The 144,179-nt window shown below is 40.8% G+C and overlaps 1 long non-coding RNA gene across 1 annotated transcript; it reads right to left on the minus strand.

Moving 5' to 3' along the window:
• Positions 1-22,799: 22,799 nt before the first annotated feature.
• On the minus strand, positions 22,800-97,231 carry LOC122793756. Its single transcript, XR_006363527.1, has 3 exons — positions 97,195-97,231; positions 91,017-91,080; positions 22,800-22,868 (listed from the first exon to the last, which is right to left on the minus strand). It is a non-coding gene; the product is annotated as an uncharacterized LOC122793756 (long non-coding RNA).
• Between the last annotated feature and the right edge of the window lie 46,948 nt (positions 97,232-144,179).

Genomic DNA, 144,179 nt, shown 5'->3' on the forward strand with positions numbered 1-144,179 from the left:
CTGTATAGACACAGACACCTTCTTAACCAAATATACCATATAGAGCAACTACTTTACGCATTGTGTAGCATAGAGCAGTTAATTTACTTTTTGAGAAGCACTGCCCCTTGAATTTAGTATTATATGGCCTAGCCTAGTTTATAGCCCCCAAAACACCCTTAATCAGCCCAACGAGGGAAGGGTGGTACACACAGCCTACCTAGACCTCACTAAGGCCTTCTACACCATTCCCCATTCTGGTATTATAGACAAGCTCACCAGCCTGAACATAAACCCCTATGTCACAAGATGGGTTGCCAACTGGCTCATGGACAGAACCCACATGGTGACAGTTGCGGGAGCTAGGTCCGTCTCTAAACTGGTTACAAGTGGTGTTCCCCAGGGCTCAGTCCTGGGACCCCTCCTGTTTGGCATATACTTCTCAGACGTACAGGCAAGCACAGGAGGACTATGGCTGACCAAGTTCACAGACGACTGTAAACTAGGGGCTATAATTGACTCTCCGACTGACACAGACATCCTCCAAAAGGTTCTCACTGAGACAGATACCTGGTGTCAAAATCATGGCCTCAAGCAAAATGTCAAAAATTGCATAGTCATCCCCTTCGGACAAAACAAAGTACCTACAAACTACCACGTAGGTGGTAGTCCCCTAAATACAGAAGACGTAATAAGGGATCTGGGGACCCAAGTAGATAGTAATCTCACTTTTGATAATCACATTGCCAAAGTGGTTAGAAAATCCTTCTACGTGGCCCACCTAATTACAAAAGGGTTTGCATCCAGATCAAAAGAGGTCATTGTGCCCCTCTACTCATCACTCATCAGACCCATCTTAGAGTACAATGCCCCATTTCGGATGTACCTTACAAGACACCTGCAACAGCTGGAAAGACCACAGAAGTACCTCACCAAGAGGATCAATGGCCTCAAACAGATGCCCTATGCAGCTCGATTGAAGAAACTCCAGTTGTACTCAGTTGCATACCGCCTACTCAGAGGTTATCTCTGCCTGACATACAAGGCCATGTCCAACCCAGAATTGATGGACATGCTCCACCTAAAGAAAACCTTATCCCCTCGAGCCACATGCTCTAGGGATCTAAACCTTACCACAACAATAAATAGGACATGCTGGAGGGATAGATTCCTGTCCCAGAGACTTCCCATGCTTTGGAACAAGATCCCAATCTACATTAGGCAGAGCTCCTCACTAACACTCTTCAAAAGAAACCTTGATGAGTGGATGGGAAACAGAAAGTTTACCTCGGGGATCACTTCAGTGGCTCTGCTGGACAGAGTCACTGGGACCTAATCTAAGGGGACGGCGAAAGCCAACACATTCTGGTTAAGCTTATAAATGCCTTCGGGCAGATAACCTAGTACCCACCTATGAACCTATTATAAACCCCTCATACACTGTACCCTATAGCACAACCAATAAAGGACCTGACATCATGGATATGTACATTCCCAATTTCTCCTCAGGCAGTTTGGTGGATATGGGTACATTGAGAAAATGTAACAATTGTCAGCTGTTCACTAAGAACCATTTAATCCACAAAAAATGAATAAATAAATAAATAAATAAATAATGTGAGACATGTATATACACAATGTCTCAGGAGGAAAAACCCTCACAAACACTCACAATAATCTGGTCAGAAATACACACACTATACCTACCACACATAGTATACATACCACACTTGGACCTATTTATACTGAGTCATTTAATGCTATCTTCCCAAACCCCAAAGCCCTCCCAGACATTCCACCTGCAAAATTGTATTCAGCAAATCTGAAAGCACTCAACACTAACATTGGGGGAAGCAGGGGTACATACAGTCACACTCAGTGAAGTCTCGACTACCAACCCCATAAGACAAGCCAATGCAATTCCCAGGATTCTAGTTATAGAGGACTCCATTATATCCCCACTCACCAGGCTGAACAAGGAGAATATAATGTTCAGTTGCCTATCAGGGGCCAGGATCCACAAAGTTGTGCATGCACTCTAGTCATTGCATGACAGGTACCAGTATGATTCATTCATAGTCCATGTGGGTTTAAAAGACTTGAGATGCACCTCCCTAGTCTATCTGAAGAGAGGGATTATGAAGCTCTTGCAATATGTCTCACAGGCTTGTATGTGGCTTGCATTGAGCAGCATTCTACCTTCACCAGGGATGATGCCACAGTATGAACAAAAGATGATTGACTTTAATAATTGGCTTAATTATGGTGTCATTCTAAGGAGGATATACTATCTGTCAGTGTGGGATAACATTGTAACAACCCCCTTGCCAAGGATGGTCTGCACCTCTCCCCTCTAAGCTTTTGAATATTGACTCAAACATTGTCCTCCCCCATAGTGCCTTTTTTAGACAATGTTAAATTGGCAAACCTTCCAGCATAGCAAAATCTACCCAAGGACATCTAAAAGTATTATTGCTTAGTGCCAAGTGTCTAAACAAGAAACTCTACTCCCTCCAAGCTCTCCTCACCTTTCGAGAATGCAGATATCTCTGCAGTTACTGAGACATGGTTTAAAGCAGTGCAAGGTTTCAGTGCATTCCACACATTTAGACCAGCAAATGCAAAGACAAAGACTAAAGGTGGATGTTCCTTGATCTACATCAATAATAAACATACCTCTAGGTTGGTTAAACAGGATGATGCACTGGAGTTCCTCCACATCCAGATTACCATCTACAAAGTCCCATACTATATCCCAGCAAGCTATAGGTCACCCTCTATGTACAATGAAACCCATAGAACATACATAGACCTACTTGAGACACTCATGATTCAACCAAATACCATACTCCTGGGGACTTTAATTATCCTTCTTGTAACGACCCTCCACTGCCTCAGTAATTAAGGAGGCTCATTCCTCACCACTGACACCTGTGGGGGATGTTCAGTGGGAGGATAACAGGTACACACATAGTATTTCCAGATGCAGCTCTCTGCATCAAGTGAAATTTCCCTTATGCGCACGCAAAGACTACAGTCAGTCCAGGACAGGTTTCTCCCTGTTTCTCCAGATCTCCAGTAAGACTCCCCACTGGCACAGCTACAGAGCTGAGATCTCAGCTGAGTGAACAACCCAAGACCTCCAGCAACCTCTCTCTCTGTCCAACCAGTGCTTCATGTCCCTGTCCAAGTACCTGACACACACACTGTTCGTGGTTTGATTTACACACACACACACACACACACACACACACACACACACACACACACACACACACACACACACAAACACCTGGGAAAGGCTGGCACAGATTTAATAGCTATGCCCCCTTCTGCCCAGACTATTAGGTAGTTACCACTGCCATCATTCACTCCTTATCAGCTGCATTAGGGTCCTTAACAAAGGGTGTCCAGTTTTACTGTGTAATATTAATACTAATACAAATGGCAGTTTGACCAAAAGCAAGGCTATTAGGAATGGCCCACACAGTGTCACCAAATAAATATATAAGTACTCTCAAAACTTAAATGACTCTACACAGATCAGCCACAATGAAAGGTTTAAATATATCTAATAATAATAAAAGAACAGAACAATGCTAAATATATATTCACAGTGACATCAGAGTTCAAAACCACAGGAAATATTTAAAATAACATTGCAGCACAGGCTCGTAAAAATAAAGAAAAACAGAATGTAAACTGTGCTTCACTATATTCCTAACTGTATCTAAGAGAGTTATACTGTTCCCTAGAAACTTAATTCATTAGAGCAAGGCAGATGTGGTGAATGGTTCTTGTTGTCAGGTCCAAAACAGAATGCAGAACTCTCTGTCTCTCTGAGAGACTTCTCAAAATTATATCTAAAATATTACTGCTGGAATAGCAGAATGACATAATTTCTGGTCATCCGACTTCTAGTTCTCATGCAAACTGGCAATATTTAGCATCTACCTGTAAAAATACTCATACAAGGGTTTTTGCTCAGATTGCTGGCAATACCTCCTTTCATCATACCTGTATTAACTGGGAATCCTACATGACTCCAAATTTACAGGAGCAGAGATTCCTAGGGCAAAATTGAGCTGAAACGTGCTTAAACTTTATTAAGCATCTTTTTACATCAAAAAAGTGTGCAACAGGTTTGTCTTTTTTTCCCATTTCTTGTGTGTAATCGTGGCACTCCATTTACTACAGTAATAAAGTAAAAGTGAAACAGGTGAGGAGTAGCTTACCCTCCCCTTTGAGTATGGGAATTTGAAATGGGAATAGCAATTGGCTATATGCCTACCAGAGGTACAAACCTATTTTACCTGGTGCTTCAATATATGTGGGAATGCTGCACCCCCAAGTCTTGTGTCCTTTCTGATAAGGTAAGACCACAAAGCAATCTCCTTAAAAATAAGAATACATTTCTAACCCCAGCAAACCCTGTACCAGTTAGAAACCACTCCAAGACAAAATACCTTTTAGTAAATGATAACCTGTCAAATTTTAAGCCCCTCAAAACCCAGACAACACAGTCACCTATGTGGAATTATTCACAGATGCTCTTTACAGCCAAGTCAGGTTATGTATAGTCTGCTGTGCCTATAAGAAGTAAGTCCAAAACTAACTCAAAAAAACAAACCACCCTGATGAAATCCAAAATGAAACAGGGTGTACAACAAAAGAAAAAAGTCATAGCTGAAATTACAAAGTGTAACACCAAAAAAGATAAAAACTCTCTCTCACTAAATTGAATAGACAACTAAGAGGACTAAATATGCCCAACAAAACTAGCATCCCATAGACAACCATAAGGCCTTCTAGCTATGTCTGAAAACCTCAAAGGCAGCACACAACAATGTTCTGAACTGTTGGTAAATGGAATCATGTTCATGGAACCAGGAGATATAGCCAGTCTTCTGGCTGACAAATTCAGCTCTAACTGTATCTCTGCTTCTCACCCTCACAATCCCCCCCCCAGGGAAATGCTGATAATAACCTGAAATATGATTCATCAGGGCCACTGGTGTCACTATTTAACCATAGACTCTGCAAAGACTTTGTGCCGTGAGAATGGAAAAATGCAACAGTGAGCCCTCTGCACAAGGGCAAATCATTAAGATTCTGGGAACTACAGATCCATTAGTCTGACTAGTTTTATTTGCAAAGCCATGGAAATGATTAACAATGACATAAAAAACCTTCAGATACTGGACCCAACCTAGCTTGGATTTGTCAAAAGCATGCCTACTGAACCTGGTGGACTTCTGAGAAAGTCACTAAGATAATGAATGTGTATAAAATGGTTTATATTGCCTACCATCATGTAGTTAAGGCATTTAATACAATACCCCACTTAGTCATTGTACACAAACTCATGGAATTAGGCATAAATCCCTATGTAACTGGCTGGATGGCTATCTGGAAGTTAGGATTGGAGACAGAGCACCTCCAGAAAGAGGATGGTCACCAGTTCTGCCCTCCAGGACTCTGTGTTGGGTCTGCTCTTCTTTGGCATCCATTACTCAAAAGTCAAAGCTGATGTCAAGGGCCTCTGGCATAGCACATATGCAGATGATTGTAAGCTAGGAGCAATCACAGAAACATCCCAGAAGACTAACATCTCACAGCAAAGTCTATCACAGACAAATGACTGGTACCAAAACTATGGCTTACAATTCAATGCTAAGAAAAGCATAACAGTATCTTCCGGAAAGTTGGTCACCCAGAGATACTACATCACTGATAAAATCCTCATAATTATAGACAAGATATTCAGGGATTTGGTGACTCGTTAAATAACCAAGCTTTCGACCAACATATGTCTAAGAAAATCATTCTATATCAGTCAAGTTATAAGTACGGCATGACATCTAGGCCTAAAGAAGTCATTGTGCCACTGTATTTGGCTATCATCAGACCTATCACTGAGTATAATGCCCATTCAGTGTGTACCTTACCAGGCACATGCAACAACTGGAACATCCACAGAGTTTCTTCACAAAAAGAATACAGGGCATAAACACAATGTCCTATGCAGATCACCTCAAAGCCCTATCTCTATATTTTGTTTCCTACAGACTGCTGAGAGGCGATTTATGTGTGGCATACAAGGCATCCTTGGATCCCACTCTGATGGACCTTTTGCATACTTCCAAAATGAACAGCACCAGAACTACTAGATCTAAGGATTTAACATTGCTTGTGACTTAAAAAGGATATGTTGGAGAGACAGGTATGTATCTCACAGAATACCCATTTTCTGGAACAGGCTTCCCTTCCATGTGAAGCACAGCCCTTCCCTAATCCTATTCAACCTGAACAGGGGATATGAAATCAGAAATTCACCCCTTGTCTGACATCTATATCTGTGGTGTACAAAGGCAACCATGAAATCATGCCCTTACTAACATATATCCCTTAAATAACGTGTAAGTCACAATAACTAGAGGGATACATTTGGGTTCCATGGCTCGGCATATAAAAGCCCCAGTGGTCATTAGCCTAATTTACATCTATGAATCTCTGAATATGTAAACTGGATTACCCTCTATCCCTCTTTATGTGGGACAATCCTTATTTGTGTAGTAGTGCCCTACAAGAGGTGAAAATATACTAGACCTGATCATCACAAACATGGGGACAAAATGCTCCACACCGGAAGTATATCCCTCATTGGTGAGATCAGACCATAAACTAATCTCACTGGAGATCCACATCCCGCCCCCACCCCCAACAAAAAAGACCACAGTGAAGAACTTCTCAAAAACCAACTTCACACTTCTTAAGACTGGTGTGGTATCCTTCAAGGCCCCTGAGCCATTGGAAACCACAACCCACGCTGCTGACTCCCTTACAAATGCTTTCTACGAACACCTCCAGGATTGCATGGATCAAGCAATCCCAAATAAAATCAAGACCCTTTCCACCAAAGGCAAGCGCCTGATCTGGTGGACCCCAGCCATAAACAAACTTTACAACAAGAGGAGAAAGCTACTACAAGATAGAGCAAAATCCCTAAAAGGGAAGACATCTCTGATCAATACTAGTAAAAAACTACGATCACTCATAAAATCATCCAAGGCCAACTTTGAGAGAAAAATTGCCTAGGACTCAAAAGACAATCATAAGGCCTTCTTTAGCTATGTTAGAAATCTGGGTGGAAACTCCCAGATATGCTCAGAATTAGTCCAAAATGATACAAAAATCACTGAACCCACAGACATTGCAAACATACTGGCAGACAGGTTCAGTGAAAATTTCTCCCCAAAAGGAGAAATATCTATCCCAGCAGAGTGTAGCCTCCCAATCATCTCAAATGCCCAGGTGAGAGCTGCTCTCTCTAAACTAAAAACACAGCCGGCTGTGTGCTACACAAACTCAATGAGGAACTAAACCCACACATAAGGCTGCTGTTTAATCTTAGCCTTACCACAGGATACGTACCCAAAGAGTGGCGTACGGCAACTGTGGTCCCACTCCACAAAGGTGGTGCTTCTACGGACCCTGGTAATTACTGCCCCATAAGCTTAACAAGCCTGGTCTGCAAAGCTATGGAGAGGATCATAATGGAACTCATAAATAAAGACATAGGGGACCTACAGACATTGGATCCTACCCAATTCGGCTTTGTCAAGGGCAGATCATGCCTCTTGAACTTGGTCGACTTTTGAAACAGTCACCAAGGCCATTGATGAGGGTAAGGCAGTTCACACAGCCTACCTTGACCTTGCAAAAGCTTTCGACACAATACCCCACTCGGGTATCATAGAAAAGCTCACCAGCTTAAATGTAAACCCATATGTCACAAGATGGGTTGCAAACTGGCTCAAGGACAGAACCCACAGGGTTAGAGTTGCTGGTGCCATGTCAGACTCAAGCCGGTCACAAGCGGTGTCCCACAGGGCTCAGTCCTGGGCCCCTCTTGTTCGGCATCTACTTTTCAGAAGTGCAGGCAAACATAGGAGGATTGTGGCTGACAAAGTTTGCAGATGACTGCAAACTGGGCCATAGTTGAAAATCCATCAGACACAGATATCCTTCAGAGAGGTCTCATAGAAACGGATAACTGGTGCCAGAGCCGTGGCCTTAAGCTAAACGCCAAAATGTATAGTCATACCCTTTGGTAAAAACAAGGTAACCCCAAGTTACCACATAGGTGGCAATCCATTAAGCACAGAAGAGGTTATCAGGGACCTGGGGACCCAAGTTGACAGTAACCTTTCTTTTGACACTCACATTGCCAAAGTGGTTAGGAGGACCTTCTACATTGCCCACCTGATTATGAAGGGATTCACATCCAGATCAAGGGAGGTCATTGTTCCCCTGTACTCTTCACTTATCAGACCAATGATTGAGTACAATGCCCCATTCGGAATGTATCTTACCAGACACCTGCAGCAATTGGAAAGACCCCAAAAGTTCCTCACCAAAAGGATAAAGGGGCTCAAAAATATGCCATATGCTGCCCGACTGAAGAAACTCCAGCTCTATTCAGTCGCATACCATCTACTCAGAGGTGACCTGTGCCCGACATACAAGGCCATGTCCAACCCGGAATTAATGGACATGCTCCACCTCAAAAAATCCAAATCCACCAGAGCCACAAGAGCAACAGACTTAAACCTCAACACGGATATAAATAGGATGTGCTGGAGGGACAGATTCATCACCCAGAGACTCCCTATGCTGTGGAACAGAATCCCGGTCCATGTGAGACAGAGCACCTTGCTGGCTCTGTTCAAGAGGAATCTTGACCAGTGGATGGGAGATCGTAGGTTTACCCCGGGGATCATCTCTGTATCACTGCTGGACAGAGGCACGGCAAACTAATGGGTATAGTATTCTTCAACCTAAGGGGTGGTGAAAGCCACACAACTCTGGCTAGGCTTATTAATGCCCTAGGGCAGATAGCCTAGTATGAACCTATGAACCTATGAAAAAATATCAGTGGAAAATGTCCTGAGATTTTAAGACAAAAAAAATCCTAAGTTTCCTCTAATAGTTGCATAAAACAATTATTTCTTATGTGAAATACTTACATTTGATATGAAACAAATCAAAATCTACAAAAAGTTGATATAATTTTTCCAATACGGTGAAGTGCAGTCATTTGCACTGGTTGTGCTTAAGATTTTCTTGCAAAATCTCATGTTACCATAAAAATGTCCCACTCTGGCCATTTGAAAAGGTGACAACCCTATGTGTAAATGCATGTTGTATTAACAAATCTGGGTAATATGTTAGGATTTCCAGCTAAGTCAGCATTATGTGGCTACAGATCACCAACTGTATTAGTAAAGATGGCAGAGGAACTGTGGATGGAATTGGTAAAGGATACCATGAAAGTGGTAACTTTTTTATTTCAAAGACAGCTCTAATGTTGGACTTTAGGACAAAGTCATGCAGCACTGCATAGGGCTATCATCGCTGCTATGCTGTATGCTAATGAGGCAACTTGAGGGAGAGACATATGCTAATTAGCTATGTGCTGTCTCCCCTGGAGCTGACAGGTTCATGAAGTCACTCAGCTGTGTAGACTAACATGTCTGTTCCTACCTTGTTGTTGTACTGAAATTTAGTGTTCATTCATTGCAGTAGCATTAAGTGTGTTTAGTGTTAAGGTAGGGTTAGGAGCTGGTTGTGTAACTGTATGGGAGTATATGAGTGCGTGTCTTTATGGGGCATAGCAATAAGGAAGTTAGTTAGGGGGTCAGGTATGTGTGTGCATGTGTGTGAATGCATGACATTGTGATTGTGATCAGGTGGGCAGCAGGCTGTGTGTTTGTGTGTATTTGTGTGTGAGTGTGGTATGGAGTGGCTATCATACTGCCACACACTCCTAGACTGTAAGTATACAACATTGGGTGGGAGGACCACTAGCCACCAGGGATTACTATAATTTGAGTATGAAGGGAACACTAGCCAGCCGGGAGTACAAAAGGCTTGTATCGTAAAGACATTTAAGCAGTACATGGATTGAGGGGATGGGGGACAACTATCCATCAAGGATTACTCTAAAGTAATATGCCATAATGGCACTTAACCATATAGGGACCAGGTTGAAGGGTTGGGGTCACTAGCCACTAGGGATTACTCTAGACTCATGTGCCATAATGGCACTTGATCAGGGTGGGTAAACACTGGACAGCAGATGATGTCTCTAAACTCATGTGCAATAACAGCACTAAAACCAGTACAGGGACCGGGGTTGGTTAGAGGGAACACTAGACCTCAGGGAGGTCATTTTAGACTTGTTCGCCATAATGGCACTTAAACCAGTACAGGGATCAGTGGTGGGGAGAACACCTGACACTGGAGAGGCTACTCTAAACTTGTGTGCTATAATGGTACTTCCAGAACAGGGACTGTGAGCTGCTGGACATCATGTATTAAGGGATATGACCTCGGACTGTGACCTTCCCTTACACTGTAATACCAGAATAGGAGACATTGGGGACATTCATTCAATACAAGTACAGATAAGGAACTGTGTTGTTTGTGTTTGAATATGTACGTGTGTGTGTGTGTGTGTGTGTGTGTGTGTGTGTGTGTGTGTGTGTGTGTGTGTGTGTGTGTGTGTGTAGGAATGACTGAGGGGTGAGGGATGGCTGTGTTTACATGATGCAGCCGCTGCAGTTAACTACCTTGGAAGTGATGATATGTGTGATTGGTAGTTAACTGTGATTCTTTGACATGCAAATTAGCCAACTATGGGGTCTTTCCTCATTATGGCTTACATGTCAATGAATCTCAAACTACTGCATTGTATTAATAGAGAAATTTTACCTCACCCCCTTAATTCTATGTTGTAGGGCTTTCATGAATCCCTAGGTTATGACAAACCATTGCATAATACCTGAATTTCCTGCATACTCATTTGGCAGTTAATGTTGCTTCCTCAGAGAACTGGATTTTCAGGTCTGATTCCTAGATCAGATATGCCTTCTTTGCAGAATTAACATGTCCTACTTGTGTCTCCATGGGGTTTTGCTAGAGCAGTTTCCTCCCATGTACCAAAAAAATTGCCATTAGGTAAATTTAAAATCATACAAATTATGCACACATGTGTGTCTGTCTTTTACTAGATTGGCATCTTATACACGATTGATTCCAGGCATTACATTTGCCAGTTGTTAGTAAAGGCCCTAGCTTGTCCATGACTCTGAATAGTTTAAATCAGGTACTAAAATGAATGAATGAATGAATTCATGCACGCAGTAGCTGCCACTCACCCATGACAAACTTAGGTGGCTGGTAAGCTGTCATAGTGTTTCACTGCTTTTCATAAAACTAGAGACCTTCTAACTGGCCCTTAGTCTAGTAGTGTGTCTCCCCATTTCAGTAAATATACAGTCACAGTATGGCTTTCTAAAAAGCTGAATCAAATCAAGTACTGGCACTTGTACTGCATTATAACAGTTTCCTTGAAGTATTTTACAAATGCCTCAGTATTCCAGACACTCAAAAGCTGTAGTCATAGTAGTATCATTTACCTAGGAAAAAATGAAGAGGTCCGTTTGTAGCCTTTGAATTTTAGGAACTGTACCAAAACCTTTTAGGCTGAAATGGAAAATAATTAATTCACTTGAAGAGTTAAGAATGTATGTAACAGATGTTGAGAGACAGCTGTTTTGGAAAACCAAGCTTCATGCATTTATGCATGAGAGACATAAGGAATGCTGGTAAACTGATTAAAAGATTAAGGGAGAACCTTCATAGACTTTACTGAAACAGACTAAACAAAAACATCAGCAGAGTGAAAGATGAAGGGGAGAAAAATGACCCCTATGTTTTATATTTCTTGATTGAGTTCAGCTTAAAGTTTAACTTTAGCTCTTACTTGCACTGTAAATCTTTATACTATTTATGGTACAGAAGTATCCAGCTTACTAGCAGAAATAATAAACATTTAACTGAGCACGTCTTCCCATGATACCATATTAAAGCATGAGATAAGACATCTAAAAACTTAGAAAAGATGTAGTCCAGTAGCATGTAACAGTACATTGTAAAATGCACTCTGAAGTGAAAATATCTTGCTTAACTTGATATATGTATTATTTGCAATGAATTGATAAAAATCTGAACTGACTGTACAACAATGTATGAATTATGCCTGAAGAGGTATCATATATTTGTGATTTTAGACACAGATGTGTGGGAGTTCTGTACATTCCCTCATTGTTACTGTACATAGAAATGCAAGTGTGACCTCATGGAATTAGTCACATGGACAATGCTTATCACATCTGTGTTAAATAGGTTAGGGCAGTTTCAATTTTTTGCTGCTGTGGGGAGGAGCTCCAACCAGGACATGTTTATCCATCTATCTATGTATCTGCAACTAGATGGCTTGGTAGTAGAGTGATCCTCACAACAATTAGAACAAAGTGTTAATTAACAAGTAATTATCAAAGCAAGTAATTTGCGATAAAGCTTGTGAGATTAACATATGGGCCTGAAACCATTAATGTGGTATAGCATGCATGTGTTTAGAGCACTGTGTGAGTAATTTTGACATACTGCCAATGTCACAAAAACATGGTTGTCATCTCATCTGAATACCAAATCAGCGTCTGTATTTAATGATCTTACATGTTGTGGTGGTGGTAGGGCAGCTACACCCCCCCTCCCTTCTGCTGCTATAATCAAGTCTCTGGTCACTGCAACATGGTGATTAGTAGAAGTCCTCTTGCAGGGTCACATTTTGAGGAATTAGCATTTCTGGCAAACTGGGCAATGTATTGGTTTGTACAGATGGTTTGCAAAAAATATGTACCCACTTTTAGAGTAACATAAGTGGTAGAACAAATCTGGAACTTTTAAGGGGAGAAGACTAGGATATTATGTCATCAGTGATAGATTAACTCTAGCAGTCATACTTCTTATAGACAGTACAAAGAAAGCAAAACTCTTAAAATCATAAACAGGTTAACTCTTTCTAAAACCTCAGGGGTAATCAAATTAGTATGGCCCTCTATAGCTATATGAATGAAATACATAACAGGTTTCTAATCTTTTGGAAGAAACTACTTCAGTTTTGCAGTTTCATTTTGACTTCATATTATGCATCTTTTGCCATGAGTGAAATAACCAGTGGTCAAAGAGCAATGAGAACAATAGATACATGCATGCATGTGCACATACATACATATGTACTCACATATATGCATACATATATACGTACATACATATATAAGTACATGCACACACGTATGGTACATACATACATACGTACATGCACACACATACGTATACATACATACATACCTACATTCATGCATACATACGTACATTCATACATGCATAAGATTATTTTTCTAAGAAAGTCTTACTTCTGTACCTCCATCACCACATAGTCCAGACATAGAAATAAAACCATTCATTCATTCATTCATTCATTCATTCATTCATTCATTCATTCATTCATTCAGCTATACTTACTTTGCCCCTTTCAGGGTTGCAGACAAACCAGCAAGAGCAGTACTGGATGAGATGCTGTCCCAGAGTGAGGTGCATGCACAAACTGTGCACCTACATTTAGACAATTTAGAAGGATACCGATTTACTTAATAAGCCTGTAGAATGCAGCAGGGAAGTTGTTGCACATTAATAGTTGTCACCCTCATTTTATAGCAAATAACATTCTAAAATACCATTGGAGAACTATTTTATACAATAACTTGACCTGAACAGCTTGTATCCAGGGGAGTAATAAAAATTCTCTTGAGAAAGAAAAAAAAGCATGTTGTGTTTAAAAGGGTAACTAGTGCTGACCTGTATTTCTTTAATTTTCATTGACAAAGATAATAGTAATATGAAACATGTTGTTATATAACATTGAGTATAATTAAGGTAGTGGGTAACAAGGGTACATTTCATGTAATATATACTGTCACTAATACCATTAAATGTGCCACAAAAATGCTGTCTTCTGTTGAATGTTGCTGAAATTATGGGTGTTAGATTACTTATTTTTAATCTGCAGATGAACCTGAAAAAAAAGCTTTCTGCTTTTATGGTTGGGCCACCTAAACAGTTTGCTGTTAATATGATGGGCACCTTTGCAAATAGGACTCTAAATTAGTCAGATGTGCTTAATTACAGTGTTGTGTTCCCACGTATGGGATCTAAATATTTCAATATGCGTTTGAAGATTGTTACAGGCAGAAATGGGAAAAAAACATATTTTTATTTTGCTAAAAAGCATGACATAATTCAAACATGCTAGCAGCACAATAACTACTTATTACTATTTAAACTTTTTTTTTCTAACCAGGATACACTCATAGGCAGGCATCTTGATATAATCTTGTTTTCTTTAAGAATTACTTTTGCTCACATTATACCATGAGAGTACAGCTGATATTTTTCCTAGTCTCTCTTGTCAGATCACAATTCTATTCACTTGGAATAGAAGTAATGAGAAACACTCTGAAGGTTCAGAAGCCTCAATAAAAGTGTCATTGACCGGTTTGCTATGACGTGTTACAATTCTGCACCCTATGTGTCTGTTATACAATTAGTAGAAAGGACTTGCTGAAATATAAAGAAATAGTTGGGATAATCTAGTCTTTTTAAAAAAGTGGAATTGTGTGAGTTTCAGTTCCTGTTTCTCTCCCAGATTTCTTCGCTGAGTCAGCCAGTGTTTCATGTTTCTTAGCTTGCAGAGCTCAGCTAATTAGTGAAGTTGCCTCAATGGTTTTCAGCTTTTTCTTCTTTAGACTATGCACAAATTAACAGGTTTATGGACCAAGGAAGGAAAAGAATGCAACTGTAAAAGACAATGCACAAATACACAGTAAGAGAGATGTTAATTTTTGAGCCCGATGAGCTTTATGATCCCAGTGGGTATGAAATAATAAAATGAGTTACAAGTACTTTGAAATGAGGATTTTTCTTGAAAATAAATTTTCATATATTATAGTCAAAATGATGTAAGAGTAAGGGAGATAAATTCCTAAAGAAGATATATTTCATTCAGCTCCTACAAGGTATGCACTAAGGAAGCTGACTAGGATAGAAATGTCACAGGAGGGAAGACTTAAACGTTGTGTCATGTTTTTCAGTATTTGAAAGTATGTAGCTCATTCTGTAGAGAAGAAAACACACCGGTAATAAGAAAATTATATGTTTGGAGCATTATTCTTCTTCAATTAACTGCAAAACCTCTAAAGTATTATATTTAGTACAATGTGTGTAAGCCATTTTATGATTTCAAAACCAAAAGAAGTCACCCAGGCTCTGAGGCACAAAGGGGTTGAGCTTTATCGGCAACTCAAATAACTGAAGTTCAATTATCAGCTCGGCTGCTGGAGGTTCTAGGCAAGGATGGTGTAAATGAGTGTTTTTTTTTTTAGTTACAGTTTCCAAGCTGTGAAGCAGATTATTGTTTCATTTTATAATGGAGTGCGGGGTGGGGGGGCTTGGGTGGGTGTGTTTTGAAGCATGGTGCTGAGCTGATATATCACACACATTGCAATATATTAGATTTTCTTTTGGGGGGGGGGGAGCATTGAGGTCCCTCAAGTTAGTTTATGTGCTTAATGAGGTACATGCCAAAAAACGTTAATAATGAATAGAAACTTCACTGCCATATTCAACACTCTACTAAAACACAAAAATAAACACAGAAGGCTAATGTTCTGGAAGTCATAAAAGTTTATTTAAGTGCTTTCATCCTCTAAAAACAGCTAAGGCTTTTTGAGAAATGTATCAATTTCTGATACATTACTCTTCTGTGTTTATTACATACCAAAGAGGGTATTAAATTTAATGATTATGCTAATAAGGGAGAAGTACATTGGTACTAGAACTTCTTTTTTCCATAATAAGTGTTTAAAATGCAAACACATTCAGTGCACAAATCATTTACTAAAGCTTATGTAATGGGCTCCTGGAATAAAAATAAATGCGACGTGTTAAAATGGCTCCCAATTTAAATGTTTCCTGTAAAATGTTTGAAATGTTATGCTGGATCTGTAAGTATCATACACTGCACAGTCACTTTAAATAAATTATGTTGAAACCACCCAGTGAGTCCTCACACACACACACACACACACACACACACACACACACACACACACACACACACACACACACACACACTATATATAACCAGGTTAGTGGCACTAGGCCTGTGTTCTCTTTTTGGGGGAGACTCAAGTTGGTATTAATACTGACTAGGGGAAATTTGGCCAAGGCACCAATGAACACCCCCCCCCACTCTTTTTTCAACAAGTGTCACAGGATCTTTCTGTTTTACTTGAACTGCCACCAACTTACACAGCTGTGACCATGATTTAACATCTCATCTGAAGAATGGCACACTGAGGAGTTTAGCACCCCCACTTATAGTTCACTGCTTTGTCAGCACTGCAAATTAATCAAAATAACTGGTGTAGGAATAGAACCCAGAGCCTTCTATCTTCCATAGGTTCATAGGTTCATAGGTAGGTACTAGGCTATCAGCCCAAGGGCCTATGTAAGCCTAGCCAACAAGGTTCCCTGGCTTGCGCCACCCAAGGAAGTTATTTTCCTGTACCACTGTCGAGCAGAGACACAGAAGTGATCCTCAGGGTGTATTTCCTATTTCCCATTCACTCATTAAGATTTTTCTTAAAGAGTGCTAATGAAGAACTTTGCTTGACATAAATGGGTAGCCTGTTCCAGAGTGTGGGAAGTCTCTTGGACAGGAATCTATCCCTCCAGCATGTCCTGTTTATTGTGGCGACAAGGTTTAGGTCCCTAGAGCGTGTAGCTTGGAGGGATTGGGATTACATTAGTTGTAGCATGTCCAACAGCTCTGGGTTTGATATAGCTTTATATGTTAGGCAGAGATCACTTCGGAGTAGGCGATATGCTATGGAGTAAAGCTGGAGTTTTTTGTGGCGGTCAGTGTAGGGCATTTGTTTGAGGCCAGTAATCCTCTTTGTGAGGTACTTCTGTGGCTTTTCCAGCTGCTGCAAATGTCTTGCGAGGTACATTCCAAAAGGGCATTGTACTCTATAATGGGCCTAAGGAGTGTCGAGTAGAGGAGAACAATGACCTCCTTTTTCCTGGATGAGAACCCATTTATGATGAGGTGTGCCATGTAGAAGGACTTCCTGACTACTGTGGTGATGTGACTATCAAAGGAGAGACTACTGTCTACCTGGGTCCCAAGGTCTCTTATCACACATTCGGTGTTAAGTAGATTGCTGCCTATGTGGTAGTTCATGGGTACAGAGTTTTTACCAAAGGGGATGACACTGCACTTTTTGGCATTGAGCTTGAGGCCATGGCTCTGACACCAGGCATCTGTCTCAACGAGGCCCTTCTGTAGGATGCCCACATCATTTGGGGACTTGACTATGGCTCCTAGTTTGCAGTCATCTGCGAACTTCATTAGCCAGAGGCCTTCTGTGTTAGCCTGTACTTCAGAGAAGTAGATATCAAACAGGACAGAACCCTGTGGTACTCCACTTGTCACTGCTTTGAGGTCAGATTTGGAGTCTGCAATTTTTACAGTGTAGGTACTGTCAGTGAGCGAGTTGGCAACCCATCTTGTGACATAGGGATTTATACCTAGTTTGGTGAGTTTAGCTATAATTCCAGAATGGGGGATGGTGTCAAAAGCCTTGGCGAGGTCAATATAGGCTGTGTGAACCACCTTACCCTCATCTACGGCTTTGGTGACTGCCTCAAAGAAGTTGATCAGGTTCAGGAGGCATGATCTGCCTTTCACAAACCCGAACTGGGTGGGATCCAGAGTTTGGAGTTTACCAATGTCTTTGTTTATGAGTTCCATGATGATACATTCCATGGCCTTGCAGACCAGGCTCATCAGGCTAATAGGTCGATAGTTCCTGGGATCAGTGGTGGCTCCCCCCCTTTGTGGAGTGGGATAACTGTTGCTGTGCACCATTCAGTGGGCACAAAGCCTGATGCAAGGCTATTATTGAACATGGTGCTTAAATGGGGAGCCAGTTCATTCTGAAGTGCGTGTAAAACACAGCCTGGGATGCTGTCCGGTCCCATGGATGCTGTGTTTATGGCTTTAGAGAGTGCAGCTTTTACCTGTGTAGTTATGATTGCAGGGACTCTGCATTCTTCCTGTAGAGATATGGGCCCTTTAGGGGGTGGGGTGGGGGGTAAAGTTAGCACTGAACCTATCTGCCAGGATGTTGGCAATATCAGTTGGTTCTGTAATTTTCGTGCCGTTGTGCTGTAACTCAGAGCAGATCTGGGTGTTGCCATTGAGATTCTTGACATAGCTATAGAATGCTTTGTAGTTGTCCTTAGAATTAGTGGCGATTTTGTTTTCGTAGCTAGCTTTGGAGGATCTTATAAGGGATCTCAGCTTCTTACTGAGGCTAACCAGGGAGCTCCTCCACGCATGGGATTTTACTCTCTTTTGCAACAGTTTCTTCCTTCTGTTGTACAGTTTGTTTATGGCAGGGGACCACCAGATTGGCTTCCTTTTTTTGGAGGATAGCGTCTTGGTTCGGTTTGGGATAGCACTATCCATGCACTCGTGTAAGTGCTTATAGAGTGCATTTGTGTAGGATTCAGCAGTTGTAACTGTATTGTCCATCTGCATGGGTGTCATGAAGTTCACCACTTCTGTCTTAAGAAGCATGAAGTTGGCTTTGGAGAAATTTTTTATCGTGGTTTCCTTAATGGGGGGGGGGGTGGTATGTGGATATCAAGGCACTAAAGACAAGTGTACTATCTGTCGAACCACTGACACTATGTTTTATTTTGTTTTTTTCTTATAGTTACTTATTTCTTGTATCATTTATAGAGTAATTTCACTTTAATTTATTAATTTATTTGCTTGGATACCCAGTGTATTAAGTGAATAACCTACTGTAATGAGAGATAAGGGCACACTGAAGCTCAAGGAATGTATACATACATGACACATGTTTTATCACCCCTAGTTTTCAAAAAAGCTTAGTGCACTATAGAAGTCTTATCTATCAGGGGTCTCAGAGTGAAGATCAGTCTTGTGAGTGAAGCCCAGTGCTAATACAGCAGTCTAGGGGAGTGGCTAATGCTAATTAGCCATGTGCTCTGTCTGTCTGTCTCTGTCTTTCTCTCTCTCTCTTTCCCAGAAATGCATGCAGCTCCCAATTTGCTCAGCTAAACAATTTACTGATATGGGAGTACTTGTGATGCAAGTATGTTTAGATAAACCATTGGGGTGGGGGGTGTATTAGTGTGTGTTTGTGTGTGGACATGTGTCTGCATGTCTGTAGTTGCTTGAATGTTTATGTGTGTGTGTATGTGTGTGTGTGTGTGTGTGTGTGTGTGTGTGTGTGTGTGTGTGTGTGTGTGTGTGTGTGTGTGTGTGTTTGTGTGTGTGTGTGGCTGTCTGCTCAGTTACTCAGGTAATTGCAGATCTGAATGCGTGCATTTGTGTGTGTGAAGGTGTGGGTGTGAGTGTGTGTCTGCAGATGTGAGGGGGTTGGAGCAGTCACGCGGATGTATGAGTGGGGCTTATTTGTGGATGAGTGGATGTGGGCACATGTGTGCAAATGTCTGGGAGTGTTTATGTGTGCACCCATGGGTATCTAGATTTATGTGTGTTCATGGGCATCTGACTATGTGTGTGTGTGTGTCTGTGGGGGGGGGGGAGTGAGTGTGGGAGGTGCCTTTGTTAATACAATGTATGGGCTGATAAAGAGAGCATGATTGCTGTCAGGACTGAGAGTTCAGTGTTTGATTTAGGAACATGGTAATGAGTTATTAATGAGGCCTTTCTCATTGTGGCTATCCATGTCTCTGAATTGGAATTTCAGTTTCATGCTAATTCACCAACATGCTTTGGGCAATTAGTAAATACAGAGGGAAATTTACTGTATCTCAGGATGTGTTAATGCTTGCATACTTAGTCAAGTGGTCTTGCATATCCATTTAGATAAATAGTCTTTCTTTATAATTTGAATTATCACAGAGTAGGACTATTCTTTCTTTCTTTTGCAATTGGAAAATTTGCAAAAGGGCCTACGTAAGCCTAGCCAACAAGGTTCCCTGGCTACGCCATCCAAGAAAGTTATTTTCCTGTGCCAATGTCGAGCAGAGACACAGAAGTGATCCCCAGGGTATATTTCCTATTTCCCATCCACTCATCAAGATTTTTCTTGAAGAGTGCTAATGAAGAACATTGCTTGACATAGATGGGTAGCCTGTTCCAGAGTATGGGAAGTCTCTGGGACAGGAATCTATCCCTCCAGCATGTCCTGTTTATTGTGGTGACAAGGTTTAGGTCCCTAGAGCGTGTGGCTTGGAGGGATTGGGATTTCTTTAGGTGTGGCATGTCCAACAGCTCTGGGTTTGACATAGCTTTATATGTTAGGCAGAGATCACCTCGGAGTAGGCGATATGCTACGGAGTAAAGCTGGAGTTTTTTGAGGCGGTCAGTGTAGGGCATTTGTTTGAGGCCAGTAATCCTCTTTGTGAGGTACTTCTGCTGCCTTTCCATGAACAGAATGGAGGTGGGGTAGGAGCGAACATACGGCTCAACTTCTTAGCTGCAAAATTCTGCCAAAGTCGAACATAATAATGGGACAACGGTCCAAAATCATGGAAAGATTTATATATTACTCCTACAAATGTGGAAACTAACTAGACTAATAGGTTTTGCATTATAATGCATTCTCAGAAGGATGTGAGGTCTGAAAGCCAAACATGAGTGATTATTTGATGAAAGACACAAGTTACTCAAAACACCAAAAATCACGGATCCTTAATGCTCCACACTAGATATTAAACCAAGGCACTCGAAAAAACCATAACGTGCTTTTATTTTCCTTAATAAACGCACATTGTTTTTTTCGAGTGCCTTGGTTTAATATCCAGTGTGGAGCATTAAGGATCCGTGATTTTTGCTGTTTTGAGTAATGAGTGATTATTTACTAACTTCAATACTCAATGATTTAAGAGAAAATACAAATATTATGAGGAACACACCAAAAAATATAAGCCCATCAAGTTGACATTCATTAAATATCTTTAAAGTAGAGAGGTCTGACAGTATTCATATTCTTATTTGTTTATTGCATTTTGTTTACTGAATGAGTGAACTGGTCTATTGATCCTTTTCAGTCACATCAAAGGTACTTATGGCAGCACAGCACTATATACAGTATCAGTAGTTACAATGTAAGCTTAGTATATAACAACTACACTGAGTATGACAGGCAATCCAAGTCATGTATAATATGTATGTACAAGACAATAAAAATGTATAACATTTATAGCATATATAATATATACAATGTAGAGTTTATGGTATAAAATATATTATAGCATTCCTATTGTAGGATAGGAGCCCTTTTTTTTTTTGAAAAGCGAAAGATGATAGAGGAAGTCGGGCAAGTCATAGGTAGGTAATAGGAGTAGGTTAGATAGCAGCGAAAGACAGACATGACTGACAGGGTGTTGGGTAACACAATGGGAGAACACATTGGTGAAGCAGACATCAGGTAATTGTGAGGAGGGCATGGACACAAAGGGAGGGAAACACCAGGTTGGGGATAGGATTGGGTGATCCTAGATGCTGTCTCTGCCAGGATAGTCCCATTGGGAGTTTACTTATCCTTCTGGTACTGTCACCACTGGGTCCTGGCTCAGAAGGTGGAATGAGTATTGGGCAGGGAAGTGACTCAACAAGTCACTGGAGAATAGTCTCCATGTGGCTGATGCAGGCATCCAACCTCCTGTCTGTTATCTCCCCCACAAGCTCTGCCAGCTTCTGATGGGCAGCAGAGATGCAATCTCCACTTGCTATGCTACCAAAAGTACCATTGTACCAGCCTCTGTGCAGGGCTACCTGGTGCAGGTGATGCAGGTAGGGCAGGAGATGAGGAGGCAACTATGGCAGAGCTGGGACCCAGAGGTGCTGAGTGCTTCTGCTGGGGTGGTGGTGACCCTGCTGCTTCAACCTAACAAGGCTCAACAGGCCTTTCCAGTTGCTATGCGACTGCTTATAAAAGTAAAAGAAATGAAGGGAAACAAAAAAATAAATAATATAAATTGATGCAAGAGCAGCAAAGTGGGTGGAGAAGAGATGAAAATTGCATTATTAACTATGTTGATACTGATATGATTAATCAGAAGATGCTTTTAATAGCAGTAGTACTTAAAATAATATTATTAAGCTGTCTGTCTAAGATATGCAGGGGGCCCAAACCTAAAGCCATCCTCTCATGTAGTCAGCCAGACAGAATATTAATGTCTGGAACTATTTAGCAAAACCCAAATGTGTGCTTGTGGCAGAAATGCAGTTTGATTTTTGACAGTACTGTCCATATATAAAATAAACATGACAATCTCACAGCCATTTGTCAATCACAGATGCTAGACAAGGGACAGATATTTCAGTTGTATAGCTTTTCTCCCCAGGCCTCTGCTGAAAATAGTCTCAAGTGCCCAGTTGAGCCATCCTGATAAACAAAAGGCAATAAATAAATACATAAATATATTGTGAAATGTCCAGCAAACTACTACTTATGGATCTATATGAACCTTGAAGTGTTGCAATGATAGCTCTGGGATGAGAAATATATGTTTTTTATGACAACAGAACTTAGTGGGGGGGGGGGGGGTTGAACCCATAAGCATCCTTACTAAGTTAGAGCATAGTGTTAGCATGAGGATTCACATGTTCACCTACACAGGGGAATACATGCGGCGATGCACTATTATCATAGCACAGTCATCATACTATCTTTGAGCTACATCAATACTGACTGCTGTATAACAGTTATACATACAATATGTTGAATACCTACTACTGTTACTATAAAACAGAAACCTTTTTATGACTGCGTGTCTACTCACCTCAGCACTCTCTTATGCACTATAGTCTGCTTATGTCCATCTGCCTTTCCTTTTGATCTCTTCAAGTGCTGTATATATATATATAAATAAAACTTTAATGTAAAATATGATAATGACATGCAGAGGCATCTTATTTGTGTTTCTATAATACTTACTACTTACAGTACAGAGGTGGAGACTGTGCCTTAAATTCATCTTTTCATCAGTGAAGGAGGGTATGACTGTGACACCTCACGTGACTGTAATGGTGGCAATACTGTTCTTCCAATAGGTGGGATGCCAGTAGCACAGGTGACAGCCTTGCCCAAATTATTCCAGGCATCAGCCTTATAATGTGACCCAGTATAGTCCTCCTACAGGAGCCTGTTGCTGTACTGCTTATGGGGGATGTCAGCTAAAATCTTGGAGCACTCCTCCCACTACCTTTGCACTCAGAGAGGAGCACTACCTTGTTCTTCTCCAGCCATGATGTCTCACCTTGAAGAATATCGGGGAAAAATGGTGGAGTATTGGTGTCCATAACAGGTTTTGTGTTTTCCATCTTCAATACAGTGCAATGACTGGCCTTGATGGGCAGCTTCTTTGAGTGAAGGATGGCAGTATAGGTACTGTACTGTCATAAGAATGGCACCTTAAGGTGGCAGTCTTTCATCCCTCTGTATGCTGTTGACAGTATATGATCTACAGTGATTCTACCTGAAGATAGTTAAATAAGGGAAGACAATTCCCACATGCCTAAACTTACAGACTCATAGAGTCTTACTAGGTTAATGAGCCAGGTGGCCTTTCTAAGCCTAGCCAAGTTTTACCTTGCTTGTGAGGAGCTTATCGCAGGTGCTCAGGTCTGTACATGGCATCATGTATAAATCATCATGTTTATTAGGTTTGCACATCATGCAAATTTAGTGATTCAGAAACAATAAGAAATGAGCCCTCATTAGCATAATAATTGTACTCAGAGGAGTGAACCTAGCCGATATAAGCTCAATGAGAATCACAGATCCTCATCATCCTACAGAATAAAACAACAGTGAATATTGTTTAAATCCAGTGATCTGCCTTTGCTTAAAGCTTTCCTTCTGAGTAAGATCTGCTTATATAAGGTAAGTGAAAGATTTTACCCATTCATTCAGTTGTAAAATGTTAGCTTTGACTGCTCATATACCATAATGCCTGTGAGGGATGTTGATTTGTTAGAAATATTAAGATGTTTTAGGCCAAAATTGTCTTTAGAGGTACCTTGCAAGTAGTGGACTGCAAGATTTTTATAGCAGATGGGAAACACCCCCCTGAGCTAATTTTTCAAGTCATGTTCATTACTGTATTACTGTCTGATGCCTTGCACATGTGATATTAGCCATAAACTTAGTGACAGTGATACTGTCATGTGTTGTTATTGTTGTTCAGTTGAGCTTCTGTAATTGTATTATGCAGAATATGTTCTCAGTACACATAATATGCCTGGCATTTACTTAAAGATGTGGGTGCAGAAATCTTACTATTAGGCACAAACCGAGCATAATATATTGCCTAGAAGGATAGGAGGATTTTACAGGTTTGTTAGGGCCATGCAAAAACAAGGCTGCAAGTTTCCCTGTTTTCCATAAAATAGAGCAATACTTGAAAAATAAGTCCCTAAGAAAACTGCTGCAGCCGATGACATATCCACATCAATCTGCAAACTCGAATTTATAGATGCAAAGAATGAGGTGATAATAAAGGCCCTCATTCTTCATGGCCTACTGCTCTAAGCTGCCCATGCAACCTAACAACTCTTCCATGACCATGCCTGGGCTCAAGTTGTCAGCAATATGAATGCAGTGGGTGGTCAGGGCCAGAACTACAACATGGCCCATCACAGGGACATGGATATGATATGCACTGTCACTCACCAAGCAGAACCATGGCATAGGAAAGGATGGCAGCTGGTGTTAGCCATTGACTGAGCCACCTCTTATGGAGACAGAAGAATTCCTGGCCTGACTTAAAGGCAGTACCACCTCCACATAGTCCTACAGTGTGGTGCTTGGATGTTGGGTGAAAGATGGACAGGCCCCAAAGAGTTTCAACTGCACATGCCCCAGGTATGTATTCCTAATTCATAGTATCAATAGCTGCAGCATTAACATGTAGTCATCTAAAGTTCATTAAATCTGTCAGTCTTATGGCATACAGGTACATGGAGATCCGACAGCCATGACCTTTCTGCACAAGTTATGACCGGCAGTGTTAGTTTTTACCATGTTTATACTTGTAAAATATCAGTTGCATTTATACTTCTGCTGCTGGGCCATTCTTACACTGGATATATTTAGATTTGTTTTTTTCACAGGTGATTCTTTATCTAGCTCCAGCACTGTGGAATTGCCCCCATCTGATATTGGGGATCTGTAGCTCCTGATAATTATGGTGGGGATGAGCTGGCACAATCAGGGCCCACTGGGTATAGGTTCATAGGTTCATAGGTTCGTACTAGGCTATCTGCCCTAGGGCATTTATAAGCCTCGCCAGAGTGTGTGTGGCTTTCACCACCCCTTAGGATGAGAATACTACTCCCATTTAGGGTTTAGTTTGCTGTGCCTCTGTCTAGTAGTGACACAGAGATGACCCCCAGGGTAAACCTATGATCTCCCATCCACTCGTCAAGATTTCTCTTGAATAGAGTTAGTGAGGGGCTCTGCCTAACATGGATTGGGATTCTGTTCCAGAGTGTAGGGAGCCTCTGGGTTATGAATCTGTCCCTCCAGCATGTCCTATTTATTTCTGTGTTGAGGTTTAAGTCTCTTGCTCTCATGGCTCTGATGGATTTGGATTTTCTGAGATGGAGCATGTCCATTAATTCCGGATTGGACATGGCCTTGTACGTCAGGCACAGGTCACCTCTGAGTAGGCGGTATGCGACTGAATAGAGCTGGAGTTTTTTCAGTCGGGCAGCATATGACATATGTTTAAGACCCTTTATCCTCTTGGTGAGGAACTTTTGGGGTCTTTCCAACTGCTGCAGGTGTCGGTTAAGATACATCCCAAATGGGGCATTGTACTCAATCATTGGCCTGATAAGAGAAGAGTACAGGGGCACAATGACCTCTCTTGATCTAGATGTGAAACCCTTCATGATAAGGTGGGCAATATAGAAGGTCTTCCTAACCACTTTGGCAATGTGAGTGTCAAATGAGAGGTTACTGTCAACCTTGGTCCCTAGGTCCCTGATTACCTCTTCCGTACTTAATGGATTACCACCTATGTGGTAATTTGTGGGTACCTTGTTTCTCCCAAAGGGTATGACTATACATTTTTTGGCGTTCAGCTAAAGGCCATGGCTCTGGCACCAATTATCCGTTTCTATGAGGCCTCTCTGAAGGATGTTTGTGTCCACTGGAGTATCAATTATGGCGCCCAGTTTGCAGTCATCTGCGAACTTTGTCAGCCACAATCCTCCTATGTTTGCCTGTACCTCGGAAAAATGTTTTTGACATAAGCAGTGTGACCACAACATCTCATATATAAACTATAGACACAGCGTCCCTACCTGCAGATACCCAGGATAAACACACATCTGAGAAGACAGGTTGATGGGGACACAACTGATGCCTGTATCTAATTCTAGTATTCATGGGCAGGGAGGGTCATGCACATGTGGGGATTGGTAATGGTATTTGTCAAAGGCATGTTTACAGCTATTCCCTTGTTGTCAGTGTGTCAGTGGCTGAAACCCAGCATATGCGCTGGGTCATTATGGAGGTGCAGGTTAATTCCACCACAGCTGTAGCAGAGATAGTGAGGGTAATTTAGGCTGTGCATGCTGACCTGTGAGAGAGCATGACCCATATGTGTGAATCATGGGATAGACTGAATCACACATTGGACCATGCAGTGTCAGATTGAGGGGTTGTCCCTCTGGCTGATTATCTGCTACATCTACTGAATGTTAGGCAATTTGGCCATGAATGAGTGAGATCCCACTCCCACAGTGATAAGCACTTCCACAAAAGCATTGATTGGTGCTGTGTCTACATCCAGGAGATGGTATCCCTGAGATTGTGGCCATTATCATCATACTAGCACATCCTCCAGTAGACATTGGTCAAGGTCATGTAGCCCACCAGCATTTAGGCCAAGGCAGTGGTACTGGTACAGCCACTCTTGGCAGGGACAGCTCTCATGGGCAGAGTTGTGCACATGAAGCAGAACCCTATGTCATGCATGCCCTGGACATGTCTGGTAGGCTAAACCACACGGCTGCACCAAGTGTTGATGCTGTGTCCCTGTAGACACACACACACACACACACACACACACACACACACACACACACACACACACACACACACACACACACACACACACACACACACACGCCACCAAGGACCTCATTACATCCCACATATTCACAGATCTTGATTGTTCTCCACGTTAATTCCTCCAATCCAGTTCTGGTACTGCCAATAAAAACACTTTTTCTTTTGCAACAACACAGTACTCACACTCTGTCCTGTAAAAGACAGACACCCCTGTACTTCCTTGTCTACCTTGCAGCTGTTGATAACTGTGCCCTGCTCTCTGTATATTTTTATTTGGGTTTCCCATGTCTGATGCACTGTGTGGCCAACATATGCATGGGTAAGCACAGTCTGGTATTTTTCCATTCACCACTTTTAATATAATGTATCTGCTTAAGTTTTGCATAGTTATGTAATAAAAGTATGTGCATTCTGCTGTCTTGTTGCATGTGCCACAGCATTCTTTGCCCACTTCCATCTTGCAAGGTCATCCCTTGTTGCTGGCTCTTCATCTGACGCCTCATCTGTCTCAACTACCACTGTCTGTGGTGCTAGGAACTGCTGGCCCTGCAAGAAGCTACTCTGTTGTAACTGCTTCCTAACTATAATATAGTATAACATAGCATACACGGTCAGTATTTTGGCTTATGTGATGGGGGTCATACTGCAGGGCATTACAGGATGTATCCAGATAGTGAAAGTGTAACCTCAGCAGCCCAAAACAAATTCTGTAATGTTTCTGGTTTGAGATAGTGCCCAGTTGTACCCTTGGTCAGATTGATTGTGCGGATTTCTGATGGGTGTCATGAGCCACGTTTCTAGGGCATATCCAGCATCACCAGCAAGATGCCCCTATTGGAAGTCACCCTTCACAAACCATTGATACAGATCAAGTGTGCCATATGTGGGAGTCATGATATCTGCCCATGTGGCCTGCATGCACATTGTAGATAATTCCCTGAGTATTACAGACCACTGGGCAGTTGATGGAGTGATACTCTTTGCGGTTCACTTACCTTCTTCCTGCCTCATCAGGTGGGCCTTTGTTTCAGTGTGGGTACAATCTATGGCACCCAAAATCTCAGGGAAATATGCTATATTATAGAAATCCCACATAGTATTTGCTTTCTCCTCTGGAATACTTTGGAACTATATATGCTTCCCCACATTTTGAAGCATGGTATCGAGGATAGATATTCCAGAACTCCTGGCCCATGTCCAAAATTTGTTGCATGGTGTTCCTGTCAACAGAGTGATGGTCAATAATTTTAGTGTCTTGGAGAGCTGCAATAAGAGCCTCCTTCAGATATACACTTACAATGGCTGCGACTTCAAGCATATTTACATGATGCATTCTGTCTGTACCCTGGCAAATGGCAGAGTTCAAATCTAAAGTGAGTACAGTGTCACTATGTGACATTTACAGTTTTCTGAATCACTCTGCCATTTTGTTTTGCCTATTTTGCATATGCAACACTTTATTATACAGTTATTAGCATATAACATGGCCGATCATGTTATTTGGTCCAACCAAGTTGTGTACCTGGGTTTTCTGAATCTTACCCATGCTGAGTGTTGCTGCTCATCAGACAAATTCACCTAGCGTGATGCAGTACCTTTTCTAAATCTGGTGCTAGTTATTTACTGTGATGCATTAGCTAAGTATTTAGATAATGTTAGTCTTTTGCATGTTTCATTTGCAGTGCAAATGCAATACAAATGTTATATATGTTTGGAAGTTTAGCCTTGGAAATTAAGTTTACAAGATTTACTGATGGCAGTCAGTATTCAACATCTATGGCAAGACAATATTTTGTCTGAGGTCATGAGACCTTTCTGGTCTTCTTTTTTAGGCATCGCACTGTTGCAAAAATCATCTGTACTTGCTATGCAATGAACATAATAACATATGACTAGCCATTGCTCTATGACTCCATTACCTTTGTGAATTGATCCAGAGCCTCATTTGCACAGGTCAATGGCCTATTTGCTTTTGTCTTTCACTGAGAAGCTGAAAAACAATGAAAAGCATTAACAGACAAGAATGGTATTGCAGTCAACAGGGACAGTATCTGTTGATGTCATACCTGTAAGAGATTATGCTTCTCTCCCGCCACTATGTGCATATATGTCCATTGTAAATGTGTTGCTGTCATTTTTACTGCACTTCATCAAATCAGTCTTGTATGTTGGCATCATGGTTTCTCTGTGAGTTTTAACAACATGTCCTATCTTCATTCATCAACTTATATACTATAACACAATGTAAGTAATTAGTGATTGTCAAAATAGATTCAGCAACAGATGGGGTGCAAAAATGCTGGTAACAAATGAGGTATAATTGGGAACATTCATTCTCTGCATTCTTCTTGTCAGTCAACTCAGTATTTAGTTAATAAAGAAACTGTTTAATACTTAGTGATTCCAGTGGGTTCCTATTACATTATCGAATCACTAAATGCCGAACGGCCAAATACTCGAAACGGCCGATCATCGAAGTGTATTTTGTGGGGTCACGGTACAGTGGGGAACAGAATCTTTGCCCTTTCCCCACTGTAGTGCGACCTCGGAGTTGGTATATATAATTAGCGGGAGGTTTGGGGGGGCGCAGACCCCCACAACAAATGATTCGATGAACGTCCGTTTTGAGTATTTAGCCGTTTGGCATTTAGTGATTCGATAATGTAATAGAGACCCATTCCAGTATGGGTTTCAGAATTTAAGATCTTTTCCAGATGTAGTATAATCTATCAGTGAAAAGTTCTGAGTTCACAGCCAAATTGCATATTTGTCAAATCCATCCAGGTTGATCAGTAAATTATGATCTTTTTGTATACTGGTCTTGTCTTTCAGAATATTTCCCCAGAATTCAAAGTAGGCTTCTAGCTAGACAATAAGGAAGTTGCTTCTAAGGCCGTAAGTATGAATTGCAGTTGCTTCAGTCCTTAGGTATACTTAAGTCATAAGTCCAGTTATAAAGTGATTTTAAAGGAAGTTAAAGAGACCAGTTAGAAATAAACTAATTTTATTTAGAAATAGTCTGGGAACGTGATCTGTATGCATGATGATAATATTATCATTGGTTAAAAGCTTCTAAACATTTTCTTCTTCTTCTGGCTTTTTCCTGGTTAGGGGTTACCACACCAGATCACCTGTCCACTCATGATTGGCAGTAGAGTTTTACGGTGTTGAGTTGCCAGCCCGGTGCCCAACTTTCCATGGAAGGCACACACAGTCATGCCTAGGGCCAATTTAGAGTGTCCAATCCAACTACAGCATGTCTTTGGGATGTGGAAGGAAACTGGAGCACCCAGAGGAAACCCACACGACCATAGGGAGGACATGCAGACTCCACACAGAGGGCACCCTAGCTGAGGATTGACCCGGAGAACCTCTTTCTGTGAGGTGACAATGCTAACCACTGCACCACCATGGCCACCCGTTCTAAACATTTTCTTAATATGCTGTAATTATTTTTATTTTTTTTCTGGAATTAACTGAAACTAATATATGAGGTGACCACAAAAATATTCAGCTGTTTTACAGTGATTTGAAATAGTAATATACATGATTCCTCTTGCAATTTGGGCTAGATGAAATTTTTCATTTAGACACAGATTAAAGTAATGGTGCCTCAGAATTGTTTAAATGTTTATTTTTTCAGTCTGTGAAGAGTTTTTGATGATCTGCTACATGCAGTTCTCTTTTGTTATTTAAAGGTCTTGGTCTAGTTACTTTGTTTGCCTTTTTTTGTTCTCTGTTTCTCTGCTATTGGCTCTTCCTCTTAGCCACTGTATTTGACCCATATGTTCTTTTTTGGAAGGAGCCCTATACCTCATTTGTTCCTTGAGGGTGAGGGCCAAGCAAGCTGGAAAGGGTACCATCATCCAAGGAAAGAAGCAATGCTTTCTACTTGAGCCTCTATCCTCCCCAATTGATGGGATGCAATGCAATTGATGTGAGTGCTGGGCTGTCCTTCACTTTCATAATGGTTGTAAGAAGGCAAGACAGCCCCACCCACACCCACATATATGAGAAGCACCAATGACTATCTCTGGGCTCTGTCACAAAAAGCATGCCATGCATATACTCCTATAAGCTTACACATTCCCATGCCCCACCTGAGAGGAGAGCTAGCCCCTCCCCTTTATTCCTTGCTGTCACTCTCTCTCTGTCCTCAACCAGGTCTTCCAGTGTTGAGGCCACTCTTTGAACCCCATTCACCTGAGGTGGATTTAGATCTCCATTCCACTGTGCCATGGAAACAGACTACTTTTTTTTAATCTTAGGAAGACTTCAAGCATCAGGCAAATGCTTGATAGTTTATTTCTTTAAGTAAACATTTAATCCTAGATTTTAATGATTATGGATTGTTTTTATTTGTTTATGTGTTTGATTATTCATTTATTTAATTTGAACAGATAGGTGGACAGAACCACAAGGCTTCTTTTTGGTCACGAATGAGTTAACAATAACACTGCCAACACTAATAATGATGGAACACAGCAAACTAGTGAAATAGTACAAATAAAGCACTAGCAAAGCATTGTGAAATTAGTGAGTGTAAAACAGGGATTGCAGTAATTTGTGGCGTGTAACACATAATCGACATAATAATATTTCTCCCAATGGAAAGAACAAAAGTTTTATAGTTTCAGAGAAAGGCAGCCCTCCCAACACTTTCTAGAAGTATATGTTATGTGATCCTTAGCCACCAAGTCTGTGAAAGGCTTTCAGCTAAGGGAAATTTTGTCAGCAGAGGGAAAATACAATACATAATTCCAGTGCTGGGAAGAACAATAATGTATTTGTTTTCCAGAGTCAGAGATGTCCATTAATCTCTGGTATGCCCTATAAAAATCACCAAACCTGCAAGCACAGCAAATGAAAAAAATATATATATTCCCCACTGCAAAGAATAGCAGCTTTGTGCTTTTGTAAAGTGATTACTGTCAGAGGAGTTAAACACTGCCTAATTTTACAAACATAAATTGTTACTTCTTATACCAATACACTGCGGATATACATCCTCTGACCTTGGGAATGGCGTCATTATCTCCCCTCAAAAATACCACAGAATAGAACAGACTCAAGTTCTGACATTCCTAAAATACATGTTGGTGGACTAAACATCAGCACAGGCATAAAACCACAAAGACTGCTGCACTGGGGATTATGCAATACAATACAATACAGAAGTAGCTTAGAAGCATTGGCCACATGAGCCACAAAGCATTATAGAGAATGATAAAGTGTACATCACATGGGAACACCCGTTACCACCAGTTCAACAAGTAAATGTGAGAAAACCAGATATAGTGGTCCATGAAATAAGTAACACTGAGAACTGAGAATTAAACCTGCTACACCCAGTGATTACAGTGTACTATGTACAGAGACATGCAGTGTCTAAAAATACCAGGATTTGCAAGAAGAAATCAGAACAATGTGGAAGAAAAATATCAAGACAGCTACAATAATAGTCGGAGCAATGGGATCTAATAAAAACAAATCTACAGTCATACTTAGATATGATACCAGTACATGCCATTGTGCATGGATGGCAGCAGAAGTCAGATTTTGGCACATTGCAGGTGCTGTAATGAGCACTTTCGGCCAACATCAAACAGCGAAAGAATGATAATTTCATGAACTTTAATTATACCCTAACTTAAGAATGGGGTCCATTCCTGTCGTGGTATGAGAAACCCAAAAGATCTGGAGAAATTAAAGAGAGAAACCATAAATACATAAGACAAGAGGCAGGTGTGCTGCCTCTTCATATGTCAGTCAGAAGTTTTAAGACCCACTCAGTCACATGACTCAAGTGCCCATTACTTATCTTTATTAAAGAGGCTATATGTTGTACTTGGAATATATGATACACTATATACAGCAGGGTCTAGAAATCACTCTCTATAAGTGAATCATGGGGCAATACATAGTAATAATAATTCCATAGAAATTAAAGTTCAGTTATAACTATAAACACTATCTACAGTCATTAATTCTAAGTGACATTTTGTCAAGAATCCTAAGAGGAAAGGAATGTTTCTACATAATGACAGTCTCCAGGACAATAGCCAATGGTCAGAAGGAGCCAAACCTAATCCACTTTTATGCCTGGGTTATAGGTGAAATTTGAGAGAAGAGTAACCCTATATGCAATGTACAGAATCTTCAGCAAGCTCTTTATCTCAGCCCCACAGAAAGGAGACTTATGAAAATTGAAAGGGTGGCAGGTAGGACTAGGTCTGAATAAAGTTAATAGATCTGTGGTTGAATGTTTGACACAGAAGGCTGTGATGGGCACAACATTGCTAGGAATTAGGAAATTGATTAGTGGAGTATCACATGGGTCTGTCAGTCCAGTACTGTTCATTGTGTTTGTCTTAGGCACATCTAAAGGAACAGAGAACAGGATCAAACTCTTTGCTTATAAGATAAAGATAAGTGCTACAGTGGAGGATGTGAGGAAGAATCTAGAGAAGTATTAAGAAAGGCTGAACAAATGGACAGGACTATCACAGTTCAGGTTCAGTGGAAACCCCTGGTATGATGTTTCAGTTTGGGGTGTGGAGCTGTCAGCAGCAGAGCAGGAGCAGGATGTGAGGATACTGGTCATACTTGGACTGGACCACTGGGAGCACAGTCAGAGGAAAGTGGCAATATCAAACAGAATTCTTGAGTATATCCTCAGAAGGATAGATTTCAGAAGCAAAGCAGTAACACTTCTACTCCCCTCTTTACTGACATGTGGCACAGAACCTCGCCTAAATACCATTTGATGCAATATCTTCTTAAAAAGGAGTGCGCATGACAGAAACATTTATGTACTTCTCAGAACTCTGCAGTATCCAAATAGGAATTGCTCCTCACAAAAAAGAGGTAAGAGAAGAAGAAGAAGAAGATGAAGAAGACGAAGAAGAAGAAGAAGAGGAAGACAAAGAAGAAGAAGAAGAAGACATAGTCCGATATGCAGTGCACATTCCTCAAGAGAAATACAGGCACCAATTTTATTAAAAAAGGTGCTAAATGAGTGTAATCATATTACAGTTTTCTGTTTTTCAGTGAAATGACTTTCTAATATCATAAATCATTGAATTAGAAATTATGTGGGACATAGTTAGTTGACAGTAACATAAACTCTTTCACCATTTAAAAATACAGTTATTAATTGGATGACCTTTTGGTGTACGATTTTTCCTCTGACTTTGTTAACACCAGCCTCAGCTCACAGAGGAGTCTTAGTAATGGAAGATGGGGTGGGGGGGCTTTATATTCATTAGCCTGCACTTTTGGAAGAAGACAATGAGCTTTCTCTTAATGATATTGCTACCTGGCAAACACCTGAAGGCACTTCTACTGTGCTTCCTTACTTACACATGGTATTGTAGTTGAATTCTGGCTATGCCTTAAAAAGGAAATCTGATATCATGCATATATAAGCCTGCTAAATAGTACTTCATGCAAAGGAAGACCATGGTGTTACATTCAAAAAGGATATCTCCCTGCTGCCACTGGCCAGAAGTTGCGTTCTTGCTTTATATTATAGGTTCATAAGTTCATAGACTCATAGGTTTGTACTAGGCTATTGGCCACCAGAGTCTTTAAAAGCCTAGCTGCACACTCCAACCCATTTTTGTCCCTGAGAACATTAGATGCCTATACAGTCGTGTATGTTAGTAAGGCGGTAGTAAGGATTACGTGAGGGGTATGTTAATTTGGGATTACTTAACTTACTATTAGCTTCTGTCCATCAGAAACATGGCTGTCAGACTAGGGATTTAGTTGATTCTTCCAGGATGATTTTTATTTTGAGGGAGACAGCTTTATGATCCAACCTCACCAATGAGGAATGATATGGGAAGAGGGAGTACAATGAAATGCTCTCTCATGTTGGTGAGTACAGGTCTAATGCATTTGTGCCCCTGGTTGGAGTGCCCACTATCTGGCAGTATCATAGCTAGGGTGGGGCAAGAGGGGAAACTGCCCCAGGTGCAAAGTGTTGGCAGTGCAGTTAAGCAATTCTGATCTTTTGTTAATGCAATATCATCTTTTAAAAGCTGGTATTGCATTTGCGGTCAAGCCTGAGCACTGTAGCACTCTGTGTGCAGTCTAAACTGTATCAACTGCTTGCTACATTGTAGCAAGCAGTTTACTGCAGTTTAAAAGTAATAAATAAATACATACATACATACATACATACATACATACATACATACATACATACACACATACATACGTGTTTTTTGTTTTAATGAAACATGAGTGCTGTAGCGCTCCATGCAGGCAGGGTATAAACTGTAGCAACTGTTTGCTACATTTGTACCAAGCACTTTGCTGCACTTTAAAAAGCAGAATTTTTTTTTAACTAAAGCATAAGCACTGTAGAGCTCCATGCAGACAGCAGCAATGTATAAACTGTGGCAATTGTGCCATATTAAGAGTGCCTTAGCCGTCTGTACAGGCAGGGTATAAACTGTAGCAACTGTTTATTAGATTTGTAACAAGCACTTTTTTACAGTTTAAAAAAAGCGACTTTTTTAACTAAAGCAGGTGCTGTAGTGCTCCATGCAGACAGGGTATGAGCTGTAGCAACTGTTTACTACATTTGTAGCAAACAGTTTGATATAGTTTAAAAGAAATTATGTTGAGGGAGGATTGGAAGCAGTGCACAGAAATGGGACTTGATTAACTGGGCAGGAGGGTGTGTGTGTGTGTTGTGCATCTGACCACCTGGTTATTGTGCCAGTAAAAGGAAAGTCTGTTTTTTCTCCTCAGAGGAATGGCTTGGGGGGATGCAGATCTAACTGTAATAAGCTGATTACTTACAATGTATTGACTGGCTTATTACAGTCAAGTGCTTCCATGTGGATATACATAACCTGCCTCCTTTTCAAGTACAAGTGTGCACTGTTTCCAACCCTCTCTCAAAATATTTTTTAAACTATAGCAAACTGTTTGCTACCTTCATACCCTGTCAGCATGGAGCACTACAGCACTTATGCTTTAGTTAAAAAAAAAAATCTCTTTTTTAAACTGTAACAAAGTGTAAAGATACAAATGTAACAAACAGATGCTACAGTTTATACCCTGTCTGTTTGGAGCGCTAAGGCACTTGTTTTAATTTAAAAAGACATTATTTTTTTAATGTAGCACAGTTGCCACAGTTTATATCCTGCCCGAGTACGTGTGAGTATGTGTGTATGTTTCTGTGGCTGTCTGTGTGTTAGTGTTTTGCTTTTCATATTTTCCGTAGTACATTCTTAATGCAACCATTGCCTTACATTGGACATGAAGCTCAAATATCAGGACCAGCTAGACATAGCTATAGTTTTGCCTGGACATGCTTAACAGAAAGATGGGGTCAGATATTATGATTTTACATATATGACCACAAAATCTGAACTTTGTGTTCTTTAATGATTATTGAAAATCCATCTGCTATTTTCATTTAGCCATTTCGTAATCCCACAGACATACGGCTAGTAACTTTGGCTTTTAATTAAGAAAAGCAAAGGACATTATTTCTGACATAAACATTTAGAGAACAGTGTACTAGCATAAACAGATGAGGTAGGCAGACCAAAAAAACTCCAAGGCAAGTAAAGGTTAACGTATATTTAATAAAAACGTTTTCGCTCCTAGCCAAACCCAAGAGCTTCTTCAGACAATACAAAAAAGCGCCAAATGACTTTTATATAACAAATACATGATGTCATTTCCTGTACAATTCCAAGTTAAACATGTTTCCTTAAAAAAACAGTTTTTTTAAAAGTTATGTGTAATAAAAAAATATATATGTATATATATTTGTATTAAAAAGAGGTGTTTTATTACCATGTTGATTAAAACATATGGTGGTACCCTTAATGGAAACCATAATTTTTATATTTTGATGTTACCTCCACATGGTACCTCAATTAAATTTTAAGACAGGACAGTACCAAATACTCAATTGCTTAAAAAATAGAATAAGGTGGTTCCTTTGTAACCTATTTAATTGTATCTTTGTAGGTAGACCAATACACGTCCAATCAACTAGACTGAGCTTGCACACAAGACACTTAAAAAGGAGATACCACTTAAACAAAGTATCCTATAAAGGGTTGTCACAGAATTATTTTACATACATACGAAATTTCCTATAATTCCAGGAATAAATCAACAGATAGTATCAATTCCTAAGGTAACTTTTATATTTTAAAATGATGGATATATTACACAGGTCGTTTAGACCAGGTGGAGGAAAGGCATTCAGTAACAACTGCCATTCTAATTCTTTTAATTCAAGGAGTAGTGGTTGAGGACCCCCCCTAACCCCCACTTTCACACCATCAATCCCCATAAAGGAAAAACTATGTCCTATATTATCTAGAACATGTTTAGAAAGGGCGTTGTCCGTTTTTTTATTTTTTATTGCATAATTATGTTGGTAAACACGGTCCCGCAATCTGCGGTCCGTTTTTCCAACATAAAATGCCGGACAACAGTTACAAAACGCAATGTAAATAATGGACTTAGACTCACAATGGAACTTCTGTCTAATGTAGAATTTTTCACCCCTAATCATGAATGAATTTCCTGTTCTTAAGAGCCTGCACCAGTTGCAGAAACCACACTGGAATGTGCCAATCTGTCTGGACACTTCACAGGGTGTATTTTCATTTTGTAAAAGTTCCTTCAGGTTCTTACCTCTTTTAAATGTGAACCCAGGGAAATCACCTAAAATATCAAAAAGGTGACTGTTATTTGCAATAAACTCCCAGTTTTTCTTAACTATACTGCACATATTGTGAATGTGTTTATTATAGGTTAAAATGAACCTATTTTTGAAATCCACCTCTGGGGGACTAGAACCATGATCTACATTAGACTGTTCAATCAAGGAGGGATTTTCTGCATCTTCACCTAAGTCCACCGCAAGCTCCATAGAGTTTTGATGATTTCTCTGTATAGTACCCTGTAGGAGTGGTTGGTAAAACCCTGTGTTTCTTTTGAAAGAAACCTCGTCAATAAGGTTATCCAAAAAGTCAGTGGGGTAACCCCGATTTAGAAACATATTCCTAAGGGTGCTACACTCCTCTTCAAAGTCAATGAGAGTGCTACACATACGTGTCGCTCTCACTAATTGACCTTTGAAGATGGACTTCTTCTGGTTCAAAGGGTGGTTACTAGAGAAGTGAAGGAAGGCGTTGCAATAGGTATTTTTCCTAAAGATCTTAGAACAAAAGCAGTTGTTATAAATATCTTTAACAAGTTTCACATCCAAATATTCAACTTCACTCGTTGAAAAATTATGGGTGAATGTTAAAAAAGGACATGATTCATTCATGTAATTCACCAATTTGGTTGCCATATCAGAGTTCCCATCAAGAAGGACAAATGCATCATCTAAAAACCTAGTGTAAAATATTGAGGCCTCTTTAAAGGGAGGATATTCAAAGAGGAATTTCTTTTCCCAATAGGCCACCACTAGGTTCGCCACACTGCCACCACATGGTGATCCCATAGCTATACCCCTTTTCTGAATGTAATACTCATTGTTAAAAATGAAGAAATTTGATGACAAAATGATATCAAGTAAGGTAGTGACCACATATATCTCGTCCTTTGGGGCTTTCATATCAATAAGCATTAGTTCCACCCATTCTACAGCTTCAAGATGTGGAATAGAGGTGTACAAATCAACCACATCGATGGTCAAGAAGCTGTAGGAAGGACTAAACGGAATGGTGTTGATAGCATTTAAGAAGGACCACGAGTCTTTACAGATTTGAGGGATGGTTTTAAGATATTTGCATAAGATGTGGTCAACTACCTTGGCACTGGGATGGGTGATACAACATCTCCCATCTACTAGTGCACGCATAGGGGGATCCTCTAAGTTTTTATGTATCTTAGGGATACCAAACATGATGGGAACTCTGGGGAAGGATATATTGATGTAATCAAACATATCAATATCTATCTTCCCTTCAATGAATAAATCTCTCAGGTAACCTTTTATTCTATTATATTGACCTGTAGTCTCATTTACAGAAGACTTCTCATAAGCTGGGGAATCCAAAATTTTTTGCATTTTTGATACATAGTCGGCCTTTTCTAGGATAACCAAACCACCACCCTTGTCTGGCTTAATAACTCTAATTGGTGAATTACACAAATTTTTCAAGCAACTTCTTTGTTCAGGAGTAATATTGCTATTAGCATCAAACCATCCTATTTTTTTAAATAAGTGTCTAAGAACCAATTCACAAGCATACTCAAATGACTGCAAAGTAGGGTGGAGGGGGGGGTTAAACACACTTAACAGCTTGAAGGGTGGTTTTTCTTTGCATGTTCCACCATTAAACAGTACCTTAAGGTTCATACCTCGTACAAAGCATTTGAGGTCAATCAATAATTTAGGCAAGCTAATTTTTTGGTCAGGAACAAAGGTTAACCCAAGGGCCAAAAGTTCAATCAGGTCTTGTTCTATTTTAATGTCAGAGAAATTATAAACAAAAAAGTCTCCTTTTATGTTTGACAAAATAATAGGCTTTTGCATTTCATGTGGGATTTCAGGGGTAGGAAAAGCCACGTTTAAACTTTCTTCAAGTTCTTCTGCTGATGAAAGTTCTTCCGCCCTAAAAAAGGTTTTTGATTCCCTTTGTAGTTGGGCCGGAAGCCTTGGTTAGTGTAGGAAGCTTTTAACCTATTACTTCTTCTCGGTTGTTGTGAAGAAGGCCCTTCATCCCCATCATCAAATTCCTGATGAGATTCATCGATAGTATTCAAAGGAAAATCAGCATTTCTATCCCGGATGTCATCATTTTTGTTTTCATTTTCCTTTTGATTTTTAGGCCCCTTAAGGTATTTGATCAAATTAGGATAGGCTAGATCATTAGAGTAAGCTAGCCGATCTCTTACTAATTTTTTGCCCTTGTTAGTTTTTAGTTTCATTAAAAGGCCATCAATACTTTCAAAAATGCGGGAATAATCGTATTTGTACCGCAAAAAGTTTATATCTGCTTTGATCAATTCATTCAAATTATTAGTTTCACTTAGTAGTGACTCAATATGTTTCTCATAATGGTTTGCCATCAGTTCAAGTAGTTCCAACCCTTGTTTGTTAAAAAGGTTGGATAATTCAACAACAAACCCAGAATCAACAAATAAGTTAGTAGGGGTAAAGGAATTCCTTAATCCCTTTGGTACCAGCTTTTCCTTTAAGCACTGTCTAAAATAAGAAACTTCCAACTGAAGTTTCTTGATCTTGAGCATTTTAGTATCAAGAAGTTTTAAGTTAATGGCAATACAGCTTTCAGAGTTACCTGCAATGTCCGAACCGGTAGTCGACGAAATGGTAGTGGTTGGTGAGCCGAACAAAAAACTTTCAGTGTCCCTCACCCATTGCCCAAAAATGGGTTCGCCAATAAACTCCGGACGGTTATTCAGAACTAGAGAATTGTTGTTCCCATTTTCCAATATATGATTGCCAGGGTCAGCGGCATCAGAACGGCTGTTACCCTGTTCTTGCCTCTGTAGATTAGATGCCCTTAGTTCCACAGGTGCACCATCGATATTGAGGTCCTGGGAGCCGGTAAATGGACGTGGAACCTGTCCCGGTGGAATGGAGGAAGTAGAGCGATCTTCCGGTCTCACATAGTTCCTACTCGCATGTTCCTGTCTTTGTAAAGAAGAGAGCCTCTGTTCGGTAAACGAACCAGCACCGTTAGCACCCTCCATGGTGTTGAATAAACAGGGAATTTGTCCAGGTTGAATTGAAGAGACCGGAAGACTTTCCGGTCTCGCATCGTTACCATTCATCTGAGCAGCATTGATACTCGATAACATAGGCGCCCGGCTGGTTTCCAAACAATCCAGCCGTGAGTTTAACGAATCCAAACGCTGAGTTAAATTAGACAGCAAAGTTGCCAAGTTGTTAGAGTCACAGAGCAAAGGAACGCCAGTTTGCGGGCTGTTCCTAGACTCAAACAGCACAGGAGTTTTAGGGCTGGCCATACTCCGACAAAACAAACTAGTGTAACCGACAAAGAAAACCAACCAGCATAAACAGATGAGGTAGGCAGACCAAAAAAACTCCAAGGCAAGTAAAGGTTAACGTATATTTAATAAAAGGAAACATGTTTAACTTGGAATTGTACAGGAAATGACATCATGTATTTGTTATATAAAAGTCATTTGGCGCTTTTTTGTATTGTCTGAAGAAGCTCTTGGGTTTGGCTAGGAGCGAAAACGTTTTTATTAAATATACGTTAACCTTTACTTGCCTTGGAGTTTTTTTGGTCTGCCTACCTCATCTGTTTATGCTGGTTGGTTTTCTTTGTCGGTTACACTAGAACAGTGTACTAGCTGCAAACTTGCTGATTGGGTGACAAAGAAATTCTGTGATAAATTCACCAGTAGTAGTTCCATAATGATAGCTAGTGTGTTAAAGGACATGACTTTAAAAGTGGATTTAAAATGTGCACCTAACATAGGCAGTTTTTTTCAATCTGCTCTGCATTACTTTGTATTCCTTCTTGGAAAACATTCACAGTGCCTCAATATGTTAAGTGACAACCATCATGTGCCACTGTACTACCTTTCTCGGATAAATTGAAACCAAGCCAAAAGTTTATTATCTTCCCAAATACAAAATAGTGAAACAGTGCTCAAAATAATCTTCCAGAATTTTGGAAGATAGGGCAGTGCTTGCTTAGTTTCAAAGGATCGAAGCATTGTGTGCTAATTCAGAATAATGTTATACAAATATCATTCAGGGCATTCTCTTAGCCCCATTTCTACATTGGCAAGTTTCCACCTTGTGTCCAGCAGGAGTAACATGAAGACAATATAACTTGTTACTTGTGTGGGGGGAAAATTTACCTGGCAGACTTACTACTGTCTCATCTTCTCTCATACACTCATACAGGACACCTTCATTTATCTGACTGTAATGCAGCATTGTAAAGAGGCTAACTAACTGAATATTGCCTATGATTATTGGTACCTTCTTAAATCAGTTACAATTTGGCATTGTTTCTAAAATACCAAGCTGTTTGAGATCAATGGAAACTAAACCTCTTAGCCTATCTTAGTGTCCTTTTTTTTCTCCCATGGGTATTTGCTAGCAGTTATCATACACTCTGACAAAAAAACTTGGTATCCTACCAGAATTAAATGAATCAATGCTGGCAACTGAGGATGGCTTTTGTGAACATGTTTTGCTGACTATGCAAAACCAATCGTTATTCAAGGGTGGGTTGTGGCCAATAGAGTTCGGATTTTTCTTTCTTAAAGTTACTTAATAACGTTTCTTTGGCAGATTAGAATTTATTAAAAAACATAACTCAGCAGAGCTCTTTAACAATGTATAGCTGTCAGGCAACACTGTCGCACATATTAATTATATGTAAATTATGGTACAAGTCACATAGGTATAGTAAACCTGTATGGACTATGTCATAATATAGCCTTTACTAATCACAGATTTCTGAAAAATCCCGACTTAGTGCAAAACCATAAAGAATGAATGATTGAAGAAATAACTGAATGATGAATAAATGAATGAATGGATAACAATCGAAAAGGAACCCCTCCACCTGCCAACGAAACTGTGGCCTAGACAATTACCCAGTTTTTATATCACAAAAGCCACCACTGGACTGCAGAGTCAAGTATTGAAACTTACAAGGTCTTGAAAGGTTTCTGCTCTCTTGTCAGTTAAAATGTGAACATTCATTATATCACTCCTTCAGGTATTGTTATCTGAACATTTACTTAACCACAATTATTACTGTTGTGGCTATGATATCTTTCAGCTGACCAAACTTCTAAGTATTTTGAATAATAATCAATACATGAAAATATCAGATTATAATGCTGAAATAAGTCAACTCTAGCACTTAGCAAGGGTACTGTTGAAATTTCATGAGGCAATGGTTCCTATTTTTATTGGTTCTGTTTTTTATGTATGTAATAAAATTAACACATTTAAACATTTTTTCTGTCTATGTTGTAAAACCAAAGAACATCCATGCAGCAGGCAGGGAAAGTGAATTATATAGTTTGTGTCTCAGTAAGCAAAACCAAAATGAGTCAGTAATTCTACCATCTTGAGTATCACTTTGACACTGTGTTTGTCTACTAAGCTTCTTCTGAAGCCATGCTCAGTCTTTGATATTCGAATTCTGACACTCTTAAGACACATTAATTTGTAAACCGCAAGCACCAGCACAATGTCTTAGAATCCATGAGACAAGAGACACACACGTTACTTCTTCATATAGTTATTCATAAATACCTGGAACTTCTCAGTCACATGTTTCATGTACCCAAGTCACCTTGCTTTCTTAAAGGTATGTTACAGGGCCTTCAGCAGTTCCCAACATATAAGTAAGCACCTACTGGGTCATCATAATAAAATGGAAACAGTGATATCTTTTTGATTTAAAAAATATTTTTGTATACAACTAAAAGTAATTTCCAGGGGTGAGCAGTGTTAATATACATGAAGTGTCATTGGAATGAATCTCCAATATGAAATGAGAACAGGCAATAAGATAGTCTGCTTCAGTGTTGCAAGTGAAAGTGAGGGAAACCTTCAAAGCCACTGACATAATTTGTTTTCTAAACAGCTTGTATCGGCATGTAGGTGACATAGTGACATTCTAGGGCTTTAAAAGCCATGGCATATTTCTTTCTGTCAGGTTATGCTGGCTAGCACCATGATAGCTTTCCCTTCATGGTCTAAGTGCAGACCAATGTATGTTAACTGGTTTTGGGAAATTATTTAACTATTAGATTAACTAAACTAAAATATATTGTCTGGATCTACTCTGAAAATGCAAAATAATTTTAGTTTAAAAAATTCTCTAAAAGTGAGTTCTGCTACCAACCTAAACAGTGCAATGCTATCAGATGTCAAAATAATCCCAGATGCAGCTCAAACGGATAAATTAGTATCATCAGTATTTATATACTACTTAATTGCTGCATTTCCATGTTACTATCCATTGTGACTTAATTTATTTATTTTATTATATTAATATGATTCATTGTGGCTACATCTTATCCAAAAAGTTCTGCTAAGCTTAATTACAATTTTCCATCCATGTTTTGACATTGTAAACTGCTTCTTGACTTAAATGTTGTAGCATACTATTATATCTGTAAATATGCATATGGTTTAACATATCCTTGTGTCAGTAAGTATGTTTTGTTCATTTCTTATGTGATCCTTTTCACCTAGGCTGTGCATGTGAATGGTCCATTAAAATCAGTGCACTACCCCGGTAAACAAAACTAAATAAATAAATGATTGCAATAGTTCTACTGGGTTGGTCCAAAAGATAAAGGATTACTGTGAAATGAGAGCTTACTGGAATAAATATAAAATTGCTTGATCAGAAATCAGAAAAATGCTATCATATTTACGCATGACATAAAATGAAAAACATCCTGGGTAGGCAAGGCAACAGTTAAAACTCAAAGGCTAAATTCCAAAAGAGTTGCTCTCAGTTTAAGTTTGCCCTGATTCCAAAATATTTGCTCTCAGTGAAAATGACTTACTTCACTGTAAGGCCTATCTATAAACAGTCTTACACTGGGGGCCAGATTTCAAAAGACCCACTCTCAAGGTGTTCCCAGTGTAAGTGGTCTCTTATACTGAAATTAAGTTTTCTGGAATCACGCCCCAGTTTTATTTTTATTTATTTATTATTTTTTTGCTTAACTCCTTCTTGTTTGGTACCCGACTTAAGATATCATGTTACTTGCCTTCGGTTTGTTTTCATTACCAGCATCACCAAAAAACAGTGCGTCTATTCCAGTAGTAGTAAAGGCTCTCCTCCGTATACAAAGACCAATTGTAAACCCAATGTATTCTCCAAAGTCTCGGACTAGTCCGAGACTTTGGAAAATACATTGTGTTTACTATTGGTCTTTGTATATGGAGGAGAGCCTTTATTGCTACTGGAATAGACGCACTGTTTTTTGGTGTGTGTTGTGACTTTCCTTTGGGTTACCAGTTTCATTACCAGCATCATCGTTTGACTGAAAGCTTCTGAGAATCAGGTACTTAACTATCATTGAAATGAGACAAGACAAAATTCTGTTCTGGGTATATGAGTGACTGGGTTTGACAGACCTCTGATTAATGTCATATGGCCATTATGACATCCTTTATACCACTTGTTCTCCTAGGTAAACTATTTTCTGGTTTCGGGTATGGTACTTGAAGTGCACAGAAAATTTTTACGTATGGAATCAAAAGGTAATTGTGATAGAGAAACATTAAGAAGTGCTGTGCTTGCTAGTCCACTAAAAAAACAGACAGTGGAACTCATAGGTGATGTAATATGTTTTATTGTACCCACATGTGTTTTGCAGGTACTTAATGTACCAACTGTACATTAAACCCTGACTGGAGAACAAAAGTTCTCCAGCAGGGTATAAATGAACAGTTAATGCCCAGTGAAAAACATGTCACCCACTTCATGGCAGCATATTAAGTTGCCGTGGAGCTCAGGTGGTAAAGAAGGTAATGGCTGGAATTGTTTTGCGCATGCTAAGCAGCACTTTTGCTGTTTAGCATGTGTAAAATTAAAACAGACAGAAAATGAAAAAAAATGAATAGTGTGTGTATGTATGTTTATATCTGTGTGTATGAGTGCACGTGCATTAAAGTGAGAGTGAGATCGACTGAGCCAATATTTTACGCTCATAAAGCAACACTTTTGCTGTTAACAAGTGTAAAATTAAAAGAAATATTAAAAAATAAAGAGTACCTGTGTGTGTGTGTGTGTGTGTGTGTGTGTGTGTTGTGTTTGTTATGTGTGTGTGTGTTTATGTTTCTGTCTGCGTGTGTAAGTGTATGCGTGCTTGTGTGCATGAAAGCGGAAGTGTATGAGTGTGTGAGAGAGAGAGGGGGAGATCGAGCAGTGGGAGCAGAAAAAGCAGCAGCACTTAAAATTAAGGGGTATGCATATCTCTTAACCTCTTAGCTCAACAAATCTGGATAAAGCCCAAAATAAATGGGGGACAAAAGCTCAAAAATAGGAACAGATTTTAAACAGTGCCGTAATAAAATTAGAAAGTTTCTAGAATAAAAGGGATTGTTTTATAATGCATATTCTGAAGGAAGTAAAGTCTGAAATTCAAATGAATGTCATTATTTAGTGACTCCAATCCCCAATGATTTGCCAGCAAACCACAAACTTTATGAGTAACAGACTAAAAAAACAAGGTAAAAATCAACTTTCTCCAACACCATTTACATATACTTCAGCAAGATTTAAACATTAGGCACTATTTGACATCAAAAGTATATAGCAACAATAATAATAATAATAATAATAATAATAAATACACCTGTAGCATCGGGCCTCAGAATACCCCTGAGCATGTGTTATTTACACAGTTGAGTATTATTGCCATCTTGAACCTGTTGGTCTAAAAGATTGTATAATTGCAAAACCTATGCTGATCCAGTAAAGGTATTACATTACCTCAGTGTTCCAAGTAATTATGAAAATGTATCATAAGCCTATGAGTCTGGCAGCATGTTACCAGTTTATCTAAACAAAATCTGAAATTAGACACTTTCTAGTATAGGGTAACAGCTAGTATTGGAAAAGGATACTACAGCCAGTACTACAGTAGTACAGTGTAACAGCTAGTATTGGATAAGGATACTAGAGCCAGTACTACAGTAGTACAGGGTAGCAGCTAGTACTGGATAAGGAGTACTCCAGTAGTACAGGGTAACAGCTAGTATTGGAAAAGGATACTAGAGCCAGTACTACAGTAGTACAGATTAACACCAATATTGTATTAGGATATTAGAGCCAGTACTACAGTAGTACAGGGTAACAGCTGGTATTATATTAGGATACTAGAGCCAGTACTACAGTAGTACAGTGTAACAGCTAGTATTGGATAAGGATACTAGAGCCAGTACTACAGTAGTACAGGGTAGCAGCTAGTACTGGATAAGGATACAAGAGCCAGTACTCCAGTAGTACAGGGTAACAGCTAGTATTGGAAAAGGATACTAGAGCCAGTACTACAGTAGTACAGATTAACACCAATATTGTATTAGGATATTAGAGCCAGTACTACAGTAGTACAGGGTAACAGCTGGTATTATATTAGGATATTAGAGCCAGTACTACAGTAGTACAGGGTAACAGTTACTACTGGATTGGGATACTAGATCCAGTACTACAGTAGCACAGGGTAACAGCTAGTATTGTTTAAGGATACTAGAGCTAGTACTACAGTAATACAGGGTAACAGCTAGTATTGGATAAGGATATTAGAGACAGTACTACAGATTAATACCAGCGCCCATCCCCATGGGCTTGTTACTGCTGTGCATTGTATCTCGTATAGAAATTATACTTCTTTATTTTATTTATTGCAGTTGTTTTCTGGGAAAGTCCAACTGGTTAGAAGTATCCCCCTTTTTCAGCACAGGCCCATGGGGGAAAGCTCCACATAAAGCGACAGATAATCATTACATTTACATTTCATTAGTAGATATCAAGACAGTTACATACAGTGGAGAGAGTTTTGCCCAATATTATACATACAGGTAAAACTGAATCAGTTTTACGGTATGTCTGTTACATTGACTTATCACTTTAGCATTTAACATTTTCAGTCAAGACAGTGTCATATCTAGTATTGCAGCAAAACCAGAAGATGCAGCTATGTAAAGAAGTCAGCAATAGTTGTTGAAGGACAGACAGGATGTGAGAGGAAAGATAAACAACTGCAGTAATAATAAAAATAATAATGATGTGTTAGAAGTTCAGAAAAAGAGGAGGAGAACAGTTTGGGAAAGGACGGTACAGTCAGATTATAAAAAGGAAGAGAGTGTGGGGAAGGAAGATAGAGACAGAGAAGGGGGAAACAGTTATACATGGTTTTACTCAGTTTATATACATTATCCTGGGGGGAGGGGGCAGGAGTAGTGACACAGACAGTTGTCAATTAAGTAAGATTTTAGCTGTATTTTGAATGAGGCTAACATATGTTCCCGGTGGAGGGGGTTATGGCATGGAGTTCCAGAGTTTGGAGATAATGGTAGACAAAAGAGAATCCCCCGATGAATTATTGGGTTTGGTGATTTGAAGAAGGAGTTTATCAGCAGAGCACAGTCACTTAGAAGGAGTGTGTGGTTGGACTAGATTGAGAAAGGAGAAGGATTTGTCTGGTTTATGTAGGATGTTATGAATTATGATGAGTCGGGAGAATGTGAGATGGCAAGGGAGTACCACCCAGTGAATTTCCTTTAGAGTTATGCAGTGGCGGGTCCTATAGGGAAGGTTGGCAGTGAATTTAGCAATATTGCTGTATCATTGGACCATCTTGTTAAGCAGGGGCATTTATATCACATTATCGAAAGATGAAAATAGCGAATGCTATTTAATCGGCCCCAAAACATCTAAACATGAAAATATTGAACAGTCAGAACAGCAAATTTTTTCCCATGGAAAAAATTTGCTGCTCTGAAACACATAAACACAACACAAGCACATCAAACAAACAGCAACCACACACATGCACTTAAATTCCTACATCTAACTCTACACTAAACTAAACATACACTACTAACCACTTACCTTAACCCAAACCCTAACCCTAAGGTCCGTCACTATCGCACACTCACCTAACCCGCACCCTATCCCTAACTCACTTAAACCACCCCTACCCTAAAGTCTGTCACTATCGCACACACGCCTAACCCGCACCCTAATCCTAACTCACTTAACCTGCCCCTAACCCTAATGTACAAACAATCGCACACTTACCTGAACCCAACCCGTAACTTTCCACCACAGTGCTAAGAATAGTGAAGCCACAGAAACGGCCAAGCAAATTCTTTCCCAAGGAAAGAATTCGCTGTTCTGCAGCTTCACTATTCTTAGCTTTCACTGAATACTGTTCAATATCAGAACATTTGAAGTTTTAATACTTCAATGTTCTTATATAGACCCAAGCAGGGATGCCTGAAGATTGGTAAAAATATGGGTGGAGTAGAAGAATGTGGGCAGCAGGAAGGAGGAGGCAATATTTTTTCTTGGAGAATTTGTTAGGAAAGGTTTAGCCCTGTAGAGAGTACATAGCTTTTGGTGTATTTTTTTAATTGTGTGCCAAATGTGGTTGCCAAATCTTAGATTTTTGTCAATGCTTATGCCTAGGAATTTGATGTAGGGGACATGCTCAATTTTTGTATTGTTAGTAGAAGAAATGTAGAAGGAGTTTTTGAAGAGTTTGTACTTTTTGAAGAGAATAATTTTTTTGGGGGGGTGGGTCATGAAACAATTGTGAATTAGTTATCACATCTGTACTGCAGTGAGGGAATCTTTCTTTTACAGATTTTCTAGGCTTTTGGCTGAACAGACCAGAGCTGAATCATCAATATATTGAATTAGGGAGGCATTTTTGGTTATTGTGTGGAGGTCCTTGATGAAGATATTAAAGAGAAAGGTCCCAAGTATGGAACCCTGGGAGACACCAGATTTTATGGGGAGGTAAGAGGACAGGTTGTTTTCCCATCTAACAGCTTGAAATCTGTTAGATGGGTAACTATGAAAGCATAACAGACCATGATCATTTATTCCTAGGTAAGAGAGTTTATGTAAGGGAATGTGATGTGGAACAGTGTCAAAAGCTTTGGTCAAGTTGAGAAAGAGGACTGCTATACAGTTACTGGCATTTCTGCTTAAATTGAAACAGCTGATAAAGTTTAGCACAGCTGTGATGGTACAATGGCAGAGGCGGAAAGCATGTAGGGATGGGGATAGAAGAGTGGATTTTGTGATAGAATATTATAGCCGAGTTTGTATGTGCTTTCCTGATATTTTGGATAGTAGGGGGTAATATTGCTATTGGTCTTTAGTTAGTGATGTTGGTGGAGCTTCCCCCTTTGTGAAGGAGTAGGATGTATCATTTTTTCCAGAATAAAGGCATGCAGGTTTCTTTGATAGAGCAGTTTATTGAAATGGATACTGAGTAAGCTATTGGAGCAGCAGCTTGTTTAATATATTCAGATGGGGCATTGTCTGGTGCTAGGGAAGTAGTTTTTACCTTTGGGAGTAGTCCTTTACTGGTTGTTGTGGAGACTGGTCTGAAAGAGAAGGTAGAAGGGAGTTTAACTGGCTGAGATTGAGAATCTGTGGTAGGGGGTGCCTATGTTGGTAAATAAAGTGGAGACTGAATTAATAAAGTGGGAACTGAATAGACTTTGATTAGTCTTTGAAGCCTCCCACACCCCCTGCTAATTATATATACTAACTGCAAGATTGTACAATCCCTGGGAGAGTGAATATTTCCCTACTTAGGGATTGTCAGTTTTGCACAGATAAATACCATCTGTTTCAGTCAACCAAATGGTGACAACCTCAATGATGTCACTATTGCAGTCATTCAAATAACTGCCCTAAACCTATATATATATATATATATATATATATATATATATATATGTGTGTGTGTGTGTGTGTGCGTATATTTTTATGTACCAACAGTTATAAAAGAGAAGACATGAAAGAAAAGACAGAAAAAAAAGAATGAGACGTGGAAGACCACTGAAGAGTTTTGTTCTTAGCAATATTGGGGTCTTCTGTGTTACAGGCCCAGTGATATGGAATTCCTTAAGTAAAGCATGTCATACCCTGTATTCATAGATATAGTCAGCAAAGTTGTACATTCCCTCTACTCACTATATCTAGTACACATCTATAATTTTTAGACATGGATCTTGATCACTAACTGTGCTGTACACAGATTGACTTGTGCCCCTGAATTGTACATGGAGCATCTTTTTTCACAATGGTGTACAATGCCCTTGAGCCACATTCAGCGACGTCCACTCCCACAGCCTACCAGATGCTGTACTGCATTATGGTGCATATTCTGTAAATAAATATTATGTGCTACACTGTGCTTTGCCATAATGCATGACTGTGATTTATAAAGACATTACAGTAATTAATCATAATGGAGGAATCAGGGTGATTAGTGTAATGTGATAGTGAGGGAATCTGGTGCTATGCACACTTTCATTGGCAACAGCTTGCCAAGCTAACTGTGTGGGGATGGGACAAGTTTGTAGGTGGTAGCAGTTTGATCTTCCTGCAGGGAACTGTTGCTGGTAGGGATTTTACTGCCATGCTAAAATGCTATTGGAGTTTTAAATTATTTATTTTTGCTTTGACAGTGCTAGTATGCTAATCAGCACTGCATACTAAATAATGTACTATCAAGGAAGGGGGACTGCTGTTCTGACAAGTACTATTGTATATTATGCGCTTGTTCTCCCATAGATGACACCATTGGTACCAGTTAGTACTGTGATGGTACATTGTTCATGAATCACTTTTGATTTACAGGGTGGTGGTTTACATGTGTACAGCATCCATAGGGCACAGTGCCTACACAGTGGGACAGGACTGTGTACATGATCTTGCCACATTCTGTAAATCTCTTTATGAATCACTAAGGGCTTTGTTATACAGGTATACTGTGTACCAGCTCTGCTCATCTGTGCACCAACTTTTATGAATATGGCCTATTATCACCTACCCACTCCACCTACCTGCCTTCTGAGGTTATTCCTTGAAAAAAGAAGTAAACATAGCTGCACACATATGCTATGGCATATGCCACATGTCATTCCACTATTAATACATTCCTACAGGTTCTCACTTGGCAGAGATCATAGTAGGTGTCTGCAAATATCCTTCATATAGAACCATATTAATTACCTTCAGTTAATTCAGACTTTAAGTTAGCCTAATACTTTTTGTTTCATACAGCTTGTAATTTTCTTATTTCTGTATTTAATGTTTTTAATTTTATGACATCTAGGATGTGACCTCACGGTCCAGTTAATTTCCATGTGCAAGTAATAAAGAAATGAAAATAAAAACACAAGAAAATGCACTTATAGTGGTATTGAAGGGAGATGGTCAATAAAAAGTGAACAGGTCTTTAATTTAGCTTTATCCTTGTTGGAACAAGTATATATCAATGTCATAGTGGGCACTTGTGTTCCTAACAATTAGGCAAATCTAATCATATACAACTACGCCTATGTAGCCTGCTGATACAGAAAAACGGCATCCATTTCTAGTGCCAGTGACCCAAGGGTGAGTGGCATTCTAATTTTATAAGGACAGTCATTCGGTTCCTGGATTAAAAAAGTTGACATTTACAGTCTGCTGTCTTCTCCCATGAGGTAGACATGGCTGTAGTCAGCATATAACCAGCACAGCATATCAGCCCTCTAAATCTCCATGGCAGCATATGCAGATTTATTTGTGGTGATGGCACTCAAAAATGTGCATACTTTTTCTCCTGATATAAAAGTATGACTTTTTTCTTTTGGGCATTTTTACTTTTTCCTAACCAAGGTGCAGAAAATTATCATTATGTAGAGAATGGGCCACAGCCACATTTTCTGCTCATCAGTTGCCTGACAACCAGCTAAATTTGTATGCCTAGGGTATTGCTTGACTTGTTCATTATCTGAGGAAAAGAATAGGAAACATGACAGAGTGCAATGGATTGTGGGTGGATGATGCTGGCTGTCTCTGGGTTCTGCAATGCCGTAAGGGAAGTAAAAAGAATATCTTCAAGCTAGTCGATAGTCATAAAATATGTCACACTTAATGACCCCCCCATTCCATTGAAGATTAGTAGTAAACTGTCAGCAAAAGCTTGACTAAAAGATGGCTAAAAGTAAAGTATCTATTATTTAAACACAGAATCTTCAACAAGCCAAATGTTATATTATTTGCTAGTGCCTCTGACTAGGAATGGAATGTATTTTATCTGGACTACTTTTAGTAATGCATTATTGTGACATGCAGATTATTTGTATTCTCCTGTCTTTCTACAGCTGCATCAATCCATGGCACAGTTTTATCTTCACCTAATTAGTAATGTGATGTGACACTATTTTTGTACCTTAGTTCCAGCACTTAGTTGCTTGTTTGGAAAACTGGAGGTACATAATGTTCTGTCCCTTTCCCATGCAACCTAATATCATGTTGCCGGAAATTGTGGATCACTGAGTTTCACCTCACCCCTGACATTCTTTTGTTCAAATATTTTCAAATGTTCTAATTTATCAGCCTTAGGAGTAAAGATTCTTTCCTGCTACTGCCTCCCTAGTCTCCACCATCAGTCAAATGCGTATTACAAAGCCAAGGATACATACTGCTATTCCTGTCTCATTTTCCACAGTAATTCAATTTCAGTTTGTTGCTAGTTGCTTATTACCTCATTTACTTGTCTCAAATTATTCATTTTCTTATGTGTCTATATGTTCAGTAACCTGCCAGCCACAACAGTTTTGTGTTACTGCTGTTGCCACAGTTGCATCGTGACAGTCATAATGACACATAAACTACAGAGTACCCTCATCACATATCATTTTCATCCTAAGTGTTACCACCCCTTTTAGTGAGTTGCTGCCCTCTTAATACACAAAGATTTGCTAGCGATCCCCATGAAATAATGTAGTTGACTCACTTCACTGAAGGCTCTCAATCCTTGCTATATAGATATTCAGAGCTGTTGCATTATTGTGATTGTGTGGATGGCAGGATTACACAATGCCTAATATTCCAGGAAGTGCACAATCATAGGTTCATAGGTTCATAGGTTGGTACTAGGCTATCGGCCCTAAGGCCTATGCAAGCCTAGCCATAACAATTCCCTGGAAATTTTTTCCCACAATATTTACTTCTCTGGGCTCCTGTCTAGCAGGGCAACTGACATGATCCCTGGGGTGAATTTCCTGTCTCCCATCCAATCATCAAGGTTCCTTTTGAAGAGAGCCAATGAGGTGCTCTGCTTGACATGTATGGGCAGTCTATTCCAGAGTATGGGGAATCTCTGGGTCAGGAACCTACCCTCCAGCATGTTTTGTTCATTGTGATGATAAGGTTTAGATCCCTGGAGCGTGTGGCTCTGAGGGATTGGGATTTCTTTAAGTGGAGCATGTCCAACAGCTCAGGGTTTGACGTGGCCTTGTATGTTAAGCAGAGATCGCCTCTGAGTAGACGATATGCCACAGAGTATAGCTGGAGTTTTTTTAGACGGTCAGCATATGGCATCTGCTTTAGGCCTATGATTCTTTTAGTGAGGTATTTCTGTGGCCTTTCCAGCTGTTGCAGATGTCTTGTGAGGTACATACCAAATGGGGCATTATACTCTATAATGGGTCTAATGAGGGATGAGTACAGTGGGACAATGACCTCCTTTTTTCTGGATGAAAAGCCCTTAGTGATGAGGTGTGCCACGTAGAAGGATTTCCTGACTGTTGTGGCAATGTGGTTATCGAAAATGAGACCACTGTCCACTTGTGTCCCTAAGTCTCTCGTCACACTTTCGATGTTTAGTGTCCTGCCACCAATGTGGTAGTTTATGGGTACATGTTTTTTCCAAAGGGAATGACTATACATTTCTTGGCATTAAGCTTGAGCCCATGGCTCTGGCACCAGGCATCTGTTTCTGTAAGGCCCTTTTGTAGAATATCCACATCATTTGGGGATTCAATAATGGCTCCCAGTTTGCAGTCATCTGCAAACTTTGTTAGCCAGAGTCCCTTAGTGTTGGCCTATACTTCAGAGAAGTAGATGCCAAACAAGAGTGGTCCCAGGACTGAACCCTGAGGTACTCCACTTGTCACTTGTCTGGAGCTGGATTTGGAGTCGGCTACTTTTACAATCTGGGTTCTGTCAGTAAGCCAGTTAGCAACCTATCGAGTGACGTAGGGATTTGTGCCCAGCTTAGTAAGTTTATCTATGATTCCAGAGTGGGGGATGGTGTCGAAGGCCTTGGTGAGGTCCAGATAGGCTGTGTGGGCCTCCTTACCCTCGTCCACCACTCTGGAGACCGATTTAAAGAAATCTATCAGATTCAGGAGACAAGATCGGCCCTTCACAAACCCAAACTGGGTGGGGTCCAGTGTCTGGAGGTTGCCAATGTCTTTGTTTATAAGTTCCATGATAATACATTCCATGCCCTTGCAGATCAGGCTTGTCAGACTGATGGTACGGTAGTTCCCGGGATCCAAGGTGGATCCTCCCTTGTGGATCGGGATAACTGTAGCTGTGCGTCACTCAGTGGGCACGAAGCCTGAGGTGAGGCTATGATTAAACATGACACTTAGGTGGGGTGCCAGTTCATTTTGTAGTTCATGTAGTACACAGCCTAGGATGTCATCTGGTCCCATGGATGCTGTATTCTTAGCTTTGGAGAGTGCTGTTTCTACCTGTGTGGCTATGATTATCAGAATTTGGCAATCTTTTGGTATTGAGATGGGCCCTTTAGGGGGTGAGAGGGGAATGAAGTTGGCACTAAATCGATCTGCCAGGATATTGGCAATATCCTTGGGATCAGTATATTTAATACCATTCTGTTGTAGCTCAGAGCAGATCTGAGCATTGCCATTTAGATTCTTGACATAACTATAGAATGCCTTGTGGTTGTCTTTGGAATCTTTGGCAATTTTATTTTCGTAACTAGCTTTTGAGGATTTTATGAGGGATCTCAGCTTCTTACTGAGACTGGTGAGGGAGTTTTTTGCATCCTGGAATTTTCCTCTTTTCTGCAACAGTTTCTTCCTTCTGCTGTATATTTTGTTTATAGCAGGGGACCATCAGATTGGCTTCCTTTTTTTGGAGAAGAGCATCTTGGTTCTATTTGGGATGGCACGATTCATGCATGAGTGGATGTGCTCGTACAGTGCCTTAGTGTAGGATTCTGCAGTCAAACTTCCAGATCCCATCTGCGTGGGTGTTGTGAAGTTTGTCACTTCTGACTTCAGTAGCATGAAGTTGGCTTTGGAGAAGTTTTTTAAGGAGGTTTCCTTACTGGGGGGGTGGGGGTGGGATGTGGATGTCAAGGGTGATTTGCTTGTGGTCAGACCTGACTAATGAGGGGGTGACCACTGGTGTGAAGCATCTATCTCCCATGTTGTTAATGACCAGGTCTAGGATATTGGAGCCCCTGGTTGGTCAATGGATTAGTTGATCCAGGGCGTTGGAATTTATGAATTCCAAGAACCGTTGGGAAAAGGAGTTGGTACCCGAGTAGTTTTCCCAATTAATGGCAGTGAGAATCTTGGGGTATGGTGGGGGATCTGTAGCAAGCTACAATTTGGATTGCAGTCTTACCTAGTGTTAGTTGCACCTGGAGAATTTCAGATGCATTGTGTTGGGCAACTAGCTTGGAGGTGTGAATATCCTTGGTGAATATGGACACTCCTCCACCTTTAGTGTTTCGGTCTTGGTTTTGTGGCCGAAAAGTGTGGTAAGAATTGTAGTCTGGTATTGCAGGGGTGTTCTCTGGAGCCTTGAACCAGGTCTCAGTCACTGCACAGATATCGATGTTCTCCATTTTTAGGAGTGCCTCGAGAGAGTGCATTTTGAGGTTTAGACTTCTAGCATTGAGTAGCATTACCTTCAGATTTTGCATGCTTGTATCTGTCACGGTGGTGGTTTTATCCTTTGAACCTTGCCTAAAAAAGGCACTATAGGGGTGGCAAGAGCTTTAGCCAGTAACCTGAATCCCAGGGGTGACAGGTGCAGACCATCTCTGGCAAAGCATCATGGTTTGTCGATCATGTCTTCCCAGGCAGACAAATACTGGATCCCCTTTGAATGACACCAGAAGCTTAGCCAATTGTTGAAGTCAGTCATTTTGTCCTTATACTGTGGTATCATTCTGGGCAAAGGCAGGATGCTACTCAGGGCTAGGGTCATACCTGCCTGGGTCACATGATCCAAGAGCTCTTCCATGTCTCTTTTCATGTAGTCCAGGGAGGTACGTCTCAAGTCATTTACTCCAGCATGGACAATGACAGAGTCATATTTGTACTTGTTGTGGAGTGACTTGAGTGCATGCATTATGTGGCGGATCCTGGCACCCGACAGGCAGTTGACTGACTGTAATTTTCTCCTTGTTCAGCCTGGTGAGCATCAGTGTGCCTGACTATAGAGTCACCTATGTCTAAAGTGTTGGGTACATTGTCTTGCCTTAGGGGCTGTTGTTGGGTGGCACACTGGTGTTGTGAGCTATGTGTCACTTTGGTTGTGAATGGTGTTTGTTTGCGTTTCGTCTTCGGAGGTCCTTGTTGCTTGGGCAGGTTAATGTTAAGGGCCTCCGCATATGTGGGTTTAGTATTGCTATGTGTGGGAGTTGATGGTGTGGGTTTTGAAGGGCTATGAGTTGCTAGAGGTGTAATGCAGGTGTTAGCCTTCTCCTCTTGACTGTCTAGCACAGTCTTGACTGGAGAGAGCTTTGCAGACTCTGTTTTTGCCAAATAACTGTCCATTGGCCCGATATGTGTCTGCTAGATTAAACATTCTATTTAATTAGAGTAAAAAGGACAACAACTTTTCATTTTTAAGTAGTGCAGCAATACTCGTTTTGTAATCAGAACTGCACTTGAATTTTGCAATCTGCTCACTCTTCACTTGAAGAAATAATCAAATTAACAAAGTTCCATTAGCTTGAATTTGTCTGCTGCGTAACTGAATGGTTTATGCAAAATTATTTCCACTTCTACAAAACAACTTCAACAACCTCCTACCTAATATCATTGGATCCACAATGATTCCTTAACTAACAAGACACAGAGGGCCACATCACTGAGGGGTCCCATTTAAATTGTTGAAGGGTCTGTTAAGCGAATGCTCTTTGATCGACATGTAAATGTCAAACTTCAAAATGTTCGAATGATCAAGTAAACAATTTTTTTCCCAGGGGAAAAAAATTGCTTGGCTGTTATCGGGAATTTGCCCTTTCCTCCACTGTAGTGCAATCTTGGAGTTGGCACATTTAGTTAGGGGGGGGTGTGGGGGCACAGCTTCCCAGATCAGGGAGTGTGGTGGGCAAAGCCACCAACTTCTTAGGGTTTTATGTTTTTTTTTTATTGGCCAAGCGATTTTTTTTTTTTCCAAGGAACAAAATTGCTTACTTGGCCATTCAAAGTTTTCGTAGTTTGACATTTACGTGTTGATCAAAGGTTGTTCACTTAACAGACCCTCTGATGATGTAATATAGACCCATCACTGAGCACATATGCTTGAAATACCAAAAGGTTGAAAACTGAAACTGTCAGCGTTTTTTGTAGGGGTAAGCCCCTTCATCATCTATATGGGAAGCAAGTCCCTTATAACTCCTGAATTTATATATACCAATTCCACAGGTAGACAAACATGAAGAAGGGAAAAAATCTTCTGAAACAAAGAAATCACTGCCAATGCACAATTCAAAACAGTCATAAGTGTTTTGTTCCTTCATGTCTAATGATTCGAGCACTTGATGCTTAGTTAATATAATCTCACCCACCTGAAAGTATACCAGTATATACCCTTATAGTGCATACCTCAGAAAAAAGGGAATTTTCCAAGAAATGGTGATTTGAGACTTAATATGTGTAAGTGTAGATTTTCAGTCATTCTGTCTCCATGTCTTGGGATTCGGCAAAGAGTGGCCCAAGATTTCAAATAGCTACCAAGCTTATCTCATAGTTTTACTCTGTCCCTCAAAAATGTTTTGATTTTCTGGTAAATCAGTGAAGATTAGTCAGAAATGCCAGATAGTAGAGTTTCATACCTCTTATTGTTCAGAAAATGCATATTAATGCAAAACCTGTTGTTATCTTAACTTCTGAGTAAGAACAAAACTTAAAAATTGCCCCTAGTTTTTGATCCTTTGCCCCCCCCCCCCCTTATTTTTGGATTTGTCCAGAGGAATTCTTAAGAAAAAAAGCTGACAGGTGTGTTGCTGTCTTTTTGACAGCAATAAGTAACATGATGGCTTTCAAAGCCAGTAACAGCCAGTAAAATCCAGTAAAACACTTTATGCGCCTAGGCTTTTTATTCTGTAATTGGTAGAACATGGGGCAGATAAAGATCCATGCACTACAAAGAATTATGATTGAGTAACAGATTATAACTTTTTATTATGTGCTCTTTACAAGGATGCCTAGATTCACCACTCAAGCTTCGCTCCCAAGGTAAATATCTTGTCATTCATGTCTCAAACACATAAACAGCTGGTGTCCAAACACATAAATAGCTGGTAATGATCTGAAGCCTGATCATAATCCTCTATATTAAGTGTGCCTTGTCTGGGAAAGTAGTTCCTAAATGGTCTGAGATTATACTTGTGGTGTAAATAGGCTATTGCCAGAGATGAGACCAATTTGAAAAACCCTCCTGCTACAACCAGACTCGTACTTCATAATGTAAAGGAGATGCCTATTTTCTAAGACATTTCTTATTGAATAGCAACCTTGTAAATTATATAGTGTTAGCTACTGAATTTTCATTAAACAATAGCTATTCTTCTTCATAATTCTCTCTATGACTAAATTTGCAAAATTCAGGTATAGACCACCATCAGCAAGTCTTCTACATCCAGCATCATAAAACCTGTTTGGAGCAATGACAAAAGGGTGAAATAAGGAAGCCATTTTGCTGTGTACAAACATGCTTCTTGTTACAAACCACTGGCTACTGAAACTATGAACTACTGGGAACCATTATGAATGCAGGCTTCTGTCCAGCGGTCAACCTGTTACTGAGGAATTACAGAGTGTACCCATTACAAGCCACAAATAGTCAGGTGGTCCTGTAAAGTAGTAAGTATTGACCTCATAGATATCCGCATTTTGATCATTTGGGACAAAGAAATGAGGTACAGAAATGCATGTGGCATAATAAATGCATCACATATTAGATATGTCATTACTTCTATCTTAGTGAAAGTTCTGTTTTCCTCCCAAGTGTGCTAGCATTTCATTGAGCTAATAAAAACTTCCTGTCATATCACTTTTTTTAATTATTTACTTTTTATTTTAAGGATCAAAAACTGACTATATGTATTTTTCTGTCTATGGTTCTTTTTTCTTCCTTCTATCCTGTACTGTTGCATTTGTTTCCTCCTATTAAAAGCATTTAAGGACACCAAGACAGTGAGAAAAGAGGAGGGAATTTGGTGTTGCATCCATCATTTGATAGGGATCAGGAGTTTTTATGTATACTCCCTAACCCTCCCTATGGTGCCTGATTATTCCAGTCCCAACGAAGGGCTTGCAATATTGTCCACAATGTTGTGTGAGTGTGAGTGTGTCTATGTATCCACATGGCTTACATAGCAACTTGCTGAGTTCCAGGTCACTGAGTCATTGATGACAGAGACCCATATGCAACTGCTGACAAGAAGATAAATAACAAACAACAATTCAAGCAGCTGTTGTTGGGTATAAAAACTGAGCAGGGACTGCCAGGCTGACCCCTGGACATAGAATGCAACAAGTATACATATATGACTTACAGCAGTGTTTTGAAAACTTTTACATATATGAGTTATAGCAGCATTTCATGTTATCAATGCAGAAAGCATGCCCTGTGAACTGAGGTTTGAGGGCAGAAGTAATGCATTACTTCTGAATACAAATGTCTTTTCCATGCATTTCTTACATTTAAGAATTGCTCCTGTTGCATTTGGGTCTCAGTCATCACTCAGAATACAGCAAGTTGATATGTTAACTCTCCTACAATCCCTTCCACAAATACAAATATCTACTTACATAGTTATTTGCTGTCTCATGAGCCAGATTATTAACCATGGCCTTTACCCAGCCTCCACCAGGTGTTATTCATAGCAGGTCACAATGCCTCCACCCTTTAGAATGGTTAAGCCAACCTTTGTTCACTCAGTTCTAAATCCCTGCCAGTTCTACCTAGCATCTAGGCTTATTAATCTAGTTTACCCCTCAGTACTATGGAGCTAGGTTATCTTTTTCTCTATGCCCTCTACTCAGTGCCTTCAATCTGCTTCCAATTCCTTTGTCTCCAACCAGCAGCTTAAGTACCTAAGCTGATTAGTCAAATTTGGATCATTGGTGTGTCGGTCAGGTCTAAAACCTACGTTCCAACAAAGTGTCTGCCTTTTTAATCTTTTATAAAAGCTACAAAATGCATTATTGTATCCTTTGGGAAGTCATCTACCCCAGGGATCTACCACATTGATAATATGCCTTTAAGAGTTACCCAGTTGTTCACGATTTGGGAACTTGTGTGGACAGTAAAAGTCCTCCTATATTGCACAACTTATAAACAAAGGGATTGTGTCTGGATCTAGGAATGTCATTGTCCCTGTCTACTCAGCTCTCATTGGGCAAGTCATTGAATATAATGCCCCCTTTGGCATGTATCTGTCCAGACACATGCAACAACTGGCTTAGATTTGTGCTTATACCTTTGAGTATTTTATAAACTACTCGCGTTCATAAGGAACATGTGCACCTCCCTGGAGTGAATTTATGATTCCCCATCCATTGTTCCAAACTGTATTTGAAAAGGGTCAGGGAAGGCCTTTGCTTTATGTAAATAGAAAGCCTGTTCCAGAGAATGGATTATCTCTGAGAGACATATCTGTCTCTCCGGCATGTTTTGTTCATGTTACATACCACGTTTAGATCCCTAAATTGGGTGACCCTCATTTAGTTTGTTTTGTGGATATGTAACTCTTCCATCAGGCTGGATTTGTGAGTGCCTTGTAGATTAGGCATAGATCACACCTTAATAGTCGGTAGGAGACAGAGTAAAGCTTCATAGGTTCATAGGTGTTTACTAGGCTAACAACCGCAAGGGCCTTTTTAAGCTTACCATGCATCCTGAATCTCTGACAAGTTCTGATACCCTTGATAAGTGTAAGCATGGGCCTGGGTGATGAAACATTTATAGGTTACCTGTGTCCATTAGAGACATAGGTGCCAAACCAGGGATGAATTTCTGGTTTCCCATCCAGTTCTCCAAGTTGCATTTGAATTGGTTTAGGGAGGAACTCTGCTTCACATGGATGGGGAGCTTGTTCCATAGATGGGGTAGTCTCTGGGATACATACCTATCTCTCCAGCAAGTCCTATTTATATTACAGACAAGGTTTAAGTCTTTAGAACAGGTAATTCTGGTGCTGTTTTTTTTTTGTGGATATGCAGGAGGTCTGTCAGAGTGGGGTCTGACAATGCCCTGTATGCCAGGCATAGATCTCCCCTCAAAAGCCTGTAGGAGACAGAATACAGGGATAGGGTCTTGAGGCAGTCTGCATAGGACATATTACTTACACCCTGTATTCTTTTAGTGAGGAACCTCTGTGGACGTTCCAGTTGTCGGATATGCCTGGTTAGGTACATACCAAAGGGGGCATTATACTCAATGATAGGTCTGATGAATGATGAATATAGTGGAACAATGACTTCCTTGGAGTTAGATGCCATACATTTGTTTAGTTGCGCAACATAGAATGATTTCCTCATAACTGTAGACACATGATGATCAAAGGCTAGATTATTATCTATGTGTGTCCCTAAGTCCCTGACTACTGGGTTAACTCTAAGGGATTTGTTGTCAATATGATAGTTACCAGGGATGGATGATTTCCCAAAGGATACTATTATGCATTTCTTGACATTTAGTTTTAGTCCATGGTTCTGACACCAGTTGTTTGTCTGTGTCAGTCCCTCCTGGAGAACATTTGTGTAACTGTCAGATTAAATGACAGCTCCTAATTTGTAATCGTCTGCAAATTTAGTCAGCCAGAGACCACTGACATTGGCCTTGACGTCTGAGAAGTAAATGCCAAAAAGGAGCAGTCCAAGGACTGATCCCTGATGGACTCCACTTGTGACTGGCCTCTTTGTAGAGGTGGACTTCCCAATTCTAACTTCCTGGGTCAAGTACATGAGCCAGATAGCTATCCACCGGGTGACATATGGGTTTGTACCTAACCTCTTGAGTTTGTCAACAATGCCCAAGTTAGGTATTGTTTCAAATGCCTTGGCCAGGTCAAGGTAGGCAGTGTGAACAATTGTTTTGGTGACCTTCTCAAAGAAGTCCACCAGGTTGAGTAGGCATGATCTGCCTTGACAAAAAAAAAACTGGATTGGGTCCAGTGTCTGGAGGTTTACTATATCTCTTTGATCATCTCCATGATAATTCTTTCCATGGTTTTACATATAAGACTAGTGAGACTTATGGGTCTGTAGTTTTCAGGGTCCGTAAATGTCCGACCTTTGTGCAGAGGGATGACTGTTGCCATTCTCCATTCATGAGGCACAAAGCCTGTTTGAAGGCTACAGTTAAATAGTAATTCCAGAGGTCCTGATAGGTCATGTTTCACGTTATTTAGAAGGCATCCCAAGATATTGTCTGGGCTCACTGATGCAGTGTTCTTGGTCTTAGAGAGAGCATTAAGGACCTGTTCCTTAATGATAGTAGAGGGAGTTATATTTGATGATATTTGATGATATTTCCTGAGGGAAGGTTGAAGGTGAGAGAGGAGTAAAGCTGAATTTATTGGCCAGGAGGTTTGGTACATCTTCTGGCTCAGTATAGGTGGCTCCATTTACAATGATCTCTGCACAGAATTGTGTATTGCCTTTAAGGTTGCGGACATAGCTAAAGAATGCTTTGTGGCTGTCCTTGATCTAGGAAGCCAAACATACCTCAAATTTGGCTTTGGTAGACTTTATTTATCCACTGAGTTGTTTGTTTAGTTTTATGAGAGTGCTTTTATCCTGCTGGTGCTGCACCTCCTAATTTTTGCCATGATTTTCTTCTTCCTGTTATACAGCTGATTGATTTTGTGATTCCACCAGTGTGGCTTGTTTTTTGAGTTAATTCTGTACTTCTTCCTGGTGGATACAGCTGCCTCTATGCAGCTATTAACATCCTTCTACAGGGTTTCTTTGAACAGTTCTGCATAGGCAGAAGTGTTCTCAGGATTTGTGGGGGCTTGAAATTTTTCCAGGTTCTCACTCAGTAGCAGGAGGTTAGCCTTAGAATAGTTCCTGAATATCCCAGGTTTAGCTGGGGGTCCAGGTTTTATTTTTACTTCAAAGGAGACCATTCTGTAGTCTGACCTTACCAGGGAAGGCATTACACTAGGGGGTGTGCAGCAGTCTCTCATATTAGTGAAGAACAGATCCAGTATGGTTGCACCCCTGATTGGTGTATTTACTATCTGGTTCAGGGAGTTTGTGTTTACAAAATCCAGGAATATCTATGCATGCACGTTTGGTGTCATATAGGATTCCGGGTTAATAGTGGGGTAATTAAAGTCACCCATGAATATGGTATTGGGTTGGATGGTTAGTGTTTCAAATAAGTTTAAATACATGGTATGGGTTTCCTGGGTCATAGAGGGGGACCTATAGCTTGCAAGGAAGGGGTATAGGATTTTGCCTATGGTAATTTAAACATGGAGCAGCTCAAGTACATTGTCCTGTTTGACCAGCCTTGAAGTTTATTTATTTTTGATGTAGAGAGACTTCCAACTTTAGTCCCTGCCTGTGAAGTAGCTGGCCTAAATGTGTGGAAGTCATTATAACCTTGCACTGTTTGTGTGCTCTCCATGGCTTTAAACCATGTCTCAGTGACCACACAGATGTCAGCATTCTCTAGAGTAAAGAGAGATTCTGGGGAGTGGAGTTTTTTGTTTATACTCCTAGCATTGAGCAATAATACCTTTAGATTTTCTTGGTTCTGATTTGCTATGTTAGAAGTACTTTCAGTTTAGCATTGCCTAAAAAAGGCACTTTTGGGGAAGACAATATTTTAGCTAATATTCAAAAGCCTATAGGGGAGAGATGCAAACCATCCCTGGCAAAGCAGTGTGATCTGTTGACCATCTCCTTCCATGCTGACAAATATTGCACCCCTTAGAATGACACCAGAAACTAAGCCAATTATTAAAGTCAATCATCTTTTGCTCGTATTGTGGCATCATCTTTGGAGAAGGTAAAATGCTACTCAGTGCTAGGCTCATACCAGCCTGAGACACATATTCTGAGAAATCCATGATGTCTCTCTTCATATAGTCTACGGTGGTATGTCTCAGGTCATTTACTCCCACACAGACTGTGACTAAGTCATATTGGTAATTGTAGTCCAGTGACCTGAGTGCATGTGTAATGTGGTGGATCCTAGCTCCTGATAAGCAACTGACCATAACTTTCTCCTTAATCAGCCTGGTGAGGGGGACATCAGTGGGATAGGGTTTTTAGTCTATCCGCATAGGATATGCTGTTTACACCCTGTATTTTTTTTTTTTTTGTAATGAACCTCTGAGGCTGCTCCAACCGTTGCAAGTGCCTGGCCAAGTATGTGCCAAAAGGTGGATTGTACTCAGTTATTGGTCTGATGAAGGCTGAGTACAATGGGACAATAACTTCCTTGGATCTGGATGCCATGCCTTTACTTATAAGCTGTGCCACATAGAAGGACTTCCTCACCACTGATGGACACATGGTGGTCAAAGTTCAGGCTACTATCTATCTGTGGATCTAGATCTCTCACCGTTGAGTCCACACTTAGGGGTAAGCTATTCATTTTATAATTTGAAGGGGTATTTGACTTCCCAAAGGGTAGATTATGTATTTTTTGCATTATGTTTTAGGCCATGGCTCTGGCACCAATCACTTGTATGAGCCAGACCCTTCAGAAAGATAGATACATTGCTGAGAGATTCAATGGTTGTCCCCCAACTTGCAATTGTCAGCAAAATTAGTCAGCCAAAGCCTTCTATATTAACCTTGAATTCAAAGAAGTATATTCTGAACCAGAGAGGTCCCAGCACTGAGCCCTGTGGCACACAACTAGTAACTGTCCTCCTGTTGGATCTGGATTCACCCATTCTAACAACATGTGTCCTGTCCTTGAGCCATTTGGCTAACCATCTGGTGATGTAGGAATTTATACCCAGTTTTGTGATTTTATCTATAATACCCAAGAGGGGTATTGTGCCAAATGCCTTAGCCAGGTCAAGGTAGGTAGCATGTACTGTTTTACCCTCATCCATGGCCCTAGTGACTTTCTCAAAGAAGTCCACCAGATTGAGCAGGCATGACCTGCCCTTGACAAAGGTGAACTGGGCTGGTTCCAGTGTTTGGAGGTTCCCTATGTTATTATTTATTTGATATATGATTATTCTTTCCATGGCCTTGCATACAAGACTAGTCAAACTTATAGATCTGCAACTTCCCAGGTCTATTGATGGTCCACCTTTTTGCAGGTGGATGACTGTTGCTGTCCTCCACTCCACAAGGACAAAGCCTGTATGGAAGTTGTGGTTAAATAGAGATCCTAGTGGTCCTGATAGATCCTGTTTCAAGCTTTTTTAGGAGGCATCCTGGTCTTATTATCAGGGCCCATCTAAGCATTGTTTTTAGCTTTGCAGAGTGCAGTGGTGACTTGCTCTTTGATGATAACTGGTAGAGGTTGGTGGAGGGTATATCTTGCGGGGGGGGTAACCAGAGGTGATGGGAGGTGAAACTTGAGCTGAATTTATTGGCCAGCAGATTTCCTATATCTAGTGGCTGAGTATAGGTGATGCTGTCTCCTACTAAATTTGCACATTGTTGGGCATTGCCATTAAGATTACAGACATAACTGAAAATGCTGTGTATTATCCTTGGCTTGGGAGGCTATTTTTGTCTTAATCTTAAATAATGCCTCCATCACTTAAAGAATTTAAAAAGACAGTACAATATTTCCACAAGATGACCCATAAAAACAAACTTTACCTATCCAGATAGAACAAAGTATAAATGAACGAAGTACTGGAGAATCAGAAGCATGGGTTTAAAACCTTGTTTTGAAATCAAATGTTATAAAACACATTACTCAAAACATGAGTATGAAAGTTTTCAAAAACATACAATAACATTTTTACTGAATATTTAAACATAAAAGTGTGCTGTAAGCCCCAAGAATTGATGTAATGGTCTCTTCCTGGTTGTGGTTATATATATATATATGTATTAAATAAGAGTCATTCATTCTAATTAATTTTTTTCAAAAGATGAAAGCAATAAACAGTGGATATTTTAAAATTTCTTTTTGGAGGAGTTATTTATTTCTAATAATAAATAGTGGATAGTTTACAACTTCCGTTTGGAGGAGGGGCATTTTTTCAGTCTGCCATTGGTGGAGGCAATATTTGTATATTTGCGCCTCTAGTTACCAATTTGTTTTGTGTTTTTGAGGCTATTTTTGCATCAAAAATTTATTTTGAAGACTTGACTAATCCTCTGGTTTGCTTGTTTAGACTAATAAATGAGTTTTTGAAGACTTGACTAGTCCTCTGGTTTGCTTGTTTAGACTAATGAATGAGTTTTTGAAGACTTGACTAGTCCTCTGATTTGCTTGTTTAGACTAATGAAGGAGTATTTGAAGACTTGCCTAGTCGTCTGGTTTGCTTGTTTAGAATAATGAAGGAGTTTTTGAAGACTTGACTAGTCCTCTGGTTTGCTTGTTTAGACTAATGAAGGAGTTTTTGAAGACTTGACTAGTCCTCTGGTTTGCTTGTTTAGACTAAAGAAGGAGTTTTTGCTCTGTTGTGCACATTCTTTCTCTCTTACTCCTAGGTAGGATTTTCTTTCTTTTGTTGTACAACCTATTTATAACAGAGGTCCACCAGGGTGTCTTGTTTTTGCAGTTTGTCCTAGGCTTATTTCAGTTTGGTAATGCCATTTCTATGCAGTTGTTTATATGGTTGTATAGGTTTTTTTTGTATATCACTGTGTAGGCTTCTGTGTTTTCTGGGTTTGGGGGAGCTTGGAAACCAGCTATGCCATCACTTAATAAGAAGTAGTTTACGTTAGAAAATTTTTCAAAGGTTTTGAGGTTAGGTGGGGGTTCTTGTTTTATATTTATTTCAAGGGCGACCCCTTTGTGATTTGATCTAACCAGTGAGACTATCAGTCTCGGGGGGGGGGGGGGTGTTCCAAGCTCTCCCATACTACCAGGTCTAGGATATTTGTGCCCCTAGTGGGAGTGCATACCAGCTGCTCCAGGGGATTTGCATTAAGAAAGTCTAGAAATATTTGCACCTGCTTGCTACTGGTCATGTATGCTTCCAAGTTAATAGAGGGGTAATTGAAATCACCCATGAGTGTGGCATTGGGCTGAATGGTAAGTGATTCTAGTAACTTCAGGTATGATGGATGGGTTTCCTGGTTCATGGTGGGGGACCTGTGGCTAGCAAGGATATGGTAATGGATTTTTCCTATGGTTAGTTGGACATGGAGTAGCTCTAATATGTCATACTGTTTGATCATCTTGAGGTGTGCTTATCCTTTATGTAGATGGATTCACCTCCGCCTTTTGTCCTTTCAAGTGCAGTGGGTGTTTGGAACATGTAAAGCATTATAGCCATGCTGTGCTTTGAATCATGTTTCTATAGCTGCACAGATGTCAACATTCTCCAAGGTGAGCAGAACTTCCAGTGAGTGTGGTTTCTTGTTGAGACTCCTACCATTGAGCAGTAATACCTTTAGCTTATCCTAGGTAGATTTTGCAATGTTGGAAGGTTTGTCTGTTGGCAATGCTTAAAAAAGGCACCATATGGGTGGATAATGCTTTGGCCAGTATCTGAAAGCCTAGAGGTGATAGGTGAAGACCACTCATGGCAAAGCAGCAGGGTCTGTCAACCATGTCCTCCCAGGCTGACAAATATTGGACCCCTTTGGAATGACACCAGCAGCTAAGTCAATTATTGATGTCAATTATTTTCTGATGGTATTGTGGCATCATCCATGGAGATGGTAGAATGCTGCTCAGTGCTAGGCTCATATCCGCCTGTGACACATATGCTAAGAGCTGAATCATGTCTCTCTTCATGTAGCCCAGAGAGGTACATCTCAGGTCATTTATGTCCACGTGGAGTCATACTGGTATTTGGCGTTTAGTGACCTGAGTGCTTGCAGGAGCTGTGAATCCTGGCCCCTGACAGACAGCTAACTAAAACCTTCTCCTTATCCAGCCTGAATAGAGGGACATCAGTGTGTCTCACAGTGGAGTCTCCTATGACCAAAATATTGGGTTGTGTGGTGTTATGCCTTATGGACTTTGTAGTTGAAACACAATCAGATGGGGTTTTATGTACGGTGGTGGGAGTTACTTTGTTTGTGTACATGCAGGGTTTCTGAGGACTGCTTCTGAGAGGCCTTTGAGGTTCAGATAAGTTACATGTGAGCATCTTTGCATATGTGAGACTATGTGTCCTGTCCTTTGTAACTGCTGTGAATGTCATTTATGTATAGCTGGCAACCTATTTGGCATTTTTTTGTGCTTGTATGTGAGTTTGTTGCTTCCAGTGACATTGTGTAACCACATCTCTCACATACTGTATTCTTCTGTTTCAGAATTAGGTTGTTGTCAGTGTACATAAGGCAATTGCTACATTGCCTCAGGACGACCCTGTCCACCAAGCTAGGTGCAATGATATTAATAAAGTGTCTACCCATGATTGTAGGTCCTTAGTATGTGCTTTACAAGGGAAAGGAATGGGGGGGGGGGGTGTTTGCAAGAATTTCTATTATATAATCGAAGACGCAATCCTTTGAATGCATCTTGATTGAACTTGAAAGCATGAAACAGCAAAATAGTGAAATGGCATATAAGTGATTTCTTTCCCTGGGAAAGAAATTGCTTGACCGCCTTTGTTACTTTGCCATTTTCCTCACTGTAGTGTGATCTTGGAGTTGGTATATTTAAGTAGGGGGGTGTGAGGGGCACAGCCCCCCACTTTATGTAATGTTTGAAGTTTTTATTTATTTATTTATTTTTTTTGTGTAACAGCAATTTTTTTTCCCTGGGGAAAAAAATTGCTGTTCCAAGTGTTCGGGATTGTAAGCTTTCACTTACATAGGTTTGATAAATCAGTGTTCACTTTTTTAAGAATTCGCTGATTTAATATAGACCTGTTTGCAACTGGAAGAGGGATGGGTGCTTACGTAGTGTAATCTACAGCTAACCTATCCGTCAATGCTACCCAGAGCACAAACCAGTTACAACTGTGAAGTAAACTACAATACTAAGGGTGATAGCTCTGAGTGCTGTAATAATGTAGTCTAGAGCTAACTAAATGCAACAATTCTGCTGAATGCACAAACTAGTTGCTTCTTGAGTAACCCGGGACTGTGGAAAATTTCAGAGGAAGGGTAAGTAAAACTTTTATTGATTGCATATATTCAGGTCACCACTAACCACTGCTGCATACAGCAAACACAAACCTTATATAGAAGCAGAAAAAAACAAGTTTAAACAAGGTATGTCCACAGGCTAAAACAAGTAAGCACATAGTAAGTTTTTCACCAGCACTTCCCAGGTCAGATACAGCCCTCTCCTGCCACAAAAGTGTAGACTTTAAACCTTTCAATGTAAAATGATTGTTTTGGAGCCCAACTGTTAGAGGACTATAAAAATAGATGCAAAAAAAAACCCCAGCAAATACAATGTATTTAGAGTACTAGTTGCAGAACAGCAGCCCTCACACTAGAGGAAAAATGCAGAGGAAAAATGCAACTTAAAACTCTAAAGAAGTGCAAGAAAAACAATAAATAGTGCAGAGATCTTTGAGAATGTAATGAAAACAAGCAGTACAAGTGCAAAATAATATTAGAGTTTAAGGTACCAGACTATGCAGAATTTTACCAGTAACACTGTTTATGGAAAAAATCCAATAGTAAATGACTTAGGCTCAAAATCTCACAGGAGCAGACAGTTCTGCCACGACTATGAATTAATCTACAAGACTAAGGGCTCGTTGTTGTTGTTTGTCTTTCGGCTTTTCCCAGTTACAGGTCGCCACAGCGGAACTCCAGTCCACTGATGATTGGCAGTTGTTTTTTATGGTGTCGAGTTGCCAGCCTGACGCCCAACCTTCAACGAAGGCACGCCCATTCAATGCATGTCTTTCGAACACCCACTCGACCGCGGGGAGGACATGCAAACTAAGGGCTAGCAAGGTTTAAAATTCAAATAGATAGCTTTTAAAAAGAGCCAGTAGGGTATAAAATTCAAATGGATAGCTTTTACAAGCAATTCTACTTGTGGAAATAGAAGTGCAGAATAACGCAGAAAAATAATCTTCCCATAACTGCTAACATCCCAGAACAAACTTAGAAATGCAAACAGGTAGAAGAGAGTAGAAAAGATCAAAGTATTATTTTCACATATCACTAAATGCAACTCAAATATTTAAGGAAAATTGAAATAATTAAAATAATTTCATTTTCTTTCCTTTTTTTGTTTTGAAAAGCCAGTTACCGAGTTCCACACCTCTCCATGTCTTGGATAATAGAATAGTTTGGAGGGACAGGTGTATTTCACAGAGGATACCACTGCTCTGAAATGACTTCCCATCCGCATAAAACACAGTTCATACCTGTCCATATTCAAGCTTATGAGTCTGTAGTTACCTGGGTCAGTTGATGGGTCCCACCTGTGCAGAGGGATGACTATTGCAGTCTTCCATTCCTCTGGGACAAAGCCCATTCAGAGGCTGTGGTTAAAGAGGGATTCTAGTGGCCCTGATATATTCTGTTTTAAGCTATTTAAGAAGCATCATAAAATGTTGTCAGGAACCATGGATGCTGTGTTTTCAGCTTTAGCAAGTGCAGTAAGGACCTGTTGCCTTGTAATGACTGGTAGGGGGGTGGTTGTAGGTATTTCTTTGGGTGTGGTACAAGGTGAAGAGGAAGAGAAGTTTGAACTGAACTTGTTGGCCAGCAGGTTTGTTATAGTTTCAGGCTGGGTATTTTTGATTAACATGGCACATTGCTGAGCATTTACTCTGAGGTTAAGAACATAATTAAAAATGCCTTATGGTTATCTTTCACCTTGCCTCACAATTTGCTTTGGCAGATTTGACCAGCTCTCTAATTTGTTTAGACTGGTGAGTACCTTTTGCACTGATTTGTCTGTTCCTTCTTGGCTTTGGACAGGATTTTTTTCCTTTTGTTGAATAGCCTATTTATACTAGGAGTTCACCAGGGTGGTTTATTTTTGCCAGTAATCCTACGTTTAACTCGGAAAGGTACTGTCTCCTCTATGCAGTTATGAATGTGGTTGTTCAGTGCTTTTGTGTACAGCTCAGGGTAGGCCTCAGTGTCATCCAGGGTTGGAGGGGCTTGGAAGTTTAATAAGCTGTCACTTAGTTTGGAGGTAATTGACCTCAGCAAAGTACTTAATAGGTTTGGAGTTTGATGGGGCTTCTAGGTTAGTTTTAATACTAAAAGAGATCCTTTTGTGGTCAGATCTTACCAAGGAGGAGTTAATGCATGGGAGGGAGCAGAATCCACTCATGTTTGTGAGTACTAGGTCTAAGATATTTTTACCTCTAGTTGGGGAGCAAACTAGTTTCTCCAGTGCGTTTGCATTGACGAACTCCAAAAACCTTTGAGCAAGTGAATTATGGGTCATATAAGTCTCCCAGTTTATGGAGGGGTAGTTGAAGTCACCCATAAATACGGTCTTAGGCTGAATGGTAAGATATTCCAGTAGGTTTAGGTAGGAGATGTGGTTTTCCAGACCCTCGTTAGGGGATCTGTTGCAAGCAAGGATATGATAGCGGGTTGCACCTATTGTTATTTGGGCATGGAGTAGCTCAAGTGAGTCATGTTGTTGGTCCAGCCTAGCAGTGTACTTGTCCTTTATGAACACTGAGACACTTCCTCCCCCCTTTGTTTTATCCTGAGTTGAGGGCAATTGATATGTATGAAAGGCATTGTAGCCTTTGATGGCCAGGGTGCTTTCTATTGTTCAGAACCATGTTTCTGGGACTGCACCTATGTCTGTATTCTTTAGGGTGAGGAGTGTTTCCAGGGACTGCAGTATTTTATTTAAACTCCTAGAACTGAGCAGCAGTACCTTTAGGTAATTGTGATTGATTTTTGTTACGTTGGAGGGTTTATCAACTTGGCATGGCCTAAAAAAGACACTATGGGGATAGATAAAGTTTTTGCTGTTATCTGGAAGCCAAGTAGTGACAAGTGCAAATCATCTCTGACAAAGCATCATGGTTTGTTGATCATGTGTCCCCAGGCTAACAGATATTGGATCCCTTTGTTATGACACCAGAAACTAAGCCAGTTGTTGAAGTCAATCATTTTTTGCTGGTACTGTTTGCCTTTTTCCCCAATTTTCAAGGGCAGTTGTGGTGCTCTGTATAGTACATATTTATTCAGAATGTCATATATAAATATCTCAAAAACACATATTTGTTGTTTTGGTATAAAAACAAAATAAAGAAAATAAAGAAAAATATGGTCTGTTTGCCACTTAAAGTGAAAGGACACGTTTTATTTCTTAAATACTGTGTAGTTATATGCTAGCATCCAGAATTGTTAATTTCTACTTTGGCAATATTTGTCTCAAGAAGAACTAACTGCTAATGAATAGTGAGTAGTTTGTACTTGTTTTTAAAACTAAAACATATTTTTTGGTTTTTGAAAACAAAATATATAATTAAACAAAAGGAGTTGTCAAGGATCTTCCCACAGTTCCTGTCTATGCAAATTTAGTTATGGTAGAATTGGAGGAAATCTGTTGATACTAGGTGGAATTGTTTAAACAGCATGACCTCCCAAACAACTTTAAAAATAGCCAAACTTTGCATGCCTTCAATTTTTTTAACATGAACATATTACAGGTGTGGGGGTAGCCACATTCTTTGATTTCCTGTCCTTGCATATTTAAACTGGTGCATGTGAAATAATTCCTGCTTTAAAACTTCAGCTTGGCCAGCTAAAAACTTGGTTATATTCAACTGGACGTATAAGAGAATTTAAGTACCTTTTTCTGCACTTTTTTTTTTTAAAAAATACAGTATTTAAATTGATTTAAACTGTGTATGAAGGAGTGTTGAAGGAATTTTTATCTGAAGTTATTCTGCTCTTCAGTAACTTGAACTAAAGCTAGTGTTGGCTGAATTTTGTTATTTGCTAGTAATTACAGGTGTGGGGGTAGCCACATTCTTTGATTTCCTGTCCTTGCATATTTAAACTGGTGCATGTGAAATAATTCCTGCTTTAAAACTTCAGCTTGGCCAGCTAAAAACTTGGTTATATTCAACTGGACGTATAAGAGAATTTAAGTACCTTTTTCTGCACTTTTTTTTTAAAATACAGTATTTAAATTGATGTAAACTGTGTATGAAGGAGTGTTGAAGGAATTTTTATCTGAAGTTATTCTGCTCTTCAGTAACTTGAACTAAAGCTAGTGTTGGCTGAATTTTGTTATTTGCTAGTAATTACAGGTGTGGGGTAGCCACATTCTTTGATTTCCTGTCCTTGCATATTTAAACTGGTGCATGTGAAATAATTCCTGCTTTAAAACTTCAGCTTGGCCAGCTAAAAACTTGGTTATATTCAACTGGACGTATAAGAGAATTTAAGTACCTTTTTCTGCACTTTTTTTTAAAAATACAGTATTTAAATTGATTTAAACTGTGTATGAAGGAGTGTTGAAGGAATTTTTATCTGAAGTTATTCTGCTCTTCAGTTATTCCCACCCACCCGCCATGTTTTTGTTTTGGTGTTAATCTTAGTGGCATTGAAACTGCCCGCCCCTCAGCCTGCCTCTGGGCCCATCTCATTTGCTCACTCAACTGAGTGCAGTGAGATCATATTCTGATTTCAGGCACTCCTACTGTGTACAAAGAGAGCATCTGGGAAAAAAAAAAAAAAAAAAAAAAAAGCTTATTTCCTGCCTTTCTTGTTAAGTGGTACAGACTATTTGTAGGCTTCTGAGCCCCCAAGCCCTTCTGTGTTTGAGGGAAGCCTTCTAGCTTGTTTATTTCTTATAACTAGCCAGTTTTCTAGTTTCAGCACTCAAATCTGTTTCTTTGATCTCAGCACTTGTTCAGAAAAAAAAAAAAAAAAAATTCATCTGCTTTTACTGTACTTGTGTTTTTACCTACTTCTTTTTACTTTTGCATCATCTTAAAATACTCAATTGTATTTATTACTGCTTGGTGTAACTCATTCTAAGCCTTTTGGTTTAAACACTTGGGCTTCGGACCAGTTAGTTGTTTTGCACTGAGAGGGTTTGTGGTCTGCACTGTTGTGGCAGAACAGGTAGCTTACATCCTTCTAGGTTGAGAACTGCTGATTGAGGGCTCAGTGTCTGTTATTCTAAAAGTGTATTAATTCTGGTTTAAGCACTTGGGCTTTCAAGCCAGTTATTTTACATTAAGAGGGTTCGTGGTCTGCACTCTTGTGGGAGGAGAGGCTGGACTCTGCCCTTCTGAGCTGGGAATTTCTGGTTAAAGGCTTATAGTGCATGCATATCTGAACTGTTCCTTACTGAAGTTGGTGCGCCTTGTTTGCTGTGGCATAGACTGGATTCGGGCCTGCTGGATCTAGCTTTGTTTGTGTAACTTGAGCACTAATCCAGACATTCTCTAAAGTATTCAATGGTATTTATTACTGCTTGGTTGTAACTTGATTAAAGTGTAGCTATCATTCAAGTCTTTTGGATTAAGCACTTGGGTTTCAGAACAGTTGTTTTACATTAGGAAGGTTTGTGGCAAGCACTGTGGTGGCAGGACAGGTAGCTTTCATCCTTCTAAGTTGGGAACTGCTGATTGAGAGCCCAGTGTCCAAGTGTATTAGTTCTGGTTTAGGCACTTGGGCTTCAGGCCAGTTATTTTACATTAAGAAGGTTCGTGGTCTGCACTCTTGTGGGAGAAGAGGCTGGACTCTGCCCTTCTGAGCTGGGAATTTTCTGGTTAAAGGTTTATAGTGCCTGAATATTTGAACTGTATCTTACTGAAATTGGTTCACCTTGTTTGCTCTAGCATAGACTAGATCCAGGCCTACTGAATCTAGCTTTGTTTATATGCTTGTTGTTTGTTTGCTTGTTATTTCCCTGGAAGCTAATTCCACCTAATACGCAACTTCTCAGCGCTTCTGTGGATCTCTAGTGATATCTGCATTGCTTACTGTACTTATTTCCTTGTTTCACTTGAAAGAAAGTTACTGTTTGTCGTTTTTGCATTTAGTTACTTGTAACACATTGCACTCAAGTTACCTGGCACTTGCTCACTAAAGCAATTATATAAGTCAGCACTAAAAATTAAAAGCACTACACCCTCACTCCCCACTGGCCCTTGTTTTCAATTAAGGATTTCCCAATTTTATTCTAGCATGTCCAAAGGTCAGTTGTCAATCTCCTCTCCGGTCCAGCTGGTGAATCTGGGAATCTTGAGGCAATGTTATAACTGCCTCATGTACACAGACAACCCTCTCCTCCTCCCACATAACACAAATACTTGCGAGAGATGCAGCTATTTAGCCAAACTGGAGGCTGAGCTCTCTCAACTCAGGACTGGCAAGACCAGACAGGAGGAGAAGGCAACTACACACACCACAAAACCAGCCTCACATAATGCTACCACTCCACTGAATCAAACACATAAACACACAAAGACATACTGGAGGCTCTGAGTAAAAATTTACCTAAACAGCAGAGGCCTCCAAAGCAGACACCCAAACAACTGCTACCTCAAGACACCCCACAAGCAACACATAAACCACAAAAGCAGTGTGCAAAGCAGTCACAGCCCTTAAGGCCAAATACAACACCAAACATACTTGTCATAGGTGACTCCATAGTCAGACACACTGACGTCCCACTCACCAGGCTGAACAAGGAGAGGGTCACAGTAAGCTGCCTATCGGGCGCTAGAATCCGCCACATAACACAAGCACTCGGGTCACTCCATGGCAAGTACAAATATGACACAGTCATTGTCCATGCTGGTGTGAACGACCTGAGACGCACCTCCCTGGAATACATGAAAAGAGACATAGAGGAGCTCTCTGATTATGTAGCCCAGGCAGGTATGACCCTAACCCTGAGCAGTATCCTTCCTTCACCAAGAATGATGCCACAATATAGAGACAAGATGATCAGCTTTAACAATTGGCTTAATGTCTGGTGTCATTCAAAGGGGATCCAGTGTCTGTCTGCCTGGGATGACATGCTTGACAAGCCACGCTGCTTCAAGGGACGGCTTGCACCTGTCACCCTGGGATTCCGGATATTGGCTAAGGCTCTTGCCACCCCATAGTGCCTTTTTAGGCAAGGCTCAAATTCTAAACCTACCACCCTAGAAAACAAAAATGGGAAGAAACTGAGGGTAATGCTGCTCAATGCCAGAAGTCTAAATCTCAAAATGCACGCACTCGAGGCCCTTCTCAGTATGGAGAACATCGATGTCTGTGCTGTAACTGAAACCTGGTTCAAGGCTCCTGAGAGCACTATTAGGTTTTTCCTCATATCATGCGTTCCGGCCCCAAAACCCGGACCCCACAACAAAAGGAGGGGGGGTATCCATATTCATAAAGGATACTCACACCTCCAGGTTGGTGGCAACGCATAAGCTTCGGAAACCATCCAGGTGCAACTAACCATAGGCAAAACTGCTCTACAAATTGTAGCATGCTACAGGCCACCCTCTCAAACTCAGGAACCCCACACAGCCTTCCTGAAGACACTGGAGGGTATAAATGTATCTCCAAACACCATCATATTGGGTGACTTCAACTACCCGAATATAGACTGGGAACATTACTCAAGCCCTAACTTTCTAGCCCAACGGTTCCTGGAGTTCATAAATTCAAATGCCATGGAACAGCTAGTCACTGTTCCCACGAGAGGAGAAAATATACTAGATCTCATTGTCACAAACATGGGGACAAAATGCTCCACACCGAAGTATATCCCTCATTGGTGAGATCTGATCATAAACTAATCTCACTGGAAATCCACATCCCGCCCCTCTCCCAAGCAAAAAAGACCATAGTGAAGAACTTCTCTAAAGCAAACTTCACACTACTCAAGACTGGTGTGGTATCCTTCAAGGCCCCTGAGCCAGAGGAAACCACAACCCAAGCTGCGGAAGCCCTTACAAATGCCTTCTATGAACATCTCCAGGACTGCATGGATCAGGCAATCCCAAATAAAACCAAGACTCTTTCCACAAAGGGCAAACGTCCAGTCTGGTGGACCCCAGCCATTAACAAACTTTACAATAAGAGGAGAAAGCTATTACATGATAGAACAAAATCCATAAAAGGGAAGTCACCCTGATCATTATTAGTAAAAAATATGAGCACTCATAAAATCAACTAAGGCCAATTTTGAGAGAAAATTGCCATGGATTCAAAGGACAATCATAAGGCCTTTTTCAGCTATGTTAGGAACCTGGGTGGAAACTCCCAGATATGCTCAGAATTAGTCCAAAATGATACAAAAATCACTGAACCCACAGACATTGCCAAAATACTGGCAGACAGGTTCAGTGCAAACTTCACCCTCTCCCCTAAAGGAGAGATAACTATCCCAGCCGAGTGTAGCCTCCCAGACATCTCAAATGCGCAGGTGAAAGCTGCTCTCTCTAAAGCTAAAAACACAGCATCAATGGGACCGGATGGTGTCCCCGGCTGTGTGCTACATGAGCTAAATGAGGAATTAAACCCGCACATAAGGCAGCTGTTTAATCTCAGCCTTACCACAGGATACGTGCCCAAGGAGTGGCGTACGGCAACTGTGGTCCCACTCCACAAAGGCGGTGCCTCTACGGACCCTGGTAATTACCGCCCCATAAGCTTAACAAGTCTAGTCTGCAAAGCTATGGAGAGGATCATAATGGAGCTCATAAACAAAGATATGGGGGACTTGCAGACATTGGACCCGACCCAGTTTGGCTTTGTCAAGGGAAGATCATGCCTTTTGAACTTGATTGACTTCTTCGAAACAGTCACGAAGGCCATTGATGAGGGAAAGGCAGTCCATACAGCCTACCTTGACCTTGCAAAGGCTTTCGACACAATACCCCACTCGGATACTGTAGAAAAACTTACCAGCTTAAATGTAAACCCATATGTCACAAGATGGGTTGCAAACTGGCTTAAGGACAGAACCCACAGGGTTAGAGTTGCTGGCGCTGTGTCAGACTCCAAGCCGGTCACAAGTGGTGTCCCACAGGGCTCGGTCCTTGGCCCCCTATTGTTTGGCATCTACTTCTCAGAAGTACAGGCCAACATGGGAGGACTTTGGCTGACAAAGTTTGCAGACGACTGCAAACTGGGCGCCATAGTGGAAAGTGCATCGGACACGGATATCCTTCAGAAGGGACTCACGGAAACAGATAGCTGGTGCCAGAGCCATGGCCTGAAGTTAAACGCCAAAAAATGTATACTCATACCCTTCGGGAAAAACAAGGTAACCCCAAGCTACCATATAGGTGGCAATCCACTAAGCACAGAAGAGGTTATCAGGGACCTGGGGACCCAGGTTGACAGTGGCCTTTCTTTTAACACTCACATTGCTAAAGTGGTTAGAAAGACCTTCTACATTGCCCACCTGATCATGAAGGGATTCACATCCAGATCTAGTGAGGTCATTGTTCCCCTGTACTCTTCACTTATCAGACCAATGATCGAGTACAATGCCCCATTCGGGATGTATCTCACCCGACATCTGCAGCAATTGGAGAGACCCCAAAAGTTCCTCACCAAAAGGATAAAGGGACTCCAAAATCTGTCATATGCTGCCAGATTGAAGAAACTCCAGCTCTATTCAGTCGCATACCGTCTGCTCAGAGGTGACATGTGCCTGACATACAAGGCCATGTCCAACCCGGAATTAATGGACATGCTCCACCTCAAAAATCCAAATCCACCAAAACCACTAGAGCAAGCGACTTAAACCTTAGCACGGATATAAATAGGACGTGCTGGAGGGATAGATTTATCACTCAGAGACTCCCTATGCTGTGGAATAAAATCCCGGTCCATGTGAGGCAGAGCACCTCGCTGACTCTGTTCAAGAGAAATCTAGACCTGTGGATGGGAGATCGTAGGTTTACCCCGGGAATCATCTCTGTGTCACTGCTGGACAGAGGCACAACAAACTAATGGGCACAGTATTTTTTCATATAAGGGGTGGCGTAAGCCACAATAATTTGGGCTAGGCTTATAAATGCCTTAGGGCAGTTAGCCTAGTATAAACCTATGAACCTATGAACCTATGAAGCTAAGTGTATAAATGCATTTGTGATGCATCTTAAAGATTATGGTGTCTACATTCAAATATTAATACTCTGTACAATTTACTATGTATTCTGCATCTTCAATACTATTCTAGCATCTGTAAATATCTAATTACCTGTTAGTATGTACATCTGTATTACTTGTGTTAGCTTTGTCAGATGTGTTCATACTTTGTCTTCCTGTAAGCATTGAATTTTACATTAAGTTATACATTTGTTGACCGGGGTAGAGCACTGATCATCACAGACCACTTTCAGGCTTAGCCCGAGGTATGTAAGCACAAGCACAAGAACAATACAGTGAAGCACACAATCACAAGAGCAGTGCGAAAAAGGATACAATCACAAGAGCAGTGTGATAAAGTACACAATCACAAGAGCAGTGTGAAAAAGGACACAATCACAAGAGCAGTGTGATAAAGGACACAATCATAAGAACAGTGTCACAAAGTACACAATCACAAGAGCAGTGTGATGAAGGACACAATCACAAGAACAGTGTCACAAAGTACACAATCACAACAGCAGTGTGATGAAGGACACAATCACAAGAGCAGTGTGATAAAGGACACAATCACAAGAACAGTGTGATAAAGGACAAAGTCACAAGAGCAGTGTGATAAAGGATACAGTCACAAGAGCAGTGTGATAAAGGATGCAGTCACAAGAGCAGTGTGATAAAGTACACAATCACAAGAGCAGTGTGATAAAGGACACAATCACAAGAACAGTGTGATAAAGGATACTGTCACAAGAGCAGTGTGATAAAGGATACAGTCTCAAGAACAGTGTGATAAAGGACACAATCACAAAAGCAGTGTGATAAAGGACACAATCACAAGAACAGTGTGATAAAGGATACTGTCACAAGAGCAGTGTGATAAAGGATACAGTCTCAAGAACAGTGTGATAAAGGACACAATCACAAGAGCAGTGTGATAAAGGACACAATCACAAGAACAGTGTGATAAAGGATACAGTCACAAGAGCAGTGTGATAAAGGACACAGTCACAAGAACAGTGTGATAAAGGACACAATCACAAAAGCAGTGTGATAAAGGACACAGTCACAAGAACAGTATGATAAAGGTGTTCTATATTACAAGACAGAAGATGCATTCTTTAAAATGCGTCTTGGTCGAACATAAAAGGCTGAAAAAGCAAAATATAGAAGCGGCTGTTAAGCGAATTCTTTCCCTGGGAAAGAATTTGCTTGGCTGCTTCAGTACTTTGCCATTTTCGGCACTGTAGTGCGGTCTCGGAATTGGTATATTTAAGTAGGGGGTGTGTGGGGAACAAAGCCCCCCACTTAATATAATGTTTGAAATTGTCTTTTATTTTATTTTTTTTTTTGTTGTTGGAACAGCGATTTTTTTCCCTTGGAAAAAAATAACTTTTCTGACACTTCGACATTGTAAGCTTTCGCTTACATAGGGTCGATTAATCGTCGTTTGCTTTTGTAAGCGTTCAGTGACCTGATATAGACCCAATAAAGGACACAGTCACAAGAGCAGTGTGATAAAGGACACATTCACAAAACAAGTGTCACAAAATACACAATCGCAAGAGCAGTGTGATTAAGGACACAATCACAAGAACAGTGTGATAAAGGACACAGTCACAAGAGCAATGTGATAAAGGACAATCACAAGAACAGTGTGATAAAGGACACAATCACAAGAAAAGTGTGATAAAAGACACAGTCACAAGAGCAGTGTGATAAAGGACACAGTCACAAGAGCAGTGTGATAAAGGGCACAATCACAAGAACAGTGTCACAAAGTACACAATCACAAAAGTAGTGTGATAAAGGACAGAGTCACAAGAGCAGTGTGATAAAGGACACAGTCACAAGAGCAATGTGATAAAGGACAATCACAAGAACAGTGTGATAAAGGACACAATCACAAGAACAGTGTGATAAAAGACACAGTCACGAGAGCAATGTGATAAAGGACACACTCACAAGAACAGTGTGATAAAGGACACAATCACAAGAGCAGTGTGATAAAGGACACAATCACAAGAAAAGTGTGATAAAAGACACAGTCACAAGAGCAGTGTGATAAAGGACACAGTCACAAGAGCAGTGTGATAAAGGGCACAATCACAAGAACAGTGTCACAAAGTACACAATCACAAAAGTAGTGTGATAAAGGACAGAGCCACAAGAGCAGTGTGATAAAGGACACAGTCACAAGAGCAATGTGATAAAGGACAATCACAAGAACAGTGTGATAAAGGACACAATCACAAGAACAGTGTGATAAAAGACACAGTCACAAGAGCAATGTGATAAAGGACACACTCACAAGAACAGTGTGATAAAGGACACAATCACAAGAGCAGTGTGATAAAGGACACAATCACAAGAACAGTGTGATAAAGGACACAATCACAAGAACAGTGTCATAAAGGACACAATCACAAGAGCAGTGTGATAAAGGATACAGTCACAAAAGCATTGTGATAAAGGACACAGTCACAAGAACAGTGTGATAAAGGTCACAATCACAAGAAGAATGGCCTAAAGGATGGAACCACAGGAACAGTGAGCCAAAGCTTAACTGCTAACGAAGATAAAAAAAGAAAACCAAGTTATACAATTGTCACATAATAATGCAGTGGATAAAAATTGACATGCATTATATTTACAGTGATACGATTGTGCTATTTTATCTCTTAAATGTAGGCTACCACATGCCTTTGATAGTATAAAATGTCTGTACCATCTACTTCAGTATTATACTGAGATACTGTAAGATACTTTCTACCGGGAACAGATTTTATCAAAAGCCTACACAATCCTACTAAAAATATACTTTGGCCAAACTGTGCTATAAGGGATTGATACCAAAGGAAATAGGGAATCCACTAAGATGGAACTCCCAGCCTTATTGGCATCACCATGTTGTGTTATGTCATCTCCAAAATGGCAGTTTTTTTCCTGGAAATGTATTCATAGGTTCTTCTATACTCCAGAGAGGCTTGCAGGTATGTTACCTACAGTGTTAAATCATTCTTGTCATTACAGAGACATATAGTCACTGCTCCATGCGCATAGATGCATGTTTTTATGAATGCCTCTAGTCAGAGTATTTCTGGAGAGTGAGTTGAGAAAAGCATGTAAGGGCCTATATCCAAGTAATTTAAGCATTGATGGACAACTGATGATATTTAGCCATTAAAAAGGTTCCCCTACTGTTTCCTTTGGTAGTCATGGTAGCCAACAAAATTATCTGAAGAAGTAGGAAATCCAGATCTCCTCCATGTAGTAGAGTGCCTGAGACTCTTGAATCAAATGTATCATCTAGAGCTTCATGAATTCAAAATGTTATTTGGATTTTAGAAATTAGTTAGGATGCCATTAAAGAGAATCCTTATGCTGATGAATTAAAAAAAGGCAGAAGCATGTGTGTCTATGTCTAGTGGAGTTTGGCTTTATTGGTGTGAATGTAGTGATAAAGACTTAAAAAGTAAAAAGTCATGGGATTCAGAAGCCATGTAGCCAAAACACTGGTATGTCATTAATGGGCCATTTGCATATATCCCATTGGACTCCACTGCAGGAGCTTTAAGGTATTACACAGAGAAGGTTAACTTGGCTGTGTCTTATTTGGAGTTTTTATTAGACTGTGAGACCTTTTTACTCTTTGGTTTCAATGTTATTTGAGACATTTTGTAGGTACCTGCAAGTTTACAGACACATGGCTTGATTGTAAGGTCTGAGTTTTTAAAGTATAACTAAACAATCTACTTATGGTATACTGATGTAAAAAAAAAAAAGTAAAAATAACGCTGAAACATGCATGACTTAAACTAGTGAGTTTTGGCTTTATTGATCTGAATGTACCCATAAAGATTTAAAAACTTAAACGTTATGGGCATTTAGAAGCCATGTAGTGGAAACATTGGTATGTTCTTAAGGGATTATTTGCATATGTCCCTTCACTGCAGGAGATTTAAGGTATTATTCAGTGAAGACTGTAGCTTGGCTGAGTCTTTCTTGCAGTTTTTTTTTCTATTTATAAAAAGGAGACTTTTCTTATCATCTATATCAACTGTAACAATGGGCATCCTTTCTATAGTAAGAAAAATGTCATTAAAGGTCAGTCAGTTAGATTTTCAAGACTCACCAGTAAAGATAAAGGTGTTGAAAAACAGAAACACACACATTATTGAATTTATTTGAAAATATACAATATCTTAAAGATATGCTGTTGTAAGAAAACAAATTACAAGGGAAATAGTTAAAAAAATTCATCTATATCTAAGGAGAGTATTAAAGTTAATGAATATAGAAACATCAATCAAAAATTGGAAAATGTTGATGGGAAATCAGAAAATAGCAAATGTTATGTGAGCAGACAATATATGGGCTTGAAACTGTGCATGGCATTATGTGCCTTATTTAATTTAGTAACAGTTTTACTGGATGTGTGTATATGACTGTATAAAACACATTACCCTACTGGGGGATGTAGACTGAACTCTCAGGCTTCAGTAGCCTAAGGTTCATCCCTCCAATGAGTGGGGATCCTTCAGAGTAAATAATTGTCAGCAAATTGTGCCAGCAATGATGCCCTTTTTGAGGGAATTTGTCCCTTCTTTGGGTTGGTGCAATTGTGAAGTTGGTATATAAGTTTGTGTGGGGGGTAGGGGCTTTCTGCTTTCAAAAAACACTTAAAACAGTATTTTTTGGACATTTTTTAGCAAATGCAGTTTGGGGATTCTGATCCTTGGAGCATTTGCTTTTGTCCATTCATAGTGGAAGCTATAAACCATTTTTTCAACAGGATTGATTTATCCATTTTAATGATTTTATAACCATGGCACATGGTGTTTCTGCTAAATGACTGCTAATTATTTCTGATTTCTTTATTTATTTCATTTTACATCCTGTTCAGTTTAATCATTTTTTTTCTGCCCATTGTTTGTCAGTGAACCTACAAGCCCTTTGTGCTCATCCTCTGAGTAGCCATATGCTTTATACCTGCAACTTCTTCAGTGTTCAGTGGTATTGTTTTTGTAACAATGGCATAAATAGCCACGGATTCTTTAAAGCACCCCTTACCTCTTTTCTGAAGCCAATTAGTGCTCTAAAAACTAGCTGTTAGGAAGCATTAATTTTGGCAGTAGTTAGACAATGAAAGTATTCCCAAGTAATGGCAGGACAGTTACGACGTGAAACAGAGTAATCCTGCAATGGTGCAGTTGTCAGTTTATAACAGCAATCCTGTGTAATGAATTAACTAAGAATAGAATGGAGATCTATAATAAGGCAAAGGCACTGACCCCACCTAATCACCCATTGTTTACAAAATAGACGTGAGAGGGTCCATCCAGTCAAACACTAATCAAGTATGAAGTGAGCCACTTGATTCTAAAACATTTTCATAGTGGAGTACAGTGATGTGTGACTACAGTGCATTATTTAAGTAAAGCAGTGATCTTATTTAATGATGCAACAGTTAGATAATGAAATGTTGGAACTGTGCCAGTACCACTGCAGTTAGCTGACATTGATAGTCTGCCTAGTGACACAACACTTACAAAGGGAAAACACAACTAGCCTCTAGCACAGGGGCAAAATGTGTGTCTGTACCCCTCCTCTCCTGTTTGATAACATCTTGGGTTGCAGAGGACTTCCACGAGAGGTGAGAAATGACAAGGCTTTTACCTTTCACTCCTCCATGAGTGGGAATAGAAGGGGTCATGGGGCATTGTCCATTAGTAAATTTCCATTAGAGACTTAGAATCTAAAAGTAAACATCAAGCCTGGAAGGAAGGCAGGATGTATGTGGGGACTGACACTTGAATGAGTGATGTTCCCATGTAAGGACTGTACCACACTAAATCCCAGGAGTATTTATTTATCCTTTCCTGACCAAGTTAGTCCCACTAGGGTTAGTAGCCTGTTTTCAGGGGATATCTGAAGTAGTATTTATTCTACTAGTGGAAATTTGGCCAGGCCTTTGGGGAGCTTTCCCTACTATTTTTGACAGGTGCCGTGGGATCTTTAGCACTCACCTGAACTACCACCAACTCAGGTAGATGTGTTTTTTGTTTAATACCTCATCCAAAGGATGACACACTCAGGAGTGTAGCACCCCCATTATGCTGCACTGCAGTGTCAGCAATCCATCTACTTGGAGTGGGAATAGAACCCACAGCCTTCTGTAGCAAAAGTGAATGTGCTATCTCTTGCACCACTGACCCTACACTGAAAAAGACTAAGGGGACACAGTCACTGCACACAAAAAAATGAATTGCTGTATGTTTGAAAACTGATATCTCTCATTAGGAAGTTTACCTGGGTGGATAGCTGGCAGTTAGGAACAAAATGCATAAAGGAGCAAGAAGACATTGCCTATAGTATTGTAATCAAGTAATAACAACAGTAAGGATGATGATGGAGTAATAATGCTGCCATGTTGTATACAATCATGTATCCCCTCTCTACAGCACACTGATCAGGCATGGTCAGGTCCCTGCCTAGTGATGAGTCGCCTAACAAATGAACATAGGAAGATATTCGGCAAGCAATCATAAGATGCATAGCCATGTACACCTTTAATAAGACAAACTTAAATGTTCTTGCCACACATTTCAACCACTTAATAGTGTTCTTCTCCCAAACTGAAAAGGGACATAAATGATAGCTGTGGTGTAAACTTGTGTCTACCCAACTAGTCATCAAGACTATTCTTAAAGGTAGCCAAAGCAGTACTTTGTTTGACCTGTAGTGACAACTTATTCCACAGGACAGGAATACATTGAGTTAGAAACCTATCTCTCCAGTGAGACTTGCTTATCTGTTCTAGATTTAGTTCATTAGTGTGAGTGTTTGTAGAGCCACTGGTTTTGCAAAGAAGTAGGAGGTCAAATAGGACTGGGTCCTTCAAGGCTTGAAAAGTGAGGCACAGGCCACCTCTCATCGACCTGTAGACTGCTGAGTATAAGAAGAGTCATTGTTATCTATCAGGGTAGTTGAAGGATTTAAGACTTTCTATTTTGTTGGCTAAAAATCTTTGGGGGCATTCCAGTTGAGTGACACACCCAGATCTGTATATACTAAGGGATCATTTATTTGATGATGGGTCTGATAACTGAAGAGTAAATGGTAGGGTGACGTGTTTGGATCTTGAAGATATTCCATTGGAAATTAACTGGACCAAATATTAGGACTTTCCAGCTGTGGTGGAAACATGATGATTGCATTAGAGAGAGTTATCCATATAAGTACCCAGGTGTCTTATGACCATATCTGTCTGAAGAGGAGTACCATTTATAATATATGAGGTGGGAACAACTTTTCTACCAAATGTGAATATGCTGTACTTTTTTCATTTAGTCTGAGACCATTTTATATACACCATTTATGTGTATACGTCAACCCTTGCTGGTGCAGTTTTGCACCAATGGGTGAGTGGATAACAGTACGCAGTTCAGAGTTATCAGCAAGCTTAGTCAACTACACTTATGGGATATTGGCTTGGATGTCTGCAAAATAAATGGTCATAAAGGTGAGGGCCTAGAAATGACCCCTGTGGCTCTCCAGTAAGTACAAATTTACATTCATAGAGGGAATCAGCAACTTTTACAACTTGGGATCTGTCTGCAATTCACTGGACAATGTATAGGGTTTGTATAGGGTTTACATTAATCTTGTCTAATTTTTCAATAATAGCAGCATTGGGGATACTGTCAAAGGCCTTGTCCAGGTTGAGATAAGCAGTGTGAACAGAATAACTGCTTGTCCACTGCCCCTATAATCTTTTTAGAGAAGCTCACTGGGTTCAAGAGATAGGACCTGCCAAAATGGAGGTGGGGTGGGGTGGGAACTAATTGGGTCTCTCCCCTGCCTAATGCATTGGACAGTGAAACAGAGCAGGGGAAGATCCTACCTATAGTGGATTAACCTGATATCCAAGTAACCTAGCCTCATGTTACAGCTATATCTTAGAAAAACAGATCCCACCTTTCATTCAGTTATCAGATGCGGAGAGTTTTCCTGGTGACAAATAATTTCTCAGCTGGTAAACATAGTCCTTTGCACTGTACAGTGACACAATGATATTGGAGGCCCTGGTAATAATATAACAGCTATAGAATGACACTGGAGGAATTTTGTCTATAAATACCTGACAACAGTTGTCCTGCATAATAACATGACAGTTAAGGAAGGGCATGAGGACCTAATCTAAATGAAATAAGAGAACACAATGTTAATGCTTTGTGCAACAGCAGTTTGGTAGTGGAGCATATAACACTACTGTAAGTAGATTGGGTGAACTGGGTCATGTGCTACAGGGGAAACATGCAATGAAAGCATAGAAAACAGGTTCTAGACTGCACTGTGATGATCCGTCTAGGGAAGGCAGCAGGACTGCTGCTTAGAAATGAGCTGTCTGGAGATGACAGGAGCAAGAAGAAACACCCAGAAATGATTGTGAATGTGGCCGCCTGCATCAAGTTGAGATTATACAAACTCCTAACATCTCAGTTAAATTGCAAGAATAACAGATATTTGAGCATGTACTTCTGATTGTAATTTCATCTAGATCTCTTAAAGACTACTGTCCAGACAGAAGGATGTTTGTTTTTGACTTCAGGATGTAAAAAAATGGATTCTGAGCCATTGCTCAAATTAGAAGACAGTTTAAAGGCAAGTACTACTAATAAATACCACGTTTTCTTATGAAGAAGTGCCTTTACTTTCCTTTAATGTTATACATAAAGTGACATATACAATGGAAAAAATGAAGTGAATATTTTAACTTTATTTTTTGACTACGGTGGTGGTGCTGCGGTAGCGTTGTCGCCTCACAGTAAGACGTTGTCCTGTTCGATTCTCAGCTAGAGCATCTTCTATGTGGAGACATGCATGAATGGGCGTACCTTTGTTGAAGGTTGTGCGTCAGGGCCGGCAACTCGGCCCGTAAAAATCTACCGGCAGATCGGAGTTCCGCTGTGGCGACCCCTAACTGGAAAAGCCGAAAGACACAAATTTTTTGTCTGCACTGGATTCTGTTGTCCATTTGCATAACATTTTGGCTTTCTTTGAAATTTCACATTGTTCATTTTTTGAATTTATTATAGAATATGCAACTTTTGCTGTTAGTGTTTACGCAGAAAAGATTTTGGGCCAATGGTATGAATGAAAGGAATCTTGATATGTAGCTGAGACAGCATGTGTAGGGAAGAGGTGTCTGAAATTAAGACATTTAGGGACATTACAAAAGCAGCGAATCTAGTCACTGATTTGGGCTAAATCAATTAAAGGGTCAAAAATATCTGTTTAGAAACAGCAATGATTAAATGGAGTCACTGAAAAAATTCTACTGACAGAGACATCGAGGAACTCACAAATTGAGAGTCCTGCACTTCTGTGTCAGTGGAAGAAAGACACTGAAAGACGTGGATGGGCGATATGTTGGCATATTGTGAGGACAGATTGCACTATAAGAAAAATAATTGCCTGAAAGCCAAGCCATTTAAGTTTGTCTATCTCTACAAAGCCTTTTGAAGCAGAATATATTAGAAGATATCACTAATCACTTACCGGCCCACTGAAGCAAAGGCAGATCAATCATCTTTTCCTTCAGTGGCTCAGGTTTGGGAATGGGCTCGAGAAGCTGGAATGGTCAGTTGGCTGTGATAGGATAATATGGTGATATGCCTGTTGTTCTATTCCTGGGGAGGTTGTCTAATCTGCTTCTGAGACCTCTGGTGGAAAAAAGGAACCTAACAATACAGCTTCAGTTTAAAGATAGAGAGATGACAGGCATCCTGTAACGAGCGTGAGGAACAAGAACTCTACTTCTGTTTAGGAATTATTACGTAGTAGAGGGGTGTACAGTATCATTCATACATAATATTTATGTTGGTAATATCTATAATTTACTTTGAAAGGGTCTGTGCTAAACACTGCTCTCTATGAACTTATCAATTGATTTTGCAGGGTTCACTATAGGCAGCAGATAGTGGAGGACAATCAGAAGAAAAGTATATAAGTAAATCAAGACTGAAACAGAAGGCAAGAGTCATCCAACTTACTGCACCGATTTGACATTTTAAAATATTAATTCTCTTTTTTGTGTAATGTAGCTCTGTCACATTCTGTTTTCCTTTTCCTTTCTGTAAATATATTTGTTTTGCTAGTAGTCTAACTAATTATTTTAAAAATATATATACTTTTTTGGAAAAAAGCATATATGAGAGTATTTTTTGTTTTTGTATATTTTAAGAGGGACAACATCTTGTGTCAGTGCTTAAGCTGTCTGCCTCACATATCCATGGGGCAGTCCTGACCACTGGTCACTGCCTGTGTGTGGACTGTATATTCTTCCTTAGAATCTGCAGAGTTTCTTAAAGTGCTCTGATTTTCTGTCACCTCCCAAAGGCAGGTTTCTCTGACTAATGTAAAATGTGCAAATATATTGCATTTATCACTGTCTTTCTGGCTCAGATCATGGCTGTAAAAGGATAGAAAATGGACCACTTCACTTAAACAGTTAACAGACGAATAAAATAAAATACATTTTAATTTGCAACATGATCTTTATTTTCATGTTTGCTTGTCTTACCCTACCACAGAGTTTTTAAGAAATCATGTTCAGTAGTGCCATGCTTACATTTTCTGAATTCCTATGACTTAAATTAAAAGAACCCTGCTCACATATGCTAACTGCCATAGCCAAAAAGTTAGACTGGATACTCTTTTTCTGCACCCCAAATCACCACTTGTGAATGACAATAGATTATTGGTTTGGGAGGACTCCAAAATGTAAACAGACTTCATCTTAATGGCTGCTGATCTGGAAGCTCTCTTTCCATTAGTAACACAGTGCATGGAGTGTAAGGATTGTGACTGAGAAAGGATATAATCTGTACAATTTTACATGATATTAGAATAGCCATTTAGATTTTACCATGACAATCAGCAAACATTCCTATAAACCTGCTAATTATTAAACATAATGTTATATTCATTAATTTTACCAGAATTTCTCTGTATCGTAATTATCAGTTTCTTCATCATGGGTATTGACAGAGTAGCTGCTATCTGTAAAAAAAAAAAAAAAAAAAAAAAAAAGAAAACTTGAGCTGCTTGTGGTTTTAACGTCTGGCATTCAGTCTCTGGAAAATTAGGATTTTAAAACGTTCCAAAAAAGACATATTTCAGCTGTCACTGGTTGTTACTATAGCAGCATTAAAAAGTTCTGTCTCAGTGAATGCATACTTCAGACAAACAATGGCAGTCACTTTGAAGCATAGAGATTTTTTGCATGTGTATTGTCTATATATCATGAGCTATGACGTGCTGTTAAGTGTGCAGTCTTTTCTTACAGTACTGACCTGCTTTTGTAGCATGGACTTATGGTAGCACAAAAGCTGAACGAGCTTTTCCTTAAATTCTGTTTTTAGCCCAAAGGCAGCTGTCATGATCCAGATGGCTTGTCATCATACAATGCACAGGTAATTCATGTTTGTGTGTCAGTTAAAGTTAACATTAGTAGTGACAGGTCCAGCACCAGAATGAGGTATGATGTGAATCTATAATGGTTCCATCAGCAGCAGATATTCTTCTGCAAGATATGAAAGCTACAAGAACATGGCTACCCTGCACTTTGAGATAATACTTTTCAATAGTACTAGGAGATTTCAGACCACTGTGGCATGAAGAATGCTCAGTAAATGCAATATGGTGCTTTTTTTTTTTTTTGCTGGGTTACACAACCCATTAATATACTGTAGGAGTTTTAACATTTGTCTTATAATGCATACTCTACAGACTCCCTCATGGAACAGCAAGTAGGACCAAAACACTATGCCCTGACAAGCATTACTAAGATTCATGACAACAATACTCTGCACTGACATGCATTACTTAAACTCATGATAGGAATATTTTGTCCTGACAAGCATTACTACGATTCATGATAGCAACTCTGTCCTGACATGCTTTACTGATTTATAATAATAACACTTTGCCCCAGCATCCATTACTAAGATTGATGACAGCAGATTTGTGATTAAAAGCACTCTGGTCCTACCATGCATTACTGAGATTCATGCTAGAAACACTCTGCCTGACATACATTGCTAAGGTATGTGATAGTAAGCACCAGCAGCAGTCAGTGTTTATACTTCCACAGGGGTTCAAATTATATTAAATCTCCACATGATGCCACTGAGTGAAGTAAATGGTTACGTCTGAATTGGCAATGCCATATCACTCTGCTTAACTTCTGATATATTTCCACTTCCATTGTATAAAATGCTTGGGTTTACCTAGTAGACATCCTGGATTTGTTTACGTCAGACAAGTCCATAACATCCACTATAGCAATTATATACTCTTTGTAAAATGACTGAAAGGGGAGACAGAGCCTGAGCAGCAATAACAGTGAATTCCGGTTCTTAGCCTTCATCCACCTGGAGCAGTGTGCAGAGAATACTGCACGAGTCATATTGGTGTGACTTTATACATTAACAACACTCAGTATGTTGCCTGACTTCATAAATCCTGAATGAAGATACATAAGAACTACTCTCCAAACCTAAATTACATCACTTGTAGAAGATGTTTATCTAGTTATGTGATCTTTCTCAAAGCAATAATAGTAACAGTAACAATAATAAAGGTGATCATAGGAGCAATGTTTATCTTATCTAATAACATATTCCATCATTTTTCTGCTATTGTTGTGGCTACCATTTATTGAAGATGATGATGATGAATAGAGGGATGTGGGAGAAAAAGCATGACATTTAGTATCAGTTATATATTTTAGTTTAATTTGTTATGTTGGTAGAATGTTGATCTGTCTGGTCTATTTACAGGTTCAGCCCAGGGATACAGAAATCCACACAAAATAAATAAGTAAGTAAATAAATAAATAATAACAATCCTTGAAAACTTTTTGAGTATGTCATCATGGCAGTTGGTTTACCATCAAATTGTTGAGCGCACATTCACGAATGTGCATATTATCGACACCTTTAAACGAAACCCATAATGCCGATGTTGTAAAATGTCGCAAAAACATCGAACGTCGACATTTCTGACCATTCTACAACTAAAAACAAGTGCTAACATGGGTCAAAAAGGGGGCAAGATTTTGTGGTTTGGAACATCGGTGTTCGGCATTTGCGGTGCGAGCAATGTGCGCTCGGCATTTTGATGGCAAATATGGCAGTCATGTACATGATATTGCAAAGAAAAGAACACTGCAGTAAAATGTCAAGTCCATGACATCAATTTATTTATTTATATTTGTTTATCGGGGTAGTGTCAATCAAGTAGAAAGAATGAGCATGGAAAATACATTTCAGTAGGCAGAAAGAAGTACAGCACAATTGTTCAATCCTAGCACTATTTACATTAGCATGTTAATACAATGAGAGATCCTGCAGCTATTGTAGGTATTGGATTGGCCCTGATTGAGGGTAGCTCATTGGTAGAGATGGAATGGGATAGCCGAGCTTAGGTGGAAGTAAGCAAAGTGACAGAATGGAAGGTAGCAAGGAGGTAGCTGGGGGTTATAATAGGGATACTCAGAAAGTTTTAAGTATTTCTTTTGTTTACATACAAAAGTTGGACTGTTAGGAGTTTATGTGTAAAGATGGGTAGTTGTTGGAAAATTCCCCAGATGGGAAAACATCTGCATTGTGATTCTTTAAATAGATATTTTTAAAGAACTAAGTCAAATTTTAGATAGGCTGGAATAGCTCTTACTTGTGGTGGAGGAGACTTCTATACTTTAGGGGCTGGCACTGTAAAACTGTATTCCGTGGTGTGTAATTTATTTATTTTAAGGAGTTTGAAGGATAGTAATGGTTTGGGGAGGGATCTTAGGTTATGAAGGTTTAATCTTTGTGTTAGTCATGCAAACAACAGGGCAAGTGTAGAATTTGATACATTTGTAGGCTAGTGATGCTATTATAAGGGTAAACCTTTGTCTGATGAGTTTCAATTATACAGCCAGTCTTTTGACCACTGTTCTAAATATATGCTCTAATGTAGACCTTTTGGATCACTAAAACCTTTAAGGACATCAAATGCACTCTTAAGAAATCATTGCTCATGGCTGAAGAAAGCATTGCTCATGGCTGTGACGGTTAGTCTTAGGAAGCCAATTCATTAGGTTAATTTGGTAATTAGGAATAATGATTTTTCTAACTGCCTTAGCCCCTGGAATATGAAACAAAAAGGCAAGAATGCAAGTACTAGCATCTTTGAAGCTGGCTTTGTTAAGCACCTTATTTTGGTCTGTTTTTGTAACCACTCACAATAATCTTTATTTTGAAGCTAGCTTCCCTAATTATTAGTTTCTAGCTTAGAACCAGAGGTGAATGATATAATCTATTTCTGCTGTAACCACTCACAAGAATCATTAGTTGACATGTAATGACTAGTGTTGCAATGAGACATTTTGATGCTAACCTTCCCTAATTATAAATTTAAAGATTAGAAATATAAGTTCTGGATATAGCTAATTTCTAACTTCAAGCAGGTCACATTAATAATTTTAAACAAAAAAGGGCAGAAGAATATGAATATTGGCATTTGACAGAAGACTACGTAATCCCTATTCTATAAAGTACATTGTATCAAATCAGTAAAAGCATTTGTTGTTTCTTCCCTTTTTTTTGACCAGACTGTAGCAATGCAACTATGAACATTATGCAGTCAAGAACTTTATTAATGTTTTTACACAAGGAAATAGTGTGAATGATCCTAGCCTACCATTTAATTAGATACTCCTTAAAATAGTTTGAAATGCTTTACAACTATACTTATGTCTGTCACTTCATCCTCTGTAAAACATTATTATAACTGTATTTAACAGACCTCACAGTCACTTATCCTTTGATATCAACAAAGCCGTTGCTGTTTACTGAATGCATTGTCTTTTCCCTTCCTGTTTCATTACTCACAATGATCACTTAAGGTTTCCGCCTCATATCATTTTATTTCTATTTTGTGTGTAATCTGTGACTTGAACATTTTGTATTTGTTCTTGCCCCAGCATGATCTGTCAGATGTAATATTTGTGTATCACTAAGTCCATTTGCCTTTTTTGTTAGCTTGCTGTAGGTTTACATGTTCTAATCTTTCATTTTTAGCTCACATGACTGCTCTTCTTCCTCCTTTCTGAGGAAGACTTTTGCTTGCTTGCAGTTTCTTCAAAGAAACTGAGTTTTGTTCCCTTTGCAGCTTTCTTTCTCACCTCATTTGGCTTCCACTTATCCCGTATTTCTTTCTGTTCAGTGTCTGCTGTTCTAGACTGGGATATGTGCCCATTCCTGGAGTACTGTCACATGTGGCAAAGGTAGTGTCCTGACTTTCTGCATTGTATTTCTCACTATGGACGGGGCACTTTGTGACCTGCTAATGTTTCTTTCATTACTCATTTTAGTGGTATGTGATAGTAAGCTGAACCTGCACATGCAACACAAATAAATGGGGACTTTACAGTGTACTGTAGCCATGTGATGGCAAGGACCACACACCAGATTTTTAAAGCAGATTTTTTTTTTCATTTGGTATCATGTCACTGACATCATAAAATACAATAGAGAATGATTGTATTCTGTCAAAAACAAGGTTATGCCTCACCTTAGTAACTGTCACTTTCCTTACCTATTTCACACAAATTAGATGAACAGAATTACTGTGTCTAATAACATGATACTTTACATTGTCTGGGGTACTATCTGCAATCAGAGTTATTCACATATCACTGACTCTGGATTTCCAAGTGGAGGGAGGAGTTTAATTTCATTCCGGCTTCTCTCTGAAAGACCTGAGATACTTCACACTCACTTTTTATTCTTTTGTGTAGTTTTCTTCTACTTATGTTTGCCTACTTGCCTGATGTGAAGAAACAAACTTCTCAACCTGTTAAAAGGTCACTGTGAAATACAGACCTCAGCAATGTGTCACAACACTATCAAAATGTGGAATATCCTATTTTCACACTGTGTAAAAAGCATTTCAGGACACAAGAGGTCAGATGGCAGGGGAAGGTTACCTGTCTTTCATGATGGGGGTTGTCACTACTGACATACCATAGGCTTTTCTGCCAGGACCACTTTTTGAACAATTTTTTTTTTTTTCAGTTACAAAAATGAATCATGATTCAAGAATAACTAAACCTACTAATGGCTACAAACTAGGTAACATTAGCCCATTGTTAAAGTGTTCTACCCCAATAAACAAAGTTAAATATATAAATAAATAAACATAAATACCTCGGTGAATACTAAAGTTCTCAGAGATGGTCTTATACTTAATGCATTTATAATGACTTCGCTGTTCATGCTAGTATATGCGGCATCATGAACCTTGGCTAAAATGATATAGTTTATGTCTAGAAAACAAATGATCAAATTATAAAATAACAGCACCATCATTAACAATTTAGGAAACATGACACAATTTTTAGTAGCAGTAACTGAATAAACTATCTGAAGAAAAACAAAATCACTTGCTAAGTCAGAAGGTAGGCACAAAACACATAAGACATAACCATACATGTCAAGCAAAGGGCCTCCTTGGCCCTCTTCAAAAGGAACCTTAACGATTGGATGGGAGATAGGAAATTCAAACCGGGGATCACATCAGTCGCCCTGCTAGACAGGGGTCCAGGGAAGTAAATATTGTGGGAAGAAATATCCAGGGAATTGTTATGGCTAGGCTTGTATAGGCCCTAGGGCCGATAGCCTAGTACCAACCTATGAACCTATAAGAGGAACAATTCAGCAGAAAAAAAGTTTATAAAAGCTGCTGAGGAAGTTTATTTTTTGATAGTAAGCTCTCCAGACTTCTAGCACAACTATGCAAAAATGGATTCCTCTTCAATTAGGTTTCAGAGTCCCATTTCAAAACAAAGCAGCAGTATGCTTTCTTTGGCTCCCCCACCCTTATTCTCAGAAGGTGCTTAAAACTTCCTCTACAAAATCTCCTGTATTTCCACATCAAAATGCAGTATCCAAATGCAGTCTTTGGCTCACCTACACTCAGGACACCTAAAATAGCGGACTACAGATCCTTACTTGCAATGAAAGCAACAGTAACAAGCATATATCTATAGGAACATAACTATAGTTTCCTTGCTTGTCTGATTCTCAAGGCAAGAAGCAAACGAAAAGTAAAGTTGTGTACTCTTACCATAAATGTAGATGTTCGAGTGTGTTCACTGTTGCAGTCATGACTGTAGGGTTCTTCCTGCCAGCAGCAGCCCTCAATCAGCCGGAATCCCAAAGTCTGGATTGGGCGTCAGCTGAGGTCGCCTTTATCCTGACGTCACAAAGGACATCAGGCTGCTTCCTTAAAATCTCAGGCTGTCCCTTAACTCTTCACAATCAGAATATTTCTCTCTACTCTAAAAAGTCCAAGCAAAAGAAGAAAACTATGTGCACATTCGCTGCCTATTTGAATATACAATGAGAAAGGTCCAGCATCTTACAGGATTCTAGGATTACTCTGTTTGCCCAATGATTTCCATAAAGACAGTCTGTTAAAAGAAGTCATAACCATCTTCAGTGAAACAGTAAATTTAAAGAAACAATTAACCAGTGCACTCAGGTCCAAGTGCTCTGGTCAGTTGTTTCTTTGAATTTACTTTTGTTGCGATCAAGTTGGAGCCTTTTGCATGCTCTGTTTTTTTTAAGTTGATCATCTTCAGTCAATGGTCAACACTGAAGCAGGCACTCTATTTGGAATTCAGAATGTTCTGCCAAATGTGGAGCAGTTGAGAGATAATTGCATTAGTTAACTGCAGTCACTCTGCCTAATAGCAGAAAGCAAGGAATTATGCATCGACTCACACACTTTATACACAGTATTATTCTTTTATTTAATGCTCTCCTTTTAATTTCCCAGTGTGTATGCTTTTTCACAAAAAGAGTTAACTCCAACCCACTCTCGACACATTTCTGTCTTGTCTTCTTGAGGTCTTTGTTTCTGCTGCTCTTTTCATCTGTCCCTGTGTTGTCTACTTCACCCATATAACTTATACTATCACTTCTTTTTTCCTGTTTCCTGAATCTTCTTCTTCCATTTTCAGACATAGAAATGGTTTAAAGTATGGAGAATTCAGGTTTTACTTTCAGCACAAAATGGTGCTTTTCGATCTGCTTCTTCTCACAATGAGTTTAGAAATGCAGTTTCACTTCAATCAGTGGGTAGTAGTATATGAAGCCGCCAGACAGCATGGGTGGCTGAGCCTTTACAAGCTTTCTTTTCCTAATAGAGACATAGTGTCACACCAGAGGTATTTTTATGGTTCCCATCCACAGATCCAAGTTTTGCTTGAATAATTACATGGATAAACTCTACTTCACATGAATGGGAAGCCTTTTCCAGAAAACGGGGAGCCTCTGAGACACATTCCTGTCCATCCAGCATGTCCTACTTATGTTGCAGGCAAGGTTTATGTCCCTGGATTGGGTGTTCCTGGTGATATTTGTTTTATATATGTGCAACACGTCAATTAGGGCTGGATTGGGAGATGCTTTGTAGGCCAGACATAGGTCACCTCTCAGCAACCTGTAAGACACTGTATAAGGCCTTTTTGTGGAGGTATACTCCCCAATTCTAACTTCTTGGGTCCTGTCTGTAAGCCAGCTGGCTATCCTGTGGGTGATGTAGGGTTTATACCTAGCTTAGTTTGCTTTACTACAATGCCTGAGTGGGGTATTATGTCAAATGCCTTGGCCAGGTTGAGGCAGGTAGTATGCAGCATTTTGCCCTCTTCCATTGCTTTGGTGACCTTTTCAGAGAAGTTCACCAGGTTGCGTAGGCAAGATCTACCCTTAACAAACCTAAACTGATTTGAGTCTAATGTTTGTAGGTTACCAAGTTGCCATTTAGGATATCCATGATTATTCTCTCCATAGCTTTGCATATCAAGCTAATCAGGCTTGTGGGTCAATAATTCCCTGGGTTCATGGATGGCCCACCCCTGTGCAATGGGATAACCAATGCAGTCCTCCATTTTCTTGTTATGAAGCATATTTGGAGACTGTGGTTAAATAGAGATTCTAGTGAGCCTGATAGTTCATATTTCATGCTATTAAGGACACATTCTGGGATATTGTCGGGCACATCAGTGCAATGTTCTTGGCCTTAGAGAGTGCCTTGAATACCTGCTGATGATAGTGATAGCTGGGGAAGTTATAGATGTCCGTATTTCCTGAGTTATATGTGCTGGGGATGAGGGGAGTAAAAGTGGAGCTAAATTTGTCAGCCAGGAGGTTTCTTATCTTCTGCTTCCATATAGGTGCCACCATTTAAAATTAACTTGTTGCATTCTTATGTATGGCTTTTGCGGTTATAGATATAACTGAAAGCTTTGTAATTGTTCATCATCTGGGAGGCTAATTTTACCTCACATTTGGCTTTGGTAGACTTGATTAGCCTCCTGAGTTTCTTGTTTATGTTGCTAAGGAATTTTTTACTCTGCTGGACATTTTGTCATGAATGTCTTTATTTTGTTATGCAACCTATTGATGTTGGGATTCCACCAGCGTGGGTTGTATTTTGAGTCGATTATGTGCTTAATCTGGATTTCTATGAATCAGTCTGCATAGACAGTGGTGTTTTCAAGGTTTGGGGAGGTCTTGAAATTTTACCAGGATGCCACTTACTGTTGTAAGTTTGCCCTAGAATAATTCTTAAAAGTTCCAGGTTAGTCAGTGTCCCTGGTTTTACCATTACTTCAAAGAAGGCAGCTTTATGGTCTGACTTGACCAGTTAGGCCATTACACTAGGGAGGTTACGATGCTCTGCCATATTTGTGAGGACTAGGTCAAGAATGTTTGTGCCCCAAGTAGGCATACTGACTAACTGGACCAAGGTGTTTGCATTAATAAAGCCCATGAATCACTGTCCTGAATATTAGGGGTCATGTATGATTCCCTGTTTATATTGGGGTAGTTAAAGCTGCCCATGAGTATGGTGTTAGGTTGAATGGGGAGTGTTTCCAGTGTATTTAAGTATATGCTGTGGTTTTCCTGGGTCATAGAGGGGACTTATAGCTTGCAAGGATATAGCACAGGACTTTGTTGAAGGTAATTTGCATGTGCAGAAGATGAAACAAGCTTGAGGTGTGTTTGTTTTTAAAGTAAATAGGGATACCACCGCCATTATAGGTTCATAGGCATATACTATGCTGACAACCACTAGGACCCTTATAAGTCTAGCCATGCAACCCAGATGTGACCCACAAATTTGATTTATATAGGGGGTGATTTACTGACTACCCCCTGCCTATCAGAGACATAGGTGCCAGATAGGAGTGAATTTCTGATTGCCCATTCACTGGTACAAGTTCTACTGAAATATGATTAAGGAGGAACTCTACTTCACATGGATGGGGAGCCTTTTCCAGAAAATGGGAATTCTCTGAGAAACATATCTGTCTCTCCAACGTGTCCTATTTATGCTGCAAGAAAAAATTAGGTCTTTTGATCTAGCAGTTCTGATGCTGTTTGTTTTGCAGATGTGCAAAAAGTTCATCAAATAGAGTCCAGGGACGCCTTGTACACCAGACAAAGATCATGTCTAAGTAGTCTGTATGATACAAAGTAAAGAGACAGGGTTTTGAGATGATCAGCATAGAACATTTTGTTTACTCCCTGTATTCTTTTTGTAAGGAACCATTGTAGACATTCCAGTTGCTGCATGTGTCTGGTCAGCTACATATCAAAGAGGAAATTATACTCTATGATGGGTTGATGAGGGCCAAGTACAGTGGTAAGATGGCCTTTCTGGACCTAGATTCCACACCCTAACTTATAAGCTGACCAATACAGAAAATTGTTCTTGCTACCTTGGACACATGTTGGCCAAAGGCTAGGTTACTATCTACATGAGTTACCAGATCCCTGACTAGTGAATCAATATTTAGGGGGTGTTTTATTGATGATGTATTTAACTGGGGTGGCTGACTTCTCAAAAGGTACTATAATGCATTTCTTGATATTATTCCTTTATATGCAGTAGTTGGTCTAAACATTTGGAAGACATTGTGGCCATGTACTGCGGATTTAAACCATATCTCAGTAGCTGCAAAGTTTACATTCTCCAGGGTGAGGAGAGTTTGCAGAGAGTGAAGATTCTTGTTTAGACTCCTGGAAATGAGCAGCAACACTATTTTCCTGTTCTGGTTTAACTATGTCGACAGGTTTATCAGTTGGCAATGCCTAAAAAAAGGCAGTATGGGGGTGGACAAGGTTTTAACCAATATTTGAAATCCCAGAGGAAACAGGTGCAGATCATCCCTGGCAAAGCAACATTGTTTGTCAACCATATCCTCCCAGGTTGACAAATATTGTACCCCATTCAAATAACACCATACTCTAAGCTAATTGTTAAAATCATTTTTTTTCATATCGTGGCATCATAGGTTCATATGTGTTTACTAGACTAATGACCAGAAGGGCCTTTTTAAGCCTCGACATGCATCCCAGATCTCTAACAAGTTCTGATTATCCTTGGAGAAGGTAGAATGGTACTCAGTTCTAGGCTTATATCAGTCTGGACATAATCCCACAACTCTATCAAGTCTCTCTTCATGAAGTCCAAGAAGATACGTCTCAGTCAGTTATGCCCACAAGGACTATGCCTGAGTCATACTAGTATTTGTGTTTCAGTGGCTTAAGAGGGAGCATGATTTGATAGATCCTGGCCCCTGACAGACACCTGACTGTGACTTTCTCCTCATGTAGCCTGGTGAGTGGGACATCTATGTGTCTCACAACAGAGTCTCTTATGACCAAAATATTGAGTTATGTGGTGGTATACCTTATGGACTTAAAAACTGATAAACCATGGGATGTGTCTGCATGTGTCGTGTTGGATGTTAATTTTGTGGAATTCTCTTGATGTTACTGAAAATACTTTTTGTTTGTGCAATGTCTGTGAAGTCTTTGTGACCTAGAAAGATTACATTTAAGAGCCTCAATATATATGAGTCTATGTCTCTAGTCCATACTATATGAAGCGCTTGTTGCACCTGTGTAACTGACAAACTGTTTGTTATTATAAGTACTTGTATGTGAGAGCTTTGCCTCTAGTGACATTATGTAACATTATGCAACTATTTCTCACACACCATATCAGTTTTTTTGAGAATTAAGTGGTTGCTGGTAAACATGAGACAGTTGCTACATTGCCTCAGGATGCCCATATCCACCAGGCTGGCTGCAGAGATAGCAGGGAAATGCAATGCGTGTCCATGACTATGGAGCCATATTTTGTCTTTTACAAGGGGATGGTACAAGCAGTTTACAACTTGTTAACTTGATTGATGTAAAAGTAGAGACTGCAATCAGGACTATCTAAGACTAGATGCATGGGTTCCTCAGAGCTCAGTCTAGATGGTCTTTGAGCAACTAAGTACTGAGGACATTTCACGATTTAATTTTATATGGAAAATTTCAATTTTATGTGACTACATATATAATATATATACAGGGTTCTGGCGCATGCTGCTGTGTGATGAGCATCATTGCACAAGTGCACAAAATTTATAGAGACAGAGAAAATACCTAAAGAAAACAAATAGCTCTCTGACCAGTCAAGAAGTCTCAGTTAAAGTCTTCCTGTGTGATTCCCAGCACAGACAGACCAGGCCATCTTCTACTGCAACTAGAAATGCAGTCCCAGGCCTTCTTAATGCGAAACTACACTACAGTTAGTCCAAAGTGAATTAAAACAGGACAATCAAACAAACTACTTTTAAATTGACTACAATGCAGAGACACCAGCAACAAGGTCAGTGAAAAGCAATGGCAATGATAGAGTAGAAAAACAATAAATAATGTGAAAATATAACGACAGTACTCTTAAATATTGTATAAAATTACACAAAATCAATTTAAAATACTTATCTATTCTGGGATGGTACTGGATACGAGTCTGTGGAAATGAGCCAAGAGCTGTGCAAACATGCCAGATTTAAGAGGTAGAGAAAACTGACTAAACAAAGCAAATAGCCCTCTGACCAATCAAATAATCTCACTTAAAGCATTCCTGTGTGATTCCCAGTAAAGACAGATTGGGCTATGCAGTCTTAAGCCTTCCCTTTTTTTTTAATTCAAACACTTTTAAGTGAGGTCAAACAGGACATTCAAACAGGCTAACTAGAAACACACACTTTAAAAATTAGTACAATGCAGAGGAGCTAACAGCAAGGACAGGAATCCAAGGCTTTTGCATCTTAACATTAAGTCATGTAAAATGGCACTGTAACATTATTTCTCTTTCTATTGTATCATTAATTTAGGCCTGGTCTAAATGTGATGTTTGCTAATAAACTAAACTCTGGTTGTATTTAAAACTGGTGATCGTAAGTGAGTGAAATAAGGGTAAGAAGGAGATGGAGGTAAACTAATGCTCCCACACTCCCTCCTCCTTCCTCTACAGTCTAGGTAATGACTGCAGTTTCCCTTCCTATGCTCCAGAAATTGCCTACCATTTTAAGACATAACAATTTAATCTCTGAACACAATCCTAATACTGTTTTTTTTAAATTGCTAGTGTGAGAATTTACATGAGTCAAAGGAAGTGCCTGCAGCAAACTCACTCTGCCTAAGTCTCAACTCTCTTCAATACCATGAATTATGTAGTTATCTAACTGGGTCTTAAACCCCTCTGGGCCAGAATCATCAGTTCTTATGGACTGACTACACTGGTTGCCATGTGAGGAGATTAAGGCCATGCACCACTAATGCAGCTTGTATAAAGTGGTTCCCGTTGCATAGAATGATATAGCCCAGACTATGACCCAGGTGACTCACATTTGATTAGAAGCTCAGGCAATTTATGGAGCAGCAGGGAGGGTGGTTGTAGCCATCCCAGGGTGGTGGTATCATGGGCATCTAAAGTGATGATACCTGGTGAAAGCTGGGGAAGCAACAAGGTAGGCATGCCTAATGAGGGAAATAGGGTGTAGACATAGTTGCACTGCTGCCGAGGCAGGGCAATACAATGCTTATCTCCACTACTCAACTGCCCCTCAGACATACCATTATACATCCATGCCTCCACATATAACATAATCAAATGGCCCAGCATTTTTGTAGACAGCACCTCTCAATGAGGGATTCTTTCGCAGAGACTGTGTAAATATTGATTGTCTGGGTCATAGCCAGGGCTTTGACTTGCTGTGCCAAAGGAGTTGTTCAGACCCCACTACTTGTAAATAAGGTTTGCCACTATTTTGGTCACTTACTGTGTCTTTCTTCCACCTTCTGTCTTGTATTACTCGTTTTTTTCTTGACAGTTCTCCCACTCCTGCTGCCACTTTCTCTTCTTCCATCACTGCTCTGCCTAACCTTCCCAACAATCCCTTTCTTTATGTTCCTTCTTCTTACTCTCCTAGATCTACCTTCTCATAACTGTTTCTGTTCCTGTTAAACATCTAGTTTTATTCCAGCCTCAGCATTCTTACATCACTATTCTTTGTTGAGCCCCTTAATACTAATACCTTGTACTGCAGAGCCTTAAGTGATAGCACTAGTCCATGATTGGCACCCTTGTTACACAAAGAGGAACAGGATGCAGGTCAGTCAGTAAGTGTGATCTTCATTCTTGTAAAGGACATGATAGTTCCAGCTGTAAGTTTTCACATTCCACCATCTTCAAAAACAGATGTCTCAGTGCACAACTTCAGAAGTCACTGTCCATGTCTTGTATATATCCATTCATGGATGCTTGCATCCAGTTTTGCTGAGTTCTGCACCAAACACATTGTGATGTCTTTTGTAGAAGTAAACTGTGCAATACACTAAGATTATTCAGTGCAGTTTTTATTATATAATCTGGTGGTGTTATTTTCATTCATTCCTTGACTGATGGGTCTTGGATCTGACTCAGTCATTTCTTCCAGTTCATCGGATCCCTGCCAGCCTAACCTCAGATCTCATTTGCCACCCTATTGCTACAGTCACAGATCCTCTCACTCTTGAGCTATCAGGTGAAATTTCAGATAAAACAAGTTTTTCAAATATTTTTTTCCAGTAGGCTATCCTCTAGGTTTCTTCCTCTCTTTATTCAGAGTTTTTCACGTATTATTTCTACCCATCAGGTATTTCTTCTTTCTTTCACTTCTACTGGAACTTTGGTATTTTCTTCTTGTACCATTGTTCGTACTTTGGCTTTCCTTTTTCTTCCACATATCTTTTTGTACGCATTTGTAGGGAGCCTTTTACTATTGTCGGCAGTATCTCTTATTTAAAATATAATATGTATTAGTAAATATTTTTTCTTTTTGGCCTTTTCTCTTAGAACTAGCACTCTGAGATGGCAGACAAATCAGCTGGTTTCAAAAATGCATTTCCTATGGGCACAAAATACACAATTTGGATGCCCACAGGGAATGCATGTATTGCATGAGTACTAATTTAGATTCAGGTTGTTCTTTTGTGCCAGCTTCAATGCCAGGGCACTGATCCAATCACCATAGTGTTCACTGGATCTGATACCTTCTCAACTCCCTTCCCAATTTTTTGCAGAAGTCTCCATGTAAACACTTGAGGCTAACATCTACTAGCTCCTCACTCAGGTCTTCCAGGAGTTTGTCTGAGGCCAAAGTGAATAGGATGATGAGGAAATTCCTCAGAGCTTAGATACACATGGGGGTAATGCTGTCCCCATTTCCCATTGGATTCTTGAGTCTGCCTGTGACAAGCCTCCTTGCCACTGGTCAACTTTCAGTCTATAGCTAATGTGTCCATGAGGTTGATATCCCATTCTACAGAGGGTACCTCACAGGTAGCCAGTTTGAGCATAGTCATTAGGGGACATGCCTGGATGCACCTTTGTGATTTTGTGGAACCCTTCAATTCTTCATCCATCAGTGCTCCATTTAATAGTGTGTCCCTATTAGGCCCAAAAGTTAAAGAAACACTCTTCAGAAGTGAAGAAGAAGGAAAGACCTTGTCTGCCATGGGGATCCATTTTTGTACTCCTCAAAGACTCTTTTCCTGGCATCAGTGAGGAGGTAGACAAATGTGGTTCTGCAATCCCAGGGCCCTTTCCAAGACTCACATGGAGGTAGTTCTCCCAGAGGCAGAGGAGAGGACTGTAACAGAAGACACCACTCCCATGGCAGAAGGGGCCCATAAAATCAGGGTTTCCATGATTCCTTTTCAGACAAACCCTACTAGCACTCCTGAAAGGTTTCCCTACTGTTGTCCTTTGGAAGTAGTTAGGGTCATTTGCCTCTGCACCAAAAATCTTTGGCATTCATAAAAAAAAGATTCCTGGGAGCAGAAAATTATATCCAGAGGTTATATCATGCCATTTTCCCAGTTTCCCTCCTGCAAGAATGAAAAGAATCCCCAGTGTTTCACCCAATCATTGGGAGACAACAGCATTAGAAATAAAAAAAAAAGGTTGCTCAGAAAAAGAGTAATTTAGAAGGTCCATTCAGACAAGTTGCTCAGAAAAAGAGCAATTTAGAAGGTCCATTCAGACCAAATAGGATCTGAAACTTATTCAAGATTCTTATTAGTGCCAAAAAAGACAGGGGACTTGAGACAGATCCTGGATCTCAGCAAATTGCACCAATACATGAGATATTCAAGGTTCTGGATGGTCATGGTTCAGTCTATATTCCCTCTAATGTGAAAGGAGGATTGGATGTGCTCAGAACTTCCATCTAGGAGCCAGTCATCACCAGTTCAGAGCACTGCCCTTTGGTCTCACAATAGCCCCCAAAATGTTCACCAAATGTATGGCAGTGGTAGCAGCTCACCTGCGACTGCTGGGATTCAGAATGTTTCCATACCTAGATGACCGGCTCCTAACTTCCCCCATCTAGGCATCTACTTCTACAGGCAGGGGACTGCTTGCTCTAGTTGTGTCTTCACCTACGCATCACAGTCATTTAAAGGGAAATCATAACTCACATCTACTGTATGCAGAGCCTGGAGTTCATAGGTACTCATCTGGACACGGTCACTCAGATAGCCCCTATTCCTTGAACACAAATTCAGACACTCAGATCTCAGGTCAACAGAATGATCTCACATTCTTCTCTCCCAGCATGATTAATCTTACAAGCCTTGAGATGGATGGCAGCAGCTATCACCTTAGTTCCTTTAGCAAGGTTTCACATGAGGATTCTGCAATGGACTCTGTTGGCACAGTGGTCTATTTTCATCAGCCTTTGCTCTCCCTAGTCAAGATTACACACTCATGTAAAAAATATCTTCTTTGCTGCCTTAACTCAGACAAAGTTTCTCAAGACTGTCCTTTTGTTCTTCCCCTGCCCAGGGCGATGGTGACCACAGACACCTCCCAACTGGGGTGGGAGGACACTACTTGGGAAGGACAGTCCAAGGTATGTGGTCCACAGAAGATGCCAAGATGCATATAAACATCCTTGAAATGAGAGAAATCCTCTTAGTGTTGTGGGCCTTTCAAGATGCTCTCCCCTCTGGGATAGTTGCTATTAAGACGTAAAATATTACCTGTAATCTGGTACACCAACAAGCATAGAGGAACCAAATCTTACTCGCTGTGTTGAGAAGTGGTGAGGGTGTGGAAATGGGTGATCTCTTATGGCCACTTTCTCTTATCAATGCACATACCAGTGAAAGCCAATGTGATTGCAGACAAACTATGCATATCCATTCTGATGCCTCACAAGTGGTCTGTCAATGTCAAAGTGGCAGAGAGAATATTCCATCAATGAAACTGGTCATGCTTCAGCATATTTGCTGCTCCCCACAACAAATGCAGCAGATTGTTTGCCTTAATCACTGCAAAGGGGGAGTCACCGAGAGATGCTCTAGTCCATGATTGGCCCTCTGGTCTTCTCTATGCTTACCCTCCATTACCTCTAATCCCCAAATTTCTAAAGAAAGCATACTGGTTGAAGAGCACAGTTATCCACCCTTTTGGCCTCATCAGATTTGGTTTCCCTTCCACTGGTCTCGTCTTCTACATCATCCCTGGATACTGGATCCTGATCCTGACCTCCTGTCTTACCCGACAGGGATGAATCATTTGGACATAACAGGCCTCAGATTGGCCGCATGGTTTCCCTGGTTCCACTGATTGCTTGACAGTCCGGGCTTTCCTCCCTGATCCATTATATTTTATTATCTTCTCAAAAGGCATCTACTAGAAAGATTTACAAAAGTAAATGGAAGAGATTTGCTTTCTGGGCCATTAACAGAGATTTGGGCCCTTTTGCTGCCCTTATGCCAGCTGTACTTGAGTTTTTAGCTTCAATTTTTGAAGAAGGGTCTATTTTTTTACTATAAAGGTTAATTTGGCTGCCATTTCAAACTTCCATCTAGGTGTAAACAATTCTTCCTTAGCTTCTTCTAGATTGTGCAAGCCCTTCCTCAAAGGAATTTTGTTGCTTAGGCCTCTTGTACTCCTCCTTTGTATTTAACTATCCTGCTTCAAGCTCTGAAGCAAGGCTCCTTTGAACCCTCAGCCAAGGAAGTTCTTAAGATTATGTCTTGGAAAACCACTTTTTTAGTTGTTGTTACATCAGTTAGACAAGTATCCAAACTCCAGGCCCTCTCCTCCAAGCCTTGAGACCTGTTTTTCAACAAAGACAGGGCTTCCTTATAGACCAGCCCTTCATATTTGCCTAAGGTAGTTTCTGAGTCTAACATCAACCAGGTCATTAATCTCCCAGTTTTCTTATACAAATTTCTCAAATAAGGGAGAATACATGCCCAGTCTTTAGGATGTACATAGAAAACTTCGTTTTTTATCTCCATAAGACCAAATACTTCAGTAAGACTGACCAGTTGTTTGTATTCTTCTCACCTAAAAGATTGGGCATGCCAGTTTTTAAAGTTAATCTGGCCAAATGGTTAACTGATTGCATATCTTTTGTCTTTATTAAAAGAGGGGTGTCCTTTTCTAAGCCCCCTAGAGCTCATTTCACAAGATCTATGGCTGTATCCTCAGCCTTTTGGTCAAGAATTCCATAGATGACATTTGTGCAACTGCTACTTTGTTCAGTGCTCACATATTTTTTGCTCATTATAAATTAGATTTAGTTTCTAGGAACAAAGCTACTTTTGGCTCCACAGTACTATGAAATATCCTTCCATGAGGACCACCCAAGGTTCATCTAGCTGGAGACTCTGTCCCGTCAGTTAAAGAATGAATGAAAATGACAACAGTAGATAAATAAGTAACTTACTCACCATAACATTACATCTGTGTTGTCCATTTTAATTCTTCCACAACTTCCCACCCTCCTAATCCCTTCCTTTTACTCCTGGAGAAACCTAAGGGATTGTTTTTGGGAACTGTGATTCCTCATTTGAGCTTCAGTTCTATTACTTTAATCTATACCCTTTTAGGTTTGCTAAGGTATTTTACATTGGGCAGCAAAGGGCAGCAAACTCATTTGGAAGTAAGTTAGGTTTGGCAGGGCATTATGGGTAAAGGGAGGAGCTCGAGATTTGGATCTGATGATCTGGAAGATGCAGCCAAGTCAGATCTGAGTTAGATCCAAGATCCATCAGTTGAGGAAGAATGAAAATGGGCAACACAGATGTAACATTATGTTGAGTACATAACTTTTTTTTATTTGCATAGTTCATTTATTAGATATCTACATAGCAGAATTTTCATAGATTGTCTTATGTTTCTCAGGTGGATGCAAAATGTCCTATGGCACTTATTGAAAAGAATACAGAAGCTTTATTATAATTCACACATATACTAAACTACTCAAAAGATTTATGATTGTATTATGTATTATGTTACATGTTAAAATTTAAAACAGAGCAAGTATTACATACAAACATAGAAACTAAGTAAATAAATAAATGAAAAAGTAAAATGCACTTACAATTAAAAAAAATGCCAGCTAATCTTCCCAGTCTTTGAGCTAAAACCACCTCTACAGTTTTTGCTAAATGAAAGCACAAACCCAAAACCTTATTACAAAATCATTTTCACATCTTGTTAGCAAGAAAACCTACACTGTACCTATAAGTATTTTATCATATCTGTTTCCTTATTCTTAATCACAGATATCATAATAACCATGATGCCTTGGGTGTCCCCTGAAAAGAGGCTACTAGTCTAGTGGGACTAATGCAGTTAGCAAATGATAAATGTATAAACATATTTAACCTTGTTTTGATTCAGCAAACATCAGTGTTTTTGTTTGTGTCTTTCGGCTTTTCCCAGTTAGGGGTCGCCACAGCGGAACTCCGGTCTGCTAATGATTGGCAGTTGATTTTTACGTACCAGCTTGCCAGGCCTGATGCACAACCTTCAACAAAGGTACGCCCATTCACGCATGTCTCCACGCAGAAAACGCTCTAGCTGAGAATTGAACCAGACAGGGTCTTACTGTGAGGCGACAACGTTACCGCAGCACCACCACCGCACAAAACATCAGTGTAATAATGTGAAATCCAAAAAAACAGAGGCAAGTGTACTGTGTCAGTAATATTATTTGGTGGCATCAACATTTCCTCACATTGTGAACTGTACTTTTTCTAAGAAAGTGGGGATGTGTGTGTATGTATGTGTGAGTGTGCATTTGTGTGTTGTGAGAGAGACAGATGGTAGAGAGAGTGAGAGAAAGAGAAGGAGAGAGGAAGAGAGAGAGAGAGATACCTTTTCTATACCACAGACTTAATGTTATGTTTCTATTTTTACCTCAGAAAGTGCCCATATGTCTTATGTAACCTATATTGTTATAGAGTGTTCTGTTGTTCTTAATCTCTTGGTAGTTTTCTTGAGGATGTCTGAGGCAAACTTATACTATACTTGCTTTCCTAGTTTATACCATGTCTGACTCTGCTTAATTCCATTTGTGTCTGCAATGCCTCTCCAGGGGAATGAGAGGAAAAACTAGTCTGCAGAGCCTGGCAATGAAACAGAGAAAATTTAGAACAAGTAAAAAGTAAAGCTTGTACTCAGCCAGAAGATTGTTGGTTTAAATGTCTGTTTTATTTCAAAGTGAGGGAACGGCCATACCACAGTATCCTCAAGCCAGACCAGACATCACACATTGACTTGAAAGGGGCAAGCACAAATCAAATTAAATGTTGGCTTTAAACTCTAAATATATGTTTCATATAAAGATATACATCCTTTCTCATCTTACACTTTACTTCTAGTTACAACACAGTTACTGCACTGAATTCTTTCAGTGATAGTTTTTACCATTAAATACTAGGCAATAAACAACATATTTTTTTCTATTTATTATAAAATGTAACTGGGAATTTAATAACAAATGCATGGTAATGTTTTGTTCTCTGCATGAATGTAGTTTTTGATCTATAAAATACAGCACAGTAAAATCAGCTGTTGAGACAATGACACGTTTCTGTGTTCATGGAGCATTTGACTTCTGATAGTTTATGGTTGTTGTTCATGGATAATGAAATTTGGACATTTAGAAAATGTGCATTTGCAGATTTTGTAAGTATTGAGAATTTCTAAAATTATTTTTACTGCAGTGAAATGTCACTTGGGATGTTGTTAGTTCACAAATAAAATGAATATGTATGCACACCACTGTTAACCCATAACAAGTTGTTACAAAATTCATACATTAGTCTGTGGGTAAGAGTCCAGGTTTATGCTACTACCCCTTTCCATCTTATTCTAGAAAGCATCCTTATGACAACCTGCTTGCTCTGAGCCCAATATAATCTTAAGTGAAATTAGCAAGTGTCATTTATAAACAGACGTTGGTGGCTTTCTCATCTTGGTTACTACAATACTACTTGGAAAGGATGTTTCCAAGACTCTGTAGTGACCTTTAGGGCCACCTTATGCAAGTTTAATTTATCCATTTCAAACAGAGACTGCTGGAGAAATAACCCCATGCATTTCCTTACATTTTCACCTTAATAAAACAATCCCCGGGATTCATGAAGCTTGGCGCAAGGCCGGTGTTAGGCTTGCACCGACCGTGTAGCGGAAAATGCATATTAATGAAGGTACACTGCTGCCACAGCCACGTGCATAGGAAAGGAGTGCAAGTGCATAGGGCGTGTCGAAGTGCTGCACGGAGGCGTGGAAATGTCAGCTGTCGACATGCAACCTAAAATGCTTGCATATAACAATTTGCAAGCTATAGTAATCACATATGTCAGTATCCGTGGATACTGAAACGTATGCAAAGCATGCAAGACAGTTCCTGCAAACACAAAATGAAGAAGCAAACACAAAAGCATGGTAGGGAATAACGGGTCCCTATCCCTCGAACAAATGACATTGAAAACCGTGTGCCTGTAGTCCAACGCAGTGTAGATAGTTATACCAAGTGGAAGTGAAACGCATCATATGTTAGCGCGCCGCCAATAGGTACGTCCAGCCCAATGGTCAGGGTCACCAGCTGACCCATATTGTGAGGGAGGGTACACAGCTGGGCAGATGTGTCCATAACAAAAAACACGATAAATGTAAATATCTAGCGACCGTATGACCGAATTATATCCCACAACGCATGTAATAGTCACATACAATAGGTATGTCTGTATTTAACATACCATATGTGACAGGAAATAGAATAAGCATGTAAACGAAACAGAAGGAGCATATAAACTGCTACAACAATAAGGCAACATGCAGGCTGAAAGGAACAGTATTATCCATAGCGTTGACTGTGGGTACGTGTTGTCCAGTACAATCGGATATGTGTCTGGAATATATCCCATCCTGGACATAGGAAAAGGTGGCATCCTACCAATGATTAGAACAGTTGGCCAAAATCCGCACATCTGCGGTCCAAGCCGAACTTGTCAGGATGTGTCACAGTTCAATGGGTATTACCCGGGTATACCAACCATGTCATGAAAGTTAAGTATGGGTGTGTACCTATGTGCATGAGGTATAGCATGTGGAAGGTCAAACATGGCAGGGTAGTCCACACAACCATACAGGTACCTAACATATGTAGGCTATGCAATATGTTACCTTGAACGTGTCATGGGCCATCACCCAAAGCAGTGATGGATGGAGTGTCAGGAATATGTGTATGTGGGAGGGTGGGTAATGGTATAATCCTCAAAGGCGAGACTGTGTCGTATGCAGAATAGGTGAACTGGAGGTGTGTGAGGGAGCAACGGGTGAAGCAGAAAGAAATACAAAAACATGTATACACATCTGCAATACAATCAGACAGGCCATACTGTAGAACACAATCCCATAAACATATGAATATTAAAATGTGCGATACAAATGTACAGAAATGTCACCGGCACATACCCACAGATTGGTCCTGATGGAACTGGCCATATCAAATGCAACACACCTGGATGCATAATGGACTACCCAGCATCCCCTCCACTGCATACAACCCACCCCCATACCTGAACATCCACCAAATCCAGCCATACTTGGCCTACTAGTTTGACGCAGCCACATCTACGCATAGTGACCACTACGCATATGTAGTAGGTAGTGTCACCCTAGGCAGTTTCAGGATTGCAAACTATGTATCCCTTGCATGTAAAACCCCAGCACATTTTCGTAATGCCAGAAGAATGGTCGGTATCGGTCTTGTTATTATCGGTCTTGTTAAATTTTTGGATATCCCTCATGGGATAAGTAACCTGTGTAAACATTAGAATGGATATCAAGACACGATGTCCAGTCCTGTAGACATCTGGACACAAGTTGGAATGTGCAGTAGTGGTGCACGAGACTGTCCAGCCCTTGATGGTCATGCAGAACCTACCACCCAGGATCAAACACCTGCCCGTGACACATGTGTCCCGACATGAATAAGCGAGAGAATATATTGCACACATTTGCATAGTGGCACATGGAATAAGGGTGATGAAGGCACTGACATAAACAGGATACCCCCTGATCCACTGTGTGAGGGAAAATTACTGTGTGTGTAGGTGTGACCTGACCAACAATGATACAATGCCAAATGTCATGTGATTGTAGGAAATAACTATGTACCATACTGCATGTAACAGTTGCCTAAAGCGGTCACGTCAGGATAGAATAAACGTAATTCGTAGAAGAAACAGGCAAACAACAAAAGTGCTAAAGGCCTAGGCTCACAGCTAGGAAACTAATGAATCTTCTAAACCTGCACTGACCATGGCTATGTGTTGGCCTAAGCAATCTGGTGTTCACAGTAGGGTTACCACCTGTCCCACTTTGCGAGGGACAGTCCCTCTTTGGGCAGTTGTGTCCTGACAAAAAATATTAAAAATGGCAAAAGTCCTGAGATTGTAGGACATAATTATGTCCCATATGTTATGTAATAGTTGCATAAAATAATTATTTCTGTATCTAAAATACCTAAATGTTACAAGAAACAGAATAAGCAACTAAACTGCAACAAGAATAAGCTTTTATTTAGACAAAAAAGTAAAGTTCTATCCTTTGTACTGACCGTGGGTATGTGCCGGCCTGCAAAATCTAATGTGTGTTCTGAAAATGTCCCACCTTGGCCATTTGAAAAGGTGGCAACCCTAGTCCCCAGAATATATCCCAACCTGTACATATGACAATGACAACCTTACCAATGGTCAGAGCATTCGCACAATAACTGGCCAGCCTCTTAACCACTCACAAAGCCAGTGACCTTTGGAGGAAAGGTGTTGAATGAGAATGACTACTTACAACAATGAATAGTAATAGACGCATTTAAATGCAGAAAATTAGTAGTATTACGAATCTGTCAACACGTTCCAAGTTAATAGTACTAATATGGTAGAAGTGTCCGTGATTGTCCCTGAGTTGTCATAGCCTTGTCCCTGTCACTGTAGAAATGAGTCCCCGAGTATCACAGAGGTCCGTACACATAAGTACACCAACCAACTGTCACATCTGTTGACAGGACTATTGCATACCTGTAGTGAATTTATAACTGATGTCCAGAATAATATTCATTGTATCTATAAATTAATGAAATAGTCATATGGGAAAGGAAACACGTGGATACCCACCCCCCCCTGCATTATGTAGTGGAACCACTCCCCGCCCTAAATTATGTAGCGCTGACGTAATAATGTGGTCAGAGGTGCCCAAACACCTGCATCTGTAAACACAGGTAGAATGTTATAATCTGGACTAACTGTCCATGTGCTATGTCTATTTGAACAGTGCCAGGGCAGTTCTACTCACGAGTCGGCTGAGCCTAAACCCGGACCAGCACATGAACACCCTGACAATCAAACACGCTTATGTGCGAGGACTATAAGCATAGGAGTTTTGAATATCCTTGGAGTGAGTAGACATGCAGCACGGGTCCAGAGCAGTAGGAAACAGGGACTGTCGTAAGTGTAGTACTGTGGTTTTCCCAGCTGGAGAATGGATGCCTGCTGTGTAAGGGAAGTGGTGAGGCGTATGTCAGAGTAGCTATGAACCATGGGTATACATATAAATGAGCCAGAACAACAATAGTGCAATGGTTAGAGCATCTGCCTAACGTAAAGGCATTCCCGGTTCAAGTACGACTATAGCACATATTAATTGTGTAACGAATGCCTCTGTGTTGTAAAGCCAACATTTATACATGTAAAGGTGACTGTGTTCGCATGGGTCCGTTAACCAGATTCAATCACTCAAAGTGGTACTTTCATAAGGAATAAGACACATGTAATCCCAAAGAAGTGCCAGTAAACGTATGTAACTCAGAATAAGTAGATGTAAGTGCACCTGCGCGGGTGTACGCAGCTATTGGCATAGCAAATGTATGTTGTCTTGTACAGCTGTAACTTTTATATAGATATATATATATATATATATATATATATATATATATATATATATATATTTATAGATAGATAGATAGATGTGTGTATAGATAAATATCCACAGACATAACAGAAATATGCAATTATATACCTATATATATATATATATATATATATATATATATATATATATATATATAATATATCTACATATATATATATATATATATATATATATATATATATATATGTATGCATATGTCTATAGATATATATATATATATATATATATATATATATATATATATATATATATATATATACATATATATATATATATATATATACATATATATATATATATATATATATGTGTAAGGAACGCCGAAAGACGAAAGCAAACATAAGGGTTGTAAAGGGAATCTAGAGCAAGCAAAGAATTATAAAGTGCTCACAGCGTATGTCAGATAAAGCTGCACAAGTGTGAGTAGAGCACCATTATTCACACCAGAGGCAGGGTTATACCAGTGGCCATAACATCGTTGAAGTGCTACGTCAACATTGTAAACAGATGGAATGTAGTACATGTTGCGACCATCTACACTTTTAACCTGCAAACCGTTCGTAATCCATAACACCAGGAAAAGCGCGTATGTGCAGATATGAATGGATGGTGATCCTGTGAATACATGAGGTGGTACAAAATGTGTGTACGGCCCCAACGCTCTGGAGAGAGCAATGTGTAAAGGTGTGTCATGGCTGCGATATCAGGTGTATAATGGCTCTTATGCGTGGAAACTCAACATGAGTGTGCTGGAGAAACTATGGATATGCGATTATGGACACAGTAGTGCTAGGGTATGTTGCGCCGGGTGCAATGGAGTGGCCCGTGGAGGTCAGCTAGTACGTAGGTGCGATTCCCAGATAGAGAGTCGTTTGCATAGAGACATGCGTGAATGGGCATATCGTTATCGGATGTTGTGTGTCAGGGCTGGCAGCCCGGCACATAAAACCTATACGCCACCCATGAGTGGAATGGAGTTCTGCTGTGACAACCCCAAACTGGGAAAAGCAGAAAGACACAACTACATGGAGACATCAATATGTTGACGTACAATCTCAGTAACACAAACACTCATTCTATCAACAGTAATAATATGAATGTGCACAGAAACAAACAGAGTAGCAGGAATAATAGGCTGCGCATATGAGTAATAGGTCGAATGACACTGTATCACATCACACTTATCAGCGGCACCCCAGACATGAAAACCGTGCGACATCTGTCCACTGCATAACGTGCAATATACTGATCACAAGTTCACCGGAGTGAAGTGTTGCTGTCATAATGACTAAGGCAATAGTATGCTGTTGAAGCAGGGTTAAAACCTAATACGCATGTGTAAGTGTCGATGTCCGGGAAATGTATAGGTTAACGGACACACAGATGTATACATAGATAAAAACGTATATATATATATATATATATATATATATATATATATATATATATATATATACACAGATATATATATATATATATATATATATATATATATATATATATATATATATATATACACACACACAAGGATATACTACGGATATATATAGATAGATATATATACACAAACAACAGGTACTGATATATAGACATACACACAAAATAAATATATATGTCATTGTAGATATACACATGTACATAACTAGGTTACTTTACAGCAATTAGGGGTAACATATCTACAGCCCGGGCATATGTGACTGGGAGGTCCAATAAATAAACATTGTACCCCCCACACCGCCCATCTAGGCCGGTCAGACGTACAGACAGGCAATACAGATCAATACACTGCCGCTGTCCAAAACACCGGTAGGAAAGTACCAGTGGGAGAGATCTGCAAGGTCTACAATTTAAACATGGATAACGGAGTCCCTTGCGGGACCCCAAAAATTCAGGGTACATGTGAAACTGTTGTCATCAATGTGAGCAGGATGTAGGTGTACATGGAACAGTAGGTTGTGCAAGTGTGGTAATACATGGGTTGACAAAACATACGACATGTGTCCCGAGACGGGGAGAGTGGGCAATGTGCAGAGGTGTGCTCATACCCCAACTGTGCTTGCAGTAAGTATTTGTCATGACTGCTGTAGAGGGGTGCCAAGTAGGTGGACCATGGGTATGCAATAATGGGCTTAAGTGTGCAGCTGCTGGTTGGCAGAGATGTAGTAGGCCCGCCCAGTGGAAGTCATTAATATTACTATGTGGGTATAGCATACGCCTACACCTCCCAAACCTGAAGAGCACATCTACCGGATAGTCCGTAAACCGTCAGGGGAATACATAGAGACAAATCAGTGTCATGTACCCGATTAGCAAGGACGTCCATAGTTATGAATCAGAATGTAACAAAGTCCAACTAAACACTTCCAGAACTAGTGATATTAGGTGGACAGGTGTCGGAATACAGGTAATGACAGATGTACCTCGACAAACGTGAATGAATACATATGCTCTATGACTGTAAATGTGTCTGGTTAATAGAACCAATCATCTAAATGTGTCCCACAGGGTGTTATGCATTGTTCCTCATACAGTGTTCATTCACATCCATTGGTATGTGAGGTCTGCTAGTGATGGAAAGTGCATAATTTGCTGACCACCTTAGGTAGATGATAGCATAATAGATGAGGTTCAACACCCATACGCCTTTGAGGGACACATCTGTCTGGGCAGTTGTGTCCTGCAAAATGACAGTTATGGCACATGGCCTGTGAGTTCGGGAAAGGAGGCTATATAGTGTGTGTAGTGGTGTCAGAAATTAATTTGTTGTATCAGAAACAGCTACATGTAATACGAAACAGTATTAGCAATTATAATGCTACAAGAATAACCTTAACGCATGCAAACCATGGATGTCATCAGTTTACCACTGGCTGTAGGTATGTGTTGCCTTGACACATGTGATAGCTTTACATATAAGATCTATGGGCCGCCACCATTCTGAATGGCCAAAGTGGAACCTGCTCTGTGGAAATGTCAGACGTACCAGGGCAGAACATACCTACAGCCATGCATAGTACAGAAATATACATATCGGCACAAATCAAAGCATAGTCTAGCAGCAGTAAAGTTGCTTATGCTACTACATACAACATATCAACGTGTCAGGTATACAAGACCTGTAACAAGCAACCACTACAGACATGTACAACATGAGAATGTCCCCTAATCAGGACATTTGCAATGGCTAAATTATTGTCCATACATCTCAACTGTCCCTGATTTTGACTTAAAGTTTAACTCTGTCCCTCTGAATCCCTCCTAAAATTAGTGACTTTTGGAGGAAAGGTGGTGAATTACACTTAATGACTAATGACAATAAGTAAGAGTTATAAACTTATTTTACTTCAGAAAATGTGTATTAATTGATATGCTCAGATTCTGTCAATGTTTCAAGTTAATAGCACTACTTTTTTAAAAGTGTCCCTAATTGTCCCTGATGTTTTCTTGACTTGTCCCTGATTCAGTAGAAATTTGTCCCCGATTGGTTGAGAGGTCTGGTATTGTCACATGACATATGCCTAATGAGGAACTGTCCCATACAAAGTGGGAAAGGTGTCACTCCTACAGTCTCCCATCATGCAATCTGAAAGGTGGAAAACATACAGTAGGTATGCGGTAGCATGACTCGGTGGACAGCTGCGTTAAAAAAATCATATTCACATGTCAGCATTGCAGAGTATCGGTTCCCATGTTTCAGGCAGATGGGAGCAGATCATATGAGGAACACGCATATAATATGATTACATCACTGGACAGGCCGCCGAGTCCATACAGTCGAACGCCTGCCATTGCCAAATGGTTACACATACCTGATACTGTAGTCATGTAGTCCGATGTAATACGCATCACAAGGGATTGCACACACCCAGCGTGAGTGACAAATGTAAGCAGAAATGTCGGTGAGCGAGCGGCTGTAAGCGTGTTTATCTACCAGTATGCCAGTAGTGCACTGTCAAAGAAATGTGGAGTCTAAACAGGTATAAGGTGCTGTAACCAGAGGTCAACAGTGCTGAACACTGTGCAAACCCACGCACAACTGCTCCCACCTGCTGGAATGTGCTGTATCCAAAGGCATCGGTCTGTTCGCAAACAAAGAACCGCCTTATTCACGTGTTGGTAGCAGTACCCTGCACACATAGCTCATGTGAATTAACAATAGACCATGGCATATGTACAGGCAATAGACCACACACACACCATACAGCACAGTCATCCAACAGTATAGCAATGTACTGGCAGATATGTCCGGACCACTGGTGCATGCATGCCTGGCCTTCCTGTGTTTCAGTGTATGAGCATGCCCAGTATGACTGTTACGCATGTTGTCGACCAACATTACCGTCATACCATCATGTATGTGAGCATGCCAAGTATGGTCAACTGTATCGCATGTGTCAGTACTGTGTTGCTGACCCCTCTGTTCTACACAGACAGGTGTCATGCTGTGTCTGCAGGGTAGCTAATGGTCATGTGGCATTGACAGTTGCTACATGTCTGCATAGTGTGGGGGGACATCCAACCGCAACCACAGTCCTACACATTACTGTGGGTGGCGCACATGACTCTCACATGTGTAGGTTGGACGGGGGGCACAGCAGACAGTTGTACACATCTGCCACTACTGTACTGGTATGCCAGGTACTCCATGTCAGTGTGTGGACCTATCTAAATTGCTGGTTGGAGGGATACCAGTGTACGTCAGATCCCAGCTTTAAATACCAGCACAGTGGTGTTGGATGTCCTAGATTTCACAACCTACATCAAACTGCCTGGCCTTCTGTAGTCTGTGTGTGTCTTAGGGGGTTGGGGTCATTCATTGGGCATATCCATAGGCCATTGTATATCATTTGTCTGTATTGGTCCACACCTGTCCAGCTGCATGGAACGTTTGTGGGCTGTATGGACACACATGATGGTCAGCCCATAATCTGCAGTGGGTTAGGACACCCTTTGTACTAATGGCTACCATTGTGATCCCCGTATGTGCTACAGAGGTCATTGTGCCACTATGGATGTGTAGTGTCTGCTGCCCTAACATTCGGCCACCACAGTCACTTGTATGCTCACATACATACCATAGCAATGGGTAAATGCACATTCTAATACATCTGTCTATTGTTAGGTCGATAGATGTACCCTGGGGATGTTCTGGACCTGAGGACAGTGCTGGAGGGCTGCCTATGTCGGATGCACACAGTGCACCTCCTATACATGGCTGAGCACAGGTAGTGTCATGTTTGGCATCCATTGTACTGTGTACGGGTCAGAGAGGGGAAATCCGTGGGTACCTACTGTGTCAGTGCATATGCCTTGTGTTGCCTCTTTGCCAAGGGCAGGTCATACTGTGCACAGCCTTTCACCGACTGTGCCCTGCTCAGGTAGTTCCTTCACCAAGTCACACTGTGCCTGTACAGGCCTTGGCAGTGGTGTTGGGCTGTGTGGCCCTGCCCCATGCTGTTCCTGCTGCAACTGTTACTGCAGGATAAGATTGTGTAGCATAGCAAATACCATAACAACTTGTGTGCATGTAGCTAGTGAATACTGCAGGGCTCCACGGATGTGTCCAGATACCAGAACCATGAACTGAGCATCCCAAACACATTTACAATTATATGTCTTGCCTGTGCATCCGCCTCATTATGGTGTGAGTGTTCAGGTGTGTGTGCATTGCTGATGGGTGTCATCAGCCACGACACCAGTGTTTACCCAGCATCCCCCGCTAGGAGACTGTAGGGGATGTCCATATTGGCATTGCTGTGGTACAGCTGTATCACAAGCCATATAAAGGAATCATCATAGCTTCCAGGACAGACAGCACACACATTCAATCTCATGCCTTGGCCATTGCATATGGCCTAGCTGTTGGAGGGTATGCCCCTGCAGTGACTGTAGGCCCTACCCCGCTCACCGGGTGGTGCTTCCATGTGTATGTGTGTGCAGGCTATAGCACCCTGTACCCCAGGGTAGACATCCATGTGGTTGAACTGATGCATATTGCTGGTCTACTAATCACGTGTGTTGAGGACATGTACGTGCTCACTAGCATGTGTTGACATGGCGTCTGTGAACTGGTGCAATACTCTGGATGCAGATGCCTGTGAGATACCCATGATATCCCCAGTTGTGCTGTGTGAGGTACCTGTGGCTAGTACATCTAGAACAACACATACTGTGGTATCCACTGTGATGGGTTTCCCTCGGCCTGTTTGATGTGTCAGGTGTGGCAGGCACAGGTCAACAAGCCTCTGTAGGAGGTCTCTGTCCACCCCATAGTGCTCCACCATCCCCAGCTCATGTAGCCCCTGGTAAGTCACCCTGGGTCTATAAAGTCTTATGTCACCCCAGTAAGGGTTGTTCAGCAGCATACACATCCTCACTGCTCTCTGCCTCCTGCACATGTTGGTTTATGTTACCTGCTGCAGCCATTCTCATTTGGTTGGACTGTGTCATGACATGTCCCCACAGGTATACACCGGTGGTGTAGAGTGCAGAAGAAACCTGTGTGTATGCTGCTTGCTCACATTACCGTACTGTTCAGGTGCGGGCTGGCCATGTCATCTGCTGATTGTGCTGATCAACACCTGTTTGTGCAGCCTGTACACCCTGACTACCTCACCACTGCTGTCATCTCTCCCAATGTCACCAGGCAGGTATAGACACACCCCTAGCTTAGGTGTGCTAAGGCAGGAGCACTCCCGAGGCACAGTTCTGCAATGTACGTACAGTATGCCTGACCCCCCTCCCATGCTGTCAACTATATTCGAGTCCTGCACCTGGCTAACTACACACATACACTCCAGGGACCTGCATCACACCCTGGGGATAAATGGGATACACTATTGTCAACCTCATCTACATAGCATAGTCTTTTAATGAATAGTCATATGACCCATACCGAACCTCCAAATTAATAACCACTGCTCAGTGTCGCACAGATCCGTACACAACTGGCAACAGGTGCCTTACTATCACCATATTTGATCAAAATAACCGGTGTCTACACAACTACAACCCATGACCCTGCACACTACAGATGATGTGCATTACCGCTATGCCATGGTAGATGTACATACATCCCAGGTTATCACGTACAGATCATCCGGCACAAACATTCAATAGTGCTGATGTCCCCAGACATATATGTTCACATCTATGTTTAACTCTCTATATCTACATATGTCATATATATTATTTGTATATATATATATATATATATATATATATATATATATATATATATATATATATATACACATACACACATATACATATACACACATATGTAGATATTGCATATATATCACAACAGCGGACCACATGACAGCAAAGCATTAGACAGGAATGAAAAGGAAACTACATGTGCCACCTGCATCATGTAGTGTTGTTACTATCAAGGCATGTGCGTTTTGTTGCGTCACATGGGTCAGACTGTATCAAGGGTAAGAGTAGGGCTGCTGACATTTACTCACCAGATCTATTGGCGAATGTATGTGTTGACAACCCAGTGTCTTGGCAGAATATGTGGGCTGTGGACACTATATAGGTCAGCAACAAAACACACTGAACACATCCCGCAGCTAGCCAGCCACAGATACCAACACATACGGTATAACTGCCAAACACACACACCTACTATGCCTTGAAATCAAGCACCTACCTGTCTAGTCTACCACACTACAGCATTACACAGTAACAGAACGCGCTACTGAGTTTCAGCATCACCGCACTCCCACAGGCATACTTCTAGGTGGATGACATCATCAGCAAAGGCAAAGACGCTGATAGGGAATGTATGGGGAGTGAGCCATCTAAAAGCATTACTCTGTCCCCAGGCAGCTGGAAACACACACACACTTGGCAGGGCTGGGAGTCGAACATACACCTAACTATTTTATCACACTACAACATTACACAGTTACAGAACGCACTACCGATATTACTGAAGCATAGCACTCCCAGAGGCATACTTCTAGGTGGATGACATCATCCGCAGAGGCAAAGACACTGATAGGGAATGTATGGGGAGTGAGCCATCTAAAAGCATTACTCTGTCCCCAAGCAGCTTGGAACACACACATACACTTGGCAGGGCTCGGAATCGAACATACACCTATCTATCTTATCACACTACAGCATTACACAGTTACAGAATGCGCTACCAAGATTACTGGAACACAGCGCTTCCAGAGGCATACTTCTAGATGGATGACATCATCCACAAAAGCAAAGACACCGATAGGGAATGTATGGGGAGTGAGCCATCTAAAAGCATTACTCTGTCCCCAGGCAGTTGGGAACACACGCACACACTTGGCAGGGCTGGGAGTCGAACATACACCTAACTATCTTATCACACTACAGCATTACACAGTTACAGAATGCACTACCAAGATTACTGGAACACAGCACTCCCAGAGGCATACTTCTAGGTGGATGACATCATCCGCAAAGGCAAAGACGCCGATAGGGAATGTATAGAGAGTGAGCAGTCTAAAAGTATATTACTGTCCCAAAGTAGACGTAGACAAACACACGGCAGTGGTGTGAGCGGGACAACTGCCTATCTATGGAGCACTATTACAACACTACATAGATTCGAGACGTGCCACAGACAGTACACCCTTCAAGATAGTCAACCAGTGTGTTCAATGTAGGAATCCATCCTGACGTGGGGTATGGACATCTGTTGCCTGGATGACCACCATTGCTATACAGGATTTCAATGGCCATGCCCATACACAGAGGCACATAACCGACACAAGGTGTCACTGGGCATGCTCACACATTTAGTATCACACGTCCGTTTGGAATGTAGTGTGTGTCCATCTACACAACGGCGTACTGGGCATGCTCACACACTTAGTAGTAGCAAAGGGCTGTCTTGCATGCACATGGATTCTAAACACGGAAGAGCACAGTTTGGAATGTACTTTGTGTCCATCTACACAACGGCGTACTGGGCATGCTTACACAGTAGTAGCGAAGGGCTGTCTTGCATGCACACAGATTCTAAACACGAAAGGACACAGTTTGGTGTTACTGTCCCCACATACATGAAGGCCACTCACATGTACTGACCAGTACACACTCAAGAGCCATCACAGATGTCTCAGGTGCAGATCACAGTGGTAAATGCCGCATTCTACTATGTAGCCCTCAGACATCACCATGTCCTTGGACCAGCAACACACATCCATACATTACTACAACACCATGTGACTCATGACCAGTGGACTGTTCATAGGTCTACAGCAACTGTGCAGATTACACATGTACTGACAGGGTTCCATCATGTGTTATGCAATGCAATGATACCACTGTTTATAACCAGGTCGGCTCCACACATAACAGGGGCCCTGGGTCTTACACAGCTGTAACAGATGACTGTTGCTGTACACCAAAGAACACTCATGTTTGGATATGACATACATGTAATCACAGTGGATATGTACATGGCCCACACACACACAACACATATGTACATAGCATAGCTTTTGCTGTCCTCCGTGCAGACAAGTGGCTACAGCAATCACACGCATGCACATGGAAGGTAGGTCCATGGCTGTTGAATGCTAACAGTACATAAGGTAGCAATGTTGACCGAGGTAACATTCCTTCTGTACTAGTTACCCATGACAACTATCATATCATACAACAGTCCATGTCTTTTTTAAATCTCAGAAAAGTGGGAAAAAAAAGCAAGATTTTTTTTTGTTTTTTTGTTTTTTCAGAGATAGCAGAGGTTCACATGTATCAACAAGTTATAACAGTGCAGTAAATGACCCCACACAAGAGTGCTAGGCCAAAGACAGATAAAATGCAAGTTTTGAGAAAAAAACGATTTTAAAAATAAGTGCAAACAGGAAATTCAGTAAACAGCTCTAGGTTGTGCTCTAAATACAGTTACTAATGCAGAAATCAAGTTTAACAAGCCAGAAAATGCTCAAAATAGGTGGCTATGCAGAAAAACTTAGCAAATAAACAGAGGAAAAATACTTAAAATCTCAAAAGTGGCTCCTTTCTTCTCTCAGCGTTTTCTCCTCTTGGTGGGTGCTTCACCAACAGCCAACAAGCCTGAAAAGCTGCCAAAACCATGAGGCAACCAGGTTTTTAAGAGAGGAAGATGAAGGAGTTTTGGAATTGACCCAAAATGGCTAATAAAACTACAGTTTCAAGTCAGTAACCACTCCCACAGAGGCAGGCAGGCTGTTCAATGTTTTTCACTGCCACTGATCAACAGAGAGACTTCCCTTTAGCCCAAGCAAAAATGGCCTCACAGAAACTTACAAAGAGTTCAAGAACAGCAAGCCTGTAACTGAACTTTTTTAAATCTCAGAAAAGTGGGAAAAAAGCAAGATTTTTTTTTGTTTGTTTTTGTTTTTTCAGAGATAGCAGAGGTTCACAAGTATCAACAAGTTATAACAGTGCAGTAAATGACCCCACACAAGAGTGCTAGGCCAAAAATAGATAAAATGCAAGTTTTGAGAAAAAAATGATTTTAAAAATAAGTGCAAACAGGAAATTCAGTAAACAGCTCTAGGTTGTGCTCTAAATACAGTTACTAATGCAGAAATCAAGTTTAACAAGCCAGAAAATGATGAAAATAGGTGGCTATGCAGAAAAACTTAGCAAATAAACAGAGGAAAAATACTTGAAATCTCAAAAGTGGCTCCTTTCTTCTCTCAGCGTTTTCTACTCTTGGTGGGTGCTTCACCAACAGCCAACAAGCCTGAAAAGATGCCAAAACCATGAGGCAACCAGGTTTTAAGAGAGGAAGATGAAGAAGTTTTGGAATTGACCCAAAATGGCCAATAAAACTACAGTTTCAAGTCAGTAACCACTCCCACAGGGGCAGGCAGGCTGCTCAATGTTTTTCACTGCCACTGATCAACAGAGAGACTTCCCTTTAGCCCAAGCAAAAAATGGCCTCACAGAAACTTGCAAACAGTTCAAGAACAGCAAGCCTGTAACTGAACTTTTTTAAATCTCAGAAAAATGGGAAAAAAGCAATATTTTTTTTGTTTTTTCAGAGATAGCAGAGGTTCACAAGTATCAACAAGTTATGACAGTGCAGTAAATGACCCCACACAAGAGTGCTAGGCCAAAGACAGATAAAATGCAAGTTTTGAGAAATAAACAATTTTATAAATAAGTGCAAACAGGAAATTCAGTAAACAGCTCTAGGTTGTGCTCTAAATACAGTTACTAAAGCAGCAACTGTGCAGACTACACATGTACTAATGCATTTTATCTGTCTTTGGCCTAGCACTCTTGTGTGGGGTCATTTACTGCACTGTTATAACTTGTTGATACTTGTGAACCTCTGCTATCTCTGAAAAACAAAAACAAAAATCTTGCTTTTTTCCCACTTTTCTGAGATTTAAAAAAGTTCAGTTACAGGCTTGCTGTTCTTAAACTGTTTGTAAGTTTCTGTGAGGCCATTTTTTGCTTGGGCTAAAGGGAAGTCTCTCTGTTGATCAGTGGCAGTGAAAAACATTGAGCAGCCTGCCTGCCCCTGTGGGAGTGGTTACTGACTTGAAATGGTAGTTTTATTGGCCATTTTGGGTCAATTCCAAAATTCCTTCATCTTCCTCTTAAAACCCACTTTTGCGTGGTTTTGCGCGTTTGTGTGCATAGCGCAACAGTGGGCAGAACCGCCTAATTGGGTTTAAACTATTCCTGGCTCCACAAAGTCTGCTCTTCACTTTTTCCCTTAGAACTGCTCTATCTCTCAATTTAAACACCATATTCTCATTCTAAGGTCCTTCACTGGTCCAATTAAGTAATCGTACAAGTTAGCACTATTAAACCATAAGCGCTACTTACTCTTATACTCTCTACAATTACCCTGTCCTCTATTGGTCCGTCTTAAATTCAGTTTCCCTATATTACTCTAGCATGTCCAAAGGTCAGTCAATGGTTTCCTCTCCAGTCCAGCTGGTGAATCTGGGAATTTTGAGGCAATGTTACAACTGTCTCATGTACACGGAAAACCCTCTCCTCCTCCAAACAGGTTCAAATATATGTGAGAGATGCAACTATTTAGCCAAACTGGAGGCTGAGCTCTCTCATCTCAAAACTGGTGTAACCAGTCAGGAGGAGAAGGTAACCTCACACAACACAATTCCAGTATCACATAGTCCCATCACATCAGCGAACCAAACACATAAATACACAAAAACATACACGGAGGCTCTAAATAAAAATCTACCTAAGCAACAGAGACCTCCAAAGCAGACATCCAAGCAAACGCTACCTCAAAACAAAACACACACAACACATAACCCACAAAGTCAGTGTGCCAAGCAGCCACAGCCCTTAAAGCTGAATAACACACCTGATACTCTTGTAATAGGTGACTCTATTGTCAGACACACTGATGTCCCACTCACCAGGCTGAATAAAGAGAAGGTCATGGTGAGCTGCCTGTCGGGTGCTAGGATCTGCCACATAATGCAAGCACTCAGGTCACTCCAAAGCAAATACAAATATGACTCAGTCATTGTACATGCTGGTGTGAATGACTTGAGATGTACCTCCCTGGACTACATGAAAAGAGACATAGAGGAGCTCTCTGATCATGTAGCCCAGGCTGGTATGACCCTGACCTTGAGCAGCATCTTACCCTCACCTAGAATGATGCCACAGTACAAAGACAAAATGATCGATTTTAACAATTGGCTAAAACTTTGGTGTCATTCAAAGGGGATCCGGTGTCTGTCAGCCTGGGATGACATGCTCGACAATCCATGTTGCTTCGCTAGGGACGGCTTGCACCTGTCACCACTGGGCTTTTGGATATTGGCAAAGGCTCTTGCCACCCCCATAGTGCCTTTTTTAGGCAAGGCTCAAAAGTCAAACCCACCCCCATAGACAGCACAAGGAACAAGAAACTAAGGGTAATGCTGCCAAACGCCAGAAGTCTTAACCTCAAGATGTACGCACTCAAAGCTCTCCTCAGTATGGAGAACATAGATATCTGTGCAGTGACAGAAACCTGGTTCAAGGCTCCAGAAAGCACCCCAGCACTACCAGGCTATACCTCATATCATGCTTTTCGGCCCCAAAACCCAGACCGAACCACAAAAGGAGGGGGAGATTCCATATTTATCAAGGATATCCACACCTCCAGGTTAGTGGCATTGCACAAAGTATCGGAGACCATCCATGTGCAACTAACAGTGGGCAAGACTGCTTTTCAGTTTATAGCATCCTACAGACCACCCGCTCAAAGTCAGGAATCCCACTCGGCTTTCCTGAAAACATTGGAAAACATGAAGATCTCTCCGAACACCATTATATTGGGCAACTTCAACTACCCAAACATTGACTGGGAGCACTACTCAAGCCCCAGCACCTTAGCCCAAAGGTTCCTGGAAATTATAAACTCAAATGCTATGGAACAACTAGTCACCACTCCCACTAGAGGGGACAACATACTAGACCTGATCATTACCAACATGGGGACTCTATGCGCCACACCAGAAGTATATCCCTCATTGGTAAGATCAGACCATAAATTAATTTCACTGGATGTCCACATCCTGACCCCACCCCAGCCCAAAAAACCACAGTGAAAAACTTCTCAAAAGTGAACTTCTCACTTCTCAAAACCGAAGTGGAATCCTTCAAGGCCCCAGGGCCAGTGGAAACTATGGCCCAAACTGCAGAATCCTATATAAATGCATTCTACGGATATCTCCAGCAATGCATGGATCATGCTATCCCAAACAAAACCAAGACCCAGTCATCCAAAGGCAGGCGTCCAGTCTGGTGGACCCCTGCCATAAATAAACTGTACAACAGAAGGAGGAAGCTACTACATGATAGAGCAAAATCCCTAATAGGGAAGGCATCTCTGATGAGTACTAGCAAAAAATTACGATCCCTCATAAAATCCTAAAAGGCCAGCTTCGAGAGAAAAATTGCACAGGACACCAAAGACAATCATAAGGCTTTTTTTCAGTTATGTTAGAAACCTGGGATGCAACTCCCAGACTTGCTCTGAGTTGATTCTAAATGACAAAAAATACACTGAACCCACAGACATCGCCAATATCCTGGCAGACAGGTTCAGTGCAAACTTCTCCACCCTCTCCTCCCCAAAAGAGCAAGTATCTATCCTGGCAGAGGGCTGCCTCCCAAACATCTCTGATGCTCAGGTGAAGGCTGCCCTCTCCAAAGCAAAAAACACTGCTTCCATGGGACCAGATGGCGTCCCAGGTTGCGTCCTATATGAACTCCAAGAGGAACTAATCCCTCAAATAAAACAGCTATACAATCTCAGCCTCACTACAGGATATGTGCCCACAGAATGGCGTACAGCAACAGTGGTCCCACTCCACAAAGGTGGAGCCTCTACGGACCCTGGAAACTATCGCCCCATAAGCCTGACTAGCTTAGTCTGCAAGGCTATGGAGAGGATCATCATGGATCTCATAAACAAAGACATTGGGGACCTACAGACACTAGATCCTACCCAATTCAGCTTTGTCAAGGGCAGATCCTGCCTTTTGAACCTAGTTGACTTCTTCAAAACAGTCACCAAAGCCATAGATGAAGGGAAGGTAGTCCACACAGCCTATCTGGACCTTGCAAAGGCATTTGACACAATACCCCACTCGAGCATCATAGATAAGCTATCCAGCTTAAATATAAACCCCTATGTCACAAGATGGGTCGCAAACTGGCTCAAAGACAGAACCCACAGAGTGGGAGTTGCTGGAGCCATGTCAGACTCGAACCCGGTCACAACTGGCATCCCACAGGGTTCTGTCCTGGGACCACTCTTGTTCGGTATATACTTTTCCAAGGTACAGGCAAATGTGGGAGGACTATGGTTCACCAAGTTCGCAGATGACTGCAAACTGGGCGCCATAATCAACTCTCCAGCTGACACAAACATCCTTCAAAAAGGTCTCACAGAGACAGATAACTGGTGCCAGTGCCATGGTTTAAAGCTAAATGCCAAAAAATGTATAGTCATACCCTTTGGCAAAACAATGTGCCCACAAATTACCACATAGGCAGAAACCCATTAAGTACAGAGAAAGGTATTAGGGACCTGGGGACCCAAGTTGATAGCAATCTCTCCTTTGAAAACCACATTGCCAAAGTGGTTAGAAAGACCTTCTACATAGCCCACTTCATCACAAAGGGTTTCACATCTAGATCAAGAGAGGTAATCGTGCCCCTTTATTCATCCCTCATCAGGCCCATCATAGAATACAATGCCCCTTTTGGGATGTATCTTACCCGACACCTGCAGCAATTAGAAAGACCCCAAAAGTATCTCACCAAGAGGATCAAGGGTCTCAAGCCGATGCCATATGCTGCTCAGTTAAAAAAACTCCAGCTCTACTCAGTTGCATACCGCCTACTTCGAGGCGATCTATGTCTGACATACGAAGCTATGTCAAATCCAGAATTAATGGGCATGCTCCACCTCAGTAAATCTAAATCCCTTAGAGCCACATGCTCAAGGGACTTGAACCTCAGCACAGAAATAAATAGAACTTGTTGGAGGGACAGGTTCATAACTCAGAGGCTCCCTTCGCTCTGGAATAGAATTCCAGTTAATGTGAGGCACAGCACCTCACTTAATCTCTTCAAGAAGAATCTCGATAGGTGGATGGGGGATCGTAGGTTTGTCCCAGGGATTACTCCCATGTCACTATTAGACAGAGGCACAGTAAACTAAACCTTAAAAAGGTCACATTATACTCAAATCAAGGGGTGGCATAAGCCATACAGAATCGGGCTAGGCTTATAATTGCCCCAGGGCAGATAGCCTAGTATGAACCTATGAACCTATGTCTTATGTATGTCATCACACATGTCCACCAATTGCAATGCATACAAACATGGCTACATAACAGGAATGTAGGACCAACACACATGTACATGTAGTGGTGTGCTTGCAGCTACCATGCATGTGCAGTAGCTGATGTATGTCATTCATCTGTGCCTAACTACAACATGCAGTTGCAATGCAGCCCCATCATTGACACCTGTATATGGTGAAATACTGACTGTACGGTAGGATGTACATCAGGTATGGATGGATGTGTGTACATAAAGTCGTGATCTACCTTTGCAGATGGATGTTTGCTGAAGACGGCTCACAGGTGTGTCACAAGCCATCCTACCATTACATGTGCAAACAGTACGCTATGTTACTGTTACTTGAAGGTGAAGACATACAACCTACATAGCGGTCAGGGTGTTACTGACTGTAAATCACTTGACACCTGTAACACTTACATCCTCCCATGTGCATATAGCAGCACAATTGCTGAAGGTAGCGTTGGTACACATAATGCGGCCAATACTGCTGAATGTCTGTCAGACGTAGCATCATATAGCAGGTGTATGATTCACAGTACTGCCATGTGTGTTTGCTTGTGTGACCATATATGCCACATATGGTGGGGAATACATCCCAATTGTTACACACCCCTGTACACTGTTGTAGAGATCTGTACATACTGCAGTGTAGAAAGCATGATGTAGGCAGGGGTGGTGTGTGTATCACACACATGTCAGCTATCTGTATGTGAATGACATTTGAGGACTCCACAGTGTGTGTGTGTGTTACTGCAGTGTAGAAAGCATGACGTAGGCAGGGGTGGTGTGTGTATCACACACATGTCAGCTATCTGTATGTGAATGACATTTGTGGACTCCACAGTGTGTGTGTGTGTGTGTGTGTGTGTGTGTGTGTGTGTGTGTGTGTGTGTGTGTGTGTGTGTGTGTATGTATGGCTGTCTGGTGCATGGAGTGAGGGTGTATGCTACCATACAGAACAGACAGGATCCCTAACCCCTCATGGTGATGCAGTCTACTACCCTGTTGATGCCATCAGTCTCAGCCTTACTGGCTACCTGTCCATGTTCATTCTCTGTGTCGCATCATGTGGTTGCACAGTACTGTGAGGGTGATTACCACATAGGCTGGGGTCCTCACCTCAATACTATCGAGTGTGAGTTATAGTGTTGTTGACCCCATGTGGCATGTTACTGTGTGTTTCTGTGTATGTCTGTGTGTGTTCTCATCCTGTAATTTGACAGTGTATTACTGCTACACATTGAGGCCTCATGCTATCAAATGACCTCTAACGTTATCATCGGCCAGACCACTGTGTAAACCCCCCACATCATGTCACCATACCTGTGATGTGACCTGGTATGGATGTCCCGTCTCTAGCCACTGTAGCCTATTAAACAGCCCACATGTTTCTGGATCAGTAGATGTGCGGACATCTGTGGAATGGTAGCCTTTCTATCAGTGAAGTTGAGGCTACGTATAGCATGCTGGTATTGCCATACATGCCTGTGAGTACTCCACATTTACACATGTGAAACTGCAAACACTGCTACTTATTGGCACATGCAAGTAGACCTTAAAGAGGGAAGCAGGGCATCATTACCAACATGCTGTTACTGTTGTTACCAAGACACATACTGTGAACATACAACAATGCACTCCAACTGCAAACACTGTAACGTAATGGCACATGCAATTAGACCTTAAGGAGGGAAGCAGGGCATAATTACCAACATGCTGTTACTGTTGTTACCAAGGCACATACTGTGAACATATAACAATGCATTATAAACCTGTACTACATGGTATGTCTGGTGCATGTCAACAGTACACGACTAATGTAATATACACTTATCTCACTATTCTGCTCACCCTGTGCATCAGACCATATGAGCATGTCCCTGCACCAATGGTGTGGATGACAGGGATGCGGCACAGACATCATCATATGCACAGAGTGATAATGTTTGCCAGGGGCATAAGCTGCACCAGTGGATGACATCATGTGTGTGGGTAAGGGCCGGTGATCTGATTGGACATGTATGGTCACTATGCATGTGGGTGTTGCGGTGCCCTACAGATGTTTCTGCTGTCTGCGTGTATGTATGCACACAGTTCTGCCTTTTGTCAGGCCTACACAGGGGTATTATTGACAGCTCCAGATTGTACAGACCAGGATGTACAGCTCACTGTGTCCGGCCACGGCCACGTGACCTGTGTCTACCAGGGTTTGCACAGGCACTACCATGCGGAGGTACAGATTGGCTACTGTCCGATGACACATGTCCACTGGAACCGAGTCCCCACTGGGAACATCTGGGGCCACGTCCACGTGGCCTGCTGTGTCCTGGTGTGGACAGTGCAGCACCAGCTGCCCTGCTACTGCTACCGGCACTATGGGAGTGTGCATGTGAGGTGGCTCATTCACGTTGACCTGCACTAGGTGGTGTAGCTGGCCTATGTCCAAGTGGCCTATGCCTCACTCTTACCAGATGTTCCAGCACAGACAACTCATGCTCACATATTGCCATACCACAGTCAAGGATTCCAACCATGTCACCCAATTGCCTGTCCAGAACATCAGCAATCTGCTGTTGAGAATTTGCCAATGCCTGGATGTTGTCATTTAGAGTACAGATAGCAGCCCTCTGAAGCCTCTGCCCTTCTCTGTTCTGCCGTTCAGCACGTGCCTGTGCCGCCATTACATTCTGGAACATGCGTCTGGTGACACCAGCTGCTGCACTCTGTCCTGCAGGTGCATGTCTGCCAGAGGTCCTCCTATGAGCAGCACTGGCCACATGCCTGTGTGGCACATCTGCAGTCATCACACTGACACCATGGTGTGGAGACACCTTCTGTAGCCACTACACGTTCCTGTTCCAAGCTAACACACACTGACTGTCCTTCCTCTATGGCCACTGGTGATGGGGTATGTGTTGGCATGAGAACTGTGTGCGGGGAAGAGGAGGACATAGCTGGGATGACAACCATTGGCACTGATTCAGCCCCTGACAACCCTGCCTGTACCTCATGCATATGTTCATCACTGCTTGTATCTGTGGGGACACTAACATCAGATGGACCGCAGGAGGGTAACACACCTACATCACCTGTGAATGCAAAGAAAAGACTCTACATTACAATAGACACACACACACACACACACACACACACACAGACACACACACAGAGACACAGACACACCATGCATGTGATTTGACAGACAGCATGCAGCATGCATGTGATACAGCAGACGGCATGCAGCTCAGACATTAATAGTGGTAGTTTGCATACCTCCCTGGGTTGCACACAACAGCAAGCAGGTGTCATATCAGTAGCCATGCTGTTCACACAATCATGGTAGTAAGCATGCATCCCTGTGATGCACCATGTGGACCAGCACAGGTTAACAGTACATATGGCTGAAGTGACCTTGACATGTAATCTGCTGATGTGTGCATTGACATGCATACATGTCTGACACAATGGTGTCCTGACACATGTACAGTGTTGTATTGAGTATCACATTGCAGTGTTGTCTGTATGCCCTACAGATAGAATGCACTCTTGGCAAATGTGCATGAGCATTGAAGGGTAGTGTGAGGCATCTACACTGCTATACAGTGTGATGTACAGACACTGTGCCATTGCATGGCATCATGAGGCATCTATATTGCTATACAGTGTGTAATACGCACACAGTGCATAGCCATAACTGCGTGCATACACATTACATAACTGTGGATTGTGGCCCACGTCGCTGAGGTGTATACACACCAGACCATGCTGTGTTATGTGACAGGTCACTGGAAGACCTACGGATGACACCCCTGCACAACTACTACAAAGTCTTAGCTGCCTGGCAACCATGTCCACACATGGCAGACTTGTCAATACACCATGTCCCACATGACATTAATGTACCACACACATGAGGTGCACGGCTGACAGTGATGTCCTACAGCAGCAAGAGAAATGTACAGTATCTGTGGCCTGATGTGGTGTCAATGTCTGTGGAAGCTGTACAGGTGACTACTGTCATGCTATGACACAGTCGTGATGTTCAACACATCTTATATGGTCAAATTAAGTGACACCTCCACTAGCTGTGCACAGGCTTTTAGGATGTCCAGTGTTCCACATCAACTATATAATCAGTCAACTAAGGCTATAGTTGGACCATGTGTGGACAATGTGCAACAGGGTGTATACACATCACATCTACTGTGTGGCTACATGTCTCTGGCCATCCTCCATGGCCATGTGTGAACATGTGTTGGCCAAATGTTTGTGATGGCCATCTATCTCACATGTCTGTGTTGTCCCATATGACATACACCCATAGATGTCAGATGTGTCACTGTCCACAGGGCTATGCAGACAACGGGTTGTATGTTTGGTATGTGGGGTATGTATTATGGGATAGTGAGACAATATTGCAGCCGGAACACTACATGTCTGGGACATGTCAGATGGCACATCACAATGTGTGCACCCATTGCAGGGGTATATTACACAATGGTGACTCCTGTGGGCTGCCCATATCCCAGCTCACTGTGTGGTACTGTTTGCATACCACACATGTGTTGTTCCAATGTATAGTATTTATTTATTTATTTATATTTGTTGACCGGGAGTGTCCGACTGGACATAAGTCCATTTTCAGTGGAGGCCCGGGGAGAAAAGCTCCACAGTTAAAATAAACAGACAGTAGTTACATTGGATTACATAGCAATTAACAATTTACATAGCAATTACTTACCACATATTTACAGATGAAGAACATAGTACATCAGTAGACAACTAGAATCTTTATCTGTGAAGTACATAACAGACATTAACAAATGTAACAAGAAGAAGTTTCTGCTGTAAAATTAGTACTGGCTTATGAGCATCTGAGCTTGCTATAATCAAGGTAGTTAGTTGAGTGGAAAGAAAGGTAGTGGTTGGATGGGGAGGGTGATATTAGAGTGGGAGTTGCAAGGGCATAGCCAGCATGCTTTTAGGTGCACTTTTAGTAACGTTTTGAAGTGGGTGCATGATGGTATGGAGATAATTGTGGGTGGGAGGGAGTTCCATAATTTGGCTATGGTGCAAGAGAATAGTGCTTCACCAGCAGAGTTATTGGCTTTAGTGATCTGCAAGTGATTTTTCTTGCTGGATCTTAGTGGTCTGGTGGTGTGATAGGGTTGGAGTAGATTCTGGAGGGATGGGACATTTAGTGGATGATTTACTAGTTTGTGGGCAAGTGAGAGTTGATACCATTGAAGGAGGTGAGGGAGTTCAAGCCAGCCCAGTTCAGCAAGTGAGAGACAGTGGTGACTACAGTAGGATGCCCCTGTGGTGAATTTGGTGATTTTGTTGTAGCAGGTCTCTAGCTTGTTTAAATTGCATTGCCTTAGGTTGGTTTATATTGGACAGGCATAAAGTAGGGTGGAGATAAGGTGGGAATTTGCTATTGAAATCTTTGCTGCTTTGGTGAGAAGTTGCTTATTTCTGTATAGCGCTCCTAGTTTATTGTGGACTTTTTTATGGTCAAGGATATGTGTATGTCAAATTTTAGATTATTGTCTATTTCCACTCCTAGCAATTTGGTGTGTTCAGTTGGGTATATAGTGGTGTTATCTTTTGCTGTGATGTTAAAGTGAGAGTTGTTTTGAATATGTTTGGTGGGTTGGAAGATGAGTAGTTTAGTTTTGTTTGGGCTGAGTATTAATTGGGCATAAGATTACCAAGTTTCAATAGAGAAAAAGGCTTCCTGTGTGACTTTTTGCAGTTTGGGTACGGACTGGGCTGAGCAGATGATGGTTGAGTCATCTGCATATTGTATGAGTGCGCCATGTTTGTGGCAGAGGCTAGATTATTGGTGAAAACAGAGAAGAGTAGGGATCCAAGGATGGATCCTTGGGGAACCCCTATGGAGACAGGTAGTTGGGGGGGATATGTAATTCTGCTATACAACAGATTGTTGGCGGTCAGACAGGTAACTCTGAAACCAGTTGGTGACCGATTGTGAGAAGGATAGGTTATTGAGGACAGAGATAAGTTGTTTGTGTGGGACCATGTCAAATGCTTTATATAGGTCTTGGAAAGTAGCAGAGGAGAGATAGCCATTATTTTTATGCTGAAGGATAGTGTTAGTAAAGGAGAGTAAGGCAGTGGTGGTGCTATGGTTTGGTCGTAAACCATGCTGAGTATTGGAAAGGAGGCTGTTAGTAAGGAGGTACTCTGAGACCTGAGAGTGTATGCATCTCTCTAGTATTTTAGAGAGTGGAGAGAGAATAGCTATGGGGCAGTAATTGGTTAGTTCTGTAGAGGGTCTGCCTTTGTTGAGGGGAATTATATGTGATACTTTCCACAGTGTGGGAATGTAACTTTCTGACAGAGATTGGTTAATCAAGATGGATACTGGGTAGGCCAGAGCATCAGCTGTGATTTGTAGGTATTCACTTGGGAGGTTGTCTGCTGCTAATCTGGTGGGCTTAAGTTTAGTTAAGAGTTTTTTATGTTGGAAGTAAGTACAGGAGAAAAAGAGAAGGCAGTGGGGAGATTATTAGTTGAAGGTGTGGGTTGGAGGGGAGGGGGTTGTGTTGTTTAGCTAGTGATGGTATGGTTTTTGTGAAGTGTGTGTTGAATGAGGTAGCAATATTTTCTGAGAAGTGAGGGATGTTAGGAGGAGGGGTACTGACTTTACCTGGGTGGAGGATGGAGTTTATGGAGGACCAGAATTGTTTGGGGCTGTGTTGAGAGGAGTCTAGGGCAGACTGGTAGTATTGGAATTTGTCCTGTTTTATTAGCTTTTTGACTCTATTGCATAGTTCGAGGAATTTCTGTCTAGTTGAGGGGGTTTTGGTTTTGTGCCAGTGCTCCCAGGTTTTATCCCTGGCTTTCATTTCTGACTTCGTGGTTTTCTGTAGCCGTGGGGAGGGTTGTGCTTTGATTCTGGAAAGTCTTATGGGGGAATGGTAATTAAGGATGCTCAGGAAGGTAGTATTAAAAAATTCAACTGAGTCATCAAGGCTGAGGTACTTTAGAGGATGCCAGACATATGCCTACATTGAACACCTCCACCGTTGTATGCACAGCTGTCCACACATCTAGCAATGACAGATACTGTGGTTTCATGTCGTGTTTCATTTAGTTTGTATATATTGCACATGGCTAGCTGGTGTGAGTGATGACAGATGCGACCTGTATATTGTGACTGGACCATACATTATGTGTACATGTGTTAACTGGCCACATGGCGAATAGATATATGCATTAACATGTCTGATACTGATAACTGTCTCACCTGCAATGGACTGATATCTGTGCGGCATGCCAGAGGTACCTGTATAGGGGTGACACAGCAGTTTGAACATTATCCATGACTGTATGACAGCCACAGGGTGCACTGTGCATGTTAACACATTCGCCTGTACAATAGCGTATAGTGTGCACATGTGTGCATACACAGGGTAGCATACTGTAGTATGCAGCATGTGTGTAAACATACCTTGCATATGATGTTACATTACATATTGTACAGTGACACATGTAACTAAATGGCATATAATAGTCATATGTGCAGTAGTGACTTATCAGGCAACTCCAGGCTCATTGGTTGGGAGACACCCACCTCTCGATGGCAGCTAGTGTTTGTGGATGCTGTTCTGAGGGTGTCCCCAGGCTGGCCAGTAGCTCCTCGGTGGGTGTGAGTGGGGGCTGGGTTGGTGGCCCACCACCTGTTCCACTTTGTTCCCTGGCGATTGCATTGGCACGTTGTTTCGCATGTCATATCAGGTCCATGCAGTGTTTGCGCACCTGCTTGTAGGTGTGGTTATGGCCACCCACATAATTAACCCTCCTGCGAAGGTCCTGCCACAGGTCATCACGCTGCTGGGCATGCTGTGGCACATGACTGAACATCACCTCGTAGTTCTCATGGAGGTACGGGATGAGGGCATCATCCTCCAGGTGGCTATATGTTGGCAGGCATGAAAGAGGCATTATCTGGAAGACATAATGATGGAGACAGGTCACAGTATCACAGAGATGTACAGAGATACAGCTGCACATACATTTGTATTAAATCTAGTACTTCTGAACAGTTATCTTTGCAAATCGTCATGACACTGACACGACTGACATGTTTGTGTCACACACATGTAACACCCGTTATGCATTGGATATCATCACCATTTTTGTGTGTCACCTCATTACATTGTTCATACTCCATGTGAATGCTGTCTTGATGTGGGCATGTCTGTTTGCCTGTACTGGTGTTCTTACCTATCAGCACATGCCTGGATGTGTCCACAGTAATGCTGTTGACCTTGATGCTGTGTATATGTCACATATCAACACATACACTGCCTTAATGGACATGAGCAGTGACAATGCACACATACGCATGGAAACCTTTACATGCATGCGTTTAGCCATATACATCTACACGGCACTGTACAGCCGTTTAACATCCTGCCACATATCGCCTGTGTTGCAAATGTGATAGACATGGGACAATGGCTAGCCGGATGTCATTCGCAGGGATGGTTATCAGCTATAGCATGCACGGGCTAGGTTTTCTAGCTGTATCCGGCAGCCATTTTACCACCACAAGGTGCACCAGTGCCACATTACTGATCCAGACAGTTAATAATACATCTACCATGCGGTCATCACACCATGTATGACAGAGATGACATGTGCAGCTTTAATGGACAGGGTTGCATGGTATGGCAGGAGTATGTAACATGTATGGCACAGGGATCTGTCCAGCATGTGGCGATCCTTGTAGTAGGATGGTGGCTGTCCATGATGTATGTCTTTCAGATCAGGATATGTATGTGTAGCATGTCCAACATCACAGTGTAGCGCATGTCTTTATGCAAGGTAGCCAGCATGCTGCATAGTGGAGGTGAGGATTGTGAAAGCTGGTATCGCCCATCCACGCATGACCAATACCCCTTAAAGGTGATATGTGATCTGATATTGGTCACCCGAGTGCTGAGTATGCCTGTCCAATGATCTCCATGCTCATGGATGGCAACTCTGTCATGACATGGGTGCCTCGTATGACTACCTAATAGGCCTGGAGATGTCACCAACTCAGGGAGGTGAACTTCACAGCACCATCCCGTACACAGTGTCCATAATGTTGACCACTGCCTAGGTGGTAGTTAATGGGTACAGGGTTATTCACCTAGTAGTGACAATGCTATTATCAGCTGTCAGATTGTGCACATATGTCACACACCTCATCCACAAAGCCCATTCTGTATGTTGTCCACAACACTGAGACAGCTATTGCTCCTAGGTCATGGCCATTCACATCCTTACATACACAGATGCCTACCATTTGTCTGTGTGGTATGGGCTACAATGAGGGGGGAGTACAAAACATTAACCCTGTTTTACTGTAGCTGTCACTGGTGTGACATGCACATGTCACTCAGACACCTTTTGTAGTGTTGATTCTGTCAACAGGCCACTGTTAGAACACTCCTGTGACATACGAAGGTACATCTAGTATACTCAGTGTAGCTGGAACATGGTATGGGTGATGATGTCCTATGACCTGTCACAGGTATGCTATGCAGTGTGAAATCATCCGTACTGTCATCTACTTCTGTACTGCTAACATCTACATTGATAAAGGTTCATAGACTTGCAAACCATACTCAGCAGGGTAATACTGCAGTGCCTCCAATTATGACTGTCGTCTCCACTTGTGGGTTGCAGTGGGTTGATATTATCCAACACCCTGTCTGTATTGCATATTCATGCTCAGCACTTGTTCAGAACATGTAAGCACTTCATGAGCTACTAATTACTATACCACCTATTCCAACTCATTTCTTAGAAGTACACTGTCTGTCCTTACATTTCCAGCTTGCTTACAGTACAACAGCTGTTGTACACACGTAACTCATATCTTGTGAGACATGGTTGAATATACAGGCATGTCCAAGTGTCACTTACCAGTGCTATTGCCTGTCTATATGATGAATATGGCAAACATGTGGCAATACAGCAATTGTCTCATGTACACAGTCAATGCTCACCTCCGAACATACGACACTACAGCCTGTGGGAGATGCACATATGTTGCCATGCTGGGGGTAATGCTCTCACCAACCCAGACTGAACCTGACATTCATGTGGGGATGTTTAACATTTGCAACACACCCTACTCATCACATAGCCTCACTAGATCTCCACCACCACAGGCCACACATAGTATGAGTACGACATTTGCAGAACCTCTCCATACTCTGTGTAGGTACCAGAGGCAGCCCCCATCACCAAACACAACAACAATTACTTATAGCCCACAGACTCATGTGTGCCCATCAACTACAGCCAATAGGGTGTTATAACATACCCAACACACCGGTCAAAGGTGACTCTGTAGGCGGTCACACTGATATGCCAGGGATCACTGCAGTGGCTGTAATGTACAGAGGTGCAGGTAACACATGGCTCTGCTGTTCACAGACAGGACACTACCCTAGAGAGTTGCCGCCAGTGTAAACACTGTAGTTGGGCTTACACATAGACTTGCTAGACAGCATAGTACCTCATTATGAACCTGTGAAGCTATTACATGTCCTTTGTGCATGGTTAATTGAGTAGCTTTTCCATTTTGATTAGCTATCATGCTGTTACAGTGTCCTGTGACTGCAAGCCATATGTATCCTGTTATTGTGTATTGTACATGTCAATAGACGATACCTTTGGTATGCATGATATAACTGTTATGCTGTGTAGAATATCTGACATATACTGTACATTACACGTATTTTACACATTATCCCATAATGCAAAGCATACTTGCACAGCAGGACCACCTTAGGCATGTTATTGTTGTTATATGCCCATACACATGCCTACTTTGACAGTATATCAACATATACTATCCCCTGCTATGGCACGTACTTGTTGGACATACCCTACCACTGACGGCAGGTGGTGTGGAATTGTTCTGTTTAAAGCTCTCATGTAACATCCCTTGTGGTGTATGTGATGTGTACCTTGTGGCCCACAGCAGGACACACAATTTCTGCAAGCGTTACTATGCTCAACAAGACATCACATACCTTTTCCCACTTTATGCATTGCGTACACTTTTAATTAATACAAAACAGGCTCTACATACACTGACATACTGAGTGTTCTACATACCTTGTTAGCATTCCGACTCTTCATAAATATCTCTCTTACACCTTTACTGTTTAAATGGTTCTATGGTATGAGCATATGGTTTGAATGTATAGCAAGTCATCCTTATATACATCAATACCTGTAACATGTGGTTTCCTGCTGCCAATTGCTGTTCCTGAGTAAATTATTACATGCACATCAGCTGTGCAGCTACTCCATTCACCAGTTACGTGGCAACAGTGGGGTATAATTGAATTCTCCACTTGGGCATTGCCCTTTTGCCCTACCTTTGGGGAGACGGCCTGTATGTGTTTTGTTGTGAGGAATTGCAACTGCTATTTGTAGAGACACAGATATTTTGAATTCATGTCCCCCGTGGATTGTGTGTGATGGCTAGAGTATGTGGTTCTACGTGTGAGTGTACCTGTCATCTCAACCATCTGATAAGGGACTATTGCAAACAAAACTTGTAACATCGCCGTCTGTTCCATTATACAACAGCTATGATTTCACATGGCGCCTTTACAAATGTGTCTCTCACAAGGTATGTTAACGCTTCTGCAGATGTAATTGAGTGAGTGGATGTTTGTGATGTTATTACAGTCTGTATTGCAATTGTTTCGGGTGTGGGGGAGATGTAGGTGGGTGTACATAGCATATACAGGTTTGTGGGGACTGCATTTCTACATATTCCATATATGTGTGTGGGCTCCTTCCCTAATTGAAGACCTATCAGTTAGTAGACTGAACTATGGTTGTTACAGGCTTATACATAGAGCCATTGTTAATTGGTTTCTATATAGTATGCAGGTGAGGTTGATACTTCCATACCTCTGGAAATACAGTGATATATAAAGGAATGTTACTAAATAACAGCTGTCTTGTGTATTTCTGTCACAGATATTTGCACTCATTGTAGTTGTGTTGGTGACTGAACCTCTTTGGCATGGGTTGCCACCTTTTCAAATGGCCATAGTGGGACATTTGCAGGACACACATTGGTGTTTACAGGCTAACACATACCCATGGTCAGTACACAGGATAGAACATACTTTTATCCTGAATATATACTTATTATTGTAGCACTTTAGCTACTTATCATGTTTCATGTAACATTTACATTTTGTAGATACAGGCATAACTATTTAATGCAACTATTACATAATATATGGAACATAATTATGTCCTACAATCTCAGACATTTGCCCTTTTTAATATTTTTTGTCAGGACACAACTGCCAGGGAGGGGCTGTCCCGTCTTAAAGTGGGACAGGTGGTAACCATATGCCTACGACCAGCTATAACCACACCTACTGTAATGATCTACCTCCGAGTTAGCACTAACAGACACACGATGCAAATACACACACACACATTACAGTCCCACGGAAACACACACAGCACCCTCAACACACACATACACAGACTACAGCAATCAC

This window comes from Protopterus annectens, chromosome 2.part0 (genome assembly GCF_019279795.1).
Source record: "Protopterus annectens isolate FY-2018-M chromosome 2.part0, PAN1.0, whole genome shotgun sequence".
NCBI lineage: Eukaryota > Metazoa > Chordata > Ceratodontiformes > Protopteridae > Protopterus > Protopterus annectens.